Raw genomic sequence first — 140,989 nt, forward strand, 5'->3', positions numbered from 1 at the left:
CCTCTTGTTATTCGGTAATTGTTATTACCTGATTAAATAACTTGTTCTTTTCCTATTTGAAAATTAACCATTCATTTCCCTTATTATTTTAGTACTTTGAAATGCATCACTTGTGTTTTAATGGTGGCTTTATAATATACGAGTAGCTGTTGGAATTTGTTCTCATCTTTATGTGAGGATTCCTCGAATAGGCCAGTTTAAGGTGGACGTTCCTTAAATGAAAAAAGAATATGTAACCAGGGGCGGACCCACGTTGGTTGGGGATGGTGCAACCGCACCAGATGAAATATAAATATGCTTTGGTTTTACCTTAAATTTATTAATAAAAGTGGTGTAGTGGTAATGAACCGCACCACATAATTTGTGCTCTTCTTGCACCTGATCAAAGCTTTGGCTAGATCCGCCACTGTTGTAACTGATAGTGACTTGGTGGCTGGTGCGTTTTTATTAATCCATTGTTTAATGTCCCCGCTTCTTTGTATCTTCATATTTTAATTTAGATATGTGAACATGCCCCTAAAGTTTGGCCAATAGCTAGGGAGAAGAAGTACACATATAAAGGGGAGCGTAACAAAAACATCTGGCAGGTTAAGTGGGCAAAGCATTTTTCGATTAAAGATTGATATACATATAACTCATGACTTCCTAAAAGAAGAAATCTTTAGTGTTATCATATCGAGACCGATACCATTTTTGGCAAGTATTAGTGGGAACATGCTCTTTTCTTATACTATCAGAATATCATCAAATTGACAAGGCCACGTTCGAACAGCAACTACTTTTAATGGAATCATAGTTTTAAACGAAACAAGAGGAAATATGAAAAAAAACATAGGACTTGCGGGATCCACCCATACATCCTTCTTAAGTAGCATCCTTCTCGCTTGAGTTAATGAGAAAAAAAATTCAAGTATTTCATCTAACGTTCTAAGATTCAAATTGTTAGATATACTGTTCTCTCTAAGTTTTATTGATTATGGTGAGCCGTGATAGTTCTATTGTGGCTTTATCCTTATTTGTGATGTTTTTGCTTGTGTTAAATCTGCATTTTGAAATTACAACAGCTGCGCGAAAACCAATTAGAGTGTTTAGTCCGCCAAGTTCGATCAAGTGGTCACCACCATCACCCCCAAAGGATGATTTTGAAAGGTTCAAGATCAATATATACAAGAACATTGAACAAACCGCATTCCGACCCACTGGTCAGGGTCCTAGCCAAGGTATCGGACACAAGGATCCCCCTGGTGCTCCATGAAAAAAAAACACTCGTTGCCATATATGGTCCGAAAATATGCTGTTCTTGGTACTGATCCTTCTTATGTTTTTCTCTTTATGGAAACAGTTTTTTTTATGGCGTGGATATGAATACGAATAAATTAAAAGAAGGATGGTTCTATTTTTGTTCATAAATACCAACCATATATTGTTTGGGATGCTTATATTTATTGTTAGTAAATAATACAAAAACAGTATGATCACAGAACTGTTAACTACATGGAAGAGTATATATGTAGATAGTTTAATTTTTACGAGTTTAGGAGGGATTTCCGTTAGTTTGCTAATAGCAGTGATGGTGAGATGACTATTGTAACCTAAACTACTACAACGCCAGTCTAAACTATAAATTGAGAATTTGTGCGAGATTCTACTCAATCAATAGGTTTCCTTAGTATTTGTCTCAATGTCATCATGAACCAGTTCTTGCAAACACCACATAATTCAAACTTGAAACTAAACATCCATGCATCATATTCCTGCCTCTTTAGATGCGTGTAATATAGTTATATACAAGAGATCTAGAAAAATTCATCTTAAAGCTCGAGTGAGAGTTGGTAAAGCTTGAAAGAGAAAATGGATGGACACTTGTTATATGGTCGCAACAGGGAAGTCAAGCTTGATCGCATCCATGGCCAATCATCTCTCAACTTCGACATCTATGTCTTAGATTTTGTGTTTTGTGATCATTCCAAGCTCCGCCATTTGCTGATTCACATTGCTAATCGTTCAATTCTTTTTAAGGATTGAGTTATTGAATGTCAAGACGATCAAGAACGAATATTTTGCCCTTCCCTTTTTATCGAAACGTCCAACCTCTTCTATCATCATTGCATTATGCACCCCAGCCAACACCTATGAAGTCTAGATAATAGCAAAGCATAGTATCTGTTGGAACTGAATTTAAGAAATAAAGTTTCTGAAAATTGCAGGTTTTGGAATAATGACTTTCCGACAACTTTCGGACCAAATGGATGAACGGAATATTCGGATCGATAGTGCAATGGAAATCTGGTAACGAGTACTACAAGATGGTTTACTCATACGTCCAAAACGGAATTGATTTGAATGAGAAATAAGATGTGAAGTGAGCTACTTGGGGTGTTTGGGAAAAAGTCTCACATCAGAAATGGGAGTGTTTTTCATTCATTAATATATGTTTTTAGACTCTTCTAGTTTCATAAGTGTGTAGAAGGAAGAGGAAAGGTTCCTACACGCGCACCGAACCGGGCCGGTCCTGGAGCGGGTATGTGGGCCTTGGGCTCTTGGGCTCTCCTAGTAATTTTTGGAAAGACTTGGAGTCAAGCAACTTGGGAAATACTCACAAGGAAATTGCAAAATATTCTGAGAATATTCTCTCGAGACCCTACCTCTTTCCACTATATATAGAGCTATAGCCTTTTATTATTTCTCACGCTAAAAAACATAAAACTCCTAGTTATAAAATCGCCGCCGCTCCCTCTCTGTCTCTTGCTTTGTCCAAAGTAAGTTCTTAGTTAGTTGTAGTCTCGGGAGTATAACATAGATATGTTTACTTGAGTTCTATTACTCTTGTACTAGAGTCACAGTTCGTGATCGGTTGTATCCTATGATTCATAAATTGTGATTGTCCGAAAGCACTTACGGCCGATTTATTGAATTAAGGAAAAAGATATCATATCTTGCCTCCGTGATTTATATTATGTTATTGTAATTCATTTTTGATTTTGTTATCTCAATATAATTCGCATATTTTCTCAATTTGATTTTACGCTCCTAACAGTCTTAATTCAATAAATCCGCTTTCTTCTTATCGCTTTAAACGGATTAAGAATTTTTCGAATTTTTATTTTTAAAAACGATTTTAAAATTTTCTTAAAACTGTTTTTGCTTCCAACTTTCGGTGCTTACACGGAAAGTTTTAGACAAACGCTTTCACTTTTTTTCTTATCTACTCTTTCTGGTTTCCACAAACTCTCTTAATTGAGTGAATTTGTGAAACGTGAAACGAGTTTCTATGAACGCTTCTTAAGCGAGTTTGCAAAATTAATTCAGTGAAATTTAATTACTTGAATTATTTGATTGATATACTAATCATATCTATTTTTTGTTAAACATAATGTCTGGAAACAATACCAACAACATTGACGGTGATAGAGTTCCTGAGATCCCTGCTGAGACTCTTGAAGAGTTGGCTTTACATCTTCCAAAAGAACTTAAAAACACGAAGCTTACTGATTATGGTATGGAAAACGTGTGCTGAAATCTGTTCGATAATGGATCAACCCACATGGAGATACCACCTTCGGCTTCCCAAGGGATGATGCTAGATAAGTTTGATGGCAAAGCTGGGTTCATAATGTGGCAAAACAAGATGCGCTACTACTTGGTCAGCATGAACATGGAAAGATACCTCACAGAGGATCCACCAATGCTTCCGCAAGATGCCACAAATGTGTTTGTGGTTGGAAGTATGGATAACTGGACCCAAGGGGACTATTGTTGCAAATGTCAGATTTTGAACCGTTTGGTCAATGATCTGTACGACCTCTACAACATGTACAAGACTTCAAAAGCATTGTGGTTGGCTTTGGAGAATAAGTACAAGATTGATGAGTCTGGGATACCTAAATTCTCAACTAGGAAGGTTCTGAACTTCAAGATGGTGGATTCCAAACCAATTATGGAACAAGTGGAGGCTCTTCAACGTATCTTTTAGGAGAGTTGGAAGTGATGTCGATCTGCAATGTCTTTAAAATGAATTTGCTTGATCGAAAATCTACCACCATGCTGGTAGGATTTCAAGAATTACCTTAACTTCAAACGCAAGGCAATACCTCTTGATTATCTCATCCGAAGGTTGAGGGTTGAGGACAACAATCGTGGAGCTCATTCAGATGCTTAAAACCAAAAGCATGATGTCCATGTAGTTGGGCATAAGGCCAAGCTGGTAAAGGGATCTCTATTCCACATAAGGCTTTGAAGGTGTCATCTGCAACAACCTTCAAGAAAAACAACCTTGAGAGGAAGTTCAAAGGGAAGTATCATCATTGTGGCAAGATTGAGCACAAGGCTGAAGTTTTGCAAAAACAAAGCCAAAGATCTCAATAGCCAGACAAACCTAACTGAAGAAGACATGTTTGCGGTGGTTAATGAATGTAACATGGTGAAAGACAATCCAATGGAGTGGTCTACGACACTGGAGCTACCACACACATATACTCTGATAGGACCATGTTCACAACCAACATGAAGAACAAGTAAAAAATGAGCAGATTTTCATGGGCAACACGGCGATGTCCAAGATTGAAGGTAAGGACAAAGAATATCTGAAGCTAACTTCTGATCGTGAGCTCACATTGCAAAACGTGAAACACGTACCAGACATGCGAAAGAATCTCATCTCCAAAGCAGTGTTAAGCAAGCATGGTTTTCCATGTCTGTAATGACAGTCCTCCCGAAAAATGTAACTTCTTCTTCTGTTGCTAAAATGAAAGAAACCCCTATTGCTTACTTGGTTGAGTCGTTTACTACTTGGCATTAACGTTTAGGACATGTCAGTTATAAAACAATGCGAAAATGCAAAATTTGAATTTAATACCGAAATTCAAAACTAACCATGAAAAATGTAAAGTGTGCGTAAAAGCCAAACTCACTAAAACTCCATCACCACGCGTTAAAAGAACAACTGAACCTCTAGATTTAAATCACACAGAATTATGTGATTTTTAAATATGTGCAAACTAGAGGCAGTAAGAAATACTTTGTTACCTTCATTGATGATTGCACATGATATTGCTATGTATATCTCCTGCATAGAAAAAATGAAGCATTGGAAAAATTCAAAGAGTTCACACTCGAAGTAGAAAACCAGCTTTAGAGAACTATAAAATTAGTTTGAAGTGATAGAGGAGGAGAATATAATGAGTCGTTCTATGCATTTTGAAGAGAAAAAAACATTATACATTAGACAACCGCTCCCTACTCACCTAAATCTAACGGAATAGCGGAATAAAAGAATCGAACTCTGAAAGAGATGATGAATGCATTGTTGCAGGAATCCTAGTTAGCCTAGAATATGTGGGGAAAGCGTTGCTTACCACTAATTACATCTTCAACAGGATACCGCATTCTACTGGCAAATCACCACATGAACTTTAGAAAGGTACAATACCTTCGTACAAATACCTCAAAGTGTGGGGGTGCCTAGCAAAAGTGGTTGTACCACCTCCTAAAAAGGTCACAATTGGGCCTAAGACCGTAGACTGTATTTTCAGCGGATATGCCCATAATAGTAGTGATTATCGATTTCTATTTCATAAATCAGATATTCCAGAATCCATATGAATACAATTATAAAATCAAGAAATGCTTCTTTTTTTGAAGACATTTTCCCCTGCAGCAAAACTCATAAACGGAATCGTGAACAACGAGGTGCAGCGACCTCGGATGCTGGCAATACTTTGAGTACTATAGCTGTGGAAACTGAACTGGAACCTGAAGAAGAACCTAGACGGAGCAAAAGAGCTCGCAAAAGTAAATCGCTTGGTGAAGATTTTCTGATGATGGCATTTCTAGCTGAAAATCTACCTAGAACATATGCAGAATCCATGTCTACACTTGATGCACCTTATTGGAAGGAAGCAGTCAAAACCGAAATAGACTCTATCTGGCAACATCATTATTACGAGATAACAGATCTACCACAAGGATTTAAACCTTTGGGGTGTAAATGGATTTTCACGATAAAGCGAAAAACCAATTGTGATATTGAGTGGTACAAGGTTAGGCTTGTAGTGCAATGATTTCAGCAAAAAAGAAGGATTAGACTTCTTTGATACCTATTCACTGGTAACAAGACTATCTTCAATCAGGATGATTATAAGATCATGATGATTATAAGCATTGCAACCTTGAGAAATCTTGAAATCTATTTCTCCATGGAAATTTGGAAGAGGAAATTTACATGAAATGACCTGAAGGGTTTGTTATTCCAGGACAAGAACACAAAGTGTGTAAACTTGTGAAGTCAATATATGGACTCAAACAAGCTCCTAAGCAGTGGCATGAGAAGTTTGACAGTATGATGATGTCTAATGGTTTTAGCATTAATGAATACGACAAATGCATATACTGATATACTACAAAACTATTCCAACATGGTACATTTTGTTATGCTTATATGTAGACGATATGCTCATCATTGGAATCAACAAAGACATCATAAATCAAACGAAAAACATGCTTAAAAGAATTTTTGACATGAAATACTTGGGTTTAGTAGATGTAGTTTTTCAGATAAAAATCATTAGAATTGATGAGATACTTGATCTTATTTCAAACCCACAATGCTAAAAAGATACTTGATCGATTCAAGCATTACTCAAATGGGACTACAAAAACTCCAGAGGATCCTCAACTTCATTTGACCAAAAATTCTGGTGAACCTGTGCAACAAGTGGAGTATTCAAGGGTATTTGGCAGTCTAATGTACTTGACAAACTGTATAAGACCACATTTAGCACACTCTGTAAATGTACTTAATCGCTACACAAGTAACCCAGGATATAAGCATTGGATGGCTATAACTAGAGTTTTGGACTATCTACGTTATCTTGCACTATGGTAGAGAATCCGCAGTTTTGGAAGGTTACAGTGATACCAACTGGATCTCAAACTCGAGGAACTCAAAATCTACAAGTGGATACGGTTATACACTTGGAGGTGTAGCAGTGTCTTGGAAGTCTTTCAAACAAACCCTGGCGGCTAAATCAACTATGGAATCTGAATTCATAGCTTTAGAGATAGCTCTATCGGAAGCTGAATCGCTTTGTAATTTCTTAATAGACATCCCAGTGTGGGGGAAACCTGTGCCTGCAGTACGTGTACACTACGATAGTCAATAGACTACAGGCAGGGCAAGGAGCACTCATTATAATGGTAAATCCCGTCTCATCAGACATAGACATAAAACTATTAGACAACTTATCTCAACAGGTGTAGTTACGATTGATTACATCTCGACGCAAGACAACCTAGTGGATCCATTGGCAAAAATTTTGGCGCGAGATCAAGTAACAAAGTCAGCAAGAGGCATAGGTTTAAAGCCTATAACTTAAGAGGATGTTTGATGGTAACCCCACCTACTAAGATTGGAGACCCCATGACCTAGGTTCAAAGGGACAACTAAATCAAGCTGAATCTGCTACAAGCACTAAGAGACTGTTGTCTTATCCCAATTCTTAAAGTGATATAAAGTGCATCATGTATTTGTAGAGGTTAAACATATGCTTTTAATGATTTGAAATCTAGCTTTGTAAAATATTTGAAATACTTACATGATATTTCTTTAAATACAAGCAGCTATTAAAATCACCTGAGTGTGAAATGGGGCTGTTTCAGGAGAACATTTGAGGCTATACTCTCCAATTTTACTCATGATTAATCAGGCATGTTCAAGGTCATAATGAGCACAATATAGATCCTCGTTCTAAGAGAAAACGAAGATGTGTTATACCTGCTGTCTAAGCTTAGATACAGCTCCAGATGGTTCAAGACATCATGTTCACCATCTGGTGGAGTAAGCTCGACGTGTATTAAGAATGAGTAGGTTCAAGGTTGAAAAACGCCACCAACTCAAATATAGTTAGTTTTCACATATACTCTCGAAGGTCTGGCTAGTCTAGGCAGTTGTGTCAGTCTATAGGGTTAGTTCAGTCGTCATATGTTTAGACTTATTTCCATTCATGTGGGGATTGTTGGAACTGAATTAAAGCAATAAAGTTTCTGAAAATTGCATGTTTTAGGACAATGACTTTCCAGCGACTTTCCGACCAAATTCCAGCCAAATGGATGAACGGAAATTTTGGGTCGATAGTGCAATGGAAAGCTGGTAACAAGTACTACAAGATGGTTTACTCATAAGTCCAAAACAGAGTTGATTTGAATGAGAAATAAGAGTGTGAAATGAGCTACTTGGAGGGTTTGGGAAAAAGTCTAACATCGGAAATGGGAGTGTTTTTTCACTCTTTTCTATGTTTTCACACTTTTCTCGTTTCAAAAGTGTGTAGAAGGAAAAGGGAAGGTTCCCATTAGAGCTGGGCACGGGATAGGTACCCTTGAATTTTCTCATGCCCTTTACCCGACCTGACCATAACGGGTACTAGAAAAAAATTACTCGTACTCGACCCTTAAATAACTGGTACCCAGAAAAACGAGTACCCGGTAAAAAATAGTTGACCCTTGAAATACCCAACCCTTTACTTTTACCCGGAAAAATGAGTATTCGGTAAAAAAATTGTCAATAATCGCAATAATAATTTCATATTCCGAGATCCAAAAAAAAAAAAAAAATTCATAAATGTATGCAACATATAGTTCCAAAAATTATAAAATTACAAACTTTAAAATAAAAGTAATATATAATTGAATTGGGCATCGTATATATCATTTTTGTTAGGTTAAGTTGAACTTAGGCTTTAACTTAAACTCTATAATATATTTATAAATTAATAATAAATAATAATAATACAAAATATTAAAAGGTATTAACGGGTCGGGTAACAAAACAGGTAAAGGGAAGAGTAACGGGACTGGTATTGAAAACTAAACTAATATCCTTTACTCGTCCCTTACTCACGGGTAATATAATTATAATACCCTTCATTCGATCCTAAAGCTTTGGGTACCCTTTTTTCGGGACGGATACGAGCCGAGTAACGGGTCGAATACGGGTGACAGGTATTAGTGCCCAGCCCTAGTTCCCACAAGAGCGCCGAACCGAACCGGGCCGGACGCTAGCGCGTGACCATGGGCCGTGGGCCTTGGGCTCTTGGGAATTCTTACCTCGCAGAGTATTTTTTGGACCGCATTTAGGTCCATTTAAGTTTTTGGAAAGACTTGGCGTGAACTCCAAGCAACTTTGGAAATACTCCAAGAAACTTGCGGAATACTGTGTGAATATTCTCTCGAGACCCTACCTCCTTCCATTATATATAGAGCCGCAGTCTCTTATTATTTCTCACGCTCAAAAACACAAAAACTCCTAGTTTTAAAATTGCTATCGCTCTCTCTTTCTTGTTATGTCCAATGTAAGTTCTTAGTTAGCAGTAGTCTCGGGAGTATAATGTATATATTTTAGCTTGAGTTCTATTACTCGTGTGCTAGAGTAATAGTTTGTGATCGGTTGTATCATGGAATTCATACATTATGATTGTCCGAAAGCACTTACGGTCGAATTAAGAAAAAATATATCATATATTGTCTAGGTGATTTATGTTATGTCTTATATTATGTTATTGTAATTTGTTCGACTTTGTTATTTCAATATAATTCATATTATTCTCAATTCAATTTTTGCGCTCCTAACAGTATCATCTAGGCTTAGACTTAAAACACGAGTACCGAATTGAAAAATCCAAGCAAACCAAATTGATTCTAAATGTTTTTACCCGATGAAACTGAACCGAATAATCATAAAACCCAGATAGATTTTAATTATAAATGTTTCAGGCAGCATTTACCGATAGGAGCCAGGGTTACGGCATGCTAGCCTAGTGGTCCCAAATGTAGTTTACATCTCTATTAAATTTGATTCCTTTTCATCTGTTGCATTGCATAATTTGAGTAATCGCGTAAAATCGATAAAATTGTAACCAGAGTAAAACCCACATTGACTTGGTCAAAAATTGAAGGGATATAGTATCATGTTTATTGTATATCTCCCTTCTATACGGAGCAGTAAAAGTAGTAAAAAATTTTACCACGTCTTTCGTTGTGGCAGAATCATTTCATTTAACACAATGCTATGAATTTCCTAAAATGATAATTTGAATAACTTTTCCTCTGGTTGGATGTTCAGCGTCTTTTTACCTCAAAGATATGAAAATCGCCAAATACATTAACCAAAATGTCTAATATATTATTTACAGTTTTAACGTATGAGTAAGAGGTAACGATAGACTGCTCCAAAGAACTCTAATTAAAAGCACATGCATGAACACATTTATTGATACCTCTTGAGAGCTAGCAATGTGCTCCCACAAGCCACAATTATTACGTAGAGCAGTACTTGTGGTTCTTTACCACAATAAGTACTGTTTGCCCCTTGAAAACAACCGGTCGGACTATCTGTTTTTGTTTTTTCCACTTCAAAATCTAAAGAAACATGGAGAAGATTTATGGTTTTTAAAACTTCGATGGACTACCTACTCTAATACCACATAAGAATATGAGATAAATAAAAATTATTGAAGAAAGATTGAATCCAAGTATCGTTTGGTTTCATTTTTAAAAAGATTTACCTTCAAAACTACAGCAGTACATTTATATACAAATCGATCATTGGCATGTATGCGATTTTCTATATTAAACTGATCGCATAAAGGACCCAAAAAAATTCACTGCACTGGTTGGAAGAGACCTACCAGAGAGGACCATTTTGGATTTGCGCATTTCTTTGTAGCCCCTTGAGTCTTGACATAACATTACATTGGGATTTTTGTTATTATGATGTAAAGGACCACATGATTAATGATGAAATAAACAAAAATGTTACTGTAATAGATACTTAATTTATGTAACATCATAATTACGTTAAAACAATAACTCATAATTTGATTGCTCAATGAATTGTTCTTCTTAAAGTTTAGGTTAGAAATAAATACTAATAACTAAGTGAAAATTAAAATGATATTCGAAATATTAGTTTCGGAGTAATAATAGAAATGGATTGGAAAAACACGAATTTTATTTCTCCATTTTTGATTGAAATTGAAAACATGATTTTGGATGGATTACAATATATATTTTGAAATTAACTACTTTTATTTTATACAGAAAACTAGATTTATAACCTGCATGTTGTGTGAGACTATAATTTCATTATTATTAATACAAACCTTTGAATATAATTATAATTATTTAATATTAAAATATAAATTCATATAGATTTCAAATTTAGTTTATTAAGCAATACAAAACATATCTATTTCTTTAACATTTTTTGACAATTAATTCTTTCTTTATTTTCCGATATACACTCGTCATCTCTTACATTTACTCTCTGTTCACATTTAATTATCTCACTTATAATATATTATCTCACATTCTATTATAATAGCTTTCTCAAAAAATTTGTTAGTATTTTTCACTTTTTTTTTTGGTGTGTGTGATGTTCATAAGGAGTTTTCTTTAACATGTTTTATTTTTAAGTAACCTTATACATTTCATTTTTGAGCACTTGATTAATATTTTCTCCTTTTTTGGATATACCTTTGTTTAACAAATTTCACCATTTTTAAATTTTGAAAACGATGAATAACATAGATACTCAAACTATTTTAATTATTATATTATATAGAATTCTAAATAATAATATGCACCAAATCTTTTGATTTTAATCGGTAACATCAATTTATAATTTAACACTAACAAACATAGTTTCAAGTTTTAAATACACGTATATATATTTGAAACAACCCGTCCCGTTTTTTTATATAATATATAGTTAAGCATCTCATACTACTTAATTAACCAACAACATAAATATTACTAACCAACCACAATACCAATAATAAACCAACATCCAATAACATACACAGTGGAAACATAACTCATAACCAACTCTAATAAAACATCAACACGATATCATTCTTAATCATTCTATCCAACAACCTAGCATGATTCTATACAAGGTTCCAACATTATTAACATAACCAACAACACATAATCGAAATCTTTTTCCTCCTCATCGCCATGATACAACGTCACATATCTGCACACCACAAACAACAATTGAGATGCGTGAGTATTATCACAAATACTCATTGAAGCAATCCTCCCAACTATTGGGCTATACACATAAGCGAAGAGACAAACACAAACAATACACAAAACAAGCAAACCAGACAATTCTGAACACATCCGTGACTCTGCGACATTTCGTCGACCGATGCACCATTTGCATCGCCCGATGCAACATATATGCTTTGACCTACACACTCCTTGCGTTGATCGATGCAACCTCCAAATCCCTAGTTGTGTCGACCGATGCACTCCTTGCATCGATCGACGCAACCTCGCATCTCCTCCAAAATCCCTAACTGCATCGACCGATGCACACCTTGCATCGATCGATGCAGTCGCGCGAAGCATCGCCGAACACAATCTCCACCGACTTCTATTGGCTACGTGAGGCCGAAAATATCCCCCAAAGGTCACAAAACTCAAAGGCAAACACTCACAAACAACCACATAAGCCATCAACACCCAAAACACACATCTAATCGCTTAAAAAAGCCATGGTCCCACACACACCTCTAAAACAAGCAGATCTGACGAAGAACAGCGAAATTCAAGCTTTCCAACGACGCCTACTCAACTTCCTCGCCCAGATCTCCTTCTCCACGTTCCAAAAACACAAAAAACCGACTTAGAAATCTCCAGAATTCACAGAAACCTCTCAAGAACTTTTTTTCTCTTTCTCTTCTTCTAGAAACAATAAAAGTGGTTGAATGAATAAGTGGCGTCGATTTCTCCCTTTAACTACTCGAGTCCTAGGTTTCCATCAACTAAACCGCGTCAAACTGGAGAAAATATAACTAACCCGAACACCAATCGCGCAGTTACATCGATATGATGCACTCACTGGCGCCGATCGATGCACAACCCAGATTTCCGGTTTGCGGGCGTTACAATATTATTAATTATATTATTCTATAGATGAAAATAATAATATACACCAAATTTTAATTGATAACATGATATTATAATTTAACACCAAGAATTAAATAACCTCCTGATTTCAAAAACATTTTAATTCTTGTGTTTTTTTAAAAAACTATTATTTTCTTTATCCTAATAATTGTTGAAAATAATTGTTGTTCCATTAAATATATGATAACTTTATTTTTCCCTAATTTCTAGTTTTTTTACAATTATTATATATTATGATAGAAATATCTAATTTTATATTTATGTAATCTCTATTCATATTTTACTTTGATTTTTTTTTAGGTTGTATTTTTTTCATTTTGTTTTTGGTTTAGATTTTAGTTTAAATTTTTGTTTTCTCTAATAATAAACTTTTTATTAAATTGAGTGAATTAATTGATGTATTCACTTTAGAAATTATGTTCTTTTGATGATGTGAATTTTTTTTTAAAAAAATGTTATGAGATGGAGGAGAAGAGAGAAAAAGCCAACTTTATATATATAGATAGAATATAACTAAATGTTCAAACGTAACAATAATAAAAATAGTGATCTAACTCAAAATCGGCAAAATTTATTACTGTATAGTTTTATTAGTTTTTCGAACACTAATTTGTAGATTGTTTATTATATGTAGCCAACCTATTTAGTCTGTATGTCTAGGATCTTAGACCATCTCCATTGGTGGTATAATTGATGGAGATGGCAAAGTTGCTAAACAATGAAGTGGAATAATTATATACAAAAGTGACTGAAATTGGTAATGATCGGAACAATTATGTTCACTCCACCGACACCATCAGTTGTTTAAATCCGTCGGTTGCTCAATTCCGTCATTATCATCATCTCTACCGGCGGTGACATCAAATCATAACCAACTATTAAGACTAAATCGGAGATTCGAGTTGTGAGATATAAGAGTTTGGTTAAATCTGTTTATATTAGTAAGAATCTCTCTGGTTTTATTTGTAGTTCATGATGAATTTGGGAATTGATGTTAGCAAAATTAGGGTTTTATGTTGTTAGTCAATTGGGGATTGCAAATTGAGTATCTTCTCTTCTTTTCTCTTCTCTTCTCTTCTCTTGTCTTGTCTTCTAAACCTGAGTATCGTTGCTGAATTTATCACGATATGGTGCCAAGGGAGTATCGGAGGAGCCGGAGGACGTTGCTTGCTTGTTTCCATGGTTTTTCTTCATCTGCCTTGACGACGACCAAGTACAGGTTTAAAATCTTATTGAAACAAAATGATAACTACCCAAGAGATGGATATACGAAGTTGGATCTTAGATTATGATCAATGATGATGTCTCTGAGCAGTTTTAAATTATGATCAATGATGATGTCTCTGAACATAAAAATGGTTTTGTTGATTTAAGTGATTCTTCCTCACTTTGGTTTTGTTGTGTTAAATCTGATTCATAGACCATACCTTTCGTGGATTTTTGAGTTATGAGTACGGAAAAATTTCTGGTTTTTGGGGAATTCTATAATTGATTTTAGAGTTCAGCTTCAATTGAGCTTTACAATATTTCACCAAAAAAACATGTTTCTGCTTGATGCTTTTGTTTTGGAGATATAAAGTTTCAATTTTTATTTAGTTTAACTTGAACAACTCTGCTTCATTTGTCTATTGGTTGTTAACAGGAGGGAGATTGGGAGGTCTATATGCAGACCCTATGATGTCATCTATAGGTCACAAGATCAATGTTTTTTTTTTTTTTTTTTTCTGATGAAACAATAAAACTCAAAACCAAATATCAATAAGTTAGTAGTCCTAAAAGAAAAATTGAAAGATAAGTAGTTCCTACCAGTGGGTTGCCTCCCACCGAGCGCTTATTTTAAGTCATTAGCTTGACTTGGTTGAAACTCAGGCGTCTGGCGGATCAGAACGTGGCAGTGAATGCCTCTGAGAAAATGTCCTCTTCATCCAAAGGGGTGTCTAAGCAGTAGAAGAGTGAGGTCTACCAAGGACATGAGGAACATGACTAGGGCGAGATATAGGGACGGGTCTTCTTGTATGTCCTGCAAAATCATCAACAGAAGAAACAAGCACTCTACGATAATCTCGTGGCTTGGTTAATTGCAAAACAGTTTTTGTATCTTTGAAGGTCTTGTTGATGATAGGAGGGAGTTTGGGTAAAGAAGATGCATACATTTGCCTTACTTGGGGACTCTGGATTGTGGAGTGGGGGGGCTTTCTGTTTGGGAACAGTTTTCAGACTTGAAGCATATAGAATGTCCTGCGAGCTCTCAGATCTGGTCAAGTGTGGGCTCGGTCGTGGAGGGGTTTCGATCGATGCTAATGAAGCGTCGATCTTCACTAAACCTGCAACTCGTGTTTCTTCTCTGCAATTTATCTTCTCAACAATACCTAACTTCTTGACATACCCAGCAATAATGTCTTCATGAATCTCTATTATCGGATCATCATTAGAAGCAATCTCCGCAGAAAATGTCTGCCCATCAATAGTAGGAGCTCTCCTTAGCTTATCCATCTCAAAGTTCAGACTCAAACCTTCCACATTCAATGTTATGTGTCCCTTCTTCACATCTATAATGGCACCAGCTGTAGCCAAGAAAGATCTTTCTAAGATGAGAGGATCACTAGGCTCTTTGTCATACTTCAGCACAACAAAGTCAGTGGAAATCATGAAATTTCCAATCTTAATTGGAACATCCTCTAAAACACCTTCAGGAATTCTTTTGGATCTATCAGCTAAGATAAGAGAAATCTGAGTTGGCTTGAATTCTGTCATCCCAAGTTTTACAGCAACAGAATGTGGCATCAAGTTAATACTAGAGCCTAGATCACAAAGTGAGTGAGCAAACCGTTCTGCAAAGATAATGCAATCAAGTACAAAGCTCCCAGGATATGGTAATTTCTCGGTAGTCCTACACTGAATCATTGCACTCACTTTCTTAGAGACAACCACCTCTTGCTTCCTCTCTTTCTTTTTCTGTGGAGGCTAGTTCAAAAGAATTACACTGACATCCTTGGTAATCAATGCTCCTTCCTCAGGGCTCAAACCATTTGATACAATTCTCTTCACATAGCGCTTAAGTGGTGGTGAAAGATTTACTGCATCAATCAAAGGCATCTCAATCATTACCTTATCCATCATGGTCTTGCATCCAGCTTCCTCCATCTCCTTCTTGGACCTTCTTGGACCTTCTTGGCTTAGGAAAATGGATCTTAGGCTTGTACACCCTCTCAACAGCTGCTGGAACCGGAGATATTGTAACTTCAGGTTCTGTCTGAGATGAGTGTCGACCGACACCCAGATGGTGTCGACACCACCATCTGAAGCCGAGAAATTTGCCGATTGCTCTCCCAGTTCTGCAGAAGCAATTTCATCAACTTCTTCATCCCTCACTGATATGGCATTGCAAGCATGCTTGGGGTTTGACTTAGTTCTTCCAGGAAGAAAACCCTCTTGTCTCTTCACAGACCTAGCATTCTGCGCAACCTGATTCTCCAGCTTCTTAACATGAATACTCAATGCATCAATCCTTCCAGTAAGCTCTGTGTAGACATTATCAATCTTTCCATTGAATGTCACAGTTAACTGCTCTTGACCTTGCAAAAGTTGCTCTAGCATAGCTTCTATTTTATTCTCAGAAGAAGTCTTAGGAGGTGGAGACTGATAGGATGAGTTCTCATAGGTTCTTGTATAGCTGTTGTTTTGCTTCTGACAATCTGGGTTAGGAGTGTACCCTGAAGAGTTCCCACTGTAAGGCTTGTTCCTTTGTTAATTACCGAATCTCTGCCCTTGATTTCCATAGACAAAGTTGACAGCTGCTTCTTCATTCCCTGTCTCAGGTTGTGGTTCAAATGATTCAACTTCAGCAGCAAAGTGAATTGATTTCTTACCAACGAGGAGATTGTGAACTGAATCAAGCTTAGCATTGACTGAAGCTAGCTAGCTTGCATCAAATCCTCCATGTAATCTCTTTCTTTCAGCATCAGCTCTCTTAGTACTGTTACTGGAGGCTAGATTCTCAATTAAATTTTCAGCTTCATCAGGATATCTTGTCTTGAAGTTTCCATGGCTTGCAGCATCCAAGGCTAACTGATATTCCCAGTCAATTCCTCTGAAAAAGATACTCAGCAGTTGCACTCTTGAAAAGCCATGGTGTGGACAATCTCTCTGATATGCCTTGAATCTCACCCAATCTGCCTTGAAAGCTTCATTAGGTCTTTGTTTGAAGGAGGACAGCTTGACTCTCAGCTCATCTGACATTGCATCGTCATAAAAGTAATTGAGGAAAGCCAATTTGATTTGTTGCCAAGATGTCAAAGATCCAGCTGGCAACTGTTTTAGCCATTGAGATGCTTCTCCTGCAAGTGAATATGGGAAGAGCTTGCAGTTGATGTAATCTTCAGTCACACCATTGGCTTTGATGATGGTCACTAGATCTTCAAAGTGCTCAATATGATCCAGAGCTTTCTCATTTGGCAGGTTAGAGAAGGGTCTCTGTCCAACTAGCTGGAAGTAAGCAGGCTTCAGCTCAAAGTCATTTCGCAGGAAAGGAGGTGGAACAATTGCATAGCGGTTTTCATACATCAAATCAGCTCTGTTGAAGTCTGCAATAGTCCTGATCAGATCCCAGGATCCTGTCTTTGAACCGGGTTCTGGACATGGTTGGCAGCTCCACGTACGTCTGCTGGAGGTGGGTGTCGATCGACACCATGTTGGCGTTGATCGACACCATCGGTTTGTTTGTCTCCGACAACGATTTCAGCAATCATGTTGCCTTCTGCATCAAGCTTTTGGCTATGCTCATTGCGTAAGTGACCATCTTGATCCCTCAAAGCACCGTCCTCATCATGAATCAAAATGATTGTGTTAACCATCTTTAGGGCTTTGGCTGCTTTTCTGTTCTCACGATCAAGTTTTCCCAACTCTTGGTTTGAAAGCTTCACTGTAGGACCAGTCTTGTTGCTCCTTGTGTTAGGTTTATTAGGCATGTACTGAAACACCCAAGAGAAGAAAAACAAAAACGTGTTAGTAGAAAATAAAAAGAAAATATTTAGACGAAATTTAAAACTCAAATCTAATGGTAGATCAAAGAGTCCCCGACAACGGCGCCAAAATTTGATATGCTCAAATTAAACCCTAGAGCTACTCTCTCAAATTAAGAGATCACTATAGTACTTAGGGGTCGAATTCCACAAGGACTCAAGTCTACACAATAAATTATAGAGTTTTGTTATTACGCTAAACATATTAAGTTGAATTAAAAATTAAGAAAAGCAATGCAAAATATTAAATAAAAGTGTTGTAAATTCAGAGGATCAAAAAGCTAGGCCTAGGGAATTTCTCAGGAAATTATGGAATATTAAATCAATCAATAAATTAGGATTCAAGCACTTAAAAACCAGATCTAGAACTCTAAACTCCTTTGTAAAATAAATCAGTTCTCACTACAAATATTATCTAAATTTAAAACCAGAAAGTCCAAATCTCTTTGTAAAATTCTAGGTTAAAAATCAGCTTTAAAAACAGGTTTAGATTGTTCACAAAATTACTAAATCAAATCTCTTTGCAAGGAGTAATTTTGCTCAGCAAAAGGTTTTATCAGGAAAATCAATTATATTCTCATATCAATTTATTTTCCTAGGTTATTAATTCTAGGTGATCATCAAGAATAATATGAAGAACAACCTATGATGAAGATCTAGAAAGTTAATGAATCCTAAATAAACAGATCTACTAAATCATAAAATCCCTGTGAAAAACCCTGAACCTAACAAGCAAACTACTCAGACATATTTGATGAAAAACAAATCATAATTCTGAATAACATGCAATAGATATTAAAAGTAAAAAGGAGTTCAGGAATTCTTCTCTCAAAGGAGTTCAGATCTCTCTCCCAAAAGCTCTCAATATCTTTGTCTCAAAAAGCTGCTTCGAAAATAACTTGCTAGAATAAAACTTAAGGGTTTCTAAAACCCAAAAATAAAATATATACATCCTAAAACACGTCCAGGGGCTTATGTTGCAATTGTGGAAAACTTCGAGAAAAATTGTAAAACTTCCAAAACTTGGTTCTCTGGTCGGATTGGACTGGGTGTCGATCGATGCTGAAGAGGTGTCGATCGACACCATCACTTTGATTCGACTCCAAGTTCGTTTTCTCCGGATTAATGCTCCAGAATGGTCCAAATTGCTTCATTCCGCTCCATCCGTGCCAAAATCCTAAAAAACCTATAAAGACTCTAAAACAACCTAGAAAACAAATGAAAAGACTCAAAAAGCACACTTATATCATGGTTAAAAACCGTAAAAACCATGATATATCACTAGACATAGGTGGACTCCTACGCCCGTTCAGCTTCAGATTCTTGAGAGTATATTCGATCAAGGCACATGAACACCAAGCAAGCAGTAGATCAAAGACATAACCGAAGATCTGAGCCAACACGGCCAGATTGTTGAGCAAAATGTCTACAACTGGTTCCAGAACCGATGTGCTCGTTCCAACAGCAACAACAACAACAGCTCCTAGGCCTGAAAATCTTTGCTTTCTGAGCCCTGAGATGAGCTCAGACCTTCACTTGTTAGGAGTTTTATCAAATCCAAGTAAGTAACAAACAAATAGTGGATTTATAAAAATGGTGAAAATATTGAACATAATGTTTGTAATATTTTTTCAGGAGTTAAAAGAACTTTCTGAGAACTTAGCTGATGAGATAAAGATAAGCTATGATTTTTGACGAACCTCAACCATCTGATAGAACTGATCAAGAATCTGAAGAACCTCGTGGTAGAAATGATGGAGAAGAAATGCAACAAGTTGCTGCGGATTATGAAGCTTCTTCTGATGTAAATCATCATGGGAACTCTGAAGAATCTGCTACTCTCCAAGATCAGTGAAACCAGACATGTTACATCTAGACTAGACTCATTCTGAGGATCTGGATCATACATCAGTTGGTCAGCTGCAAAATATGGATCCACCTGCTGAATCTTATCATAATCAAATAAATGTAAATTTTAATTATTTCGTTTAAGCAAAATACAATTTTTGTATACATTACATGTACCTTGTTTGATGCTTGGATTTGTTTTCTCGATTGGAGGAGAAATTTGAACAAACTTAGGAAAATACAATAGAAACCATTTGTCCGGATGCCACGGGAACAATTCAAAAGAAGCAAGAGATAAGCCATTATCCTAATCCAAAGTTACAATTCTCTGTATATACGTAATCAAAAGTGTATAACTCTTCTTATGCTTAACATTGAACATGAAAATATCATGGATCTGAAGTAGCATACAATGATGTTTTTTTTTTCTAAGGATTGATGCTTAACACAAGTTCTAATACGTAGGTAACTCGACTAAGGCTTCTTGGCGATCAGTTGCAGTTCCTACGACCTCCTTGGCTTCCGGTGATGTTCTTCCTTGTTTCATTAGTGTCTATCTTTCCTAGTACAGCTCTAACTGCTTGGTCAGTTTTATTCTCTGACTTGACTAGTTTTTTTGAATATGTTCAGTGGTGATGTGAGTGAGATCTGAACCAACATTTTAACTTTCTTTGCTACTTAAGCTTAAGATTTTCCGTGACGTATTGGGTGTGACGAGCACAATTTGATCTGAATGCAATGACAGTAAAAGCAAGGTATCCTCTGTAATCTCTTTTGTCAATGTTAATCTCATTTAACACACCAATTGGAAATAGTCTCCGTAGCTTATTGAATGCCTACCTAAGGAGAGCTTTGAATCGTTTTCTTATTTAATTATGTACTCTATGTAGCTAATTGTCAAATCATTATTTAGTGCACCATTACTTCTGCTTTGTGTTAAATGGTTTTGCTATGTGATAAATGGTTGTACTCTATGATAAATGGTTGGTCTTGTGTCATTAGGTAAAAACTTATTAGGCCCATTGATTGCTAGTTATGTGACCTTTAACCATAAACTCCAATTGCACCATTGAGTGCTAGTCACTAGGTTTTGCTCTTCCTTCTCCTTTAAATACAAACCATAAACATACACAATTATTTCAAATGAACAAATACATAATACTTTTTGGTCTCGTATTGCATTTTATTATGGTGCAAGTACTAAGCTTGCTGGTTTCGAGAAAAGAGAGCCCAAGCACTGCAAACAAAGGTGGCAAAAGATCAACGAGATGGTCTGCAAGTTTGTTGGAAGCTATGAGGCTGTAACAAAAGAGAAATCCAGTGGCCAGGATGAGGATGATGTGATTAAATTAGCTTACGAGATATTCTTCAATGATTACAAGGTGAAGTTCACCCTTGAGCATGCTTGGAGGGAGCTTCGCCATGATCAAAAATGGTGTGGAGCTTATACTACGAAAGTTATTGGAGCTTCAAAGAGAAGAAAGTTTGATGATCATCCCTCACAGTCATCAACCTCAGTTCCAAAAAATGTGGAAGAAGAAGGTCGTCCTTTAGGTTTTAAGGCAGCAAAGGCCAAAGGTAAAAGGGCTGTGAGCAGGCCAAAGACTGTGGAAGAAGAAGGTGCTTCGCTGATGAGTTTCAGAGCATGTGGGAGATAAGGCAAAAGGAATTTAGTTTGAAAGAGAAGCAAAAAATGCATAAAATGCTTGACCGTCTCCTTGCTAAAACAGATCCGCTTACAAAAATGGAGATTGCTTTAAATAATAGGCTAATTAGTGACAAGTTGTCAAGTTAGTTTGAGTTTCAGTTTATGTTTATGTTGTCTGCTTCTATGTTGTCTCTTTCAGTTCTGTTTTATGTTATGAGTTCGAAGTTGTATGTCTGTATTATGCTATGAATTTGTTGGTTCTGTGCAGTGTTATGTTTAATTGTTAACAGTTTGAGTTGGAGTTTTTGTATGAGGTTGATGTTTGGATGATGTTTGGGTTTTGGCGGGTGTAACAGGTAAAAGCATGCGGCGAACATACGACAGTTGGTCCTCTATTAGGTCATGTTTACCGAAGGTAAAAAAAAAATATACTGATCTTTTTAAACAAATGTAAAACAAGTTTTTTTTAACTATAAAAGAAAACTTTGGTGTTTGAAAAGATCAATTGGTAATCAATTGGTCACAAACGTAGAATAAGAAGAGAAGAAGAAGAAGAATACAAGAAGAATAAGACAAGAGGAATCAAAAGCCAGCCACAAGTTTTGTGAGTTAACACATGGTCACGGACGTAGAAGAAGAAGAAAAGATGAAGAAAAAGCCAGCGACAAGTTTTTGTACCATATGTACTTTGTATGCTAGGAACCACATGTGTAGCAAGCAATGTACACAACAAAATTCTTATAGATTTGTATCACCACAAGCTCTTCTATATAACTCACATGAATTGTAAAACAATATACGTTCTCCTGTAACCAAAAAATCTCTCTTCTTTAACCAAAAATTTCAAGATCCAACATTTAACTAAAGCATCTCCTTCTCTTTTCTTTAACCACACAAATAAGTTCAAAATAAATTATGCTCTCTTGATAAGTACGAGAAAATTTATGACTAGGACCAAAAACGTTTACAATGTGTCTTTCAAAAGTTAAAAAGAAGAAGAATAATTTGAAGTTTTATGAATAAAAGAGAAATTTACATTTGTTAAACTGAAGTATGAAAAGTACATTTTTCCCCCCTTTAGGATCAGCCAACCACCTGAGAAAATCCGAACTTTAATTAAGACAACACTTTCTTTCTGTTTGTAGTTTGCATTACTAATGTACTGTCAAGAAAAAAAATGACATTGTAAATTTTGTGTATATAATCCCTATTAATTTGTGTGCACAACAAATTTTCTACTAATTGGAAATATATATAACTCTAATATTTCCTTTCATGTGTGGTTCTAACTCTAGGGTTCAAGATCGATGGACACAAGGTCAAAATAAAATACTTATCCATATATTTTCTGAAACAACTTAATGTTGAGGACCGCAAAACCCTTTTTCCTTATGTGTTCAAGCGCAAAAGAGAAGGAAAATTTTGGCTATATATAGTATACACTATACATAACCAAGACAATCAAATTACAAAGCAATGGCTCAACTTCACTTCACCATCTTGATATTTTCTTCCGTTTTCGTAATATCATCCTCGAGCTTCATTCCGCCGCCTCACCCCTTCGACCCCTTGACCGAGACTGAACTCAACCTCGTGCGTACTATCGTCAACAAGTCGTACCCTATTGGTCATAACCATAAGTTCACTTTCCAATACGTGGGTCTCAACGAGCCAGACAAGTCCCTAGTCTTGTCATGGCACTCATCACCAGACCACAACGTCAAACTACCACCACGTCAAGCGTTTGTCATCGCCCGAGATAAGGGCAAGAACCGAGAGATGGTTGTTGACTTTTCCACTCGAGCCATTGTCTCAGACAAGATCCACGTAGGAAATGGTAACCCTATGCTCACTCTTGATGAGCAGCATGCAGCCACCGCGCTTGTTCTCAAGTTTAAGCCGTTTTGTGACTCGATAATGAAACGCGGCTTGAACTTGTCGGAAGTAGTGGTCACATCCTCAACGATGGGATGGTTCGGTGAGGCGCAGACGAAGAGGTTTATAAGAACGATTCCATTTTATCTAAACGGATCGGTGAACACGTATCTTAGACCAATTGAAGGAATGACAATAATCGTTGACCTTGACAAGATGAAAGTAGCGGAGTTCAAGGACAGGTTCACAGGTCCTATGCCGAAGCCTAACGGGAGAGAGTACCGTATCTCCAATCTCAAGCCGCCGTTTGGCCCTTCACTTCGAGACGCCGTCGTTTTTCAGCCGGACGGTCCCGGGTTTAAGATCGATGGACATGTCGTGAGGTAAAAAATGGTACCAGTTGTGAGTTAAAATAACAAAATAAGAGCAACTATGCCACATACATCTTATAAATCAATTTCGCCAAACAATAATTCAACTAAATATGAAAAGAAATTTTTTATGTCGGTAACTGTGAAAATAGGACAGTTCTTTTTTTTTTTCTGCTCAAATTTTCTGATTTCGAGATAATTGCAATTAGTTGTTGTTGGTCATAGTTAGATTTGAAGAATTTCTTTTTTGAATTTAAAATGAAATATCAGACGACAGAATACATTTGTTAAATACATTTTATGCAGATTTAAGTTCAAGTTAGATATAAAACTAAAGAATTTATACTATTATGGAGTATGTGGTATTGTACAATACGATAAAACCCAATGTTTTCAGATCTAACATGCATTTGCAGTCGATAGGGTAAATCCGGTGACCTCAATCACTAATCTGGTTCAAGTTTATTGTAAAAATCTGCTAATTGTAAATCTGGCAAAATTTTGAAAATTCCGGTAAAAATTCTGAATTTAAAAATTGCACATAATTTTTTTTCAACTGATATTTTGATGTGATTGTGAATAGATGGGCAAATTGGGAGTTTCACATGTCCTTCAACGTTCGAGCTGGTCTTGTCATCTCTCTTGCATCCATTTTCGACATGGACGTGAACAAGTACCGGCAAGTCCTATACAAAGGCCATTTGTCTGAGATGTTCGTCCCTTACATGGACCCACATGATGACTGGTACTTCATCAGTTACCTAGACTGTGGTGAATTTGGTTGCGGCCAATCTGCCGTGTCCCTTGAGCCATATACCGATTGTCCCCCAAATGCTGCTTTCATGGACGGCATCTATGCGGGCCAGGATGGAACTCCTACAAAAGTATCAAATGTTATGTGCATTTTCGAGAAATATGCCGGAGATATTATGTGGCGACATACCGAATCTGAAGTACCCGGCATGAAAGTAATAAATTATAATATCTTATCATGAAATCTATCTTCGTATATAACATATTTATAGGTTTTTTTTTGTTGATAGTTAATATATATATTTACACAAAATTTTGTTGCAGATCACAGAGGTTAGACCAGATGTAAGTCTTGTGGCCCGGATGGTGACGACAGTGGGAAACTACGACTACATCATTGAGTACGAGTTCAAACCTAGCGGTTCCATCAAAATGGGGGTAATGTCTTTCAAAAACTTTTCCCAGCTTTATATATGCATTTTAATTTATATACTGATTTTAGGAGCTTAGTTGTTTATAATTTCCATATTCGGCTACAGCTAACTCTCTTTGTACATTAAATATGCTTACATAGTTACATTTAAAAGAAATATTTTGGTCTATTTATGAAACATTAGTTGAAAATTCAAAAAGTAAATACAAAGACAGCAGCACATTTATCATAAATACTATAAAAAAGACTGCAAACCGAAAAGTAACAATATATATATATATATATATATATATATATATATATATTTGTGATAAATTTAAAAATATATGTATTTTAAATTATATATATATTTTTAAATTATATATATATATTTAAATTATATCAGTATTCAAAATAAAATAATAAATATTTAACTGTAAACACCAATTAAATGTAAGAAAAAAATCACATTTCAACTCTACCATGAATAAACAATAAGATTTAACTACAAATTATGGGTGTTACTATTTGTCATTATATAGCTACACTAAGTAACCAATTAAAATATCTATTAACTTAAAATTTGGTCACTAATTTATAATAGCTTGTAGGTATTATTTGTTATTAATTTTTTGTAACAAAAAAATATAGCTATATTATACAAATTCTCTAGTGATCGATATTCCCAATTTTGTTTTTTTTATGTTAAATACCACTTTAATGTGCATAGGTTGGTTTAACCGGTGTTTTAGAAGTTAAACCCGTGGAATATGTTCACACATCAGAGATCAAAGAAGACGACATCTACGGGACAATTGTTGCTGACAACACCGTTGGAGTAAACCACGATCACTACGTGACATTCCGTCTTGATCTTGATATCGATGGTACGGATAATTCATTTGTTCGTACTGAACTTGTGACCAAGAGGACTCCAAAATCTGTTAACACACCGAGAAAAAGCTATTGGACAACAAAAAGAAACACAGCAAAAACCGAGACAGAAGCTCGGGTGAAGCTAGGGCTGAAACCGGAGGAGTTGGTGGTGGTTAACCCTACTAAAACAACTAAGCATGGCAATGAGGTTGGATACCGTCTGATTCCTGGGCCGGCTACAAGCTCACTTCTTGCCCAAGATGACTACCCACAGATTCGAGCAGCATTCACCAACTATAACGTGTGGATCACGCCGTATAACAGATCGGAGGTTTGGACTAGTGGTTCGTATGCTGATCGGAGCCAAGGTGACGACGCATTAGCTGTATGGTGTAAAAGGTACTTTACCTCTATTACTATTTGATTCTTTTTTACATACGTAGCAATTAGTTTGCTTCCTTCTTCATGAGAATTTTGTATAGGTACGTATCTTTGAATAACTGAATCACAATTGACGTAAGATTATATAAACCTTTTTTACAAAGAATTTTAAGGGATTACTGCAAGTAAACGTATAAATACATATAGATTTATCTCAAATTTATGGTGCCAAAGGTACTCTATTAAAAATGTAAACAGCTATACTACAAGTACATTCAATCCAGAAAAAAAATGTAAACACCTGAAATGCTTTGAACAATAATTATATTCTTTTATGAATATAACAGTTTTATGTAAAAAATTTGTACTTTATGTTTATTTTTTGTTGGATTAATTAAAAATTATGCAAATGAATGTAACAGGAATAGGAAAATAGAGAAGAAAGATATAGTGATGTGGTACACCGTTGGATTCCACCATGTCCCATGCCAAGAAGATTTTCCGACAATGCCTACTATGTCTGGCGGCTTTGAACTTAGGCCAACAAACTTTTTCGAGCAAAATCCTGTCCTCAAGGCTAAACCTATGAACCTCACCACCGTTCCAAAGTGTACTCCAAAGAGCAATTAATAACCAGCTCATCATATAATGGAACCAGCTCATCACATAATAAATGCAATTCATGATTTTATATGTATGAGGAATTGTTAAGAGATTCCCAAAGATAATTATGTATTCGGGTGTATCCATATACATATGATAATATGAATAAATAAAAGAACGAAATTAGTATTTATGTGTGTTTAAAAATGTTGTTGTTGGTCTTGGCATTTTTGTGCCTAGAGTAAACTGATAGCTATGTGACCCCATATATTTCAACTCCATTCTTTTTCTATAGTACATGAAAAGGAGAGGACATTAAGATTTGCTCCCACCTACATGTGTTTCACTTAAAGAAAAATACATTTAAGATTTTTTGAAAAGTAACAATAAAATGGTAAATATATACTCTGTTGCTTTAGCTCTTATGGTTTACCGTCAATTATGCCAACTTTGAAAATTTAAACCTACATCGAGTTTTAACATTAAGACAATAAACTGTTAAAAAAAAACTAGGTAGCTAGATAACTATAGCGATTAGAGATACTTTAGTAAATGATGGTTTTGGATATGAGAAAGAACCGTAGTACCGTCAACGTAAGATGCATAGTTTATCAAGGATGGGGGATATATCACTCAATCATATTCTTCTCTGCCTCAATTCCTGAAGTGAAGGAAAAGCCAACTCAACTGCTCCTCTAGCGCCGGTGGTTAATGTAGTTGTTCATGACGTGTTGCGGCTAATCCTTGAGTCCCTCGCCTTATTGTAAGGACAAATCAGTGGAGGTTCAAGACCAAGACCCAAGGAATGGGAGACCCAATTTTTCTCTCTTTTTCATGTTCATCTTTTTTTTTGGTCTTGCCGCGTTCGTCCTGTGCCTTTCGGCTGAGTTTCAGAAGGCTAAGGTAAATGAATTCTGAAATGACTTTTTTCTCAAGTCATCCTTTTTCTGTTCTAAGAGCATGACTTCGGGTTTAAAACTTAGCTAAAAGGTTGACGTTATTTTCTAACGGGAAAGATCTGAAATGGGACGGAGAATCTTGTTATTTACCCGAAAATCATGCTTTCGGGTTAGAATCGCTGCTTTGGTCTGTCTTTCAGTTGCTCAGATCGTTGGAAACGTTGTGGTCTGTAGAGGTTTCTTGAAAACGGACACAACCGGAACGACACCGCTTTGTATAATCCTTCTGTTGTTTTCTTGGTAGGACCGTAGGACCAGCCCCGTCTTAAACAAATATGGGACCTCTGTCAAATTTTTAAAAAACCTAAAAATCTTTAATAAATTTTTTTTTGAAAAAATTGGACCCTCTGGCTTAAAGAAATTTTTTAATATTTAGGATGTACCCATGACATTTGCCTACTCTGCCATAGGGTAGAGACGGCCCTGCGTAGGACGATACTTATTACATCATAGTTTACCAACAAAGAAACAAATATGTTGAAATATCTAGCATTCTAGTGATCTAGTTTTGTAGCCGTGTCATAATCATGATTAAATTTACAATTACGTAACTATATAATACATAAATTAATTGCAGGGTCAATTTTGCGGTTGCGGTTACGTTGATAAGCGTTGGTGCAAGCATGGATGCCCGGGGCATCACGCAATCAAGTGAAACGATGAAAATATGGGGGGGGGGGGGCATATTAATTTTTTTTTTTTTATGTTGTTATCGCCAAAAAATTATATATATATATATATATATATTCAACAGCTTTCATTCATTAAATTTAAATGGAGTCCTCAGAGAGAATGTTTACAGTGTGGTCCTCATGAAAGATGTTTACAAGGCAAGCAGGAATATAAGTGTGACAACCCGTCCGTTGGGGCCAGCTTAGGGTCCGTTGGGGCGGCTAGCAGTGAGGCTAGTGGGGTGTACGGGACGGATTGTCACAATAAGAATAAGATACAAAAGGAGAAAGATTATCCATAGCTTCTTTTACTAAACGATCTGGTCCAATAAAATTCCACAGATTCAAACTTTTGCTTCCTGCTGCAATGCTGCTACTTCTCTTATCCAATTGTGAAGTGTGAAGTTAAATTTATTTTTGTTGGACTTTCTTTTTCATCATTTTGCATGTGGGCTTTAAATTTCAAAGAATTAAAATGGTAATTAAAATTATCTAATTAATGAATTTATTTAGTTATATTTTAGTTTTTAATAACACCTTTAAACAACACTGTCAAAAAAAAACGAAAAAAAAAGTAATTTGTTTTTATAATTTTAAGGCAGACAAAAAAGTTTATGAAAGTTTTTTTTTTCTTTCTAGAAACTGCATATAAAATTAGAAACTGTTCTATAATTTTTTTTACTACTACTACTTATATTTTTGCAAAAAAAAAATTAGAATATAATTTTTTTATTTGCTTTGGGCACTAAAAACATCGAGCCAGCCCTGTGAACAGTGAGTAGAGATACGGTAAAAGGTTACTAAATCACGAGTGTTACCTTGTCAAATTGTGAAAGACGGTGTGTGTTCGCAGCGTCTAGCATTTTGTACGTTACAACGCTGGTCATTATTCGCGGAGCGTTTGCGTCTCAAGCCAAGCCTTCAGTACACACTACAAAAAAACATGTATGTTTTATCATTTATTTTGTATCACAAAACTAAATGAAGTAAATTTAAATTACTTATTTTCAAGTGAAGCAAATAAAAATGATTAGCATCAATTAGATCATTTGATGTTATAATTATCTAATTTTACTTCAGTTATTTACAATTGATTCAGTTTCAATTAGATTATATCATTTTTTCAAAAATTGATATAAAATATATGTTTATATCATTTAGATAATTGATGTTTTTTGTGTGGACAAAATCACTTTTAAAAAATATTTAAAATTTACATCAATTAAAAATTGATGTTAAATAAAATTATATTTATAGAATTAATAAATCTATTTTAAAACATACTTGTGAACGTAAAAAACAATCAATGTAAAACAATTTGTATCATCATGGGCAAGAGCATGGGCTACAAATTTTGCTGCAGCTTTTAAGAACATACCAAATCCACCTTTCACAAACACACCAAATTTGCCTAATCGTAATCAGGTAAATAGTACTTATATATTAATTTCACAAACAATAAAATTTCACATCTCGTCCTTAATATAATATATATATATATATATATATATATTTTAATCAGGAAATGGACGATGGTGCCAATAGATATTCAAACGGTGGAAACACTGCTAGAGATATATGATCACAGAATGGACAATGTTGCCAGTGGACTTAGTTTTACAATGTTTTCTTAGGACTTTGATTTACGTTATTTATTTTCTATTTTATGTTTAATATATGGTTTTTTTAATTAATTATTTTTGGTTTTTAACTTTTAATTTTTAATAAATCAATTAAATAAGCTCTTTTGGTATTAAAATATAATTATTCATATGAAAAATAATAATATTCGAATTAGTTTTTTAACTGAAATAATTATTAGAATCATTTATGAAAACTGACGTGAAGTTACCATTAATTATGTACAAATGATAATAATATCCCAAATCGATTAACGCAAATGATGCAATTATTAAAATCAGTTTAGAAAATTGACACTACTTTTTATTTCAGTTATACATAACTGATTCTAATATTTGAATCGGTTAATGTCAATGATATAATAATTAAAATCACTTCAAAAATTTGACACCAAATTAACATCAATTACATACAAGTGATATTAATAGTAGAATTGGTACTCGAAAATGATGCAATTATTCTAATCATTCTTTATAATTGACACTAATTTTAAATCAACTTAACTAAATGACATAAATACTAACATCATTTAAATAAAATGATATAAATGTTGATGTCAATTTAAATAAATGATATATATTGACATTGATAAAATGATCGATGAAAATATTTGAATATTAGCATCGATTTAGTATAAACCAATACAAATTATTTGCATCGACAAAATGTAAATCATTTTTAAAGTGATGCACATTATTTTTGCATCATTTAAAACTGATACTAATATAGAAAATATATATATTTTATTATTATCACATATTTTTCTAGAAAATATATATATATATATATATATATATTTTTGCATCATTTAAAGATATTTTTGGAAATCTATTTTTTCATAAACGCGAATGGCTTAAAAAGTGGATTTCCTTGAATCTAAAGCTAAAGAAAGAATATTCTTTTAAAAAGAATATATATATTTAAAAGGAAAGAAAGTACAATATAAAAACTTACTTATTGGAGATTGTTACAAAAGACGAGAGGCTATGTGAGAAAGAAAGTGATGCAGGCTATGTGATAATAATATATATATATATATATATATATGTTCTTTTTAAAAATAAAAGAAAGTGATGCAGATTATTTTTGTATCACTTTAAAAATATGTGATGCAGATTATTTTAAAAATAAAAGAAAGAAATATGTGAAAATAAAAGAAAATATATATATTTGTGCATATGTGATAATATATATATATATATATATGTGTTTTAGATGATAATAAAATATATATATATATGCAGATTATATGTTTTAAAAATAAAAGAAAGAAAGTAAAAGAAAGTGATGCAGATTATTTTTGCATCATTTAAAGATGACGCCTAGACGACCGCTTAGACCGCCTCAAATCAAATAATATTATTTTAATATATATATTTTATTTTTAACTGCATATATTTAAAATTTTAAGTATTATATTCATATACATATTTATAAATATTCATATATTATTAATCTAAATTAAATAAATGTATTTGTTCTAAGTTTAGTTTATGATTTATTATTATTTATTTCTTCTAACATATATTTTTACATAATTTTATATATAATGTTTTATATTGTAAACGTCTAAACCGCCTAAAAACGCTTAAAACCCCGACTAGATGTTTTAGGCGCTAGGCGCTAGTCACCGCCCAGATACCGCCTAACGCTTTCTTGAACACTATATACATGATACCTATTTTTTGGTAAAAATATACTTTATATTTGTTTTGGATATATTAAATAGGTAGAAATATAGAAATATTCAAATATATGAAGATGAAGTAATTTTATAATCAAAGACGAACACCATTATTTGCATTTAACATTCTAATTCGTATTTTAAGTTAAAAAAAATTATAACACATGCTATTTGATCAAGAATATTGTTGGAAATGTGTTATTTTAAAAATAATAATCAAACTTTAAGTTAAAATAATTATAACACATTACAGCTACGTCCTCACGTAGCGTTGTGAAAGAAAAACTGCGGTTTATCAAATTTTAAGGTTCAAGGATAGTGAGATAGAGAGAGATTGATGGTGACAGTGTTGCTAGTTGATGAAGATTGATAATCTAAGTCATTCTCAGAAAACTTATAAAACGTAAACGCAACGTCACTCCACACCATGCACACTATTTGTGTTTACGAAACGACATCATTAGGCCAATATTTCAGAAACCCATCTCAGCGTAGTACTGTGGACAAAATATCGACGGTTAGTAATGGTTTCTTGGTCCATAAGCAACCTCGCAATTTATATAATGCAACTAGATCATAATAAATCCACAAATATTTAATTAAACACAGATAACCAAGAAGTGTCTTCATCAACGCTAGCGATGTTAATCAGAAATTTTAGGGACATTTTCACTCAAATTAAGGATTCAATCTATAAAAACTCGAACACCAACATCTAAAGAACTAACATCTAGTAAAGAACCAATTCTGTAATGTCTATGTTATGTATTTTCTCTACATTTTGGTGAATGGATCATATATGTATTGTATGTTTTGTGTATGCATGATATAATATGACTCGTAAAAGCATTTGTACACCATCCTGGTAAAAGCATATGCATTTCAATAACTCCATTTGTTCTAACCCTAGGGTTCAAGATCGATGGACATAAGGTCAAAATGGTTAGTTACTATTTTAAAAAAAAAAGAAAAAAAAATATACTTATGTATAGTACTCACATATTTTGTGAAAGAACTTCTATGTTTAGGGCAACAAAACCCTAATTAACATGTGTTTTAAATGAAAAATAAATAAATAAATAAATAAAATTGGGAATTACTCTTTAGTTGATCTACGGAATTCAGATTCTATTGACTTGGTTTTAGCTCGAATTGGTATTTAGTTGATGAGTTCACTGGAATGCTTTGTTCTGTTCTCTTTTGTCTTTGAAGCTTGAGGACTTATTCATTCTTCAATTGTTTAGTTTTGGTCGAAATTAATAAGACTTTGTAAGTTAGGATCGATCATTCATATACTGTCTCAACAAAACCCTAATTAACATGTGTTTTAAATGAAATAAATAAATAAATAAATAAAATTGGTGGCTATATAAGTACACTTAACCCATGTCTATCAAAATCACAAAGCAATGGCTCGACTTCACTTCATCATCTTAATCTTTTCTTCTATTTTCGCAATCTCCTCCTCAAGCATCCGACCGCCTCACCCCTTTGATGCCTTGACTAGGACTGAACTAAAACTCGTCCGTAACGTCATCAAGAAAACGTACCCAGTCGGTCCGAAATACAACTTCACTTTCCAATACGTGGGTCTCAATGAACCTGACAAGTCCCTAGTCCTATCGTGGCATTCATCACCGGACCTAAACGTCAAACCACCGCCACGTCAGGCATTCGTTATCGTCCGAGATAACGGAAAGACCCGAGAAATCGTTGTTGACTTTTCCTCTCGAGTCATCATCTCGGACAAAATCCACGTAGGGAAGGGTAACCCTACGCTCACTATTGACGAGCAAGAAGCAGCCACCGCACTTGTTCACAAGTTCAAGCCGTTCCGTGACTCTATCAGGAGACGTGGCTTGAAATTGTCAGAGGTTGTGGTCACCTCCTCAACAATGGGATGGTTCGGTGAGACGAAGACGAAGAGGCTTATAAAAACGATACCTTTTTACCTTAATGGGTCGGTGAATACGTATCTTAGGCCTATTGAAGGAATGACAATAATAGTAAACCTTGACAAAATGATGGTAACGAAGTTTAAGGACAGATTCACGAGTCCTCTGCCGAAGGCTAACGGGACGGAGTTCCGTTTCTCAAAGCTCAAGCCGCCGTTTGGCCCGGCGCTTCAAAACGCTGTCCTTTTTCAGCCCAGCGGTCCAGGGTTCAAGATTGAAGGTCACATCGTGAGGTACTATACTAGGATCTCTCTCTTTCTGTCTCTTTGGCCGCACGCACAATTATAGATAAGATTTTGCAAACAATTACTATTCAGCGTGAATAATAGCATATTTTTAGCCTTTTTCTCCCAAAATTTTCTAAGTTGTTGTTCTCACTTACATCTACGAGAGATATTTATAACTTAATTATTAAAAGTCGGTAAACTCTTATAATTTTTTTCTCTTAAATCAGCCAATCAACTGAGAAAATATAAGAACTCCAAACTCTTAAGCCAACATCGTTTTCATGTTAGTGGTAAAGCTACGAACACAGATTACTTTACTTAGATGATTAGATTTATGGACAGCGTTTAAAACAAAATAAGTAACTTATAGTACATATTAGAAAATATACATATTTATATATACTCGTGAGAAAAAGTTTTCTCTAAGAGCATTATTATCCGTTATCTTGGTTTTGAGTGTCTCAGAATTCTTTTTTTAATATATATATATATATTATTTTTATTATTTAATTAAATTTATTATCTAGTACCAATAAAAACAAAACAGCTGTCAGTTTTTCACTCATCTGTGTCTCTGAATGTCGACGCAAAGACACTTTATCTCAAGATTTAATTTTCTCTCCTTCTTTTAATTTTTTTTATTATTATTTTTTTGACACTGATAGAAAGACCCTCCCGATGAAAATGTCCTAAATCAAACATTTTTTCGTACGTTTTCAAACTATTTTAAGATATAATTTTAGTGGCTTATATATACAGATTAACTGTGTGATAATCACACATTGAATATTCTTTAAATAAATTTGAATTTGAATGGCAATAGTAGATGATTATTAAGAAAAACACAATTATTTGATATACTGTCATTGAATATTTAATTTCTCTATTTTTGGTATGTGAGAGAGAATTATAGTAAATAAGAAATTGTGGAAAGAATATGCGCTTTCCAGAAAATTTGAAAATGAAAACTTAATTAACATTTGATTATCAGTTCGTTTTATATGGTTGTGAAATAGATGGGCAAATTGGGAGTTTCACATGTCGTTCGACGTTGGTTTTATATGGTTGTGAAGTATATAATTATGGTTTGGTCTTTCGTTTGTGTTATCCTCAGTCCTATACACCTATATACATAAAAGAATCCTAAACCCAGTTCCAGCATCATAAAAACAAAATTGTAAGTTTGTAGTTAAAATTTTATGGATGTTTTATGTAAATATAAGTCATATGTGACATTAATTACAATATGTTAACTTTTAGTGATTATTGGTTATTTTTATTAAAAAAAAAACAAACACACACTGAATTTTAAACTTTAATTCTTTCTTTATAACTAACTCAATCCTTAAACAAAAATATCATTATTTTTAAGTGAATATTTCAAAGCATATTTTGAGATTTCAAATCTAAACCTTTACATTTATGGTTGGTTCGATTATTTAACATACTGTATGTACATACAATTACAATAAAATCTACTAAATTTGTGAAAACATGTATCAGTGTATCACAAAGATTTTAATGGATGAATAATTTAGTACAAAATTGTTGGACCATTCAATATAAATTTGTAGGTTTAAATACATTCAATGTAATTTCATTTAAAGAGGAATAAAAAAAAACTATAAATATTTGGAAATATATAAAGAACCTACAGTATTGTAATTGAAAATTAATTAATAGATAAGACAGTCAGAATAATTAAGTCCAGATTATTATTTTCCACAAGTCTAATTTTGTTTTCTACTCTCTTTTTTTTTTAATTTCGTCAACGTTTTTTTACTCTCTTGTTTTTGCTTTCTTTTACATAGTTATAAATTCTTTAATTATAAACCCACATATACGCAATATGCTAATCTAATCTAATATTAATTTAATATCATCACGAAAGTATTTTTGCCTATAAGTTGAAACATTAACCAAGTCCATCAAATCAAACAAAAACACATCAAGTCAAAGAACAATATGGCTCCACTTTACTTCACCATTCTCATTTTTTTCTCTATCGTTCTCGTAATCTCATCCTCAGCCTTTACTCCACCGCGTCACCCATTTGATCCCTTAACCGAGACGGAACTCAAACTCGTCCGGACCATCATCAACAAGTCGTACCCCGTTGGTCCTAACCACAAGTTCACTTTCCAACACGTTGGTCTCAACGAACCCGACAAGTCTCTAGTCTTGTCTTGGTACTCATCACGGAACCACACCATCAAACCACCGCCACGACAAGCGTTCGTCATCGCTCGAGACAACGGCAAGACGCGAGAGATAGTCGTCGACTTTTCCTCTCGAGCCATCGTCTCTGACAAGATCCACGTAGGAAATGGTTACCCTACGCTCTCAAACGACGAGCAAGAAGCATCCTCCGAAGTCGTTGTCAAGTTCAAGTCGTTTCTTGACTCGGTTGCGAGACGAGGCTTGAACGTTTCGGAGATCGTGTTCACCACGTCAACGATTGGATGGTACGGTGAGACTAAGGCCGAGACGGAGAGAGTTATTAGACTGATGCCGTTTTATCTTGACGGCACCGTTAATATGTATCTAAAACCTATAGAAGGAATGACGATAATCGTTAATCTTGACAAGATGAAGGTAGCGGAGTTTAAAGATAGGTTAACAGTTACTATGCCGAAGGCTAACGAAACGGAGTACCGTATCTCAAAGCTTAACCCTCCGTTTGGTCCAACGCTTCGAAACGCCGTCCTTTTGCAGCCGGATGGTCCAGGGTTCAAAGTCGATGGACACATCGTGAGGTATAATAACAGCTTATTCCCAAATAAAACACGATTAATAATTCATGGCTATGGGTCTCTGGGTCTGTCTCTCCCTCTCTCATTTTTTTGGCTCCATACTATACTGATAGGTCAGATTTTGCAGACAAAAATTGTTATATGTGGAAATTTAAATTTTAAAAGTTTGTCGCTGAGGTAAAATGATTGAAAATTATGGGTCTTTCTCCTTTTTTTTTTCCCCAAAGATCAAATTTTTGCTAATTAAAATTTTAAAGTGTGTCGGTATAGCTTTTTATTTTTATTTTACCTTTTCGCTACAATTCTCTCATTTTTGTTTTCTTTTTTCTTTTACGATAACAGGGCACATTGTATTTGATATACTTTATACATATTGATTTGAAAAACTATATTCAAAACCAGAGCCAAGCTTGATATAGATGCCTAGATGGCTAGATCATAAAATACATTACTATACATCTTTCTGGCTGTGAAACCAGGATTTATATGAATATTGTGAATTAGTTTTGAATATTTCGGTCTGTCATTTTTTAGGTTAGTTCAATAAAAACGTTTGAATCAAATCGTATCTAAATTTTTTTGTTCTTGCTTAGATTTTGGATATTTTTCCTAATTCGAATAGAATATTTTTAATTAGGTTTTTAATGAAAAGAAATTCATCAATATTGCTTCACCAGTAATTAACAGTCCAGTTAATTTTTTTTTTCTTTTTTTTAAACAATATAATACAAGATCAGCTCAAACCAGCAAATATTCCAGTTAATTAATTGTTGTTGTTAGTTTAAATTATCGACTAGACTTCTTTTTTTCTGAGATAAAGAAATATCGATTAGTTTTCTCGTTGTGTATGCTAGCTTTTTCCATCCATGCTTCATGATAACCATTAGAGTACAAATTTTCAATTAAAAAAAATGAAAACTTTTGCTAGCTTTCACTATCTCCACTGTAACCATTTTAAACATGGGCATTCATTGTAAAGAACAAATAGTTATACTTGAAAGTCTGTGCGGAGGACCCATGCACAAGAAGATTGTTCAAATCTTTTTTATTTGGAAATTTATAAGAACTCCATTATTTCCTTTTATGTGTGGTTCGGACCAACGGGGTATGACTTGTTGATGATATCATTTGGCATCATATTCTTGTTTTCTTTTCCATTCATTAATTCCATAATGAATTTCTTAATACTTTCTTCTCATTCCTTTTTTTTTACTAAAACTAATTAAAGGTGAAGACATTATTTCAGTCTATGATGTGTATGTGAAATAGATTTATCGGAGTCTTCACTACAACAAATATGCACATTGTTAACCAGAGAAAAACGCTATCATAGGTCTTTGATAGCGTTTTCATGAGCGCTGTTTTAGGGCACTGTTATTATATGTACCCCATATACAATAGCACTTATTATGTATGCTATGTTATAAAAATATAACATAGCTTTAAGAAATTGCTATATTATCAAGATCATAATTTTGAAAAAATTTATACAACATTTGTTTTTTCGTGCTATGTTATAGTTTTATAGCATAGCTCTAATAAACTGCTGTATTATCAAGATTATAATTTTGCAAAAATTTATACAATATTTAATTTTTCGTGCTATGTTATACATATCTAATATAGCTGTTGCGAAATGCTGTTTTATCTTGTTTACTGTGCTATGGTATATTCTTTTATCATAACGTTTACCTGTACTTTTATAGCATTTTCTGATATGTGATTATAGCACACATAACCTGTTTTATAAAATCTCATAAAATCTGATTAATAAACGTCTCAGATCCAAAATACATAACAAAAGTCTCAAGAACATCAGTTTACCATCAAAGTCTCAAGAACATCCAAAATAAACAAGCAATCTCAAGTACTTAACATTACACAATAAAACCATCAGTTTAAGACATAATGACCTTGTTCTCTGGCCAAGCAATGCAGGAGCTAAGTGCATCTTCAATAATCTCTATTTCATCGGATGGCCTCCAAACTTTTACATTTTTCACCTTCACAACATCTATCCACACTTTAACTGCATTAGAACCCAAGCGAGTAAAGTGAACCTTATGTTCTGGATCATTTGTTCCCCATCGTCCTTCAGCCACAACCCTATTCTTTTCAGTTAAATCCATCAACTTGCACTTCTTATTCTCCTTGGAAATAACTTTATTAATGCGCTGCCATGTTTACAATATAAACCATCAGTCATCATATAATTAACAAAAACAACTTCATAACATATGAAAACACTTACTGGAGACTTCCTGAGAGGAGACTGTGATGGTAAAGTATTCTTTATTGGTGATATTGGACCCGTTGCATCATCAACAGGAGACTCAGAACCAGATGCAGACTTAGAAGACATAGATGCAGATTTGGCCTGCGATGCAGCCTTTGAAGCTGTTGCTGAAGTTTTGGACTCTGTAGCAGACTTAGAAGCTGTGGCTGCAGACTTGGCCTTTGATGCAGACAAAGAAGCATGTGATGTAGCATTCTGACCAGTTGGAGTTGAGGGATTTTCAAAATCAACCTTACTCAGGGGCCAAGATACGTAAGCCATCAAACAGTCCTCAAGAAATGACATTTCAGCTGTAGGTCTCCATAGTGATGTATCAGGCTGCTTTACTGAATCCACAAATACTTTAACTGCTTTTGGTCCAAGAGGAATTCCGTTAACCAACGCACTTGGTTCTTGTGTCTCCCAACGCCCCTCAGCAACAATGACGTCACCCTTAGACAAATCCAATAGTTTACATTTGTTTCCTTGTATACCCTGTTAAACACAATCAGTAAACAAATCCAATATAATTAATTAGCATTATAGACAGGGGTAATACATTGCTAACACATTGCTAGAAATTATAAATACCATAGGGGCAATGTCTTCCATTTGGATGTTGTTGTCTACCAGTCTACACTTATCAGTTGGCCATGCGATTATATGTCCAACAGCTTCTTTCATATGAAAGATCTTTTGTGCAGGTCTCCATAGAAATGCATCTGGTTTATATGCAGCTTCAACTAACACTTTGAGATCATAAGGGCCAAGACGACAGTCATTCACTATGTCATCCGGATCAGAAGAAAGAATCCGACCCTCACCAACATTTTCATCAATGTCAGACCAATCAACAAACACACACTTAGGATGTGCTCTTTTGTTTACACTCTGCAACAATTTCATGAGCAACTAAGAATCATAAACGACACTAAGAAGAATCACTTAGCTGATATGAAAAGAAGTAAGAATATGTTACTCTTGCAGCTGAGTTTTCATCCATTTCAGCTTCTGGTCTCTGTAACATAAACAAAAATAACATCAATTTATATTACTCTAACTGGCTGATGAATAGTAGAGAACTCTTAAGTATCTAACCTGATTCTTGATTCTGCCAAGTTCACTTTCCAAGGCATTGACCTGTTTTACTAATTTTACTTGCCGCTCTTCCATTTCAGCCATACACTTGCTCTGCATTTGTAAACAAGCTAATTTGGTCTTACTCATGCCTCTACCCATTGCCCTCAGCCTACCAGAATTGTCAGGTCCTAAAAGCTTGGCGAGGTGATCTTCATCTGGATTTGTTAAAAATGCTGGAGCATCACTTCCACCAATTTCAGCTGCTTTTTGCTGAAAAACATAAAGACAGTTTCAGGTTTTACTAGTCGATAACACACTATTTACTGGTGTACAACTCTATTCAGACTTACAATCAAATCAGCTGCATTCGTATCTACTGGTGTACCATCCTTTTTGGTGCGAGACTTGATCCAAACATCTAGTCTTGTCACGCTGGAAGGATCTTCACTTTCAGCTTTCTGTTCCAGAAAACAAAATTTCAGTAACAGTACAAGCACTATGTATAATAATAAACAACATAGTTGTAGTATATATGCTTGCCATTTCTTCTGTTAGTCTGCTGATCCCTTTACGACTAGTGGTGTGAGGTATCTGATTCTTTCTTTTTGCTTTATATTTCTCACTCACGGCCTAATAATGAAACATGTTAATTACTAATCACCAATCAACTACTAAACAATTATAATCACAAGTAATTACCTTAAATGCAGCACTAGTTTTGAGTTTGACAAATTTTTGCCAATCAACAGGACCAATATTTGGTGGTCTCAAATTCATCCTCTCTTGGTTATTTGCAGCCAAATTTATAGCCTTCACCGTGACAGACTTGTGTGATCGCCACAAATGTCCCATCTGGTGAATCACAGATATCCTTTGCCAATCTTCATCAAGCTCAAACCTTGCCTGCATTCACTTACACTCACACCATAACTATAAAAGTAAACATGTTCAATTGAGAGACTTTTTAAAAACAAAAAAAAATTCTTGTTACCTGAACAGATCTCCAGAGAAGTGTTTTAAGATCTGGACTCACTTTCTTCCAGTTAGGTATGTTGATAGGGATGTGTTCTCGCATCAATGTCCCTACATATGATGCCAACTTGACTGACCCTGGACCAACCGCTACTCCAAGTACATTGTAATCAACTTTCACTCTAACAGATGGATCCTTGGCTAGGTTTTTCATCTTTGTTGGTCCTCGTTTTCTTTTACGCGTAGCAGGCTGCTCATGTTCTTCAGACAACACAAACTCTCCTACTGGTTCTTCTGGTTGCTGTTGAGTTTGTGGTTCTTCGGAATGATGCTCCTCTTCCTCCACATGCTGTTCTGTTGCTACAGGTTGGGCCTCCACATGCTGTTCTGTTGCTACAGGTTGGGCCTCCACAGTACAAATAAACTCAGGTTCGTCATCATCCTTAGACTTTCTCTTTCTTTTTCCTCCACCCTTCTTCCCTCCAACCTTCTTTTTAGTTCCACCCATTTTAATTCACCTGCGTAAACAGAAAATTAATCACTTAGAACAGAAACTTAATCACGTAGAACTTATATAATAGAATACATCATAAAAACTTCCTCATTCCACTGAGTTGGTTTACTTTGAAATTCATCTACTGACTTCACATCTCCATGATGATACCAATCACTATGCACCTTGTATGCCTCATCCATCCCTCTTATTACAAGATGCTCAACCACAACACTGTTTAACTGTCGTACTACATTACGACAGTCTTTACAAGGACATATTATCATTTCTATGTCACCTAAAGCCGCAGACACATCCCTTACAAATTTCCAAGCTCCACTTTTATAACCAGGATCAGCTCTTCAATGGATAATTAAAGAAAAAAATCATAACTAAAAGAACATCTTAAAGTATCCAAACCCAAAATAAAACCTAATTATGAAATATAATTCCTTACCTGCATAGATGCACCCATGCCTTGTCCAACATTATATGTTATAATATAAATTTTAACCTTTATAGATAAAATAGAGATACATATTATACAAAGCTCACATTAAGCAACAATTCAGACAATACTGCACTACTTCAGACACATACAGATGCTCTTAAACCAATATCTAACTGTGTAAAATCTCACTAATCTAATCACTATTTATACGAATCAGACTCAAAGGACAAAACATAGCAATCACCAATATTCGTGTGTAATAATAATGTTTAACTATTGGTTGAGTGATACTAACCTGTTGTGTGAGTACAGAGAAATGAGAAGCTTCAGTTCCCCAACATTTCAATCACCAACACTTGGGAAAAAAAAAAAATCGTTCAGTTTATGAAGGCGCAAATACTCAAATCCAAAAGCTATTTTTGAGTCAAATCTGTAAATAATCGAACCCTAACAAAACAGATGGATTCGAAACTCCACATTCTCAAAATCTGTAAATAATCGAACCCTAAAAAACAGATAACGAAATAAATCTAGATAAATCGAACCCTAACAAAACAGATAACTAAATCTGACCCTTATCGAAATCAAAAGCTGTTTGAAATCACAAATAATCGAAACAAATAACGAAATTAGGAGGAAGAAGAAAGACATGCCTCAAAAATGGATTCGAGCTATCAATTGCGATGGATATGGAGATTTAGGGCGAAATTGGGGCTTTTCACAAACGGCGAAATTGGGGCTTTTCACAAACGGCGATAAAACTGAAGAATTGATAAGAAATTTAGAAGAATTTGAGCACACACAGAGAATTTAGAAGAAGAAATCTTCTTAGGTTGAGCTTAGGTTGTAACGAGAGAGAGAGAGAGAGTGTGTCGAGTTTTTGGGTTTTTTTTTTATTTGGCGATTAAGTGAATAATTTCACTAAGTATTGGCGGACAAAAGTCACTTTTGTTTCCCGCTACATAATTTTCCTATCATAGCGTTAATAAGATGCTATTAAAAAGTAAGCGAAAAAAAATCTCATCTTTCATAGCAGTGACGGAAAATGAGCTATATCCGTCTGCTATCAATGTACATATTTGTTGTAGTGCTTATCTTTGAAATCCTTTGTTCAAATTAGGCGTTCATGTAAACATTATGAAAGAAAGATTGCATGCATACTGATGATACCTTTTGTATCCCACATACTAATTTCATACATATGCATATGAGGATGAACATGCATGCAAATTGATGATACCTGTATATTTATCCCGCTTACTAATTTCATACATATGAATATGATGATGCCTAGATGGGCAAATTGGGAATTTCACTTATCCTTCGACGTTCGAGCTGGTATCGTTATCTCCCTAGCTTCCATTTTCGACATGGACGTAAACAAATATCGGCAAGTCCTATACAAAGGTCATTTGTCGGAGATGTTCATACCTTACATGGATCCAACTGATGATTGGTATTTCATTACTTATCTTGACTGTGGCGATTTCGGCTGTGGTCAATGTGCCGTGTCTCTTGAGCCATACACTGATTGTCCAGCTGGTGCAGTTTTTATGGACGGGATTTTTGCAGGTCAAGATGGAACCCCCGCAAAAATCCCAAATGCTATATGTATTTTCGAAAAATATGCTGGAGATATCATGTGGCGACATACGGAAGCTGAAATCCCAAACTTAGAAGTAAGCTGTGTTAATGTTATCAAAAATTATTTATATGATATAATAAAATACATGATTTATATTTGTTTATAATATGATGATGCAGATTACGGAGGTTAGACCGGACGTAAGTCTTGTAGCCCGGATTGTGACCACCGTGGGAAACTATGACTACATAGTTGATTATGAGTTCAAGCCTAGTGGTTCCATCAAAATGGGGGTAAAACAGTCTCTTCTTAACTTTATCTATAATCTATAATATGTATAGTGTACCTTTCCTTTATTAATTTGAAATGACACCAACATGAATCACGTGAATCATAATTGAACAACGATGCCAAAAAGAGCAGATTTAGAAAAAGGAACAATGACATCAAATCAAATCGTAATTGAATCATTAGGTTTGATTTTCATGATTCATGTTTTCTTTTTGTGGGCTCATACGGTATGATAATTTTCAGTTGGTTTAGTTTAGTCTTGTTTGCATAGAAAAAAATATAATACGAGTATGAATTTATAATTTGATGATATCAAATTCTGTTTTATGTACATCAGTACATGTCAACTAAATATTGGTACATACTCGATTGGGCTCTGTTTCTTTCTAGATGTGAAGAAAATAAAACAGCGATTGATACAAAGCTAAGTTCTGTTTCAGTAAGTTGGTTCAATCAATATGTTCAACCCTGATTGGCTAATTCTAATTTGTATATATACCAACAGGTTGGCTTAACCGGTGTTCTAGAAATTAAACCGGTAGAATATATTCACACATCAGAAATAAAAAAAGGAGAGGACATACACGGGACAATTGTCGCTGACAACACCGTCGGTGTTAACCACGACCATTTCGTGATATTCCGTCTTGATCTTGACATTGATGGTTCGGACAATTCCTTTGTCCGTAACGAGCTTGTGACCAAGAGGGCTCCAGAATCTGTTAACACACCAAGGAGAAGCTATTGGACATCGAGGCCAAAGACGGCCAAGACCGAGGCAGAGGCTCGGGTGAAACTAGGGTTGAAAGCGGAAGAGCTGGTGGTGGTTAACCCTAACCGGAAAACGAAGCATGGTAATGAGGTTGGATACCGTTTACTTCATGGATCCGCTGCAGGCCCTCTTTTGGCTCAAGATGATTACCCACAGATTCGGGCTGCATTCACCAACTATAACGTGTGGATCACGCCATATAACAGGTCGGAGGTTTGGGCAGGTGGTTTGTACGCTGACAGGAGCCAAGGTGACGATACGTTAGCCGTGTGGTCTGAAAGGTAATTGACATCTTCCTATCATCAAATTTTAATACCTAACGTATTATCAAATTTAATTTTGAAATTTTATTTAATCAACCTTTTAAGTTAACAAATATATTCTGAAGTTACCTAAAACATGAGCTGATAAAAAAAATATTGAAGTTTCGTGTTTACAACAATTCATAAAGTATTTAAACAATAGTAAAAAAATACCTTAGTAAATTATTTTTTTGTGCCGAGATGACTTTGGAGTATTGGACAATATAATTATGATATATTTTTGGCTAAAATATATATAATTTGATGACAAAGATTATACCTATGTAAGGTTTTTGTAATGTTTTGTGTTTAAGAGAAAATGTTTTTTTTTTGTCAAAAGAGAAAATGTATATAAGTTTTCTAGATCGGGAGAGACTAAAATTATGTATTTGAATGAATATGACAGGAATAGGAAAATAGAGAATAAAGATCTAGTGATGTGGTACACCATCGGTTTCCACCATGTTCCTAGCCAGGAAGATTACCCAACGATGCCTACGTTATCTGGTGGCTTTGAGCTCCGACCGACCAACTTCTTCGAGCGAAACCCTGTCCTCAAGACCAAACCCGTGAAGCTCACCACCGCTCGAAAGTGCATTCCTAAAGACGATTAAAAAACAACTTAATCATATCACTGATGATGAATTTGTTCCACCTGATGATGGACTGTTTAACGATTCGAGAAATAATAACGTGGTTTCAAATATCTTGGTCGTATAAAATTATCGTGTCTTTGTTGACCAACTAATCTTCTCTATATCAAAGTTTTAAATTTAATTGGTAACCGAAAAAAAAACTGGTATTACGAGAAGTTGGGTACGTTTTAACTGTAGAAGTTCGTAAAATAGAATCTCACTTTGTTGCAACCATATAGGCATGTATGTTGCACAGTACTATACGAGAATCTAGTAGAAAACAAAATAAAATTACGAAACGTATCTAACACTTTTCCCCTCACAAATTTCCAGAATTTTAACATCTATGGATTTTTTGGTCTATAGAAATTCTTGATTTTAAAACTTGAATCCCTATTGTTATCTTCAATATTTGTTCATTCTTATGTTTCCATTCTCCACTCAAAAAAATTTCTATTACTACAATTGTTCTTATTAGACAAAAAAAAAATTCGTTACGTAGTGTATAAAGTATTAACTACAGTAAAATATCCATTCATTATTTTGAGAATACGACATCATACGGTGAAAATATATAAATAATCATTATTTTAAATAAAAATAATCAAAAGCACCCATTATGCAACAATTTCATATGTTCACTCGCAGACCCAGATTAATATGATGTTAAATGATTTGTTGATAATCATAAATAGTTAACACAAAAGTTTCTTCTTCTTTTCACCCTCTTAAGTCTTAAGATTCACACACGAAAAAAAAAAAGTTTATTAATTAACACAAAAGCAAAGCAAAGAACCCAACAACCCAACCATAACAACAAAGAACAAATCCACTCTTTACAAACATGTATACGTCAGCAAACACAAATAGTTATTCTCTGTCATAGTGGAGTAAGTCTCAAGTAATCTCCTCTTCTCTCTGTGATGTAAGGACAAATCAATGGAGGTTCAAGAACAACATACCCGGAATGGGCGACCCAATTTTTTTTTCTTTTTCATGTTCATCTTTCTCTTTGGTCTTGCCGCGTTCGTCCTGTGCCTTTCGGCTGAGTTTCAGAAGGCTAAGGTAAATGAATTCTCAAATGACTTGTTGCTTAAGTCATCCTTTTTGTGTTCTAAGAACATGATTTCGGGTTTAAAAATTTGCTAAAAGTTTGACGTTTTTTTTAAGGGGAAAGATCTGAAATGGGACGGAGAATCATGTTATTTACCCGAAAATCATGCTTTCGGGTTTGGGATCGCTGCTTTGGTCTGTGTTTCCGTTGCTCAGATCGTCGGAAACGTTGTGGTATGTAGAGGTTTCTTGAAAACGGTCAAAACCGGAACTACACCGCTTTGTATAATTCTTCTGTTGATTTCTTGGTAAGACGATGCTTATTACATCATAGTTTATACCAACAAGAAACAAATATGTTTAAATACCTAGCAGTTTAGTGATCTAGTTCTCGTAGCCGTTCGTGTCATAATCTTGATTAAATTTTGCAGTTACGTAATTGTATAACACACGAATTAATTGCAGGGTTAATTTTGCGGTTGCGGTTACGTTGATATGCGGTGGTGCAAGCATGAACAGAGAGCAGAGATACGGCAAAGGGTGGCTAAACCGTGAGTGTTACCTTGTAAAAGACGGAGTGTTCGCAGGGTCTGGCGTTTTGTGCGTTACAACGCTGGTTGCTATTCTCGGAGCGTTTGCGTCTAAAGCCAAGCCATCAGTACCGGGTGAGACTCAAGACAAACGTCACACCCAGAATGTGTAGTATTTTTTTTTTTAATCCCTCTCAAAATTAATTAGAAAGCAAAGAAACTTGATCTAATTGATAAACAAACTCAAAGATACTATTTCATTTTTTGTTTTTATTTTGTGTAACCTTAGAAGTTCCAAAACTTTCTCATCAATCCCTTCCAACGGGAGATCACTTCTTGTTAAATTAGTTTATTTCCTCATAGAACAAAATAGTTTAGAGTAGTGTAATATTCCCCATGATAAATTGTTCTAGATTAAATATTTTTATTAAATAGTTAGAGCCAAAAAAGAAAAAAATATAATATTAAAAATTATTTTTACTTAAAGGAAAGAAAGTAAAAGATAAAATTTTACTTTTATAAAAAGACAAGAGGCTGTGTGAGAAAAAAAGAAGTGATATTAATATATACACATTAATTAAACTTGTTTGGGTATTTTAAATATGTAGAAATTTTGAAATATTTAAATATATGAAGACGAGTTATTTTATAATCAAAGACGGTCGCCATTATATGCATTTAACATTCTAATCCGTATTTTACGTTATAAATTCACACATGCTATTTGATCAATAATATTTTTGGAAATGTTGTTATATCTAAAATAATAATCAAACTACAGCTACTGTAGCGTTGAGAATCAGCGTTTAGAAAGAAAAACAGCGTTTTATCAAATTTTGAGGCCTGCCTAAACGTGTTTGGCGAGGATAGTGAGATCAAGGTTGATCGATGGTGATAGTGTTGCTAGTTGATGGAGATTGATCATCTAAGTAATTCTCAGAAAACTTATTAAACGTAAACACGACGTCACTCCACACCACACTCTTTGTGTTTACGAAACGACTTCGTTAGGCCAGTATTTCAAAAACCCATCTCCGTAATGTAGAAAAAATATCAACGGTTGGTTAGTTTTGGTTTCTTGGTCCATAAACAACCTAGCAATGCAACTAGATCACAACAAATCCACAAATCTTTAAAGAAACACAGATAACCAATAAGTGTCTTCATCAACGAGAGCGATGTTAATCAGAAATTTTAGGGACATCTTCACTCAAATTTAAGATTCAACCTATGAAAACTCTAACACCAACATCTAAGGAACTATTTAGATCTAGTAAAGAAACAGTTCTGTAATGTCTATGTTATGTTATTCACAAAAAAAAAAAATGTCTATGTTATGTATTTTCTCTAGATTTTGGTGGATGGATCATATATGTATGTTTTGTATATGATATAATATGGCTCGTAAAAGCATTTGTACACCATCCTGGTAAAAACGTATGCATTATAACTCCATTTATGTCGTTGTGCTAATCCCATCAATGCACCATATTCTGTAGACGTTTCGATGTACATGAGTGTTTGTATATATAGACTCCCGGTTACTAGAAGCAGGCTCGGCCCACAGGTCCGGCCCATGAAACAAATTTAGTAAAGCCAAAGATTACGGCATGAAAATATAGGGGGCATATTTAGAATTTTTTTATAGGCTTCTTATGCTAAAAAAATTTATCTAAGCTTTTTTATAAATTTTTTTTGATGGGTTTTCTTTTAGTTTTTACCATTTTTTCTGGGAATTAAACCTGTTAATAAAATATTACTTAAATATCTTGTTAAGAAATTTTTTTTGTTTGGTAAAAAAGTTCCAATGGAAGACTTCCTTGAAGCAACAAAATCAAAGAGTTTTCAACTTTCTAAAAGATCAAGGTACGTACCTTGATTTGAATGCTGGATTTTGATTAAAAAGTTTCTAGACAAGATAAGAATGAACTAGTTTTAGTGTTTACATACATAGATTGGTGTTGGATTAGTATTAATGAACTAGATTAAGATCCGCACTAGAGCACGAGTTGAAATTCATTTTATTTCTATTGTAATTTCTATATAAAATATAATTTATGTGATTGTTTTTAAATGTTTTTTTGGATAAAACATTATGCAATAAAATCATATGCAAAATATGATGGCTTGAGAAAAAGAAACCTATTTTATAAGTTTTATATTGTTAATGATTTTAGATAAGAATCCGTGTTATAACACTAGTTAAATTTTATTTTATATAAAATTTTGTATATTTTATATTTAAAATATGTTGTATTAAGTTATATATGTGAAGTTATTTCAACAATGTATATTCTACATCATGACTTGAATGTCATTATAAGACATAATTTTGTAAATTTGGTTTTTAAAAAGCAAGTTATTATATTATGAGTAATTTAATACATTGTTATACTTTTTGTTTTAATATACTTGGTTTCTTAAAATTGTTTCATATTATAGTGACATATTATTGACATTGCTATAACAAATCAATTTAGAGTGTTTATAGTTTCTTACTTTTATATCAAGTTTCAATATATTAAAAATATTTCAAAATAAATTATTTAAAGTTTATTATATTATATAAAATTATAAAATTCAACAAAAAATATGAAATTGAATTTAAATATTCAAATTTTGACCCGTTACTTAGTAAAATTTTTAATTCAATAGATATTATTTTTAAAAAAATATTATTACTAAAGCTTGAATATGTTATAGATTGAACAATTTCTATTTGTTTTTAAAAATTCAACTTATGGTATATCCGGAAATAAAACTATTTTTAATTATAATAAATAATATGATAATTTCTTTGTTTCACAAAATAGACTCATATATAAAAATGAGAGGTGGAGTATAATGATAATTGATATGCTTAAATTTACCCTAGAGCTACTCTCTCAAATTAGAAGATCAATTATAGTACTTAGGGATCGAATCCACAAAGACTCTAGATTCACACAGAAGATTTAATAATTTTTTATTATGCTAAACAGAAATATTCTAATTAAATTGCAAGAATAAACAGAAAATAAAAGAGATGTAAAATTCAGATGGACGAAACGTTAGGCCTATGGAAATTCTCAGGAAATCATAGAAAATCAGATCAATTAATTAAGCAAGCATGATTCAATAATTAAGCACCGTTCTTGTACTCTAAACACAATTGTAAAATAAATCAGTTCTCACTGCAAATATTATCTAAGTTTTAAAACCCGAAAAATCCAAATCTCTTTGCAAAATTCAAGTTAAAAACCAGCAATAAAATCAAGTTTAGATAAGTTCACAAAATCTCTAATTCAAATCTCTTTGCAAAAAGTAATTTTGCTAATCAAAAGGTTTTATCAGGAAAATCAATTATATTCTCATATCAATTTATTTTCCTAAGTTATTAATTCTATCTGATCAATCAAGAATTAATATGAAGAACAACCTAAGATGAATATCATAGAAGATAATTGAACCCTAAATAAACAAATCTAATAAATCATAAAATCCCTGTGAAAAACTCTGAACCTAACAAGCAAACTACTCATACATATTCAATGAAGAACAAAACATCTTTTCTGAATAATAAGCAATAGATATTAAGAAGTAAGACGGGAGTTTAAGAATTCTTCTCTCGAAGGAGTTCAGATCTCTCTTCCAAAATATTGCCCCAATATTTCTTCTCTCAAAAAGGTTGCAGAAAATAACTTAGGTCTAAACAATGACCCAAAAATCCTATTTATATTCCTAAACACTTCCAGGGACTAATGACGCAAATATGGAAAACTTTGGGGCAACTTTGTAAATCTTCAAAACTTGTGAGAAAACTTATGATTCTTCTATCGAATGATGCATCGATCGACACTATAACTTGCATCGACCGATGCATATCTCTGAACTTGTCTCCCAACTTCAGAGCTTAGCCTCAATGCTTGAATGTGCTTCAAATCCTCCTATTTATCTCCATTATGCTCCCATCCATGCTAAATCCTATAAAGACTCAAAAGGACTCTAAAAATACCAAAAGACTATATAAATAAGACTTATATCATGGCTAAAAACACCTAAAAAACCATGATATATCAATAATTAACAAATTAATATGTTAAGTTAGATATCAAAAGATTTTATTTAATGAATAATTTAATAAAGGAAATTAATATGATAAGTTAGATGATATGATTCTTTAGAATATTCTCTTTAAGATTTTCGGTATAATCTATCTGTAACCAATTAATTTATCATTAATGTATAACCTATTTATAACCAATTTATTAAAATTATATAGTTTACAAAACAATATTGTGTACTTCCGTTTATAAAGGGGATGAATGTATGACTATGATTACTATTATTATACTTGTTTTGTGATTGTGGGAATAAAATAATAGAAAAGTATCAAGGTAGAAATCAAATTTGATTCAGATTGTTGTTTCTTGTTGGTTTAAATTCGTAAGCCTTTTGTCACGTGAAAGAAGTTTAAATATATACAAATATGTTTCAATGTTATGTTTCATGATTGATTTGATTTTTTTGTATAATTCATCTATTTTTCTGTTTATTTAGAAAAAATGCCGCCATCTTAGACTCAATCTCGAGCTAAGAAAAGCAATAAACCTTCACAGTTTGAAATCGGTGTTTCATTTCGCGGTTTGGCCATGAGCTCTCATTTCATTCTCTTTGCAGGTTGAATTGTGTTGTTGTATTTTATCTTCTGTAGATTTTCTTTCTTCTGCTACTTGTTTCTCCTGTAACTTTGTCACAAATTTGAAAATGGTATAAAATCTTTACATTGATACCATGAAAAGAAAAGCAATAAACATCTGAAGTTAATAAGAGCAAACCATGTGGAATAATAAAAAGCCAACCATCAAGAGCACTTCAAAGAAAGAAAAAGGATAAACGAGATGCGTTTATAAAGTCTCAAGCTAATTCTCTTTTAAGGTATATAAAGAGAGCTGAAAAACCTGAAAGTTCTAACATTGATATTGAAAGAGACGAAGATGAGGACGTTAATGATATTGGTCAGAATAATGTTGAGCTTGAGCGTGAGAAATCAAGTGAACGTGAAGAGACTCGTCAAGATGAAATTGGAAAGGAAAAGGAGAAAAGTGAGGAGCAAAGAGGACAAATGTCTGATAATTCTGATCCTGGGAACTAGGGAACATTGATATGAGATTGAGAGACCTGTTGGTAAAAGCTGGTCTTACACCAAGGCTATCGAGCAATTATCGATTTCCTAAAGATGCTATTGGTAGGCATTTCTCTCAATCATTCTACATAAGAGATATGGTAAATGAAGAGAAATAAGATAGACGATGGTTCATATAATCAAAAGCTTTGGATAAAACTTTTTGTTTTTGCTACAAGTCGTTCATGCATGATAAAACTGGTGGTTACTTGGCAACCACAAGGTATGATGATTGGAGAAATTTTTCAAAAAGGCTAAAAGAACATGAAAGCTCTCATGGTCATATCATTTGTATGACACATTGGACATAGTTGGAGGTGAGATGACAAAAGAATCAAACAATTGATAAGCATGCTCAGGAAGAACTAAAGAGAGAAACAAACCATTGGAGAGAAATATTACTGAGGATATTTGCAGTGGTGAAAACTCTAGCTCAAAGAAATTTGGCATTCCATGGGATAATGACAAGATTGGCGAGGCGAAAAATGAGTATTTTTTAGGTATGATTGAGATGATTGCTGAAACGTACAATAGCAGAAAATAATCTCCCGAAACTTACAATAGCAGAAAAATCAAATAGAATAGAGGTTTTATCTTTAGAGGTCCAACCTCTAATTTAAATACTAAAATAAAACTCTAAAAATCAAATAGAACCCAAGTATTTTTCTTTTTTGTTTTGTTGACATTTTTCAGTTTAGTAACTTTGACAATTCCAAACCGAACCAAAACTTTTAACATATGGAAGCGAACCAATACAAAAACCGGATCCCGGTTAAAACACCTCTAAATTTACTGTTACACGCGTGTTGGTTTTTAGCGATTGGGGACCGCCTGGCCCTGGTGTGGCTGTGGCTCTCTCTATTGAACGCTAAAAAGCAAACAAAAAAAAAAAAAAAAACAAACTCAGACAAAACTCTTTTTTCTCGTTACTAAACTCTTCTTCTTCTCTTCACGTTTTTCTCATCTCCAATTTCACACTCTCCTCAGATCTGAGAACTCCACCGGACCAGACTCATCAACCACCGCTCTCGGGAAAACAATCATCGGAACAATCAAATCTCATTTCGCATGGTCAAATTTCCGATTTCTCATCGGATTTAGCCCCAAATCCTATCCAATTACATCGTCTAAATAAATCATTCGTCGTCGGAGAAATCACCGGTAAAAATCTCCGGTGCGTTTGGTGTCAGTGATTTGATTGAGTGAGAGAGAGAGAGAGAGAGAGAGAGAGAGAGAGAGAGAGAGGAGAAGATGGAGCAGTTGAAGACAATCGGAAGAGAGCTAGCGATGGGATCACAAGGAGGATTTGGTCAGTCGAAAGAGTTTCTCGATCTGGTCAAATCAATCGGTGAAGCAAGATCCAAAGCCGAGGAAAATCGGATCGTGTTAAGCGAGATCGATATACTGAAACGGAAACTGTTGGAACCTGATGTTCCAAAGAGGAAGATGAAAGAGTACATCATACGGCTCGTTTACATCGAGATGCTAGGCCACGACGCTTCGTTCGGTTACATTCACGCCGTGAAGATGACTCACGATGATAACCTTCTTCTCAAGCGTACTGGTTACTTAGCTGTGACGCTGTTCCTCAACGAGGATCATGATCTTATCATCCTTATTGTTAACACGATTCAGAAAGATCTCAGATCCGATAACTACCTCGTTGTTTGCGCGGCGCTTAATGCGATTTGTAGGTTGATTAATGAGGAGACGATTCCGGCGGTTTTGCCTCAGGTTGTTGAGTTGCTTAATCACCAGAAGGAAGCTGTGAGGAAGAAAGCTATTATGGCTTTGCATAGGTTTCATCGCAAGTCTCCTTCTTCGGTTTCGCATTTGATTTCTAATTTCAGAAAGAGGTTATGTGATAATGATCCTGGTGTTATGGGTGCCACTCTTTGTCCGTTGTTTGATCTTATAAGTGAAGATGTTACTTCCTATAAGGATTTGGTTAGCAGTTTCGTCAGTATTCTCAAACAGGTCACTGAGAGAAGATTGCCAAAGAGTTACGATTACCATCAGATGCCTGCACCTTTCATCCAGGTTTCGTATCTTAGCAACTGGTGATAAGTCTTTCCCTTGTTGAACTCAATTTTTGCAACTGGTGATAAGTTCTTTGGTTTGGGTCAAATATTTTTTTTTTAGATCAAATTGCTGAAGATAATGGCGTTGCTGGGTAGTGGTGATAAGAATGCGAGTGAAATCATGTCTATGGTGCTTGGAGATTTGTTCAGAAAGTGTGACTCATCTACCAATATAGGAAATGCGATCCTTTACGAGTGTATTCGATGTATTTCTTGTATACTTCCAAATCCCAAGCTGTTGGAAGCTGCTGCTGATGCTATCTCCAAGTTTTTGAAGGTTTTTTTTTATCTTCCTGACATGTATGCAGATACTCTTGTTTACCTTATGATTGTATCTAAATTCCTGGAAAACTATTTGCAGAGTGATAGTCACAATTTGAAGTACATGGGCATTGATGGTCTTGGTCGATTGATAAAAATAAGCCCAGATATTGCTGAGCAGCACCAACTTGCTGTGATAGATTGTTTGGAGGTGAGCAGAAACAGGGGAAACTTTTTTAGTTGTTTTATTTCATGTGAGCTCATTGTTTGTTTGGTTTTGCTTGATTGCTACTGTCCAACAGGATCCAGATGATACACTAAAGAGGAAAACATTTGAATTGTTGTACAAAATGACCAAGTCCTCTAATGTAGAAGTGATTGTTGACCGAATGATTGATTACATGATTAGTATCAATGACAATCATTACAAAACTGAGATAGCATCTCGTTGTGTTGAGTTGGCTGAACAATTTGCTCCAAGCAATCAATGGTTCATCCAGGTAGGAAGCCAATCTCCCTCGTAACTGTGGCCGAACAATATAATTACAAAATCTTGGTTTTAGTTGATAGAATTATAACTGTGGCTGTACTGCAGACCATGAATAAAGTCTTCGAGCATGCAGGAGATCTGGTAAATATTAAGGTGGCACATAATCTGATGCGTTTGATTGCTGAAGGATTTGGAGAGGACGATGATGATGCAGACAGCAAGCTCAGATTATCAGCTGTATGTTGTTCATTCCGTTTTCTGTTCGTTCTGCATTTATGTGCAAAGAAATTAGTAGTTTGTGTTTCTGTGATATGAACGATTTTTTTAACAGAGAATAGAGTTGATACCTGAAATTGCAATCTTAAATCTAGTATTGAGTAACTCCAGTCACGTTCTGACTTTTAGGTTTTGTTTTGTTGTTTTATACAGTCTGATGTTTTTGTATTGTGCTTATGAGTGTGTTTTTCTTGATGCAGGTGGAATCGTATTTGCAGCTTATTAGTGAGCCAAAGCTTCCATCCCTGTTTCTTCAGGTTGATTTTGTTCTCTGATCTCTTGAATTTTTTTCTTTTCACATTGAATTTATGCTTCTTACTTTTGATTTTAAACTTCAGGTCATTTCTTGGGTCTTGGGAGAATACGGCACAGCTGATGGGAAATATTCTGCCTCCTATATTAGTGGAAAGCTGTGCGATGTGGCAGACGCATACTCAAGTGATGAAACTGTAAAGGTAGCTCCACAGCTTTCAAATATTATGCACCGAAATTTTTTCCTTCTTAGGTGTTCTGGCCTTTTAATTCTGTGTATGGTGTAGCTTCTTCAAACACTCGACTTGTTTCTTAGATCTCCACTCTTAAGTTGCATTAGGACACCATGGTATACTGAATTCCTTGAAAATGTGACTAAACCCATTGTGTGCTCTCCTCTTCCTAAAATGTAATCTTACCCGGTGGATTTATTATCAGGATTATTTGGTAGTACATGTACATGAGAGCGGTGATGTTTCCACTTATGCAAACTTAGTCCAGTTGCTATCTGTTTACTGCCTGAAATAGTAATGGTTTTCTCTTCTGATTGAAGGGTTATGCTGTTTCTGCACTGATGAAGATCTATGCATTTGAAATCGCATCTGGAAGAAAAGTGGATGTTTTGCCAGAGGTCTGTATCTTTAGATGGTTCTGAAATTAAAAACCTAATTTATAGCTTGCTTTGTCATGGACTGACTGGTTTTATAATACAGTGCCAATCTTTGATCGAAGAGCTACTGGCTTCACATTCAACAGATCTTCAGCAACGTGCATATGAGCTTCAGGCTCTCCTTGCTCTAGATTCCCGTGCTGTTGAGACTATAATCCCTTTAGATGCTAGTTGTGAAGACATCGAGGTACGTTCTCTCTTCATACGTTCCCTTCGAATGTGGATTTCTTGAATCTTATGGTCCATTTCTGAATTAGGTTGATAAAGAACTTTCATTTCTCAATGGCTACATCCAACAAGCTATCGAGAGTGGAGCGCAGCCTTATATTTCTGAGAGAGAGCGCTCGGGGATGTTTGAAACAACCGATTACCATCCCCAGGATCATCACGAAGTTCCATCTCATACCCTTCGATTCGAAGCCTATGAACTTCCAAAGCCATCAGTGCCACCACAAGCTTCGACCGAGCTTGTTCCAGTACCTGAGCCTTCTTATTACAGTGAGTCACACCAGCCAATTTCAACATCTTTGGTGTCTGAACGAGAATCGTCAGAGATCAAGCTGCGACTCGATGGAGTTAAGCAAAAATGGGGTAGACCGAGCTATCAACCAACCACATCAGCTTCTTCCACTACTCAGCAAGCAGCAAATGGTACCACTTCACACTCGGATGGAGGAGTTGGTTCATCTAGCTCAAAGCCTCGAAGCAGTTACGAACCAAAGAAACCAGAAATCGATCCCGAGAAACAGAGACTTGCTGCATCCTTGTTTGGTGGATCATCATCATCAAGAACTGATAAAAAGTCTTCTGGTGGTCAGAAGCCCGCAAAAGGAACAGTTAACAAACCCGCAACTGTCCCCAAGGAAAATCCAACCCCTGTTCAACCGCCACCAGACTTACTAGACTTAGGCGAGCCAATGGCTACAACTGTTTCAACAATGGATCCTTTTAAAGAGTTGGAAGGGCTTATGGATTCTTCGAGCCAAGATGGGGGTTCGAACGATGTGATGGGACTATACTCAGATGCAGCACCTGTGACCACAACCACAAGTGTCGACTCTCTCTTATCCGAACTGTCTGATAGCTCCAAAGGAAACTCACGCACGTATCAATCTCAAACCTCAAAAGGACCAAACACAAAGGAAGCTCTCGAGAAAGATGCTCTTGTTAGACAAATGGGTGTAAACCCAACAAGTCAGAACCCGACACTATTCAAAGATCTCCTCGGCTAGACGAACCATTCTCCATCCAGACCGTCCATTCATTAGCTCGCCACCATCATCATCATCCCATATTTGGTAATATGTTGTGGGTTTTGGGGATTACTATGTTTCCAATTCAAGAACAGCTTTTTGTTGTACCTAAGTTTCTTATCGATAGGAACTTATAGTTTACAAAACACAAAGAGAGGTAAGTCACGTATCGAGATTTTTCATCTTTTTTTTTTTGGTTTCTCGTTTAATTTTGGAGTCATCATCAGGTAATGGTTTTGAATTCGTCTTTTTGTGTCTATAGAACATTTGTATCATCTTTTATTTCTTAGAGGTATTTAATTTTTCTATCAAAGAGTTCATCCCTGTTTGGGACTATGATCATCAGCGTTCTTGTCTATACCTATATCTTCTCCGCTATTCTCTTCGTCCTCCCTATGGCTTTCTTCTTCTTCTCTATCAAATTTCAATGCCACCGCTTGAAACCTTTAAAATGACGAATGAAATGGAAAAGAGAGCAAATGACGATGTCATGATAGACCTTTGGGAACTATGCTTTTATGGATTTTTTATCTTGACATCTAACTTAGTGTGTGACACTGGCATATTATTTTTCTACACAATTTTTTTTTTTTAGCCAAAACATGTGGAGTCATGTATTGATGTTCAGATTTGCGAGTATCATTACTCATTAGGTTGTGAAGTTTCAAACAAAACTAAATTTCTTTCCATGTTCCTAAACCAAAAGCAACGAAGACTATTCCTTTAGATTTCTCTGTTTCTGTCTAAATTAAAGTGATGTCCTCTTCCTTAACGTCATCAAGTTTTCTTCAATAGAATGCAAGCTTTAAGATCTCTGGACATAGGTAGAAAAGATGCAGTCCAAGAGAAAATCCGATGTTTGAATTTTGTTTTCGACAACGAGGGAGAAGACAGAAGAGAGTTTCATAACAACCAAATCATTTTATTAGAAGTCGGTCTCTTATTTAATAACATCTCCATATAACTAATAATGGAGAAATAATTCCTAGGATCAAAAGCACCTACATCCTTCGGAAAAAACCATAGTAATACCTAAAATCTCTAAAAAAGAACAAACTAGCAAATAGCTTCGACGGCAAGCCTCTTAGCAGCACCACCACACTTTGGTGCTCCAAACTTCTCTTCGGAGACATCAATGGAACATTTTTCCTTTCCAACACATTCCTTAGTGAGAATAGCGGCAGCATCGTTGCATGCTTCACAAGTTCCTTTTTCAAAGGATCCACAGTTGCCTCCTGGGTTACCAAAGGAAGCGAATTTGATGGCGGAAATGGGTTTTCCATTGCACGAAAGCTCAAGAACGTTCTTCTCATAGACATTTGCACACACACTTCCGACTCCAATTGTCTGGAAATTGACGAGTGATGGGTTTCCTCCAATCTCTTCAAACAAAACCAACGTGTTGTCTCCTTCTGAGTTCAAGAAAGAACGAGGAACATGGTACCTGATAAAAATAAAATAAAAACATATTTCCATATTGAAACAACCCCAGTTCAGAAAATTTTGATTTTGAAACAAACTCGACCAAAAAAAGATTTGATCTTGGACCATGAAAAACAAAAAACAAAAAAAGTACCATCTTTGAGTAGGTTCTCCACAATTTGTTTGACACTTTTCAGCATAGTAAGTGCCTATGTAGTTGCATTCGGCAGAACAACCATCAATACCTGCAAGAAAATTTGGCCAGTAACGTCCAATGTTGTTTCCATTGATCCAAGCCGTTCCTTTTCCAAGACCCAAAAGATCGACCACAACTGGTTCACTTCCCAAAGGAGCCTTGAAAGTAGTCTGCAAGAAACATTGGAATGATAACGATTTAAAATTGCATTCAGTGTTTCGTTAGCTATTGGATTTTAATATCTACTTACCTTATACCAAGTCATGGTTCGGTTGAATGGCACACTTTCACCTGACCATGTAGAAGGTGATTCTGTACTAAAAAGTTGGTTATCAAACCCACTTAAACCGGTTTTATAACTCCATTTATGAGCTGACAAGTCTTTTACTATGGTTTCATCACCGTTTCTTCCAATGATAGAAACAGGTCCAGTGATTCCAGCAGGTACGTTTTCGAAAAAGGCACCATAGTTCTAAAATAAAAACAAAATTTGGTTAAGGATGAGGCCTTAAGAGAATGGTTTATAACATAAGAGCAATAACATTCAAACTCACCGGAAGGCCTACGGTTATACTAAGGAGGGTAATGACATTAGCACCAGGGTTGAATTTGGCGTCTTGCTCGAAAACATAGTGAAATTTTCCATCTTCTACTCGATAATTTCCTAAAATGAAAAGAAACAAAAATGTAAAAAAATAATTTTCTTTATATATTGAGAATTGTTGAGAAGCATATATATATATATATATATATATATATATATATATATAATTACCAATATGTTGCCCATTGACAAAAGCGTGAAGCACATGAGCAGTACTGTTAATACGGAGAGACATGTTTTTGCACCAAACCGGATCTTGTTCTTTGAGATTAACCGTAGTCATGTACCAAAGATAATCGCTTTCATCGTTGCTTACTACTTTCTGATCAATCAATTGGCTCATTGTGGACTCTCCTTTTCCTTTCAAAAGGACATTATCTGTGTTCTCTGGTCTCCATGACCATTTCAAAGTCGAAGGCTCATCCTCAGCCTCATTAGGTTTCTTAACCATTACTGAAGTCTGAGTGTTAATCTGAAAAAGAAAAAAAGTTAAATGAGTTAAAAGTAACTTCAATAGTGCATAAATTTTTAAATTTTGAATGGTAAGGAAAATAAACCTTGGCAGTATTGTAAGTCACAGTTTTGCAATCTGGTAAAATGCTAACAGACCAAGGGGGGACGTCGTAAGATGTTCCTTGGAAATTGATTCTTGCATCTGAGGTTTCATTTACGTTTCCAATGAAGCAGCTTGAACCTTCTTCCGTTTTATAAATTGTTGCCTATATAATATATGTTCATAAATATACTATAGAAAAATATTTAAATATATTAATTTATAGAAAAGAGGTAAGAAGGATAATTACCGTGACTAGGTTTCCAAAATCGATAGTGGTAATGTTTCCATGTGTGTGAGTCTTCTCCATGGCATGAAGAACATCATGAAGCTGCTTCAAATGTCCGTACTTTGGTTGGCTCAAATGACCTAATCAATTTTCACCATGTTTATACAATTTTTTTTAATGATTGTAAAAAACCAAAAAACTTTAAATCAATTTAAATGTGAGTATATATTATATTTACCATATTCATCAAGAGGAGCATCATAATCATATGTAGTTGTGATGTACGGTCCACCAGATGTTCTATCAAAGTTGGTGCCTCCATGGTACTACAAAAGTAACATAAACTTTGGTTATTATTATAGTTAATGATAATTCCTTTGTGTGCTTTACTAATCAAGTAAACTAAATTTATATCATTACAAATATTTTACCATGTAGTAGTTCTGGAATGTTCCTCCTCTTTGGAAGAATCTTGCAACGGCAAAAGCAACATCTTCGCTGGTTCGGTGAGGGTTTTTGCTTCCCCAATTTTTATACCTACAAATAAAAATATACTAATTTGGGGTCAATGAAATTTAACTCAAATATTAAGTAAATGAAAATTTCCTAAAAAAACGTACAAAAATACTTTTTGTCAAAAAAAAAAAGTTCAAGGATCTTCTTATTCTTTTAAGATAATAAATAATAATTACTTAATTACAATGATGGTACAAATAAATAAAAAACTAACCATCCGGTCCAATTCTCAGTCCACATTTTAGGAGTGTTGGGGTTGTTTGGTTCAAAATTGTCGCAATAATAACCATTGCATGTGTTCAACTGTAAAGACAAAGAATTAGTCTTTGTAAATGTATAAGTTAATATAATAAAAAAATTCATTAACTTTAGCTTAATTACCATAGGTTGAGGAGCATCATCTTGTTGACACATGATCCATGGAATACCAATATCAAGAGAATTGGCCATTTTTGCACACCACTGAATGTATGCCTTACCGGCGGCTCCATATGATCCAATTACATTTCCATACTCATTTTCAATCTGCATATTTATTATTAAAAAAAAATATATCAAAGTTGTTATCAGCTTACATTTCCATTAAAAAATTATATATATATATATATATATATATATATATATTGTGTTAAGGAATTAATTAATTACCTGAGCAAGGATAATTGGACCTCCTTGTGATGCAAATAGTTTCTCTTTCTTGACCATTTCTACTATCATAGTTGTAAAATTTTGCATCTCATTCTACATATAAATCATCCATATATTAATAATTAAAATATATATAGTATTACATATAAAATCTGATAAATGATTATCAAATGTAGGATTACCATAAACGCAGTATTAGTAGTTCTGAATTCCATGTTGGGCATATTGTGCAACCACACTGGAAACCCTCTATTTCAAACGATTAGATGATATTAATATCAAAATTAGTCCACAGATATATAAATTAACATAAATAAAACAAAAACTAACTGATATCATCATAAACTAAGTAATGGAGAAGGAGTAAACAGAGAAATGCGTTTATTATAAGAATATAGCTAACTCAATTTTTGATCCTCAAAACTCTTATTGGTTTCTCCTAAATCGTTTATATTAAGTTGTAACCACCAGTATTGGTCAAAGAAAAAAAAATTGAAACCACATTAAAAATTATTGTTTTTAGAATTATTCAATAAAAAATAAATTAGACATCCACATTAACGTTATCTCTATTTTTTTTTTAGTTTATGGTAACCAAATCTGATATATTTTTCGTGAATTCCAAAATCCAGAATTTATTAATCGAAGCCATTTGGTGATATAATTGACCGATAGAAAAATGACTGACCACTAATGACTTACATAATGAGCACATAGCGACTCAAAATGAACCCAAATGAAGTTAATTTAAACGTACATGGAATTTAATCATGATATTATTAGTAAAATCAAGCTAGTTTAGTTTATTACCCGTAGTTCCACTCTGCGCAAACATATGGTCCAATACGGAGAACTCCATACATTCCTTGATCTTGAATGGTTTTTAAGAATCGAATAAGATCTAGATTTCCAGAGAAATCATATTGACGACGAGTAGGTTCATGTGCATTCCAGAAAACATAAGTCTCGATCGCATCAAGACCTCCTTCTTTACCCTTCTTTATAAGATCCGGCCACATCTAGCAACAACAAAAAATGTAGTTAATTAACAATAATACTAAAATCTCAATAGATTCACCACTAACATATATTTTGATATGTAAATTACTTCAGGGGTGCTTCTAGGGTAGTGGATAGATCCAGAGAGAAGAATTCGACGATGACCATCAATGGTGATGGCTCGGCCATCGTGAGAGACTATTGTGGCAGCACAACCACTTATGAAGAGAAAACACAAAAGAAATCTTAAAGAATGCATCATTGTAGATTTTTTTTTACCTCAGTGGAAGAAAGAGTTAAGAAATCAATGGTATATATAGGAATAGGAAAACAAATCTTAACGTAAAGATGATTTTAGATTTTGTTGAAACATAAATTTTAGTTGTTTGGATATTAATCCAGTTTATTCACAAAAAAAAATATTATATAAATTTTAGTTGTTTGGATATTAATCCGGTTTATTCACAATAAAAAAAATATTAAGAAATGGATTAGCTCAGTAGCCACGTAATGTATAAGACTTTGAGTAGAACATTTTAATTAAAAACTTTTTTTTATTTCCATTTTAGTAGGTCGATAAATATAATTCTAATTTAATTTTTAGTTATCTGGTTATTATTTATTAATAATTTTCATTTATAAAAAACAATCATCTACACGGAATAACACGATTTAGTGGAATCGAACTCATGTGAGATCGGTCGCGGTTCTGTAACCACTTGACTAAAGACTTTCTTATCCGTTTATTTTTATTGACTACGAAATATTAAAATTTGAAATTAATTCATTGTTGCTACAATTAAGTAAATTAGGTTTTTTTGTATAAACATTATCGAAACTCCAACCGATTTTATAGAGCTGAATTTGATAATTAAAGAAAAAGAAGTAAAAACCGAGCAAATGATGTACACTTGAAGTATAGAACTAAAAGAGTTAAAACAATAATAATAATAATGAGGATGAATAATTATCTTTTACTTATCACTGATTATCCCAATTCTAACCAGTTTGATTATCCTTTATTTATCTCACATTTTTATTTACCTTTTATGTTAAATAAATTTATCGGAATTAAAACATTTTGTTACAGGATAATACAATTATTCTGTGTTAATTTGAATCTACCCAATAAGATAGGAATTTATCTTGTTTCGAGAGTCTAGGCTAAGATCAATTTATTATTGTTTTTTTAAAAAAGGGTAAGATCAATTTTTAGTTTCTGTCTATCATGTAATGTTGAATACGTTCTCTTCGGAAAAAAAATCTTCCAAACATTCCAGTCTCCAAATCCAAATTTAATCCAGGTGTTTATTCCAAAATTTGTATTAAACTGAATTTATTCCAAAAAAATATAAGAGATGTCCTTCACCATTAATTTAACATTCATAAGACAAAATTCAACTAAATATATTAAAGAGTTTTATAAATCGTACATGTACTTAAGCACAAATAATAAACACAATGACACACAGATTTAAATATATAAGCTTAATATTAAGTTGTTAAATATATGTAGAGAGGAATGAGATTATGAATCATTTCCACTTCCTTCGTCCGAACATGCCATGCTTGCCTCCGAACATGCCGTGCTTACCACGCTTGTACTTCCCTCCTCCGAACATACTGTGCTTCCCTCGCTTATACTTCCCTCCTCCAAAAAACCCTCTTTTGTATTTTCCGTGGCCGTGGTGCCCGTAGCCTCCGTGATGACCTGCGTGGTGACCTCCCATTGCAGCCGCGGCCGCTGTTGCCGCTCCTGCTATCAATCCCCCGACTCCTCCTCCAAGACCTATTCACATGATAAAAGCATTCATGTGAACTAAAAGATAATAAGAGGTTAACTTGCATGTGAACGGACCAAAACTAAACTGAGCTAAAACTAGACCAAAGTATCGGACCAAAGCCATGTTTTGAACCAAAAAAATATCGGACCAAACCCATATTTATCCGAAGTTTCTAACTAAAATGATGAACGAGAACAAAAAAAAGAAACAAGTTGTAGAAAAAAAAAAATAGAATCTAAATAGCCAACTTACAGAGAAATAATTAATTAATACATTGATTTTACTTTGGTTTATATTGGGGTATATAACCAACTCGAAATTCTCCTCAAATTGAAATACGATATTCTTGTTAAGAGTTTTAAAAGCTTAAGAGAAAAAATCAAGCATAAATCAACGTGGTAACCAAGCAATACTTTTGGAATTTTGACGTCGCAGAATGCTATATTTTGTTTAGGAACCTATATGGCTTTGAATTGGATTAGTTCAAAAGATTTTGTCTTTTCATCATATTTTGAAGATGCTATATAACACTCCAACCAAAACATATACACCGGTCGGACTAATTTGTTAATTCCAAAGGGAAGTTAACTAATAGACATAAGACAACATTTTAAAAACCTGGACGAGGACCGGAGGGTCCGGGATAACCGGCAGGAGGATAAGCGCCGGGAGGAGGTGGATAAGCGACCGGTGGATAGCCGTGAGGTGGCGGAGGATAACCTTGTGGAGGGTAAGCCCCTGGTGGAGGATAAGCTCCCGGTGGTGGAGGATAAGCTCCCGGTGGATACCCATGTCCGTGATGGTTATGATGTGAGAAGAATCCTTTGTCTTGTTCGTGGTGCTTGTCTTTACCCATCTTTAATTACTTAAAAGATTCAAAATCAAGAACTTGAGAGATAAGATGATATGAATAGAGAGAGAAATTGATAATACAAGATTTGATAAAATAACTATATACTATGTGATGTTTAGATACACATTTGTGCGTACGTATTGGTATGCGTAGCGAAAAAGGCTCTAGACTATTGATATAAAGCGAAATGGACGCGTTGGTGCATGCTCGTTTTAACAACACATTCTTCTTCCTCCACTGATCATGACACGTTTCATCTCCATCAAATAATAAAATACTTGTGACCCATTCATTCATTTTCAATAAACAATAACGAAAGCTACACGTTTAAGCGAATTGGTTGCTCACACGATACATAATGCAATTAGTGATATCCCAATAAATGAGCAAGGAAGCCTCAAAGACATCGAGATCAAAACCAAGATGAAGAGGTAAAATATCTCACAAAATCACGATATTAATATTAAGACAAACTTGTCGAACTACATAGTATTCTCCAGTAGATAGGGACCAAAAGAGAGTTCTGTTTTTTGGTTTGTTAACATACCAAAAGCTCAAACGGGTCTAGAGAGTTTTTCATATACAACCCGAATTGAACCACAAAAAGCCAAACCATTTTTTTAAGATAGGATAACTACGTTAGATAAACCTCACCAAATCAAACAGATTTGGGAAAATGTGGTGAGAGGAGCTTCATGATCTCTGTGATTCCAACTTTGTCTTTGCCATCGAAAATCGTCTTCAACTTAGCATCGCAGTGTATCTCCCTCTTGTTCGCCGGGTTCTACAACGAAACAAAATGCTTTAGCAATGAATCAAGCTTAAGATCAGGCACTTACTTAATCCAATCAACACAATGTTGCACCATTCAAACAAACTCGAGCTCCATGACAATAGAGAACTCCAACACTCAAACAGACCTTCAAGTTACCCAAGATAACAACCAACACAACGATCAAAGTTTCACAAACCAAACCCACAACATTAATCGTATCTATACACAAAACAACCGATTCTCAACCACAAGATAACATGCATTCACTCAAGATAACAGAGCTATTAATTCCCCCCCCCCCCCCCCCCCAAAAAAAAAAAAAACAGAGAAGTCTACTGTCAAAAGCTGCCTTATTTTTTGCATTTAACAGATCAGATCTACTAACAAAATCCAGCTAAATCAAAGCATCAGAACGTTTGCTATTCCAATGAGTATGCAAACCCTTGCAGCTAATTATTAGATAGTAGATACACTCAACCTCAATACATTGTTCAACCAGTCATAAAAACTCAAAAGCTCAATGAAAATAGAAAACTTGAGACTCAAAAGACCAAAACCTTTCAAGTTCTCCAACATTTCAAGCTTAAGACCAGATACTTAAGCCTGACAACCATATAAACGAACTCAACCTAACCCCAACACTTCAAAAAACCAAGATAATCTTCACAACAAAACCCACAAAATGCATAAATCGTATATACTCACAACAAAACAATCCATTTTCAACCACAGGACAATAGGCATACACTCAAAATCTGTGTTCTACAGAACAATCAAACTTGTCTACATGCAACAACCCTCTGTTCTCTACCATTACTGAAGTCTCTACGAAGTAACACCAAATCCCTAAGTTCATAAACAAGTAACAGAGATCTAAGAAAAGTAACAAAAAACCCTAGAAATCTCCGAAATCAACGAACCTGGAGATTGTGAAGCTTAACATACTCCCAAACCTTCTTCACGGCGGTACCACGAGTGAGTTGGGTTTCTCCGGCGAAGCTAGCCAACGGCTGCGAGACTGTAAACACCTTGAACACCCCTTTTCCTTCTTTACCAGCAGCTCCAGCGACAGTAACGGCCTCAGCAGTCGCCGCCTTCGCCATCAGTGTCCTGAACCCTCCAAAAACCCTAGAAATTGCCGCCATTTTTTTTCCCGAGAAGAGACAAAGAGAGAAAAGCTAAAACCCTAAGAAGTAAGAACAGACAATAATGAGGAAATAAAAACTCTGAGGGGAGAGAGACAGACTCTTGTGGTCTTTATAACGGGCCTCAATGGGCTTTCATTAACTTTTGGACTTTGGAGCATTAAGGATGTTTTTTTTGGAAAATAATGTAAAATGCAAGGGGTTAACATGCAATTAAAGATGATTTATTTTTAATTCGGTGATAAAACGACATCGTTTTAAGAGGATGATATTTTTGGAAACGCTGCTACATCGCCCCAATAGGCTCTTCGTCTCCGCTTACGTCACCGTCGTCACATCTTGATTACCGGAAACGATGCGGTGAGTGGAAACCGTAATTAATCTCATTTGTGTTAACTTGTGCTGATGGTTCTACAATTTTTGCTCTTGATCATTCTCTGAAGTATTAAGTATAGTTATGTCTCTGAAACTTGTTGGACTTGTTCCTTCTGGTGGATATGTGTATATGACATTTTCATCATTACTTAGATAACACATTTGGCTCTCTTATTTATCATATATTACCACTAGATTGATATGGTGAGTCACATCTTGTTCAATCAAATGGTGAATGACAAGGAGTTTAATAACAAATTTGGTTTATGTGAATGAGTTAAGAGATTGCATTTTGTTTCTCATCCTCTCTCTGGTTAGTTTATGTTATCTTTGTTATGGTAAAGACTAAAGATGGCTTATTGTTCAGTTTCTTTAAATGTTAGTAGTACACTAAAAACAGCAACTAGTGTGTGTACTTATTATATATATGGTAATAAAGTGGGGTGAAAGAGCATGATTAGATCACTTGCTTTCGTATGTATGTCACTCACTAGAAAATGATGATGTATTTAGGTCTGAGAAAGCAACAAGAAGTTAGTGAATGACGACGTTTCGAGTTTTTACTTGGGGTTTTTTTTTTTTTAATAAGATGGTTCTTTCTTGGTGATGACATTGACACTTGCCAAAGTAGAGAGTGACATGGATTTCTCTTGTGATGTTCTTTTTTTTGCATCAGCTTCCACTTGAATAAAGTGAATCACGTTTTAATGTGTAAGCATATCTTGTGGGCCCTTGTCATCCCAATGATTTGTTTGATTTTTTTTTTTTTTTTTTTGCTCTCCTCTATGTTGTTGTTCTGCACACACTGTAGTAGCCTCCCCACTTCTTTCTTTTGTGTTTAATTATTGTGTAGCTAAAACGATGTGAAACTATAACAGCCATTTAAAGTTTCAATTATTCGTTGTCGTCTTTTTATGAAAGCGAAAGCACATTCCTGTAGCTGTGTTGACATACATAATCCTGCAGTTTAAAAAGTCTTCTTTTTTGAGTTATTTTTAGTTTAATGTGTGGTAAGGAAACATCAAAGTGTACCAGTAAAGATGTTTTAGATGAAAATGAGAGCCATAGTCAGGTGTGTTTGCTTATGTCCTGTCGTTGTTATTATCAGCAGCAACTTGTTATAATTCTTATCTGATACATTCTCATTTGATTTTTTTCACCAGTTGATGCACTTGCAGGTGACTAGTGTAAGGTGTAAAAGAGATAGAGTAGACCTTTTCTTTTAAGGAACCCCACAAAAGATACAACAATCATCTCCATGGTAAGAGTGGACCGGGAAGTTCAGTCACTTTCTTATCACTATTTTGCAAATGGGAACTTAGTATATACTTGCCTTCCCTTTCTTATCTTATACATTATCTCACTGTTTTATTCTCAAACTTAGGAGTATTATCATCATCTAAGCCTAAAATATAAAAAACAAAGTCGTCGGATATATATATCTCGGATACGTCAGTAAAATCGACCAAAATTCGACGACGTTTTTTATCTTTTCTAATACTAATATTATTCCATTGGTTGCAGTGGTGGGAAATTTCTTTGGAGCTTCTTGGTGGTACGTTGTTTTTACCTCAACTTCACTCGATGCAGTGCCATGTAGGCTATGAGTCGATAACCAACCAACATCACTCCCATAACAAACACGTCGATCCACAAATTGTTCAGTCCCATTGACTTGATTGCTGGGAAATCTCCAACTCTGCACCAGACTCCCTTTGAACACTCATAATAGTCGTCATCAGTGTATTGAATACCCAAAAGCAGCTTGTAGCAGTAATAGCTATAGCTTAGGTACTTGAGCCATACGATAAAGGGTGGGATTTGCTGCACGTAATACCCTCCAGCTATGAGAAACACGAGTGTAGTAACAGATGCTAACGTTGTGGCTTGCTTGATGTTCATAAGCAGAGCACCAAAGGCTAAGCCAAGACCTTGAGCAACAAGAACGGAATAGAGAACAACCAGTAGTGAGAGGATAAACGTTGTTGGGTCTGGTTTAAGTCCACCCATCCAGTAAATTATGAACACAAAAGCAGTTGGAAGGGCAAGTTCCAAGGGCAGGTCCCCAACGTTTCTAGCCATGAAATAGGAGGAGAGACGGTACATTCCTGAAGAACGTTCCTTTATTAGCATTCTTTTCTCTTGAGGAAATGTGAAAACCGCGTTGTATAGCGGGTAGAATCCCCAAAAGACTGAGAAGAAGAAGAGCAAGGCAGTCTGCATTCAGAGTAAATATAGAATGATGGTTAGAATTCTGATGTGAAGGTTCAAAAAATGCGTGTTAGCTTGACTGTGATGGGAAGAAGAGTAGTGATTAATTCATGATGATCATTAGCATAAAGAAGAAGAGCCTTACTCTATCTTGGATGTGAGATTTTGGAGTATGCCACCATAGAAGACCACCAAGAAAAGCTACACTGATGACTTGGAATATCCTGAGCTTGTTGAAAGATTCGAATCTCCTCTCTCTCACTCCTCTTTGGAGCAATACAGTGAACTGGTACCACCAAGTTGTGCACCATTGTTCTGACTTGAGATTTTTGGCTGCTCCATTTAAAGGACGGATAAGTCAGACTATGATTGATGTAGAGGAGTAGAAACAGAATAAAAAGAGACTACTTTAAAAAGCAAAAATTACCAGCAGCTTTGGTGTACTCATAGCTATGAGATTCCGCATTGCAGAGTTCAGCTTTCAGTTTAGCAGAAATGTTCTTCTCATAAGCTGAAACAAGGGTTTCTTTTACTGTCTTCTGTTCTTGTTCCGTGGTCTCCTTCTGAGAATCAGGTGGAATTCCTGAGGTTTGCCAAGTTTTGATGAATTAAGAAGGCTTTCTTATTTTCATTTTTCATCATCTAGAAGCTTAAAGAGAAAGGTTGCTTACCGTTTGCAAGGTCAAGTAAAAGGTCAGCTGGGTTAACAGTCATGGAAGTGGAGAATCCAAGAGAACTGAAATATTCCATAGCAGAAGATGCAGAGCCATAGTAGATGGGACTTCCTTCAGAGAGCAAAACCACCTTGTCAAACATATGGTATATACGGCTTGATGGTTGATGAATGGTGGTGACGACTGTTCTTCCTCCAGAAGCCAGCCGTTTGATTGTGGTTATAATGCGGTGAGCAGTGGTCGAATCAAGACCTGAAGTTGGTTCATCAAGAAGGAGCAAGCTGGGATTGATCAGCATTTCTTGACCAATGCTAACCCTTTTTTTCTCACCTCCTGATATTCCTCTGAACAGTGGTCCTCCTATCATGCTGTTTGTACACCGAGTCAATCCGAGTTCAGCGATAACTCTGTCCACATGCTCAGCCTTCTCGTCTCTGGTCAAGCTACTTGGTAGCCGTAGAAGTGCAGTAAAGAAGAGAGTCTCCCAAACCGTGAGGTGAGGGTACAGGACATCATCCTGAGCAACAAAACCTGTTCTGCGTTTGATGCAGCCGGAGAAAGGCTGACCGTTGTACATGACTTTACCTGAGAAAGTTTTAGAGAGGCGGCCCCCGAGAGCTGAGAGAAGAGTGGTTTTGCCACTGCCTGAGGGACCTAACATGGCTAGAATCTCTCCTGGACAAACCATTCCTGTTATCCCATTCAGAATCGTCTTCTCTTTGCTTTTCCATGATCCCAGGCACTGACTACTTGTCTGCTCTATCTTAACTTTGTACACAACCTCCTCAAACTGTACAACCACAAAGAAACCAATGGAAATATCATTAGAATGATGTCCCGTTTTGTGATCAACTACCAAGCTAGAGGAAGAAGGGAAAGTAATACATCTGATGAGATTTGTTGCAGGTAAAACTCAAAAGCTCAGCATATTATTAAAACAAGAAGTGAACAAGTTTTTTTTTTTTTTTTTTTCAGGAGAGAGAGACACCTTGAGAGTTATGGGGTACATGGACATCTGGAGACCAGGTTGTGAAGTGACGATGGGGAAAGCTAGTACAGATTTGCTCTGCGTTTCTGACATGTCTCGCAAACCTTGTACCATGCCTCCACCATCTTCTTCAGGCCTTGGTGCTATGCAGTTCTGAGGCATGATGACTCCTAAACCAGTTTCTCTACTCGTTGTCCTCGTCCTTGTAGTTGTAACTGTTGCAGCTGTCGTGAGGCTCTTATGAAAAGGTCCTAATGGTGTTAGAGTAAACAAACAAAGGTAAGAAAGCTTAAAAGCAAGTGAGTTTGGTTACTTTCTTCTTGATCTCCCTCAAAGGGAAACCATGTGAGCACATGTATATATAGTAGTATGGGAATGGGAAAGCACCCTCACACACTTAGAATTACTCCTCTGTATTGCGAGAAGAGAAAGAGGAAGAGAGAGACAGATAAAAAAAGGCTTTCTTTACGATGTTGGCCGATTAATCGTCTATATGGTGGGTTCCCACCTTCTCTCTCTCTTGCTCTCTCTCTATCTCTCAGCTCCCTTTTGGTTAATTTATTCTAAAGCTAACTCCTTTACCAAATATTTATACCTATCTCTTCCTTTGTTCCAATTATCAGAATCTTACCTCTAATTCCAAAGGAGGTACTCCCTTGAGTCTTGACTCCTGTGGATTCTAATATTTGAACTGTCGCTTTAGAACAAAGTTGTTTCTATTGTTAATTCATCAGCTGTTGTTAGGTACTCCGAAGCTCTTAACCGTTTGATGTGATTGCAGATTATCACAGAGTGACACGGTCGTTAGCAAGATTTGGAAAAAAGGTGCCCAAAGCATAAGTACTAGATGCTAACTTACACGCTTCAAACTATTCGACTTGGTAACTTCTTGCACTTGTTTCTTTCACACAAGATGATTTACATTTACATTGACATAAAACCAAAAAGTGGAAATGAAAAGGAAGAGACTTTGCGGCTTTTGCATTATACATGACCAATAATTATGCTCTCCACCATTTCAGAACTCTAAACTGCCTATTTCACAACCGATCCAAGTGGGAAGATCCTCTAAATCTTTAAAAGACTAAAAAAATATCTTATAATCCATGGCAGTATTATTTTTTAGATAGATCTCACATGGCATCTCATACCGTTTTCTATATTTCTGCATTATCAAGCTTTCATGTGCTGGTGTAGCCTGCATGTGGAACACTTTGTTTCCTCAAGAAATTATTTCTACCTAAAAAAAAAAAAACAGCTAGCACACCATATAAATAGTAAATAGATCTGGTGATCTGGTCATAGATACTCTTCCTTTCACTATCAATACGAAAAAATTAACTCAAAATTGCGCAGCACAACGACAATCTCATGTCTATCGGTTCGTCATATCTTGTAGGCGTTCATATGACACATTAAAAAAGTTACAGCATGCCCGCGACAAAAACTGAAGGTCATATTCTTGTGATAGTCTGAGAATCTTATACCACTATTCTTGTCTAACCACCATGGATTTAGATATATGTGATTGCTTTTGTTCAAAAAAAAAAAAATGTATGTGATTGCTCGAATTCGAAAACATAAATAATCTGTCTTATCCGGCGACGACTAAATCCAAGAGAGGGTAAGATCGTGTGAGAAATTCTGTAATGTCTGGTTAAAATGTATGGATAGAGACATCATTAGAAAGATCAGGCTTAACCTCTAGTGAATTCTCCATCATCCAAATAAAAAAGACAAAGTATCTTCGCACGTTGTTCTTGTTGTTATTTGAACAGAATGGGATACATTTTCAGACAGAAGTTGACACTATAGGCATCTCTTTTCCAACGTAACGTCACATTACTAAAATCATTTCTCTGTGTTCTTATTTTTTTTTTTTGTGCATTTTGTTTATAGAAAATTCTAAGCTCTTTGGTGCATTTAATTACTGGATCCGGACGTAGTCTTTGGTTAAACAGCTAAAGGGGACGAATCCGGATCGGCGGATCCAAAAAGATAAGACTGTGTAGCCAGTAAATCTCTTGTATAGTAGTTTTTTTTTTTTGGGTAGAGTATAGTAGTAATTAATAATTGACATTTTTTCTCCATTTTATTATATAATTAAGAATCGAAATTTAATGTCAATTCTTAAACAAACATTTTTACGTAGTTAAGATTATTTAAACATTTTAGAAGTAGTAGGTAAATTGTTCTTCAATCATTCTTTAATTTAATATTTTATAAAATAAAACAATGTATTTACGTCATGTGACCTGATTTCAGAGACTTGCGGATAGGTTTAAAAGAATTGATTTGGTCACCTATGTGACTAAAGTGCACTTATCTTTTCGGTCAAGGGTCCCGAAAGAACTCCAGAGTTAAGCGTGCTTGAGCTGGAGTAGTATTAGGATGGGTGACCTTCCGGGAAGTGACTGTCAGAATTGTGTGAATGAGGACAAAACACAGGGAAAAATCATGTGGTGATTTGTAGGGATGGTAACAAGTCTATAAAACCTCCCGGACGTAGCAAACTGACCATCGGATATGGATAGATTCACGGGCCTAATGAGAGGACGTGAGGCCCATTAAGGAAAGTGGGCCCATGGACTGGGATTGGACATGGGGCTCACTGAGAGGTGGCGGTCGGGGCGTTACAAGTGGTATCAGAGCCGAACCCAAATGAGTGTGGAGTAGAGTGGACTCTCACCATCGGGGGTGACAGTCTTGGTGCACAACGAAGACGTTGCGATCTGTTAGTGGGGGTGAATTGTGACACCCCGATTTCAGAGACTTGCGGAGAGGTTTAAAAGAATTGATTTGGCCACCTATGTGACCAAAGTGCACTTATCTTTTCGGTCAAGGGTCCTGAGAGAACTCCAGAGTTAAGCGTGCTTGAGCTGGAGTAGTATTAGGATGGGTGACTTTCCGGGAAGTGACTGTCGGAACTGTGCGAGTGAGGACAAAACACAAGGAAAGATCATGTGGTGATTTGTAGGGATGGTAACAAGTCTTTACGACCTCCCGGATGTAGCAAACTGACCGTCGTATATGGATAGATTCACGGGCCTAGTGAGAGGACGTGAGGCCCATTAAAGAAAGTGGGCCCATGGACTGGGATTGGACATGGAGTTCACTGAGAGGTGGCGGTCGGAGTGTTACACGTGATCTCTTAATTTCATATATATTTCGAATGGAAAATAATAATAATTATGAGTTGTGATGAAAATAAGAGTCGTTTCGGAAGTTTTTTGTTTTGCTTGTTCATTCAAATAGAAATGTAGAAACAACAAATGAGGTTAAATATCATTCACTGATTCTTTAAATTAAACATTTTGAAGAAAAAGAAACCAAGTAAAAAATTTATATAATCTATGTTAGAGCTGAATTTTTTGGATCCTCTAGTCTTGACTGTTAAGTTCGTTCATCGTAGGAAGACATCGTTTCTTTGAAAATAACGGCGGCAAGCATAGGATAACTGATTCAAGTACTTGAGAGCAAACCAAGCTGGATCTTTGTAGATGTTTGGTGGAGGATCGATATAGCCTCAAACCAACTAAACTAAAAAAAAAAAAAAAAAAAAAAAAAACTAGTGCGTCCTCTTGAAGATTTTTCATTCTTCGACGCTTAGGGAATCACATATTCACATGTGTTAACTCTATATCTCTTCCCAATTCTTTAATTTTTTTTTAAACAAAAAAAAAGAACTCTATATCTCTAATTTTTAGGAAACACCCTTACCATTCCCCACTTGTTGCTATCCCACACCGAAACAAACCTCTAGTTTGTTCAGACTCAGACAAATATCATGCTAAATGTCTTTGACTCCGGGGCTGCCATAAAACGTTACCAGATCTTTACTAAAGCAAGCACGTAAGCTAACCGATAGCCCTCCCGTCCGTCTGTTTGATTCCCAAACTTGGAACTTGCGAATTGTGACCGCAAGGAGTCACGACTTAATGTTATACTAACACATAATTTTATAATCACTTCACATAATTTAAGTATTATATTGGTAATGGTGCTTGTAGTAATATATGTAAAAGACACGTATATACAATCACATAATTTTTTTAATATGCAGATGATTTTTTTGTATAATTATTTTACTCCTATTATTACAAGCTTATTTTGGTTGAGTTTGTTAATTAAGAAGGAAAACAAAACAATCTTGAGGTTTGGATCAAAGCTTTTTATTTCACTTAGGTATGTTTGAAGTTAAAATAATATATGTTATAATAACGTTTCCATCATACTAATTATAGAATATATTATTTTATATATTCAGTGTACTAGTCTAATTACTCGCTGCCTCAATTTAACTTTTTTATTTAATAACTATTATTTATTGAGATGCATGGTTCATATACTCGAACAACTAGTATTTAACTATTTCTGACGTTCATTACATAATTTCGTCAAAGCAATCTTGGATAAACGACGCAATTATTTTTGCCTTTTTGGATTAAATCGACTTGTAGAGGTCATATGTGGATTCAAAAAAGGATCTGATTCTTGCAAATAGTACCTTCTTGGCCATTGAATATAAGAGCCAACACACAGAACAATAGGGGCATGTGGAGCTATATAATAAGTTTTCTTTTTACTAATTGCAGAAAATGAGAATATTATAAAACACATTCTTTCTTGTTTCTTTATTAGTTTATTCTCTTGTTAATATAAAAATGTATGCTATTATTCTCTATGTTTGTGCATTATTTATCTCTTGACCTTTTTATATATAGAAAGGGCCTTAAGAGACTATTTATTAATCTTTCTTTTGCTTCGCCAATTTTATTCACACTTGTCATTATTTAAAAAGGATAACATAATTAGAAAAAAATGATCGCGACTGTTTTCTAGAGGTTCATTGCATGATTATTTGGAACCGACCAGTTCAATTGAGAGACCTAATTGCATGTTTTATGTTGTGTTTATTCCCGTGTTACGTTTGATAAGGGTAATCTATATCAGTTAAAAGCAGACAGTTTTGAACAAAAGAAAATCCTAAATGAGTTGCATATTACAGCCATTAATGGAATTAAGCAGTAAAGAACAGTCTCGAGATAGCCTTAGACGAGCTTGAAGTTACCATCATACGATTTTCGAAGATGTGTTAGTAAATTTTTGTTGTTAGTTTGTATATTATGGATATCATGCATGGACCATGATGCATGTTATTAGTATCATACACCACGGTTAGTTCGTTATATATATCGACAGACAATTAGTCATTTATACAAATGTGGTCATCTTTGCATGAGTAGATTTTTAAAAAGTTACATTCATTTTGATACCTTTCGTTCTCCAAGTTATTCCAACTACATTATATTTTCAGTTAGTTACTTTTTCTGTAAGTTTGTTTTTCAATTATATAATTATAACCATCACTTTTATTTTGCATATTTTATGCTATATTCTGTATTGTCTTATCAGCTGAGGTTGCAGTCACTTTTTTTTGTTTTAGTTAGTATTTCTTTGCTTAGGGCTATAATACTCATAAGGTCACAGCTTTATGGAGAATCGACAACTACTGAAGATAGATGCACTGTACTAATTGTTTTGTTTAGAGATGTCGCGTTGCGTTTACGAGCATTGCGAATTTTGTTATTTTTCTTTTATGTTATCCCATAAGAATCATTCGGTTAGCAAATGTGTTTTCCCATATCAAATATAATTATAATATCAAGGAAGATTGAGAATTAAGATGATTTGGCATAGGAGATTTACTTATGGTGTAAAATGATAGTTAGAATACAATTCTCCTCATCCTGATTCGCCTCGCGTGGAAAGTTCACCGATAAAAAAAAATTCGGATTCTTTGGTTAGTTATGTAATTCAAATGTAATGTCATTCTTTGAATTATAATGCCCACTAGCTTGTAACTTTGCATGAATCCGAATACTTTCTTTTTGTGCATGAATCCGAATATAAAGACTAGATATTATTTGAATATTAGAGGATGCCGGAATTTTCATATTTTTTATGGTCGTCAAAGATTAAAGCAACTAAGAAAATTAATGTTTAAACGGCTGAAACTTTTTTTGTTTTGTTTTGCGTGGGTAAGGTAATTGTTGAATACATGTCTATACACTCTGTCCAATAACAGTTGAAGGATTCTTGATTTAAATGGACTAAACAACCTTTTAAACTTAATTAACCATGTTTATGAATATAGTTATATTTTTAGAAAGTTATATAATTATATGCAAATACTGTATAAACTGATTGGTCGGTTTAAATCTTTTGTTCTTTTGTTTAACTCTCAATCTGTGCATCCCTCCTTTCACTGTCCAAGTACTAAACCCTAGAAACCCTATAAATAGTTTCCTTTTCCGGTTAACAAAATCTTAGTGAAAGGGACTTATCCTTTCACTTTCAACTTCATTCGTTTAACCCTTTTAATCCAAAAATATTTTAGAAAAAAAAAAACAATAATATTTTTTTCTTCCCTACCCCGGAATCCTCAAAACGAGATACCATTAATATATAAAAATCCCATATATGCAGTATAATTTATTATTTTAGCATATAGCATATTCGTGTATATATATTTCATATAGAGAAGACTCTCTATTACAGAATTATTCACCTTATTTCATTATATTTTAAAAATATTTACACACGCACGGCTAATTCCATGATTCCAAGTACCACATCTATTTTTTAGAGTTTGATCTTAAACGCATAACCCTCGATTTGCTTGATACGTTGATTTAAATTACAGATAATATAAAGAAAAGAGCATCTAATTATCTTCAGAGAATATTATATAATAAATATGCAGTACATATATTTTATATAAATAGAGTGTACTATTTCAGCATTTGATCTTTTTTAGTGTGGACTCCAAGTGGAGCCAGACAGTCTTTGCCTTTTCTTTTTTCTCTTCTTTCAAATTTGTTTCTGATTATTAATTTAATTTTTTAAGATTTTTTATTATACTAATTTGATAGTTTCTTTGTTAGAAATCTTTGGTGCGCATCCTCTCCGATGGCACCTCTTTTTGCCACCAACTTACTTATATTATATATTATAGTATATATCAAAGATTCAAGAAAAGTAATAATTGTATATAATACATAGATCATATACATTATTCTGATATAATTATGTGTGTATATATATATATATATATATATAATATGCGAATTTGTTCACTGGTGTAGTCGTATTTGATTTCAAAATGAAATATACAGAAACAAAAACTATTGAATTATGGAAAGTGGTCTAGTACGGTAGTAATATCAGTTTGATTATTAGTACAAAACAGTAACTATTAGTTCGATATGTGTCGTAGACTCGTAGTGGTGGAGAAAATGTCATTTAGTGAGTTTGAATATTAGTTCAAAATCCGACACGTGTCACGCACTCTGACACTCTAGTGGTGGGTGCTTGTTCTCATGTCAGGTTCCTGACTCCTGATTACGTTTAAATTAATTAAGAACTGATTTAGGAAATTAATATTGTTTAAACGAGGGGTAGATGTGTGACCCAGCCACTAATTATATTTTGATTCTTAATGAACTACAAAATTAAAAAGCAAAAGCAAGTACTTAGTTATACGAAGTATATGTAGGTTAAAACATCGTTAGATTAGTGGTTATATTATATCTTCGTAGTTTCTCCACCTAAGCTAGGTTTGATCCATGGTTCTTCTACTACTTTTTTTTTGTTTTCTACTTTAGTCATGGTTCTTATTCTAGAAGAAAGAGTCTAAGAGACCTATGACCAAAATAAAATAAAAAAACCATTTCACAATTTATTGTTGAAAAAATGTCACAGTGTCCAGTATATAAAATATATACACATGACATGTATAGTGTAGAGTGTACACGAATCATAGTAATCATGGTATATCTATATATATATATATATACATAATCTTGTAAATCTTGAATCTTATAATTAAATATGTTACATTCAAGATTCAAGATTTGCCATTATTAAAGTTGTCTCATACTAAATAAAATGGTGTCGCCTAGTAATGAGTTTTTGATCCATTGTTTTAGGATCGGAACTAATTTTTTTATTAATGTATATATATATATATATATATAGTAAATTCATAAAATATAGATTTTTCGAAACATATGTGTTAGATTTTAATTCGGATCCAATAAGAGAATTGGTGTGGTCGTACACCTTTCCTAGGTTTGGTGTTGGCTAATGGCTACGTATCCATGTGTTATTAGTTATTGCATGAACTTCTGGTTCGCTATAATTATATGGTTTGCCCTTTTTCTCAATAACTTGGTAGGTCAATTGCTCTCTCTTAAAAAAAACATAATAAATAAATTTAAATGATTGGTCTCTCAACAAAATATTTATCTTAATACTTTAACTGTGTTAGCAAGCAGTCGCATTAGATTGTTCAATTCGCTTCGTTGTGTTGGATCATCATCAAGATTTTCTTACAATACTACGATAATTTAATACTTTTAATACACTATTTTTAGTAATAATAGTTTTTTGGAGTTAAAAACTAAAATTTACGTCTATTTAATAAATTATATTTAATTTATGTAATTAAAAGTTATAAATTATTTTTCAAAAGAAAATAAAAATAAAAGTTATAATTTAAAACGCATTAAAAAAATTGGCAAGCATTAATCATATGTGCGAAGTTGATTTAATTTTACATTTTCTCAAGAAGATTTAAGCATAAAATAATTGTTTATGGTATAAATATTAATCGCATAATCTTTTTTAATTTTTTTCAAATATACAATTATCTTCCTAATTAAAAACCGGAATATAAAAATTTCACAAAATAAAATTATTACTCAAAATAATAAATAAATTGTACATTTCAACTATGTCAAGTTCATGGACTTTCATCTTTCTAGAACTTTTCTCGACCAGCCAAATTAATTATTCAGATGTGGTGATGGTTGGGGACTGAGTTCTATATACATCATATCTATGAACCAGTGTTGATCGTGATGACATGTGAAAGAATTCACTTAAATGTTCGGTAGATGCAACTTCGGGTCATTCTCACTGATTCTTGTATAATCTTAATTAACTCATATTCATTATTTCGTCTGGCTCATTGTTAGTGCGGGGAATTGGTACCTACAATATATCGATCTAAACCGAAGATAAACTGAATGATTTGAAAATTAACTAAATCGAGGAATTCCATTCTAAACCAGTTAAGTGGGCTGTAAGCAGGGGTCCGACGAAGTCGTCAGACCGACCTCCATGACCGCCTCCGAGTTCGACCTCGTCTACAAAAATAAAAATTTGACTTATATTCAATACGAAGTTTAAATAAAATAGACTTATCTTGTAATATAGGTATATTTTATATAAATAGGAAGATTCCTCCTTCGTGTAAGATCATCAGAAAATTAATACTAAAAACCTTAGTTTTTCAAGTGATCTGTGAGATAACTCTAACTTGTTCTTCAAGAGATCAAAAACCTTTCTCATTTTTAAGTTTTTGATCCGATTTATAGAAAGATTTGTTAATTGAATTTGTTACCCCTTAAACAAATTTATTATATGAGTCATAGATTCAACACTTATGATCTTTTGATCTAGAATGTATATTATATTTTATAGTTTTATCGTTAGAGAGACATGTTAAAGTAAAACTAAGGAAAAATATAATTATCCTTTATTAAAAATGAGTGACCAATTAGTAACTAAACAAACTAGTCAGTATTTAAATAATCCGCTCTCTAACAAAGTCTTTTGTTTGTTTTGTCACTATTTAACAATTTTAAAAAAATCCTTTAATCCATTTTTGTGACACTTCAGTTTCAGATACTTGCGGAGAGGTTTTAAACAATTGATTTGGCCACCTATATCACCAAAGTGCACTTATCTTTTCGGTCAAGGGTCCTGAGAGAACTCCAAAGTTAAGCGTGCTTATGTTGGAGTAGTCTCAGAATGGGTGACTTTCCAGGAAGTGACTGTCGGAACTGTGCGAGTGAGGACAAAATACAGGAAAAGATCATGTGGTGATTTGTAAGGACGGTAACAAGTCTTTAAAATCTATCGGATGTAGCAAACCGGCCGTCGGATATGGATGGGCTCATAGACCTAGTGAGAGGACGTGAGGCCCATTAAGGAAGGTGGCCCCATGGACTGTGATTGGACATGGGGTCCACTTAGAGGTGGCGGTCGGAGCGTTACAAGTGGTATCAGAGCCGAACCCAGACGAGTGTGGAGTCGAGTGGGCTCACACCGTCAGGGGGTGACGGTCTTGGTGCGCAACGAGGACGTTGCGATCTGTTAGTGGGGGTGAATTGTGACACCCCGGTTTCAGATACTTGCGGAGAGGTTTAAAAGAATTGATTTGGTCACCTATGTCACCAAATTGCACTTATCTTTTCGGTCAAGGGTCCTAAGAGAACTCCACAGTTAAGCGTGCTTATGTTAGAGTAGTCTCAAGATGGGTGACCTTCCGGGAAGTGACTATCGGAACTTTGCGAGTGAAGACAAAACATAGGGAAAGATCATGTGGTGATTTTTAGGGACAGTAACAAGTCTTTAAAATCTCCCGGACGTAGCAAATCGGCCGTCGGATATGGATGGACTCACGGACCTAATAAGAGTACGTGAAACCCATTAAGAAAGGTGGCCCATGAACTGAAATTAGACATGGGCCCACTTAAAGGTGGCGGTCGGAGCGTTACAATTTAAATCTTTAGTATGTGAATCTGCTCACTATACTGCATTAACTCCGGTATCATATAATGTCACCATAATGATTTGTATAATGTTTGTCATTGAGGTCATTATGATTGAAAGAAATATTGTGATGATGTAGATCTAGATTAGGGGTTTTTTTCCTAAAAGAATATTAACTTTGGAGTTTTATATAAACAGAGATATGATGTGAAATAAGATGGAAAGAGAAAACAAAAAACACACACACGCGTGGAAAGTGGGAGTAACGGTGGGATGCAATCTTCGGTGTTAGCTAAGAAAGCACTCAAAATGAGATCAGAAGTTTTTTTGTGAACACTCTCACCAATCATCGTCTCCTCTTATCTTTTATATAACTCACTTTATTTATATTATCTCCTTCATTTCACATCAGCTTTTTTTTTTGTCTATTGGTTTTTTCCTATCGTAAATAATTTTATCATGATGAATATCAAGACCAGTTTACTTACTATTACATATTTACCTTAAGTTGGTTGTGAGATATGCTATAGAAACGCTATTGTTCACATGCTACTAGACAGTGCTAAGATAATCCTATTGTTGATTTATTCTGAGATTTAAGATTAGTGAAAACTTAAGATTTTGTTTTTCTGTTTCCTCTATTAAAAACAAGAATTTTACATGTATTCAAAACCAACTTATTGAGAAAAAATTCTAATTCTAAAACAAAAATTAAATTAAACAAGAATGAGATAAGTCTTAAATGAAAATAGTATTAAATCTACTATACTCAAGTACTTAGCTATTACAGATTAATTCTGATATGTTTTTAAGTCATGTTTTCACCAAAAAATAAAAGAATATATATATTTTAAGACGCGGATACATGAAAAAATTATATACCATTTATCACTAATAATTTAAATAGTTACAATACAAGTCTAAAATTTTTACCAAATAAACTTTGCAAGAATGATACTAAATGGGAGAAAAGTACATGAGCCAAAATAACATGACATGATATGTGTGTATACGCTTTGGTGGAAGAGTTGCTCTGTTGGTCTAGGTCAGGGATCGATTCTCCCTAAACGCAGAATTATTCAGTTTTATCCCTTTGGCCACATGGGTATGAGCCTATTGCTTACAACTCATTTGCATACATGGAGAGGACCCTACTCGTGAGATACCCTATCTCCAAAGAGATTAGTAATGGACCTCTCAATAGATCTGGGGATTTACTCTATGAGTTAACAAAAAAAAAATATATATATATATATATATGTATACGTATGTATTTGAAAGACAAGATGGGAAGAAAGCGATAAAAGAAGATCTTTCAAAGTAATGTTTGTCTCTTCTCATTTGATTTTCTGGCCCCCCATCCCCTTACCCCCTAACCAATAATTTAAATTATATAATTATATTAATTGTTTTTTATATAAAGACCTGAGTAAATCAGTCTAAATAATTGTACTTGATCTTTTTCACTTTATTTATAAAATTGACAGGAACACTGGAACAGTATATATATATATATATATATATATATATATATATATATCTACATGTATTATTTTCATTGAAATTAAACATAGTAATTCACACAAATGAATGAACTATTGTTTATATTTTTAGTTATTTTATTATTCCTATAATTGTACTATTCTTTGTATTATCATCTATTTTGTTTGGTTTCTAACATAAAATGTCATTTTCTAAGGTAAAACTTACAAATACGCTATTTTTACTAAAATCTTATGGATATGCCATTTTTCAACACTGAAAAATATATATATATTTATGATTTATTTTTTTGCTAAAATACATACTTGATAACAAATACTAAACTCTAACATAGAACCGACTAAACCAAACATAACATGTCAAATTCATGTTTAATCGTATTTTGTAGTTTAATTAAAAATGGTAAAACCATAAAATTTTAAACAAAATGACGAAATCCATAAATGCCATTACAAAAATACTAAACTCATAACTGATTTCTTTTTGTATAGTTAAAGCTAAGAAAAAAATGTGGTTGCTGATAATATATTGATTTTTTTTTTTTTTTTTTTGCAACATATAATGAAATAATTTTTACAAAAAAAAAACATATAATGAAATAAATATGTTGTACCATTTGCATCACCATTCACGACCCTTCAGAAAACTATTGTTTTGTAGACCAATCTAACGCATAAAAATTGGCGCGTTCAGAACAAGGGTTAAAATCTCATAATGTTGATTGAATGTTTTTGCTATTTGTTCGATAGTGCTACTACTACGTGTAATTCAGTAATTCTTTGAGTTTGAACAGAAGAATTAGTTGCAAAAGAAAAAAAAAATAGCCCATTATATTAGTTAACGTGGTTCAACACCCATTGCCTACATCATGAAACAGCATAACTTGATGATATTTGAAAGAATCGATAGTAAATCTCAAATTAGTTTCAAGATGTAGTACTAAATATTTAAAGGGTAATTATAAGAGATTATCAACTAATTATACTAAAAATTGTTTGGATATATAGTAAGAGTCTCCGATGTCTATATAATTTATTTATTTTTGTCAATTGATGTCTAATACTAGTTATTATCAATATTATGCGAAATTAGTGACTGCAAGAAAGTTTGATTAAATATTGGACGTGGAGAATTTAAAATAAAACATCTATATATAGTACCTAAAATTCGTTTGCTCATCAGTCATCACCCCTCATATATAATCTTTTGAACCATATCAATCAATTTGTCTATTAGTATCCAAAGAAATCAACAACTACATCATATAAACCAACTAAATCAGATTCGTATTCATCGTGACAGTGTAAAGCAGTTTATTTTTTTTATTATTTTTTTTGTTGGAAACGTATATGAAAATAATCAACGGGACAAAGCGTGAGAGACCGATCTTTTAAATGTGTTTTTGTTTGTCTTTTTCTCCCTCTCAAAACTAGCACGTGATTGTTCCTATGATATTATGTCACACCAAGAAATTACATTTTTTTTTCAACGATTTGATATGTTTATTTGCAAAACAGAAAAAACTCACTAAGGATGCTTACCTTCTATTATTTTTTTTTGTCAAACCACTTGCATTCATTAATCAAAAGGCATGATTCTTACAACAAAGCTTACAATACAAGATAAGAAGGCATTCTCCAATGCCAAAACAATATAGAAACAAAGAAAAAATAGGATTAATCGGCAATAGGTTCTTGAGAGCTTTGAGCCAAATTCTTGAAGGAGTTTTGGTACATATGAGATCAAGATTGTCGATAGCTCTTCCATGGACAAGCCAACGAATGAGGAGATTGTCACTGTCATCAGACTAGTTGGTGTTAATAAAGGGGTCAAAGCTGAACTTCTTTCCGGTTTGAGGAAGCCTACACGAAGTGGTAGCTTGACAAGTTTCCGAGCGAGGTTTGTGGAGCTCTGGGCTTAAAGATGGTTGGTAGATTTGCCCTTGAGTAGAGCTTGACCTTGATCAAACCAAAGCCGTAGACTAAACTCGGACAAATTGGAAACAGTATCCAATTACCAAAGAACATCAAGCAATAGGATTCATGGGTCAAAGCCGAAAGGGATACTATAACCAAGGTTCTCAAAGAATGAGAGAAACGCCACAACAACAATGATGTTTTACTACTCAAATGGAATCCACAGAGTTCGTAAACTTGACCACACCATTGGCTAAAATTGGGCGTCAACAAGAGAAATAAATTTCCGTACTTGGGCTTAGAGAGGTTTAGAGCTGGACCAACCATTGTGTGGAAGATATCCCTGAAGATGGTAGATTGTACACGCTTAGGCTCAGAGATCACGGGTTATGGAAACAGGGGGTTGAGGAAATTTTTGGTAACCACCGCTCCGTAGAGGCGGAGTCATAATGCCGATATTCCTCCCTCTATTGGTGTTGTTTGAAAACAAAGGCAGAATTCCCAATAGCCAAACGCGGAGATGAAGATTGATAAGCAACGGGTTGCTTTGTACCAGGGATTGTAATTGACATTCATGGACCCACATCAAAGCTGTCGATATACGATGTAGAAGGAGATTTATGTCCTTACCACCAAGATAACGAAGAGACAATGGAAGAGAACTTAGAAAATATTCAAAAAAATTTGACCTGGGTTTTGTGCTCGTGGGCTTAGCTTGCTGAAAGGTTAATGGGCCGAACATAAGGGAAAGGCCCACCAAAGGAAGACCGAAGCTCTTGGTGGTTGACCTAGCGGGATTGGGCGAGCGGCGGCTGTACGGAGAGGATGAATAGATTTGCAAGAGACTGAGCATCTCCGGTGAACAAGCCTTCACCATAAGCAAGCCAGAGTTGTTGTAAGGGGCTGGATCGAGTATCCACACCGATAATTCAAATTTGGAAGGATGGGTTCTTGACATGGAAAAGGGAACGTCGTGTGCCTCCAACGTCTCCACCGGATAAAGAGTAGCTAGTGGTCCAGAGAGGAGCTCGCCTGCTAAACTTGGTGCCTCAATAGAGGATTTCGAGGGGTGAAACGAAATCCCAATCGGAGGTTGTGCATGTCGGATATTCGTGGATCTGTTAAACCGGCTGAAGCAATCAGAGAAAAGATGAGGGGTTAATCGGACACCACCGTCGCCCTTTGTCACTGTCTATTGAAAATTTACCGGGATCTAAGGAAGCCAGAAGGGTTTGTAACAAAACTAAAAATAGGGAAAAGCTTAAATAAACAAAGGAAAGATTAACTAGAATAAAGTAGGGAGACAAGAGATCCCAACATTGGTGAGCAGGAGTCACACCAGCGTCGAAGAAAGTTTGCTGAGTAGAGACTTTGATGTTAGTGCCTGAAAGAGTTTTTGTGACTTAAATTGTTAGAAAAATATAAGTTTCAACCTCAATCCTTATGCCTTGGTAAGCACCAGACGTAATCTTTTCTTTGATAAGCCCCGCGTACATTCTATTCATGACACGTAAATACTATGATTTATACGTCCACTAAAACCTAGGCTCAAATAGTATTAAGGAGCGTGAAAACTTCAAGAGTTAATCTGATTAGAAGTATCTCAAATATGTATAAGACCAAATGAGTTAACCAAAATACTATTATTGTAAGTGTTTTTGATTAATATTTTCAGTTTACATTATTTCAATTGTATTTTTTTAATCAGTGTGGCTGTGTGATCAATGTTGGATTCTTATTTTCCTATTTTAAAAATCGTTTATTTATATTTCAATAAAGGTTACTGAATTATCATAGTTTTTAATTGTGTATTAAACCTCTTTTCTCTAAATTTTTTCTAAAGTACTCTCGAATAAAGGAGATTACATTCATGTATATGGTCAAATCACTAGTAGACCTTTTGGTTCCTTTGCTGATTTTATTCGATTGTTTTTAGTTAAATAATTTATTTCCACTCTTTGTGTCAAGGTACCTTTTTACTATTTATATTTCTTTTGTAAAATGATCATTTTTATATTTCTAATGTTAATTTTTTCTTAATTAATATATTTAACCTTTCAACAAAATAATATATAGCAGCTAAATAGTTTACTTTTTCTTTCACTTAGATGCGTATTTTAATAATTAAAACATTGTACGACATTTAGACCTTTTTTTTTTGTTATCTAGAATTTTATTAAAAACTTGTTTTGGAACCAATGTAGGATTACATGCTGCCCAAAAGAGGGAAACTAAGGCCGGCGGACAACTAAAAGTCTCCAGAGTCGATGCCGGAAGAAGAGAACATTCCGCGGAAACTAAGCCGGATAAAAACATAGATTGAACTAGAAATACAAAACAGAAATATCAAACCAAATCGAAGAAGGACGACTCCTTACACTACACGCAAAGATAACTAGGCAAAACCTTATAGATGGTAGCACCAAGATAACAGAGAAACTTCTTCTTTTGAAACACTTGCGCATGTGCTTTATCACGACTGCCCACGGCCAACCCGTAATAACAACTACCTCCTCCTATCATGAAGAGAGCCAATCTCTCGAGAACCAAGGATATCAGAACCCGACAAGTAAAGAGTACTCATAGGAGATCATAGAGACTCAAAACATACTCCCAAATGCGACGACGACGACTGATGCATTCCATTACATCTAGCTAGAATCCTTCAAAAAGCAATCATATCTAAGCAGATCATGAAGGCAAGAAGTACAAGGAGCAAGGGAAAACTTCTCACGAAACATCAATCTCAAGAACAAGACCGACGAATGACCAGGAAGTTAACATCCACCAAGAACACCAAGTAAAAGCAATGACTGGAATCTTTGAGGACTACCACCAACCAAACACTAAACACAAACCTTCTGCTAAGAAAGGAACCGAGCGCCATAGGCTGAAACAAAGAGACAAGGACTGGGAGAAAGGCAATAGCTGGATGGATCCTCAGCCATTCCACACCTGCGGCTTAGTAACAAAATTACGCACAAGACCAGCAACAAAAACTGAGATAGGAACAAGCAAACCACAGTGGCAATTATTCTTCAAAACAACTGTTGATCAAAGATCCGGCAACATCATTTTTACTTGTAATCAGAATCCCTCACATAGTTGGCTGCTCTGACCGCTTCCTCAAACCAATCCCAAATCAGGACATGAATCAACCAATAAGGCTCCCTAATCGACGGCCCAACAAAATTGCAAACCACACTAAACACCTAATTACGATTTGGGATTGGTTTGAGGAAGCGGTCAGAGCAGTACAACACTTAGACAAGTACGACACTTAGACCAACTGACCAAATAAACAAAACAATAAAACTTTGAAGAATAATACTACATTTAACTAAGAAATTAGATTTTAGAAAAACCTAATCAAACCTGATTAAAAACAAAAACAACGTTCGGTCGAATAATATCAATACTCATGGTGCACATTTAGAAATCGAATATAAACCCCACGAATAAAAAAACGGCGGGTAATACAACTATAGTAAAAAAAGTCATTACTATAAAATACGTGTTCAATGATTACTAGTTAATTAGTTACCCAAACAATTCTCTTTTTGTGAGTGGAGCAAAGTATTGATACAATTTTTTGATATCATTGTGAGGTTGACCATCTTAACATATCATATCATTTGTGGAAGTGCGATGCACACACACATGTTAATAATTAATATATATGAAAAAATTTATGTCCGGTTTGCAACTAGGATTTTTTTAGTAAAACTTTATCACTTCAATTTATATAATACTAAATAAGTACCTATCGGATGTGCGGGTTTAAAGTATTATAAATTTACTTTAATTTAACAAAAATATGACAAAATTTTATTATACGTTATTTATAAATTTTATTTTTGTTATAATATACTGATTTATATCATTTACAAATTTTTTTGTGTATGTTACTATTAAAAGTGTATTTTTTACACCTAAAAATATTCTATACTACAAATATATTCTTTATCACCACCTAGAAAACGTCTATATGAACACATTAAGCCAACTATTTTACTTTCACTTCTTCATAGTTTTTTAATTACTAAAATTGTTGGCTCAAAAAACATAATATCTAATTCATGATGTATTATCACAATAATGCATGACCACCATGGAGAAAACCTTGGCCCCGCCCTCATCCCTTATAGAGAAAACCTTGCGTCCAAACTCCTACACCATGGAGAGAACCTTGACTCCGCTTTCCTCCCTTGGGAAAATAACCTTGCGTCCAACCTCCTCCACCTTCCTCTCTTGGGAAGATAACCTTGTGTCCAACCTTTTCCATCCTAGAAAGATCCTCGGCTCTGCCCTCCTCCTGTGTAGAGGTGTTCACATCTTTTTGCTATCTCAAAATGGCTTGCTCCGACAACCAATGAAAGTAAAAACCTTTTTCAAATGTCACAAAATCTTTTGATAGTAACTAATGCTAAATTTTCCAATGTACTCGTGGAAGTGTCTTTGACACACCACGATGTAGCCTCTGTCTCTGTAACGCCTCAACCGCCACCTTCCTAAGTGGGTCTTACATCTATTCCCGGCCCGTGGACCCACCCATATTCGATGGCCGGCTTGTTATGTCTGGGAGGCTTTAAAAATTTGTTTACCGACCCTACAAATCAACAAATGATCTTTTCCTGTGTTTTATCCTCACTCGCACAGTTCCGACAATCACTTCCAAGAAGGTCATCCATCATGAAGTTCTCTCATGACCCTTGACCGAAAAAATATGTGCATCTTGGTGACATATGTGGCCAAATCAATTTTTTTGGTGTCACAATATTTGAGCTCCTATGAATCTATCAACAACGATTTATGTTTTTCCAATATATCTATCTATGTTTGTTGTAAGCTTTTGTTTGATTAGCCTATTTTATCTATCCATTAGGTTGATGAGCTTTTACTTGTTATCTCCCTTTGAGATTGAATGAATAATGGTAACAATTATGTTTGCAAAAGAAAGAAAGGTTTATGACCAACCAATCAATGTTTTAGAAGAAAATTAATTTGACATAAGTAAAGAAACAGTTTGAAAATTATAAACACGGTAATATATGAATCTCAAATAATTCAAAGATGAAAATATAAATTAAATAAAACATTCTAAAAATACTACAATAAATTTTAAAATACAGTATTAGGAAAAGAAGACGCATATATTAATCTTTTTTTGGTCAACATATTAATCTTACCTATTCCTAACTGAAAAAAGAGAAAGTAGGAGAAAATTTTGGTTAAAAAAAAAAAAATTACCTTCCCATTAAATTTTTTTTTCCAATTATAAAAAGTTGAAAGCAGTGTTTTTAAATAAATTATTTATATATAAGACGATCTATGTTTATATAGAAGTGAGTATTTACAAAATTTAGAATTAATTATTAACTGCATATTTTCCGTAATCCCTTTTCTATTTTTTTTTGTAGAATTAGTAACTTAAAATTCAAAATAAGTAAATAATATTATAATTTCGAATTTTATGAGATATATATATATATATATATATAATCTCCTCATAATTATTTTAAATTTTTTTTTATAAATTCTGTAATGTTTGATAATTATCTTTTTATATTATCAATATTTTTTAAAACAAAACATTTTATTTTTGTTGTAATCAAATTGCTCCTATTAAATATTACACATGTCAAAATCTAAGATTGATAACTTGACACATGTCAAAATTTTGTTAATGGCTAACTTTCAAAACCTAACTTTATATAACAAGATTCATATATAGGTTTTTCAATTACATGAAGATCTCAAACCAAGAGTTTGACTAATCGTCAAAACCGATGATGATTAGTTGATATATAAACGTAGTTAATTAACCATGACTAAAATTGCAACAAAAGAAAATTTGAATTTTGTTCTCTAAATTTCTCTTTTTAATCACTAAAAAAAATCCACTAAATTACTACTTTCTCTATTTCAAAATATAAGATGTTTTAGCTAAAAATATACAGATTAAAAAATGACTACTTTTAAAAAGTTTAACCAATCATAAACAATACTGCATGATTTAAAATATAAACTAATATAAAAATTGCATAAAAATTTGAAAATATCTTATATTATAAAACAAAAATACTACTCTAAAACATCATATATTATGAAACGTAGAGAATATGAATTAGTTTTTCTCGTTTCCGCGGATTCTATCGAACTGTAATTCAATTTCCAACTAGACAAACCAATTTAATCCCAAGATATGCATGATGGTACTGGTATTAAACTATTAATTACAAGTCATCAGCCTTCAGAACCTTAGTCATATAGCTTCGAACAAGATTACGCATGCTTATGAATTATCATAGAAACCAATATTTACACAGTGATCGATCCTTTTCGTGACAATGAATGCGACATACATTGGTTCCAAAACTATCTAACAAGAAAACAAAATAAAGAAAACCAATTCAAATATCTACGGTTTTCTGAAATCTATGAAGTAATATATGCTCATCAATGACGTTGAAAAATACTCATGAGAACTGAGATAGCATTAACTCACTGTCCCGGTAGATAAATACACACTATGAAATTATATATTTCTTTGTTTTTTTTTTTTTTACTATTACTAGATTGTTTTGTTATTCAAAATCTTAATTCAAATCGATCTATATATAGAACTTGAATTATTATTATTTTCTGACATCTAACTTCTTTAATGTTTTTCGGCAACCAAATGAAGACATCGATGTCATGAATTATGCAAAACATACTTTAGTCTGGCATAAATTCTTTTTGATATTTAAATGCCTAAATTAGTCATATAAACTAGTAGACAAAGGCGTGTGTTTTCTTCGAGGATGGATATTAGACCATCCTGGTCGGGCCCGTAAACCCACTTGGGAATATTACTAGCCCTAATCATTATTTGTCTTAATAATCATCATCTTGTGATGTAGCTAGCACAACTCGTCCACCATTGTTTTTTTTCCCTTTTTCGATTAATTATTCTTTGCACTCTTACACAATCCTTAATTATCTTTGCACCGTCCATTGTTAACAAAAATTAATTAATGAGGATTTGATTTGATCTAACGTAATGCTTATTTATAGGTAGATGATGGTTAATCTTTAAGTATTCAAGCCATGATATAGTATTTTATAGCTAAGTGAAATTAATAGGTTCATTTATTTTTTTTGTTAACGAGAAACTTGGTTATGCATGGTACTTAATACTTATGCCCATATTTAGTAGGGTTCATTTTAGTGTAGTAATGAGCTTTGTCTACTGATAACAAATGATTTGAGTATAAGATATATACGAACCGATAGACTCCAACTAAGTTATAACACACATGATAGTTTGGTTCTAGAATCATGATTTTGCTTGAAAATAGTAGACACTCGATTTTATGTTGAAGAGTTGAAACCAATATGTCTTTTTGACTCGCATGCATGCTATTTACATCCGTGAAAACAATTTGGATTTTTTAGTCCGAATCACGAGTTCAGAATTTTTTTTGTCAAATTAGAAAATTTGTAATTTAGCATTAGAAATTACTAAAAAGATAAGTTTGCATTGAACTTCATAGAATTAAGATTTGGAGCCAAAGTTAATGTTTGCCGAGTAGTTGTAGTGGAGTCACGATTTGGCATCATTTCGGAATAATTATGTGACAGCATAAATTGTAAAATCACATCATTGCCATATGCTTGCTTTGGATTCGCAATATCGAGATAGGCATAAAGTTTAAGAATAAAGTTTTGACACAAACAAACAATTTTGTATATTGAACATTTTAATATTTTATATAACAAATGAACGCTTACGTACAATTATTCTTACACCGAAATATTTTTTCTAATATTCCTAAACAAGGTTTGGTGCCACAAAATGAAATATCAAAAATACAAAAAATATGGTATGATGTTATCTTTGATGGGCCATTATAAGAGGCCCATATACCAAAACATTGGGCCTAAATTTCTGAGTTTTCGACCCGTAGAATCATTTCAGATCCGACCGTTCTGCAGGAGGAAGATCACCAGAGATCGAAGAAGAAGAAGAAGAAGAATGCTTGAAGATCGTTTGTAGAAGAAGAAACCCGAACGAAGCAGAGTAACAATGGCTTCGACGGTGGGATTAGCACCGGGACTTTCTCGGAAGTTGAAGAAGGTATTGGAATGTCGTACGGATAGTCCGGATCTGGTGGCGTCGCTTAACGCTTTATCCTCTTTCTACGACGAGAACAGTGCTCACGCACGGCGGAACCTCAGATCGACGATCGAGAAACGAGCGCTTCAGATCAACAGCGAGTTCCTAAGTGCGGCTGATTCGACTCAGATCGCATTGGATCGTGTGGAGGAGGAAGTGAATGCTTTAGCTGATTGTTGCGATAAGATCGCGGCGGCGCTGAGTAGCTCGGCCGCTACCACTAGCGATATCATTAGCACTACTGAGAGGCTTAAGCAAGAGCTTGAGGTTACTACTCAGAGGCAAGAGATCGTTAACTGTTTTCTTCGTGATTACCAGCTTTCGAATGAAGAGGTGAGTGAGCTCTTAGCAAATCATTAACTTGATGGTGATTAGATCTCTGTAATGTGAGATTGAGTGTTGATTGTTTGATGCAATGTTGACAGATCAAAGCGCTTAGAGAAGATGAATTGAATGAGAATTTCTTCCAAGCGTTGTCACATGTTCAGGAGATTCATTCCAATTGCAAATTACTTCTCAGGACGAATCATCAGGTGAGATTTGCCATATTTTCACTGTGGTTTCGCAAAATGTATTTAGTTTTAGTGCAAACTGGATCGTTGTTGTTAGTATTGTTGAGTGTATGGGACGTTTGTGGATGCAGCGTGCTGGCTTGGAACTGATGGATATGATGGCTGTGTATCAAGAAGGAGCATATGAGCGCCTTTGCAGGTACGTATCTGTTTCTTTCTAAAAAAAAGTAGAAACTTAGTGTTTGGATTTAGCATTGCTAGTTTGGTGTACCCTGAACTTGTCCACAATGTCTCTTTACATATCCCAGAAATTTAGTGTTTGGATTTAGCATGAATTCCTCATTGCGGAATTTGGGGCTTAAATAGTTTGGTGTTTCGAACTTCTCCACATTGTTTTTTTACACTTGTTAGTTTGCTTTTGGCTGTCTAGGTCGTGCTAGGGTTATGCATTACGTATGTATCTTGGGAAGAAATATATTAGTTTATCCATACAGAAACATTTTGTCAAAATATATAACTAGAGGATCATAATAGTTTGGTATATTTTAGATCCAAAAAAAAAAATTGAAACTTGCATTGGGTGAATGGAAACTGTTTTCATGATATATAGAACGATGATTTATTTTGGAAGTAGGTATACCTTTTCTAAATCCGCCTAGGGGCAACAAGAAAACCCAGGACCAGCCTTGCCAAGTCGAAACTACTGAGTCTTATTTGTTTTTGCTGTGAGCTTATATAGATATTCGAGATATGAAATATAACTAAAGAAACCTTGATCTTCTAGGTGGGTTCAGGCTGAGTGTAGGAAACTGGGTGATACAGATAACCCAGAGGTGAGTGAGCTTCTGAGGACCGCTGTTCGCTGTCTCAAAGAAAGACCTGTGCTCTTCAAATATTGTGCAGAGGAGGTTAGTCTTTTGACCTCACTGAAGTCTAGTCTATGTTGAACTATTATGATATGGAGTTTATAAGCCTGATCTCCTTATGAACTATGTCAAATCATACAGGTAGGAAATCTTAGGCACAATGCGTTATTTAGAAGGTTTATTAGCGCTCTTACACGTGGAGGACCTGGAGGAATGCCCAGACCCATTGAAGTTCATGCTCATGACCCATTACGATACGTGGGAGACATGCTTGGGTGGCTACATCAGGTTTGTGACAACAATTTCTTCTCCTATGATCCCCTCGTTTTATACTCATGCTACTGATATCAGAATGGTAGTTTCTTTGCTAAACTCAACAATAGATATAGTATATTAGTAACTGTCAGATCAAGTGTGTAAATTGAGTACTGGACAATCATAGACATTAGACTAAATATCGTGTAGTTGTTTTTTCTTTCCTAATGTGATGTTGTTTTTGCTGCAGGCTTTGGCATCAGAAAGAGAATTGGTTCATGCGTTATTTGATATAGACGCAGCTGACCATAAATCAACTGCAAAGAATACCTCTGAGAATGATGCCCTAAAGGCAGCAGAATCAAATTTTACATTTGTCCTGGATAGAATTTTTGAAGGAGTTTGCCGCCCATTTAAAGTGAGAGTCGAACAAGTTCTGCAGTCACAACCAAGTCTTATTATTTCTTATAAACTCACCAACACAATGGAGTTCTACAGCTACACTGTGAGTTTCTATTTAACCTCTGAGAAATTTTGACCTTTATCGCTCTACTGGTTTCATCATTGGTTTCTTTCTCGCCTTGCAGATCTCAGATTTACTTGGGAGAGACACTGCTCTTTGTAATACAATCGGGATGGTGAAGGATGCTGCACAGAAAACCTTCTTTGACATTCTTAAAACCCGAGGGGAGAAACTTCTACGATACCCTCCACCTGTAGCTGTTGATCTCTCTCCTCCTCCAGCTGTCCGAGAAGGAGTTTCTCTAACTCTTGAGATAATCGAGAATTACAACAGCATGATGGTTTCTGCTTCAGGAGAAAAACCAGCTTTTGATCCCGTCCTCTCTGCACTGCTTGACCCAATCATCAAGGTAAATGAAAGAAGAAGCAAACTTATAGAATATCTTGTCCATGATAATGATATTAATTGAAGCAAATTTCTCAACATTCTCAAATCCTGCAGATGTGCGAGCAAGCTGCAGAGGCGCATAAATCGAAGAAGAGTGGCCATCTACCCAGAAGAAGCAGAACAAGTACCGACTCAAGCCAGTTAACCTCAGTCGATGCTCTACTCTCTAGCAGCCCATCCCCTCCACAGGTATCATTCGCCTATACAAAACCGTTACTGTACATCAATGTTCTTAACCCGAGAAGATGTTCCTAAGTTTCATTTCTTCTTTTTTGCAGAACAACGAAACACCCTCTAAAATTTTCCTCATCAACTGTCTATGCGCGATCCAACAACCATTGCTAAGACACGATGTTGCGTCACAATACGTAACCAACATCGGATCAATGATCGAAAACCACATAAACCTCCTTGTCCAGAATGAAGTTGACACACTACTCCAAAAATGCGGTCTTTCAGACAAAATGCAAATCTTCCGCTCTTCCACATCTGAACTTCCCTTGTCTGAACGACAAGACACGTCACCCGCGATGCTATCCGAATGCCTCAAGGCATTCTTTGGCCTCGTATTGGGAAGCGAAGGCTCTCTTCCTGAGTTTGAGCAGATACAAGTCCCTAAACTCAGGTCTGAAGCTTGCGTCAGAGTCGCTAAAACTTTAGCTGAAGCTTACGAAGTTATATACCAAGCTGTAACAGATCAACAAAATGGATATCCAGATCCGAAATCTCTCGCCCGACATCCACCAGATCAAATCCGAACCATTCTTGGTATATGAATATGTACGCTTCTTCTTTTTTTTCATTCATCTTACGAAATCAATACTTGTAAACCAAACCAAACAATTGATTAATCTTTTTGTCTAAATTCTCTGTTATATATATAGATATTTACATATCAGGTTCATCATTTTCTCTTATCTATAGTTTGTTATATCTAAAAGTGGGTTTCGTTCAAAAGCATGTCATGTGATTTGATACCAGTGGCTTTCATCTGATGGAGAAGCTTAATGGCTTCAATGTAAAACCCATTCTGCATATAACACGCGACCATAGCGTTCCAGCAACTATCACTCGTCTCATCTTTCCTACTCTTGAACACCTGTTCTGCCTCTTTCACTTTCCCATACTTGCCATACATCTCAATTAACCGACATTGGATCAAACAATCAGACTCAAACCCGAGCTTTATAGCATTCGCATGCACCTGTGGCCCGCTTCTCCCACCGTCACCCACCCACGTGCATGCTTTTAGAACATTCGAGAACACTGAGACGTTCTTCTTGACCCCATGCTTACCCATTTCAATGAAATCACGGATTACTTCTTGAAACTCCCCTTCTCTGTAATCATTAGTAACCTTGGCTGCCCAAACAACGGTGTTAGCACTGGAGAGCTGACGTAGCACAAGATTAGCGTCTTCCAAACACCTGAACTCTCCGTAGAAACGTATCAAAGAACCAGAGAGATACGAATCTTCGTCGTCTATAAACCCTAGCTTCTGACACAACCCGTGAACCTGCTTCCCTAACGCCAAGTCTCTGCTCATAGCACACGCTTTCAAAACACAACCCATAATCCAAGACGGAATCTTGAAAGCACCATTCTTGGAATGTTTCAACATGGAAACAAAGAGCAAAGCAGCGTCTTCGTAATCACCCGTTTCAATACAACCGAGGAAAACAATTGCCCAGGAATGAAAATCTCTGCGAGGCATTTTATCGAACATCTGGCGTGTAATATCCAAACGCCCACAAGACACATGCATCAGAAGAAGACGATTGACAAAAGTGGTCGTGGGTCTTATACTAGACTTCATGATATGCACTTGCAGCTCGTAAGCTCCACGTCGATCGTTTTCTCTGGCTGATTCTTTGGCAAGACAAGAGTAAAGGTCTTCGTTTCCAGGTAGAGAAAGCGAATCCATTAGTCTAAGAATATCAGAAGTTGAGCAACGTGGAGTTGACTTTTGCGTCTGAATCTGGGGTGGTTGTTGTATAACCACGACTGGCTCTGATTTCTGGCGTTTGGGTTTCCTTAGCAGAAGCTGTACATCGAAGTTGGTTCTGACGTCGTTCCCTAAGGTTCGTGCGGCGGAGTTGTTGTAGTTGAAAGAAGGAATCAGAGATGGTGGAGATGGCGGTAATGCTAATTCCAAAGTCCTCATATTTGTGAAACAACAGAAAAAAAAAAAAAAAAAAAAAAAAAAAAAGAGCTTTAGAGCTTCAGAGAACTTTTAAAAAAGTTTGAAGATTTTGTATTTGCAATCGAGAAATCGATGGTTTTCAACAAATCTCAGAGGAACTGAGAAGAGCAGCTCTTTACAATTTTGTTTCCGATTTTGTTATTCGAAATTAAAGAGACTAGAAGAATTTTACATTTGTAGAAGAAGAAGACGATGAAGAACAGTACAAAGCGATACAAAAGCCAAGCCGATTCGGTTCAATCTCAAATAATGTTAGGTCCGGTTTAGTTTGTAGCGGAACCGGCTCGATTTGAGATATAAAATTTGTTTGTTGTCGTCTTTTTGTGGTTCGCAGGTGCGTGTGGTCTTATTATTACTGTGTTGACGACATGTTTAAGGAAACTAATCAAAATAAAATCTCTGTAGTTAGAGACTAACTAACAATAGTACAGCTCTTAATAAAGAGATAATGCGTATACGTTAGTAAAATGTACACGTGTCACTTCTTCTTCTTCTTCTTCTCAAACTTCACACACAGAAAATTTCGAATTTTGTTTTCATGGTTTTGAGTTCTGTGTGATTTGAGGTGTTTATGGCTATGGCGTTTCCTCTATCGTATAATCCAATCACCGTTAAACCAGTAACGTACTCTCGGAGATCGAACTTTGTAGTTGTCTCTTCTTCGGGTTCTAATGGAAGAGATCCTTCTGAGGAGAGTTCAGTTCCTAATGGTGGTAAAAGCATCGATAAGCTTCAAGAAGAGAAGCGTCGTGCTGAGTTATCTGCTAGGATTGCTTCTGGAGCTTTCACTGTTCAAAAATCTAGGTGAAATAAACCAAACTCTTTCTCTCTGAATTGAAAAAAAACAAGAATCATGGATTAGAGATTTGAGTTTGGTTCAGGAATCATCCATGATTGTCCTAATGATGCATTGGTTCTGTAATCTCTCTGATGTGATTTTGACATATATGGTTTCTTGTGGGTTTGTTTGTGTTTGTACAAAGTTTTCCATCTACAGTGAAGAATGGTTTATCAAAGCTTGGAGTTCCAAACAATGTTCTTGATTTCTTCTTTGATTGGACTGGCTCTGACCAAGACTACCCCAAGATTCCAGAGGCCAAAGGCTCGATTCAGGCGGTTCGTAATGAGGCTTTCTTCATCCCTTTGTATGAGCTTTTCCTTACTTATGGTGGTATTTTCAGGTTGACCTTTGGGCCAAAGGTTTGTTTTTTTTCTTGTTTTTCTTCTGATTCGTTTAACTAAAAGGGTTTTTTTTTTTAAGTATTGGCTGATGATATGTGTGAATCCATATTGGTAGTCGTTCTTGATCGTCTCGGATCCTTCTATTGCTAAGCATATATTGAAGGACAACGCTAAAGCTTACTCCAAGGTATGTAACCAGTAGCAGCACCAATAATTAATACCGATGAATATGGTCTAGAGTTTCGTGCTTTACCTTATACTTGTAAATCTACTTGTAAATCTTAGGGGATATTAGCTGAAATTCTAGATTTTGTGATGGGAAAAGGACTCATACCAGCTGATGGGGAGATATGGCGTAGAAGAAGGCGTGCCATTGTTCCTGCATTGCATCTAAAGGTAACCAATTTGTCATAAAGTATGATTCTCTTAATAAGTTATATAAATCACTGTTTTCATTTTATAGTACGTAGCAGCTATGATTAGCTTATTTGGAGAAGCTTCAGATAGACTTTGTCAGAAGCTTGATGCTGCTGCATCAAAAGGGGAAGAAGTAGAGATGGAATCACTCTTCTCTCGTTTGACACTTGATATTATCGGCAAGGCCGTTTTCAATTACGACTTTGACTCCCTAACTAATGATACCGGTGTCATCGAGGTTCTCTCATGCTTACATTTGCTTTTCAGTACTTGTTTTATTTACCTTTCTGTGTGTTTGTTAGGATGAAAAGCTTTTTGTGTTCTCTTTTGTTAGGCAGTTTACACTGTTCTAAGAGAAGCTGAGGACAGAAGTGTTTCACCTATTCCTGTTTGGGACTTACCGATTTGGAAAGATATATCACCTCGTCAGAGGAAAGTTGCTTCTTCCCTCAAGTTGATCAATGACACTCTTGATGAATTGATCGCAACATGCAAGGTATAACTCGGAGTTAAAGTCCAAAAATTGTTCATATGCTCTTTGGATCCTCATTACGTTTGTTGTCTTTTACAGAGAATGGTAGAAGAAGAGGAGTTGCAGTTTCACGAGGAATATATGAACGAAAGAGATCCTAGCATCCTTCACTTCCTTTTGGCTTCAGGAGATGATGTAATAATATAGTCTGTTGTTTTGTAATCCAATAGGTATCAGCTTCAACGGATCTTAAAATGATGTGTGTTTCTTCCCAATTTTTTTTCAGGTCTCTAGCAAGCAGCTCCGTGATGACTTAATGACAATGCTTATAGCCGGACATGAAACATCAGCTGCAGTATTAACATGGACCTTTTACCTTTTAACTACGGTAAAGAGTGGACATTATCAACCTAAACAAAAGCAGTTGATTTGATTTTCTCCCAAATTGTTTTTATAACTTTTGTTGGTTTTGTGCAGGAACCTAGTGTAGTTGCCAAACTCCAAGAAGAGGTATGGATATACATGACTCTTGCAAATGATCTTAGAAGAACATTCACATATTAAAAAAAGAACTGTTTGATTTTATTTTAGGTTGATTCTGTTATTGGGGATAGATTCCCAACCATAGAAGATATGAAGAAGCTGAAGTACACTACCCGAGTCATGAATGAGGTAAAAGGCAATTGAATTTACTGGTTGAGACAAAAAAGAAGATCATTGGTTTTACCTTTTTTATTTTAAATGATGTGCAGTCATTAAGACTATATCCACAACCACCAGTACTGATTCGTCGGTCTCTAGAGAACGATATGCTTGGACAGTATCCCATAAAAAGGTCAGGGAACTTCAATATTGTGGTTTTCGTTTGTCTGCGTTTTGGCAATTAGCTTGCCTTCTAGAATGCAGTTTATGAGTTATGATAAAATATTGTGTTTGAATAACCAACCAGGGGAGAGGATTTCTTTATCTCGGTTTGGAATCTACATCGAAGTCCTCTTCATTGGGATGACGCGGAGAAGTTTAATCCCGAGAGATGGCCTCTAGATGGACCAAACCCAAATGAGACAAACCAAAACTTCAGGTAATAGCCTTTTGCTTGTCACTTCTCATTTGATTATAATTTTGATTATATCAAGAACTTTTCTTCTCCAGTTACTTACCTTTTGGTGGAGGACCGCGGAAATGTATAGGCGATATGTTTGCTTCGTATGAGGTAAAGACTTAATTGACATCAATACTTGTTACATATGAGTACCTGCTTCAGATGTTCCTGTAGTGACAGAAATCTCTGTTTGTAGAATGTGGTAGCAATCGCAATGCTTATTCGAAGATTTAACTTTCAGACTGCACCAGGGGCTCCTCCGGTATAGTCATCAGCAAACTCCTTCTGTTCAATCTCAAAACAACAGAAATATTTTTAAAACTGAGCTAAGATAAAACTTGAAACTCAAACTGAAATATCACTAATGATTAGTTCGTTTCTCGAAATTCGTTTTGTGGATGGACAGGTGAAAATGACTACAGGAGCTACAATACATACAACAGAAGGGTTGAAATTGACAGTGACAAGGAGGACAAAACCTCTCGACATACCATCTGTACCAATACTTCCAATGGATGCTTCCCGAGATGAAGTGTCCTCTGCTCTGTCTTAAGTCTTCATCTTTGCAAAACTGAAAACAAAGCAAGCTCAACTGAAGAAGCAAAAATCTTGTGCTAGAACAACAAATGTAGAATTTGTTAGAATTGACCAATGCTTCTGATTATTTCTCTGCACTATGTTGTGCAGACAAGTAAAAAGTAAACATTTATTATTCTTTGGAAAAGAAAAATGTTTTTCTCTGCACAGTGATGATAATATAACTTTTGGGTTCTACAAAAGTTCAAATAGTTTCTAAGACATAAACACGAACCTCTGATTTTTACATCAATGAAGTGATCAGAGATAAAAAAAACCACTTCCATCTAACATCATCGAAATTGACTACTTCGTCTCTCGTTCCGTATGTGCAACATTGACTCCTATAAAGAAAAGCTTTTAGCGATCCGAAATCTTCGGGTCTTCAGTTAAAGACCAATGTTTGTTTCATGTTCTATGTCTATGGATCTGCTGGATAAGATCGTTATCGTTATCAGCGCCATCTTTCTTTGTTGCTGACTTATCCTTTATTGCTTCTTTCTCCAGTTTCTTCTTATCAGCCTCGGCTTGTTTTTCATTCTCCTCTCGAGATTTGATGAACGTCTTCATGAAAAGAGTCAGAATCTTGGTCACTGCAGATGGGAACAATGGTCGGATTAGAAATGAATAGAGATGCACTTGTCCCAGAATGGCTTTAGACAATCTAGAAGAAGAGATTTGTGCATGTACCTTGCTCAAAAGGACATCTAGCTGGATCCTCACCGAAGTAGTGAGACAAAGAATCTGCATTTCTTCCCTGTGAATTACAACATATAGCAAATATTAGTATTGGAAGATGAGTTCGAATTGCTTGTCCCAGAAGGGTAAAATAACTGAGGAGTTGTTATAACTCACCACTTCTGAATATAGCGAAGCAAGCGTCTTCACTTCCTCATCAGCGGTATCAAGAAAATCCTTCAAGACCTGAAACATAAAGTAATCTCATCTGAAACAGCTACGAACATTTTGTGGTTCTTATCATTTGCCAATGAATTAACTAAGATGCACATTCCTGATACCCATATGAGAAAACTAAGAACACATTTTCACTGTGTAGCTCACCTTCCGGAAGCCCAAAGAAATGGCACCATCATTTTCTGAAGCCATGAGTTCTTGCTCAACCTTTTCAAGGCCTTTAGTCGCTGCTTGCATTTCTTCAGCCAACGTTTTCAATTCAATCTGCAATGTGCAGAACGAACAAAGGGAAAGTGAGAAGGCGGAAGCTCATATTGCAAGCTCTAGCATCTAGCACAAGAAATGAAGCAAGCTAAATAACAAGCATACCTTCGATGCCGCTTCTAAGTGAACAAGGTCATTAGCAAAATCCAGCAGTTCTGGCATTTTTTCACCAACAAGCTAAACAGTAAAAAGGAAATAAGGTATAAATTTCATCTTCACACAGCATTAGGCAAATAACTGCATTAACAGTATGATGCACTTCTAGCATGCTCTGAAAATACTGAGACTAGAAAATCAAGTGAGGCTATTTATACCTTGCATAAGTAATGCATCAAAGTCATTTTGTTATTTCTAGCACGAGTATCAGATAATTTAAGAAGACTGTCCAGTTTGAACCCCACAGCAGATCCTGTAACACAAAGGCACTACATCACCAACATACTTTAAGAAAAATCATGAAACTGGAAATCAATAGTAAAACATGATACCTCTCGCAGTTCCCTGATTTAGAGCATTTCCCAGTGTTAAAATTGTTTGCATAATTTGACGCAACTTTGCAGACTCCTTCACCTGGTACATGATAATGAAACTTAATTACCAAGATGGAGATATATATTGCCATGACTTAGACGATCTCACCCTCCACTATACCTCTTTAGTAGCAGCGTTTATTATATTTAGGCAGCTTTTCAACTCATCAACCTGAAAAGAACCAAAAAACAACATCGATTACAATATGTCTTAAGACAGGATCGACCAAATTCAGAGAGTTTCACTTTTCTACCTGAGAAGCAAAGGTAATCTTAAAGCCAAACACTCGTAACTTAGCTTCAATACGTGGAACCTTCATTAGTTCCATGAAAAACTGGTACATATGCAAGGTTAAGAGTCAGAGCACAGATGTATACAAGTATCATCCAACGCTTTAAGAACTGGACAAACCTGTTCACACTTTCCGAGCATTTCCTTGTCACCAGTATAATTCTGAAACAAGAACAACATGATTTAGCTTCAGGAAATAAGGAAGTGTGGAAAGAAAAAAAAATTAACATGATCTTTCTTTGGTTTAATTTTTTTTATTAAGCTTATTGTTTATGAAATATCGTTAACTAAACTTTCATAAGGGAAAGAAAGAAGGCTATAGAAAGAAATATGACAATAAAAAATTTGAAATTACCCTTAACATTTCCATTTCCTCCTTGGTCGGGCAAAATTTGATGAGATTTTCAACTTGGTCGATGTCCAGAGCTGATGAATCTAAGGCTAGAACTGCACTCTAAGATAAGAAAATTATTTGAAATTTTCAATATTAGAAATCTTGTAAACATTCATTGAAAAGAGATGAAACTATACAAAATGTTAGATAAAGATATGTAAGCACTAAAGAACAAAACATGTATGTTTATGACAACCACCTTTCATTATTGTTACAACGCCAAAATGATGAGCAGAAAAGACTGAAAGCAAAAACTTACAAGCATATCTGGTAGAGGAATCTTTATTTTCGTAAGCATTATTTCACAGTTATTTGCTCTTCGCAGGTCAACCTATACAAACAAATAAAAAAAGGTTAGAAATGAAAGATAAGGAAACTAAGAGGCACGAATCGTAATCATTTGTATTAGTTATAGAGTACCCATTTGCGGGAATAAGTGACATTTGCAATATCTATCATTTGTCAACTTTTTCTCGTAGCCAAAGTTAACCTTAGATCATCATATAATTATCTGGTTATTACACACTATATAGCTGTAGGTGATACCTGTTTAATTGATCCACTCTTAATTTTTGGTTTATAAAATGTCATTTACATATAATAAATGTTATATGTATACAGAGGTGAAATTGAGATGCCTTACAAGTTGAACTTTCTCGGGTTTGCTGATACTAGAACCCCGGCGACCTGTGTTTTTCTTAGCAGTGGTATCTGAAACTGCAGAAAACAGACTCTCGAGCTCTGATATATCTATTTCAGGGGCCCTGTCATGAAGATTCGTAAAATTCATCGTATTAGTTCAAAGAAAAATAGCAGTGATGGGAGACAATCAAAACTGCAAGACAGAACTGGAACGACGGTTGACTTTTGTTTCATCCATCAATTAAATTATTCAGAGACCATGAATGTCAAATTAAAACATAAACAAGACGGAAAAACAGAAGAGGAACCCACCGTTGTTGATTTTCTTGTTTCTGAGTATCAGCCCACAAACTACCTTTTGCTGGCCGAGTAACCTTAGACCAATGCAAAGGTTTTAGCACGGTTTTCTTAGGTACAGCAATAGGAACACTCACGCCTCGGCCTCTTCCAAGTCCTGAAGAAGCTCTGCCCCTTCCTGCAGAAGGAGGTGGTGGTGGTGCAGTTGAACCTTTTGCACCCAGTGGTGGTGGGCCACTACCTGTACCACGACCCAGCCCTGGTGGAGGAGGAGGAGCAGGGGTCTTGGATAGAGGTGGTGGAGGCGGAGCAGGAGTCTTGGATAGTGGTGGTGGTGGAGGTGGAGGCGGAGCAGAGGTCTTCGATAGTGGTGGTGGCGGAGGTGGAGGCGGAGCGGGGGTCTTGGATAGTGGTGGTGGTGGAGGGGGAGGGGGAGCACCCAACTTTATAGATGAAGGAGGAAGTGGCGGAGGAGGTGGTGGCTTAGGGGCATTTGAAATATTAGCCTTAGGGGGAGGAGGTGGTGGTGGCGGTGGCGGTGCATATTTAACAGCAGGAGTTGCTTGAATTGGAGGAGGTGGTGGTGGTGGTGGCGGTGCATATTTAACAGCAGGAGTTGCTTGAACTGGAGGAGGAGGTGGAGGTGGAGGTGGTTGGGCCTGAAATTTATTTCCCGTGCTCCCAAACGAAGGTGGCGGCGGTGGTGGTTGAGATGAGGGTGGAGGAATGCTTCTAAAAGGAGGTGGCGGGGGAGGAGGAGGAGGTGGTGGTTGAGCTGAGGGTGGAGGGATGATTTTAGAAGAAGGTGGCGGAGGAGGAGGTGGTGGTGGAGGGGTTTTGTTGATAGGCTGACGTAATGTTGTCAAGGTATCTATATTGCTGAAACTAGTGAAAGGAAGTGGTGGCGGAGGGGGTGGCGGTGGGGGTTGGGGTGAAAATGAGGCTGTGCTCGTAAAAGAAGGAGGAGGAGGCGGCGGTGGAGGTGGAGGTAGAAGTGTGACATGATCAACGGAAGACGGTGGATCTGAGGGAACAGTTAAAGGGTGGACACTGTCTTTCACTGGAACTTCTTGCTGCTGGTGACGAGAGTACTCATGAGATTCCTCTGAAGATTCAGGAGCAATAGATAAAGGAATGTCGTATGTCTCATCATTATCAAAAGGTATACGAATGTGAGGTCTCTGAATGGCATCAAAACCTTCATCTGAACTATCAGCAGCACTAGATGTGTTTGTCTCCTCCTCGGAATCAGGAGAATTGAAATAAAAACTCCCTTTTTGCCGAAATCTTGTAAACTCTTTCGCATCATTTATGGCAGCAAGTTGTTTCAGCAACCACAACGCAGCATCATCTCCATTCTCAGCCAAATCCACACCGCTAAAAAGTTCTTGAACTCTAGAAAAGGCTTCAATGGGCAATCCACCAGTCTCATCACCATTTACTATCGGGGTTGGAACTTTCTGAGGCGCAGCGTTCTCAACTTCTCCAAACAAGACCTGAATGCATAAAGAATGGAGTCATGACAAGCACATGTACAGCTTAGGATGAGTATGGACTATCTTTATCCAGCCATCTAAGGTTAGAAATTTTTTGTTTTTTTGTTTCTACTTTCTGCACCCATATTTTCTCATATCCAACTAAATTACTATCATATAAAATTAAAAGAGATGGATAAAAAGGTACACACCTCTGCTCGAAATCCTTTTGGGTAATGATCCTTGGCCTCCCAAAGAATATCCAAGTTGTCAGAGTTCAACATTAGTATGTTGGACCTGATAAATGCAGTATTGAACATCACACGAAACATCATAACCTCTCGTTCTGGATCTAAATCCATATGCACACACTCCAGTACAACATCTCCTTGAACCCAGCACTGGATGTCAATCTTGATAACGTCACATTCTGCCTGCAGCCATATTGTACAGATTTACGTTACTCAAAAGAGTGATACTTTATAAGAACTGATTTAAAAGAAATCATAAAAATAAAAAACACACCCACCTGTCGGTAATGGCGAAGGGGTTTTTTCTTATCGGACATAGAATACACCATCTCCGTGGAAAGACCAGCTGTGCTACTATAGTTTCTTCCAAAAATACGTATAATTGGTCTGCAGCCATGTTGAGAGTCAAAGTTTGGAATAGCTCGAATAATAATGCAATCCAAGGAAAGAGCTCTTTCAGGAGGTGGCCACTCAGGATTTATGTTTCTCCTTGCTACATACTGAAGATAACGCAGTTGAGACGGGAACGGATTTAACGGCGAGAGCAGCTGCAAGAGACCCTTGGGAGCCTCTCGATGCACAATCTCAAGAGTTCTGCGCTCACCACTGTGAACTTTCCTGAAAATCAGAAAACTAGCCAGAATAAAAGCCAAAAGTGGCCAGCCTCCTCTTTCGCAGTGAAGAAGAATCACATCCTGACGGTTCCCACGAGCAAGCCAACTCTCACAGACACGGAGAAAATGCTGAATCAATGACAAAGGGAGCAAAGGGCAGCCTTCATACTGCCTCGGGTACTCAAGAACCGTAACATCATATTCACATAGAGTTTCAGCAAAGACACTCTTTTCCTCCCCTTCTCGAAAATTGAATGCTAGAAAAGACGATTCCGGGAACTCTTCGTGTAAATCGTTGATGACTTCATGCAGGAAGATCTGATACAACCCATCCGCCAACACCTCAGTGCAAAAACATGAATCAAAAACTGTACATTCACACACAGATTGACTAAATTAGAAGTGCAAAAAAATCCAAAGAAACTAAAAACAGTAATCAACTAAAATAGCTCTCTCTCATTCATGATTAGAGAAAAGGAATGGTAAGTTACCATAAACTCTATCAGCAAATTCAAGCAACCCATCTGGTGGTCTCTTGTAAAAGAACCTACTTAATAGAGACATTTAGGCTAATCGGCTGATGAAATTGTACTTCGATCAATGACCTCGAGAACCTGAGAAAACAAACAAACCAAAAATGAGCCATTCGAATCGAAGCTACGAGTAACCAAATCAAATCACCATCGAAAACAAAAACAAAGTCTCACAAATGGTTTAACAAAGTCAAAAGCTAATCGAATCAACCAAAAATAGGCAAAATCTCCTAAAATTACAATCAAATTGGAGGTAAATCTAACATGAGCTTCGAATACGGATGGTTTTTGAGGATATGCGAACACTGCGACTTCACAGAAACCCCTCGAAATTAGGGTTTATAAGAGCAGAAGATGAAGATGATGATAACGATGAGTTACCTTATTAGAATAAGAAGAGTAGAGGGAAATTTTGCATAAACCGATGCAGCTGAAGCGGCGAAGGCGGCGGAATTGCGGCGGAAAGGCTCCGGTGGAGAACACAAAGGATGAAAATCGGGGAACGTTTGTTTTTTTTTTCAAATTTTGAAAAAATAGAGAAAATTGTTTAAAGGGGAACCGACAACATAACCAGACGAATCGCTTTTTCGGTTTATTTTAAAAAAAAATCCCAGTTCTTTCATTTTATTATTAAACTACTAAAAACTAGTGCTCAATCGAATAATATTCAAATTAAAATTTGTTAAGTTTTTCTAATAAATTTTTGTGGAATTACAATTATAATAATACCATAATGTATATATTTTTACTAATGTTATTTTTTTTTTTTTTTTGGTTTTCTGATTCTGATATTTATATTGTGATATTAATAAATTCTAATAAGAATTTGAAAATTACTAAATAGCACATCGCATAATAAAAAATATTATCTGAATGTATATGCCAAGTTTGTTCATGCATTTTTTACAATTGTTATTTACGTTCAATAAACAACATTTGGTTTTCAAGATAATATAGAATATATTAGCAATATAATGGTATAATAAAGAAAATTCTACTATATTAATTGAGAAGTACAAATATTAAACTAATCTTATAAAATGTAAAAAATTACATTGTCCAGGTCAAATGTTTAAATTTTCAATAAGAATAAAAATATAATTTTAATATTAAATTAACAAAAAATTTTAAATAATTTTTAGTTTCCAAAAAAAAATTATTGTCTCTCCAATCTAATTATAGACGAAAATTACTAATTAATTTTTAAAAAAATTGTAAACCAATCAGAATTTAAAAAAACTAAGATTTTATATCTAAATATACAAGATCATTATTTTTAATAACTACGGTTGGAACATTTTGTTAAAATTTTAAATTATGATTTTTCTATCATCTTTCTTTTATTTCATTTACAAAAAAAAATTCAAATCATATTAATATTTCTGATTAATAAATATGTAATTTTTGTTTTCTGCATATGGTGTGATTTGAATTTTTTAAAACGAAGATATATTGTTCAATCTATGAAAAGAAAATTGTGTTTTAATGTTCCACATTGACGGGTTGATAAAATTAAAATATATCCAGTTAATAAATTAATAATGTTTTTTGCTCACAACAATATTATAATTACTATTTTAAAATATTTCACAAAATAATGATGCAAATACAACAATATAAAACTGTAAGATACATACACCAAACAATTTAAAAATAATTAGTATTCAAAATATATATGTATATTTACCAAACAATTGCCATATTAAAAGTAAATATTATCTCAATCAAAATAATTATTAAAAAAAGTATAATAATAAAAATTGTTATTATTTTTTGGAAAAAATGTTGCCCCTTATTTTATAGCGCGGGATATCTTCTAGTAACTTTGTAATCATTCTTAATTCATTTTAATGGTAAACAATCGTTAAAAAAAATTAATAAATTACATTTGAATTTTTTTATTTACTGTAAATAAAATACGTTTGCTTCTCATAATTTTAACATTGTAATGCATGAGATAATTTATAAATATAACATCGGCTTTAATCTTCTATTTTCGTCATGATTTTGGTAACAACGGCTTTGAGCTTTGATTGTGTAGTTTTTTACATAGATTGAACAATATATCTAACACAAAAGTTTGCTACTGTAGATGGCACAATTCTTAAATTTCTCAACAATTAAGGTTATGTATAATGTACAATCAATTTTTTACAAAGTTCCACATAAGAGGTTTTATCTACAACCAATAAATAATCACTAACTATGATCTTCTAGTTAATAAAAATTATTGATTTTTCTCATCTACCAAATTATAGCCCTCAAATTTGTAATTCGGACACTTCAAAACAAAACGCTTTTACCTTCAATTATAAACCACATACAATTTGAACAATTCTGCCACGTTCCTTTTTCCAGCTTTTGTCTTATATACTCCAGATTGAACTTAAAAAAAAAAAAAAAAGTTTTCTATTGAATGTGATGGACTATATAGCCTATATGTACTTAGATAAGCTTCATCTTCAATTCAACAAGCTCATATCACGGACGGACCAAACACCATAACCTATGGTTTTAATTTGCATCGTGATTCTTCGTTAAGACCACTAACAAGCATTTTTAAGAGATGAAGACGAAGGTCACACAAAAGTAGAGAGATTTATAATGATAAAAACACGAGAGAACAAGAACAAGTCTTATGCTATGTTATTGAAAGCTTTAAGATAAAAATAAAAGCAGAAAGACAGATTTGATGAATCACACACATATGTTAGTTCATCAGGTTGAAGCAGATGCTTCCATGAGTTGCTTGACCTTCGTGATATAGTCACCCATGGCATCTTCCGTTGATTTCGCTGGCATCATAAACAAAAAACCCAAAGACAACGACAGGTGTCAAACTCGGTTTCCGAAAATATACGTTAGAGAACTTGAGACAAGAATCAAGCAAATTCAATATCAAGTGAGCTTTTAAAGAAGTTTAATCATTTGAAGTCTTACCTTCAACGGCCTTCCAAGCATCCCACTTGGCTCTTTCCTTCATGCTGAACATTCCAGGACGACCTTTGAATCAAATCGAAAAGAAAAGATACTGTTAATAACATAGCAAATCAAACCGCAGGATCTGATCATGATGAAGCTTCTTAAGGGGAGAATTTAAAAAAAAAAAAAAAAAAAAAAAAAAAAAAAAAAGAGAGATATTAACTGGTGTCCACTGGCCCGACAGTGGCTTGCTTGTAGAGTCCGTAGAGGATGAGCAAGTCTTCGTTAGATGGAAGAGTGGTGAGTTTCTTCACTTTCACAGCGTGCTCCTCGAAATCCTCCTGCAGATATATATATAAAAATCAACAATATCAGGAGAAAGAATCTTAATCGCATAAAACGCCGTTGGGATACTATAAACATATTACTACTACTCACTGGGATGATACAACAAAGTGCAAAAGAGACTTCAAATCAAACTAAACTCAACACTATAAACAACAGATTCAAATCTTTAATACCCTCTAACAGTTATAAGAACAGAACTTGGAAAAAATCATACAGATCAAAAGCTTGATTCAGTAAAACTGAATATCCTAATTCCATAAAGTGATCACACTTGACCACACAACCTTCAATTTTGCAATTGATAAGCTTTTTAATTTATCATTCCCTAACTCTTTCTCCTCTTTCTAATAGTGAACCGAATACAAAGAATCACGAAATAAAGGAACATAATCCTAACAACATAATCTGGGAACATAATCCTACACTAAACACTTCAAACAAAAAAAAAAAAAAATCTCAATCGAAGAATCCAGAATCATCAAGCAGGAGAAAGACAAAACAAAACTAGATCGCCGAGTATAAAACCCAAAAACCGAGATCGGTTTGGTAAAATGGATCTGAACGTACCTTCAAACCCATGATGAATAATAGACGTATGAAGTTGAGGAGATAGGTAGGAGAATTAAAATCAGCGTTATAATAAGACGGAGAAGACGAGGACGACGCGTGAGATATATATGGGATGGGAGGATACCCTCTCCACCCTCCAGGCCCATAACTAGTAGATATATTTTATTATTTTTCTTTAAATGAAATAAATCTCCCTTAACTGGTTTCAGGCACCCCCGTTGTGTAATTGTTAAAGTGGTAATTGTTAAATGAAATAAATCTCCCTTAACTGGTTTTAAATGAAATAAATCTCATTTTAACAATTACCACTTTAACAATTAGAGGTATACACTGTACACGTGGATTCAGGCACCCCCGTTGACTGGTTTGTTATTCCCATCAATGTTGGTACAACCGTACAACTGATGTTCTGTTTATTCTTTTCCCATCGAACATGTTCCTTCTCCAATGCTAAAGGCATATCCTCTTCTTTCTTTCTTTTTTTTTTTTTTTTCTTTTTTTCTTTTTTTGCAAATTCTATTCGAAATAATTTACAATAATAACTTTTTGTTTACTAAGTTTTTCTTCCAACTTTAGAAATTCAGAAACGTAGCCATAATAAATCAAGCCAAAACACCTACTAGATAAACTCTACTGTGTTACATGAATCGTGGCAGATTATAAGAATCGTAGCAACCCATTTCCACCATAACCAGTTTGCTGCTCAAAGTAGATTGGTTGAGAAGCTGGACCTGGAACTTGAACCGAGCCAAATGGAGTGGCGGAGTTAGGAAATCAGTTTATCAGGGTCAATTTTTTTTTAAAGGATCAATTATGTTGTTAAATTTTTATATATGAGTCAATTGTGCTATTTTGCGAGGGTCAATTTGATTTTTTTTTTCCTAAAAATTCAACCAATTACTGGCTCCGCCATTCAAAATGTAGAGAAGTAGGGTTTTTGGAAAATACATTGAGACAGCAATACCAGGTAGCATTGAGCTCAACAGACAATATTGGTTCACTTGTACATTGTGGCTAGGATTAGGCAAAAGTGGCTGTTGTTGCTGACTCAGAGGTGGGACTGTAAAATTATATCCCGTAGTTGCACCATTACTCGAGGACGCTTATTATCGACCTGTTGTTTTTTTTTTTTTGTAAATAAAAAATCGACCTGTTGTTGCAGTTGTTGGGTATTACTATTAGCGATGAAAGAGTCAATCTCAGAGTAAATATAAACGTAAACACACAAAACTATTAATTGATCTGACATACCCTGACCCAAAATATTCCGTAGACACTACATGACGAAAAGCAAAATGAACATTATTAAATAGCCCCAAAACAAGACCCAGTCAATAATATAGGCGTAGTTTTTCAGATGATTTTGGTTGAACATTTTTCAAAAATCTATTTTTGACCATTCAAAATGTATTTTCCAAAAACCCTATACTTCTATATCTCTCTCGAATACTCGGTTGTTGTTGTTGTGTAATCTTCCTCTACTTCTTCTTCTTATTGTTCTTCTTCTTCGACTTCTTTCCTTGGGTAGAATCTTCTTCTTCTTCTTCTTGATATCAAATCCTTTATTGACAAAGTCCACTGCCTGATATTGCAATACCTCTCTCTGGTTTTCGGTGGGAAGACAGTAAGGTATGAGTTTATGAGATTATCTCCAATTTTTAGGTTATTCTTTTTTTGGGTGAAAATACACTAGATTGACCTAAATTTGGGTAAAAATAACTCATTTGACATACTATAGTTTGTCATTACTAGATGGACACAATATTTATGTTTTCAAAAAAAATTAATTAAGTTTTCTTCTTAGAAAAAAAAACAAAAATTTGAAATAGAATAAATATATATATATTTATATACATATATATATATATATAATGTTTCACAGATAACCTAACTGCAGACCATATATTATCCTTCCAGTTTAGCAAGAACAAAACACACGTACCTTAAAATTTCATAAGTCACTGCACAATGCAAAGAAAAAAAACTTACCGCGGTTTTACGTCCAATCTATGTCTTTTTAGCCAGTAAAATTCATACAGTAAAGACAGACACATTCTGTAAGCTGCCAGAGATTTAGCTGCAAAAACAGCAAAAAAATCCTGAATAAGCAATCAATGAAAGCAAAGGGAAGGAAATATTTTCGTAAAGAAAAAACAGTATGCTGGTAGAATGTGTTAATGTAACAAGATATAAAAAATATAATTAAAATATGATTTATAAAAAATATAATGTATTAAAATATGATTTTTAAATTTTTTTTTTTGGAACATATGTTTTATAAAACTATAGTGAATGAAACCAAATTCCAACAGATAATGACCTAAAAATGCTAAGCTTAGGATATATACAATGCAAAATATGGATAAAAAAAGGGTGTCTAAAACATGTAAATTAGAGAGTTATCACACCCTCAAACTTAAATCTTGTTAGTCCTCTAGCAAAGAAGTAGGAGGATGAGGGTTAAGCGAAGGATTCAAACTATAGTCCTTAAAGATAGTTTAACGGTGCTAAGATCAATCAACATACTTACAAATATTTTTCTATGTTTATCACCATGCATCGATCTAGTTCATCTCCCAACTAACAAAGACTTGCAATTCCAAAGAACATCTCTTTCACATTCATTAAAGTGTTTGGCGAATTCTTGCAAATGGGAAGTGAATCAAGCTCAATCGGATTCAAGGGTAAGGCTTTTTACTAGGGTGGTGTCAAACAATATCTTTGGGTGGTTTTCTCTCAAAAGATGGAATGCTAGACAATTGTGAAAACTATCTAAGATTTAGAACAATTAGGGCATACAAAGCTTAACTCTTGATAATCTACCCCTTTTCTTATTCACTTTCTTTATGTCCAACACCTTAGAAATTAAAAGGCAAGGTGTCCTAGACGTTACTCTTGTTAACAACAATCTCTCCCCGGCAACGACACCAAAAAGCTTGATGTGCGTGGTTTTTATCACTTCAATCTTTTACCTTAAAAAGACCACACAACGGATGCAAGTGCACAACTAATCGGTAGTAGTATTTAGGGATCGATCCCACATAGAGAGAGTTGTTGTTTAACGGAATCTGACGGAAGTAAGTAAGGCTAGGACTCGATAAAATGGGGGTTTTGGTTGTCATGGTAAGTAAGAAAATAAATGTAAATAAAAATGCAAGTAAAATAAATTTTAACTCACATAAAACTTTCCACTTTTGGAAACTTCTATTTCAGGAAATTTTCCTCCAAAAACCCCGCCTCATGGAAACTTTGTACTCCGAGCACCACCTCATCTTGTTACTTAGTTGCACAACCAACCACCCCAAGCGACCAAGTAAACAAGAGAGATGGGCTGGAATACTGCATTCCCTCTCTAGCCAAGGATTACAGATGGGACCAGGCTAGACAAGCTCAAGTCGCTGCTTGCTTCTCATACCACTACTTAAACCTTGCCTCAGGCTTCCAAGTCTGCTCCTCAACACCATCACAGTCCCAAAGGACTCTCATCAAAGGAATCTTCTTCTTCTGAAGTTCCTTAATCCTCCTCTCGAGAACCCTCACTGGTCTCGCCTCCAAAGTCAGGTTAGGCTGAAGATCCTTAGGAATCTTAGCTAACAACTGATCATCCTCACCGAGACACTTCGTCAACATAGAAACATGGAAAACCTTATGGAATGCACGCCTAACCTCAGGTAACTCCAGTAAGCCACTGGTCCAACACGCTCAATCACTCTCACCGGACCCATATACGTCGGACTCAACTTAGTCTCAGTCAATGACATGTTCGGACCCCGCAACATGGCCATCTTGAGGTACACTCTGTCTCCTACCTGAAACTCAAGATCTCTCCTCCTCCTATCAACATAACTCCTCTGCCAATCCTAAGCTTTCTTCATGTTCAGCTTGAGAACCCGAATCTTCTATGAGGTCTCCTGAACAAAATCTGCCTCGTAAATGCTCCTCTCCCCCACCTGAGTCTAGCATAATGGTGTACGACACGGCCTCCCATACAAAGCCTCATAAGGAGTCATATTAATACTCGCCTGATAACTGTTGTTGTAAGTAAACTCTACCAAGTTCAAATGATCTGCCCAATGGCCTCCCCAATCCAACACACACATCCTCAGCAAATCATCCACCGTCTGGATCGTCCTCTCTGACTGTCTATCTGTCTGGGGATGATAAGCTGTACTCATATGCACCTTAGTGCCCATCTCTGCCTGAAACGCTCTCCAGAACACCGAAGTGAACTTAGAATCCCTATCAGACACAATGCTCGTTGGCAACCCATGCAACCTGAATATCTCCTTCACATACTTCTTAGCCAAGACCGCTGCTCCATCAGTCTTCTTAATGACCAGAAAATGTGTCGACTTAGTCAACCGGTCCACAATGATCCAAATAGCATCAAACGTCCTAGACACTGGCAAACCTACCACTAAATCCATAGTAATCATATCCCACTTCCACTCCGGAATGGGAAAAATCTTCAGTAACCCTCCTGGAACCTGATGTTCAGCCTTCACTAGCTGGCACACATTGCACCTCGCGACCCAACTAGCTACATCCTTCTTCATCCCGACCCAATGATAGTACCTCTTGAGATCACGGTACATCTTAGTCGCTCCTGGATGAATCGAAACTTGCTCCCATGAGCCTCTCTCAGGATCTCTTGCCTCAACTCCTCATCCTTGGGCTCACAAATCCGACCGTGCACAAAGATAGTACCATTATTTAAGACCTGATACTCTGAATCAACATCCCTTGAGGCATTCACCAGCCCCAAATCCTTCTCCTGAGCCAACCGCACTATGCCCAGAAGATTTGCTCTATCAACCGCATCCAAACCCAACGGTTCCTGAGAAACAACACACAAACTCAAAGCACTGATCTCTCCTACCAGAGACTCCATCTCCTGCTCTTGAGCCGAAGCTACCCTCTTCCGGCTCAGAGCATCTGCAACCGAGTTAGCCTTACCAGGGTGATAGGCTATCTCCAAATAATGAGTAGGATAGTTGTCCTCATGCTTCCGCGAAGCGTAGGCAATCACCTTCCCATGCGGCATCAACACACACCCCAAACCAACTCTGGATGCATATGTATAAAGCACATAGGGTTCTCGATGCTTAGGCAAATCCAACACTGGCGCAGTAGTCAACATCTCCTTTAAGGCTTGCAAAGCCCTCCTCACACTCTTGTGACCAAACAAAAAAAACATCCTCCACTGTCAACTTAGTCATAGGATGTGCTTTGCTCGCAAACCCCTGCACCAATCTCCTTTAGTAACCTGCTAACCCAAGGAAACTCCTGATCACTGTGGCATTCTGCGGTCTAGGCCAAACTCGGATAGCCTGAATCTTCTCCGGATCTACAGAAACCCCCTCTACAGACACAATGTAACCCAGAAAACTCATTTCACGCTGCCAGAAACCACACTTGCTCAACTTAGCAAACAACTTATGCTCCCGCAGCTTCTCCAGAACTGCCCTCAAATGCACTGCATGCTTCTCAGGACTCTTGAAATAAACCAGGATGTCGTCGATGAAAATGATGACAGACATGTCCAGAAACTCCTGAAACACGCTGTTCATCAACCTCATAAACATTGCTGGTGCGTTAGTCAACCCAAAAGGCATCACCACGAACTCATAAACCCCTACCTCGTCCTTCTACTTGACGAACAACACCGACGCTCCCCACGGTGAAGTGATAAGACGAAAGAATCCTCTATTTACTTCCTCAGCTCTACTAGACTAATTATCATGTATGCTGACATCAACTCACTACCATCTGAAAATCAATCCCTCTTGCCATTCCAAGAACCTCTAGTAACTTGCCTCTAAGGGAAATTTCCTCAAGATGGCTTAATCCAAAATTAGCTTTTCGCTTAGCAATTCTCCACAGCAAATCATCAATACAAGCGTAATAAAACAAACAAGTACTATACGTTCGCATATTCCGATTCACTGTATCAAATGCTTTGTAGGCCGCCAACTCAACCCACATGACTTATTTCCCCCCAGCAAGCTTACCAAAACCATGAATCTAGCAACCCTGTCCATCTCCAATGAACTTCATCCAACACCATCGCAACGATTAGTTTACCTGCCATGAAGGCTTCTCGTGAACTTATGTATCTGGCAAACATGCCTTTTCCAGCTCATACCTACTGCAACTCCCCTTCTTGGGACTCCAGCACCACTGGCGCAACAGCCACACATTCATGACCGCCCCCGGTCATAAAACCCTGACCCACTGATCAACACATCCAAAACCCGATATTAAACCACCATCACTCTCTCGAGGTCTACATTCAGTCCTTATGTTTATACACACGTCCTAGGCATTGCTTGCTCCAAACTCTTCCACCCTTAGGTCGCAACCCTTGGGCACTACCGACCTCACTCTCAGACCAGCGTCTTCATGTTATACCGTCTCACTCTTGGATCACCATCCTCAAGATCTCGGTATCAGGAGAACTACTCATCCCCTCAGGGAAACATCATCCCCTCTTCCACTCTCGGAATCCCTAGTCCCTCGAGCTATCTGTATTCTGGGAAAACCACCATCCCATTAGGAGAAACAATCCTTAAAGACTATAAACATCTTTCGACCAAAGGTACTTCCCGTGGTACGAGTATAACATTACAATGTTACACCTGCCCACTCAACTTCTAATATCCAACTGGATTACCCACCAAACAGAGAAATATCTGCTCCAACTACATATGTCCATCTATCTGCCTCTCTAGGCTCGACACCTCTTGCGAAGAATCTCGCACCGGGCATCTACCACTACTCCATCCTCCTAACATAAGATGGAAAGTCCTCAACATCTGCAGCCCTCGAGTGCACCCCGCCACATGCGACACAACTGGAGCCTGCACTAGTACCCCTCTTGGTAACCGCTCCAACAGTACGCCAACAGATCCGTGAAGCGATCATCTCGAACTTGGGCTCCACCTGCTGCAACCCCACACCTGGGTTCCCAGCACCCCCGGCACGCTCACCGGCTAACCTCCTCTGGTCCCTCCTGATACGCTTGTAACCCTCTGACGTACCTCCTCGTGGAACTCTGGACCACACACTCACCGGCCTCGGGACCCGCCCGAACATGACCACAACCACGTCCCCATCCACGACCAACAACTCAAACACCTTTAGCCACTGCACTTCCAAGAACAGAGGCTCTAACAAGCAATCTTAACAAACACAAAAAAATATACAGTCACTGTAGAATCACACAGTAGGCTTGAAGAGGATGTTCTAGGACTCCATGCCACACACAATTTACTAATTCACATAATCAATTAAGACATGCAATCCCAAACATCAACAGCACAAAGCCTAGTGAACCCTAACCTAGAACCGTAAAGGCTCTGATACCAAACTGAAACGACCCGACCCGTTTTTTTAATAATAATTAATAAATAATAAATAATAATAATAAATATCTACAACTAGTGGTCCCATATCCACTAGACACCTATCCACAACCACAACCAGCAGCGGAAATAACAATACCAATAAATATCCAATAATAAAATAACCAATAATCAAATATAGCAACAATCAAATAACCAATCATCAGGAAACATGAAACCAGCAACCTAGCAATGTCTCTAATGACCCAACTCTAGCAACCTAGCAACACCAGATAACATCCAATCGAGTCCCTAGAATATCCTCCTCTTCATCGCCTTGATTCCACGATCACATTTTGCCTTTACCTGCACCACATACACATATTGAGATGCATGAGTATTTGATAAACACTCAGTGAGGCAATCCTCCCATCTACTGGGCTATACACACAAGAAACAGTGATACCAATGTTCCAAACAATTAACAGAACAAGATCCGCTCCCTCTGCAACCGCGATCCGCTCAAAGCCGAGAGTCGAATCTCGCTCCCAACCTCCTCCAAATCGCCCAATACTCAAAACTCAAGCCATATACGTCCATAGGAACCTGTAGCAACCAATCCCAGCAAGGAAAACACACAAAACAACAACAAACAAGAAAGAACAAGGAATCAAAGGCTTAGATTAGCCATGGTCATGCTCTCACCTCTTTGCAGGAAAATTCTGACCAACAGCAACGAATCCAACCCTCCTACCAAGCTTCTAACTCCTTCCTAGCCTTGGATCTCTCAAGAAACAGCAAGGAATCTCACTAATCTCTCTCCAAAGCTCAAGAACAAAGTTTTCTCCCTTTTCTCTCATAAACAACAATGTAGTGACAAAGACAATCCACCAAACCCTTCTTTTTGTTGAAACCCGCTTAAGTAACCCAGTTCAATGGTTTCCCATAACCAAACCGAACCAAATCGATCAGTAATCAATCTGGGAAACCATAAAACATTGGTTTGCGGGTGTTACACTTATAGTTCACAAGCTAACCGTCTAAGATCACTATACTCCGAGACTCAACTGTCGCAGGCAACGACGTATAGATCAAAGCATTTAAAACAGGTTCGATTCTAATCCATGAAATTCCATAGGTAAGGGGTATGTGTTTCCTATGACTCCTCACACATCTAAGCTAGGTCGAGCACACATGCAAGCTTTTGGCAAAGTACACACACTTTAGATCATAGTTAGTTCATGAGGCTAACTTAAAGCATTAAGCTAAGACTTAAAATTAAAGCATATAATAAACAAGAAATCAAATCTAACAAACCCTAAAAATTGCCACCTAAACTAAGATCATCTTCCCCCTTTGATTATCCCTTTAAACCCAACTATAAAACTACTGTAGCATGTTTAAGGGAATCATCATAGCAAGGTTTAAACAATTCATAAACATAAAAGAATAAATAGAGAAAAGGGATTTAGAGATTACTTCTTAGAATCAAGTACAAGATGTAAAGATTTCTCCTTATGAAAACTAGTGTAACAAACGAACAAGAGAAAAAGAATGAGTTTGGTGAACTTCAAGGCTTCAAGGAGAGGAACGAGAGAGGTCTGGTCGTGGTTGTTCCTCTGGTTTTCGTCTCTTGGCTGCTCCTTTTCGGCACTTTTTTGGGAAAACTTTGAAGGCACAATGAAGGCACACTCTAAACCCTAGGTAAATCGGGCATAACTTCTTTGGGGGTGATTTGATTGACTTGATTACACTTTGAGGAGAAATATGACTCTTCCAGCTTTCCATAGAAATCAAGCACGTCGAAATGTGAGTTCTGCAAGTTCTCCAAAAGTTGTTCGTACTGTAAAGCTCTGAATATTTCCATAAACGTATTTTCCTTGTCTTTTGGTCCTTTTTGCTATAAAACCTGTAAAACTTTCTTTAAACCTAAAATACTTGATAATAGACATTAAATCGTTGAAATCATATCAACTCTTCCTAAATGCATACTAAAACCATAACTAAAATAGGTAAAATAATGATGTTATCACGAACCTTAGGGTCTTTCTTTTTTAATTTCTCTATAATTCCCCAACCCAACCCAAATAATTATGCTAAACACCTATCTTTCAAAACCGATTCTACTAGCTAGTCCAAATGATTCTAAACTTAGCTAAACAAGAGCCTGTTTTTTGTCGTTCTCAATACTCTCAAGGTTTCACAACCTATAGCACAATGAAAAGGCCTCACTCAAAAATTCACAACAAGGTTTGAAAGAAAGGTTTGGGTTCAAGGATAAGGAAAAACAAATTGGGTTAAACGAAAAGATTGGCAAAAATGGAGTGTTAACCCGAGTTTAGAGTTACCAAGAGCAAGTATTCAAATTCAAGCAAGACAATTTAAGTTCAGGTTAAATCCACTAATATAGAGATGATTCAATGTTCAAGCAAGTGGAGGAAGCTTTCAAAAGACACAAGGTTCTAAACAAAGATTTTTCATTTTTTTCCAAAGATTGATTTAGCAACAATGAACTGTGATTAAAGGCTATAACTTCAATCCTAAAGTTTGATTTTAAACAAGGTCGTTTTAATCATTGTCCCCTAAAATGCATATGCAACAATCCTATATGAAGCAATCTAGACTCTATCCTAATATGTAAATGCAACTACATGAACACTCTTTTTTTTATTTTTTAAATTTTTCAAAAATTTATTTTCGAGGTTTTTAATGCAAATAGATGCAGACTCCAATGAATAAAACTAGTATGCAAAAATTTGAAATAAGAAAATAAGAAAATAAAACACAATGTAATATACATTCTCAGACTCTCCCCCAAACTTAAATTACACATTCCCTTGTGTAGATAAAAGTCTAAAAAAGAAGTCTGAGAATCACACAAAATGAAACAAAATAAAATGCTCGCTAACGTGTACCCAAGATCGTCACCGGCTTCAGCAGGCGCTGGGATTCACTCACAGAGAGCTCGATTATGTGCACGAATGACTTTCTCAGACCAGCATACGAGGGGTTGATCGGGTAGGGCATCGGGTAATACGACAGGTATGGTGGGAGAGGTCGCAGGGTGCATCGAGTACGGCATCTGGTATGTCGGAGTGAATGGACCTGAGTGTTCACCCGGATGTGTGCTCGATGGAGGCATCGTGTATGGCATCGTGTACCCCGTCGGGTTAGGCGTCAGATAGGCATCTGAGTGGCTTTTCCGCGATCTATCGGGTCTGGTGACATCCTCCTCTGCTTGGGGCTCGTAAAATGATGCCCTGTGAGGCTCGGGAGGTGCCAATCCTCGGATTCCTCCTAGTGGTCCGCTTCTCCCCATCCATGTGGGTGCATATGTTGAAGTGGGAGCTGAGGCACAGCTTGCCTTGTCTTGCAACTCCCTGATCTGTCCTCCCATCACCTTCATTGTGCCGGTAAGGTCCCTCACTTTCTTAGCTAGGAACTTGTTCATCCTCTTCAACTATCCTATTCTCTTGTGAGCTTCTCTCTCTCCCACCGGTTGCTTTTGAGAGCAAACATACTCCTCAAAATCGTAGTCCTCCGAATTGTCTCCCTGTCCTTGCCTTGTTGGCTCTCTCTCTTCAGCTTCGGATTCCCCCTCAGGGTTGTACAGCTCCTCCAATGGTGGCATGAAGTCTATGTTCTCCCCTAATTGGATCTTTGTGCACACGACGTTGGGCAGAATCACTTGAGTAGCTCCAACTGCTGGATGAACGAACTTGAAGAGCAACCTATCATTTAGCCTCTCATCAGCCAAGTAATTCCCCAATGTGAGGTAGTCGATGTCTAGCCATCTCGGCTCATGTACCACTCCCTACAAAGGCACATCGCAAGCTACCAAAATCGGTGTGACCAAACCCCCTATGGATATCTCTGAAGCTCCCTCTAGCTTCTCGGTTTTCATTGCCCAAGATTTTAGATACAAGAACTAATAAAGCAAGACAAAGACCAAAATTGTATCCGCAACATCTCATACTAGCGGTCTACCATCCCTAGCTTTATCTAATACTCCACACAAGGCAATGTCTAGCAGTTGGAGCTCATGATCATTCACATTCCCAGTTTCCTTCCTAGCAAATAGAGTGCAGGCTAGGGACTTGTGAAAATACCTCAAAACAAGGCTCCTTATTTGAGCAGATTTGGAGCTTGTAGACTTGTAGGGAAGCTTATCTCCTATTGTCAGCCATAGGGATTTCATCTCTTCCTTGCTCACTTCCATGTTTTCTTCACTCCCAGCCTTGAAACCATACAACTCCTCCATCTCCCTGAAGGTAAGTCGGTATTCCTTGTTGCGCATGGAGAAAATGATGAACCCGATTCCCCAATCGGGTAGTAGGGTTGGGTGGTCTTCAAAGTAGTGTAACCGCAGCGTGGAAAGGAAGTGAACCGTCTCCTCCTCACAGGCTTCGAGGTTGGTTCGCATCATCTAGCCCAGGTGGCACATGTCAAAGAGAAACTCGACATCTCTTGCGGTTCCCAATTGTTTCCTCATTTTGTGGTGGGGGTAGCGGGTACCAACGAAACTCATCTTGCGGGGGACCTTGAAGAGCTTGGCCGGGGTCTTCACCTCTCTTTGCTTCAGCCTCCTCGATGCCAACCGGGTGTGTTCTCTCTGGTCCTCCTCGCGGTCATGAATCTCTTCCTCTGTGTCTCAATCTTCTTCTTCCGCCGCTCTCTCAGCTATCTCCTTAGCTTTTTCAGAAGCTGGTCTCTTCCCTCTTGCAACCGTGGCTCTGTTTCTCAGTCGTGAAGTTTGGTTCACCGCCAGTTCTCCTTCATCAGCATCTGAATCGACCTCCATAGAGTCTGTGACGGTTCGGTCGGACGTAGACAGGTCGGGGGACTGCACGATCGGTGAGCAAACTCGGGGGACTCGGGGGACTGCACGATCCGTTGCTCAAGTACTTGCTCGGGTGACGGATCGGGTTGAGCATCGTGTTGGGGATTGGAAACGTCCAGCCAACGGTTTGGAATTCAAAACGTCTCCTCCTCCTCCTCGGGAATCGCGAGCATCGACACCTTCACCTCCGATTCTAGCAGCGGCGGAGGTTGATCTTGTCTCCTTCTTTTGGTAAGTCTTCATCTTGGGAGCCATTGTTGAATCCTTGAAAAGAAAGAAAAGCTAAACTTGAGATCAATAGGGTTAGTTCCCGAAAATCTTAAAGCACTGGAGTTTGAGAGAAAGGAAAAATAAGAAGATGGAAGTTAAAGAGTTTTGAGCACTTATCGATTTTTGCTTGGGGAAGAAGGGGTTGGTCCTCTTTAAATAGAAGGGCTGTCGCTAGGGTTTCACCGAGAGTGGGCTAGGGTTTTTTGGAATTCGGACTCCACTCGCCACCCGAGTGGGAACACGATTAGGCGCGTCGGATACGGATTCGGGTAGAGCCTCGGGTTCCCTAAAATTTCCTTTTTCTTTTTTTTTTTTAATTTTATTTTTTATTAATATATGTAAATATGTAAAAACCTAAAATAAGACAAAATAAATAATATGGAATTAAAAGAAAATAAAGGATACCTTTGGGACTTCCTCCCAAGTGAGCTTGTTTTAAGTCACTAAGTTTGACTCTTCATGCTCTTCAAGCATGGGTTTTAGGAGGGAGAGGTTCTGGAATCCTCTCCACTGAAACAGATGGGTTCAACCGATATTTCTGGTCTTGTCCCGGTTCCACAGCAAATGTAGTATGGACTTATTCGTGATGCTTGACTCTTCTTTGCTTTGTCTTGGTGGAAAAAAATTGGCCATCAATGGTTGGCCTTTTAATTCCTTTCTTGATGCCAAATTCCATATTGAAATGCTCTCCATGCTGAATTCTGATCTTTCCTTGCTTCACATCTATTACTGCTCCAACTGTTGCTAAGAATGGTCTTCCTTAGATAAGTGGATCTTCTGGTTCCTTATCCATATCAAGGATCATGAAATCGGTAGGAACTTCCACTCTTCCAATCCTGAGATGCAGGTTTTCCATGATACCGATGGGGTGTCTGACTGTTCTGTCAGCTAGTACCAAATACAGGCTACTTGGTTTAAAATTGCTGAAACCTATCTTGTTGGCAATTGATAGTGGCATGATGTTGACGGAAGCTCCCAAATCGCACAAGCAGTTGTGGAAAATCCGAAGGCCTATTGAACATGGGAAAATGAAAGAGCCGGGATCCTCCAATTTCTCTTCAATTCGCAGTTAAGGATCTAAACACACTCTACTCCTCAGAATTGCATTCCCAATCTCTTTTACAGCTTCCTTTACCTTAATCTCCAGCTGAGCTGTCTCCTTGATGATTTTCTCTCGAAGTTCGTGTGGTGGCAAAAGCTTAGGAGGTGGGGCTTTTCGCTTGGACATACGCTCTGCAAGCGCCTCAAATTGGATGTCAAGAGCTGCTCTGAACCTTACCTCTAATTCCCCTTCCTCATATGTAGGCAGTTGAGGTTGATCTGTCATCTGAACATCTACCCGATGCATCATCCAATCACCATCATCGGGTATGACATCGGGTTCAGCCTTGGGTGGTTTATTGGTTTGCGATTCTCGAACCAGTGCTCGATCATCGGGTCGAATCATCAGCTCGATCAGCCTCCTCGGTTGAATGATCAGGTTCAAACTCGGATATGTAGTATTGGTACTCATTCATCCCATAGTGATCCATATCCTCCCCATCTTGAACATCGCTGTCCTAAGTGAGCCAATCCTCAAAATCATCATCAAGAAAGATGGCCTGTGCAGTGGCGTAATCTTTTTGGTTCTGAACAGCTTTACCTTGAACCTGGTTGAGTTTTGGAGGTGGTTGGGTGCTGTGTTGGCCTTCTAGGTATCTCAATTTAGTGTTGAGAGAATCATACTTGGCATTCAAGTCATTATACCCAAAATCGATCTTGTTGCTCATCTCCGCGAACCGTTTTGCGTTGTCTATTGCGGCTGATGCGTGACTTTGAATCATCTGCTGAATTAGGTCGCGTAGGTCAGCTTCGTGAGATTGGTTCTGCGGGCCTTGCGGTTGTGGGAATCCAGGTGGTGCAACTCGTTGGTGGTAATTACCAGAATACTGCTGCTTAGGAGCGTAGACTTGATTGTATTGAACAAAGGGCTTTTGCTGGCCTTGGTTGCCTTGGAGTGCGAAAGGATAGATCTGGTCTTGAGGATTTGCAACATTCGGGTTACGGTAGGAGAGATTCGGGTTTGGTTTGTAGTTGTTGTACCCTTTATTGTAACCTCCTTGGTTGTTGATGTAGTTCACATCCTCTAGCTGAGCACTCTCCCCATCTTGTTGCTGAAACTAGTCTTCCTCTGAGATGGATGGACATGCTGCTGCTGGTTCAGGAGCTTATCCAATTTGTCATTGAGGGCTTTCATGTCTCGCTTGTACTTGGCATCATCGTCTCCAGAAGAGCGTATAGTGCGATCATACTCCTCATTGTAGTGCCCATCAGATTGAGCTAAGTTCTCCACTAGTCCCAACCTTCATCGACATCCTTGTTGAGGAAGTTACAATTGCTTGCGGTGTCCAGCAACATCCGTATCTTAGGGACCACTCCTCGGTATAGTGTACTTAGCAATGAAGCATTGCTGAATCCATGATGCGGGCATCTGCTTGTGTATCCCTTGAAACGTTCCTAAGCTTCACTGAACATCTCATTGCTTTTATGAACAAAGCTGGAGATGTCATTTCGCAGCCTTGCGGTTCTGGATTTGGAGAAGAATTTGGCTAGAAACGCCTTTTTGCATGCTTTCCAAGTGGTGATGGACTCCTTGGGAAGTTATTTTTCCCAGATTTGTGCTTTATCTCCCAAAGAAAATGGGAAAAGCCGGAGTTTGAATCCATCTTCACTAACTCCATTGATCTTGGTTAGGCTACAGAGCCTATCAAAGTCATCTAGATGGTCCAATGGGTCCTCCATTTGCAGTCCATGAAACTTGTTGCTTTGTATCATCTGGATGAGACTACTCTTGATCTCAAAGTTATTGTTTCGAACAGCAGGTGGCACAATGCCATGTCTTTGAGTGTGAGTAGATGGAGCATCTCCTGCTCCTATGCTGGTCCTCTCTTGAGGAGCTGGTGGACCATCCTGATTATTCATTATCTCCTCAATTGTAGTTGGTTGTGGTTGTTGGACTTGTTGTTGATGGAGTAACCTTGGTCTGTCGATGTTGTCGATGAAAGAACTCAAGTGTTGGCTACCGTTAGATAGTGTTTTCATGCACAATCAATTAACAGAGTGAGTACATGAAGGTCTACCCGATACAGGTGATCAAGTGACGGTCGGGTGGGTGCTCAGGTTGTACCTGAAATGCAAAACAAACAAACACGAGAGTAAACAAGTCAGTTCCGAACCATTGTATAGTATAGAATTTGATCTAGCAAGTGCTGAAATCTTAAACGTAGCAAATTAAATTCAACCAAATGGCAACGGCGCCAAATTCATAGCAGAATTTTCACCCAGGGTATCAATTCCCTATGCAGTTGTAGTACAAAGGGTTATCAATCCAAATGGTTGTTATGCTAGTAGATAAGATATGATCAGAAGCAAGCAAGTCAAGCCAAGCAATAATTGGGGTTTAATCTAACAATCCTAAAATAATCAAAAGAAGATAAATAAGCAAGAAACACACGACCTAAGCACTCGATGCAAGCATTCGAGTACAGGATCGGGTGGAGTGATCGGGTCAAGAAGTTAGAGATGAACATCTCGAAGGTATACACGAAGCTGGTGATCGAGTACCATTTCGGGTAAGGGGTCGAGTTGTAGAATAAGGTTAAACAATAAAGACAAGAAGGCTCCTAAGGATGGAGTAATCGACTCATAAGTGTTCCTGACCAGTATGGATGTCCTATATGCCTCAAGCAATATTCCCTAGACAATGAATCTCTAAAATCTTAATGGTCCTTAAAGATAGTTTAACGGTGCTAAGATCAATAAACATACTTACAAATATTTTTCTATGCTTATCACCATGCATCAATATAGTTCATCCTCCAACTAACAGTAAAGACTTGCAATTCCAAAGAACATATCTTTCACATTCATTAAAGTGTTTGGCGAATTCTTGCAAATGGGAAGTGAATCAAGCTCAATCGGTTTCAAGGGTAAGGTTTTTTGGTAGGTGGTTTTCAAACAGTATCTTTGGGTGGCTTTCTCTCAAAATATGGAATGCTAGACAGTTGTGAAAACTATCTAAGATTGAGAACAATTAGGGCATACAAAGCTTAACTCTTGATAATCTACCATTTTCTTTATGTCCGAAACCCTAGAGTAAAACTACCCATAACCTTGATTTTAACTCTTTTTTTTTTTACAATCCCTAAGGTTTAAACATTAAACATTAAACATTTAGCTCTTTGTGTTTTTTTTTCTTTCTTTGCTAAACTCCTAATAAAATTCCTATATTTTTTTTTTCTTTTTTCTAGGAGACTATAGCAAGATCTTTTTCTCTCCATGCTCGCCAACGTGTACCCAGTTGATATGTCTATATTTTGTCTCTCCTTAGCATATATTTATCATTCATTTAGTTAGGATAACTCATTGGTTTGCATCATTTTCTAGTCTTTTCTTTGCATCAATGTAGCCATAATAATAATGAAAGTTTCATATACTGTTAATTTTGCACGTCTAGGTAGTTCTTGCATCATCCTTGCATACATTGTGCATTTCAGAGTATTCCAGGTATTGAGGAGACGTTGGAAACGCATCCGTCCGAGCCATGCTCCCCAGCGCATCCGTCCGAGCCATGCTCCCCATCGCAACCGTCCAAACCATGCTCCCCAGCGCATTCGTCTGAGCCATGCTCCCCAGCGCGTCCATCCGAGCCATGCTCCCCAGCGTCCGTCCGAGCCATGATGACATTGCATTCCATTCGACGCGCACGGACTCGATCACACATGTCAGGAAGAAAGACGTTTGGTTTCACACGCTTCAGGAGATTACCGAACCGATGCTTGAGGTCATGGTTTAGCTTCAACCACCTAAGACAGTGAAGGACATCAGAAGTTTTCTGGGAAATGCTGGGTTTTACAGGAGATTCATCAAGGACTTCTCAAAAATTGCAAGACCTTTGACAAGGTTGCTGTGCAAGGAGGTAGAGTTCGAATTTGATGCTGCATGTCTAGAAGCTTTCAGCAAGATCAAGGAAGCTTTGGTTTTAGAACCCATAGTGCAAGCTCCGAACTGGGATCACCCGTTTGAGATTATGTGTGATGCTTCAGACTTCGCAGTTGGAGCAGTTCTGGGACAGCGTATTGACAAGAAGCTTCATGTCGTCTACTACGCAAGTCGCACCTTAGACGAGACCCATGGAAGGTTTGCGACCACGGAGAAGGAACTCCTAGCAGTTGTGTTTGCATTCGAAAAATTCATGAGTTATCTTGTGGGTTCGAAGGTCATTGTGTATACCGATCATGCTGCTCTGAGACACATATACTCGAAGAAGGATACCAAGCCAAGACTGTTGAGATGGATTCTGCTTCTTCAGGAGTTTGGCATGGAGATCGTTGACAAGAAAGGAATAGAAAACGGAGTTGCAGACCACTTGTCAAGAATGAGGATTGAAGATGTTGTTCCAATAGATGATTTAATGCCTGAGGAACAACTTCTGGTCGCCCAGGTTTGTGAGCAGATGCATGACACGGGGGGTTGAAAACCTAAAAATCAATTGTATGGTGATCACTTCAGACTCTGCACCATGGTATGCTGATTTCGTGAATTACAAGGTCTGTGGAGAAGTTCTTGATGACATGGATCCCTACAGGAAGAAGAAGTTTTTTAGAGAGATCAACCACTACTTCTGGGATGAACCCTATCTGTACAAGAGAGGTTCTGACGGTCTGTTCAGAAGATGCATAGCAGAAGGGGAAGTGCAGGGAGTGCTTGAGCATTGTCACGGTTCCACCTATGGAGGTCACTTCGCCACATTCAAGAAAGCTCAGAAGGTTCTTCAAGCAGGTCTCTTGTGGCCAACCTTGTTCAAAGACGCTCACAACTTCATCACCAAGTGTGACGCTGGTCAGAGGATAGGCAACATCACAAGGAGAAACGAGATGCCCCAGAATCTGATCCTGGAAATGGAGATATTTGACGTTTGGGGGATAGACTTCATGGGACCATTCAACCCCTCCCCCCACATCTAATGGGAATGTCTATATTCTGGTGGCATTTGATTACGTTTCTAAGTGGGTTGAAGCCATTGCCAGTCCTACCAGTGATCACAAGGTAGTTCTGAAGCTGTTCAAAAGTATAATCTTTCCAAGGTATGGGATACCCAGAGTAGTGATCAGTGATGGTGGAACTCATTTCGTCAACAAGGTGTTTGAGAGTATGCTGCGAAAGTATGGAGTCAAGCACAAGGTGTCTACTGCGTATCACCCTCAGACCAGCGGACATGTTGAAGTCTCAAATAAGCAGATCAAAGGTATCTTGTCAAGGATTGTTGGGGTTTCGAAGAAAGATTGGTCTGTCAAGCTGGACGAGACTCTTTGGGCGTACAGGACAGCTTTCAAAACGCCGATAGGAAGAACACCATTTCAGTTGGTCTATGGTAAAGCATGTCACCTCCCTGTTGAGGTTGAGTACAAGGCGCTCTGGGCTATTAAGTTGCTGAACTTGGATATTGACACAGCTCAGGCTAAAAGAACTCTTGACATCCATGAGTTGGAAGAAATAAGATTTGATGCTTATGAGAGTTCCAGGATCTACAAGGAAAGGACAAAGAATTTTCATGACAAAAAGATTATTGTCAAAGAGCTCAAGGCTGGAGATCAGGTGTTGCTTTTCAACTCTAAACTTAAGTTATTTCCTGGAAACCTTAAGGATGGTAGCGAATTCACTGTAAATGGTCAGAGAGTCAAGAAATATCTAGCTGATCAAGTCCGACCAGAGGGGTTTTCTGTACTCCTCTATGAACCCCCAAAAGCATAAAAAACTGAAAAGTCATGCTAGGGACTTTAAACAAGCTCACTTGGGAGGAACTCCCAAAGGTATCACTGTAAATATTTTTTTTTAGGATTCTTGTCCTTTTAATTTTTGTTTTTGGTTTTCTTGTATTCAAGAATCTACAGAAGGGAGTATGGACAACAGAGACAGAGGATACAGAGACCAGTGAAGTGAAAAGGAGAGTGGGGGAAAACTTTTTCTCCAAAAAAAAAAAAAAAAAAAAAAGAGAACAAAACAAAATATATGGGAAATTGTCGACCCACTTGCTCTTCTCCTTTCCCCACCCCGCACTTGCTCTTCTCAACCCTCCCATCACCTCATCTCCCATTTCTCTTGCCCCCTCTCACCCAACACAATAATCTCACTTTCTGTCTCATCATCACCCTACACCTCCTCTCCACACAACTCTCCTCTCGTTAAAACAATATCTCATCTCTCTTCTTCCTCCCACCCACCAACCTTACTTCAACTCTTCACTCTCTCTTTCACTCACTTTCTTTCCTACGCTCTCTCCTTGCTCAACTTCACAAAGTCTCCACCCAAAACATCCCGCTCGAGACGGAGTCTCTCGCATGTCAACTCCCTCTGCCATCCCGCCAACTCGCAGGAACGACAAACCAAGCCGCTCGAGCCATCCGTTCAACTATCCCATCGAGTCCTCTTGAGCCAACCAGTTTCGAATCCGCTCGACCCGTCATCCAGGAATCGTCAACGTTCAAGCTCACCACCGTCTCACCCCACTTCCGTTCGAGCCGCCGCCGTCTGGTCTCGTCCGAGCCATTTTCGTTTGAGCCCTCTGCGTGAGAATTAGTTTGAGCCAACATCTCGAGCTCCGTCCGTGTTTCGATCGAGCCACTCTCGACATCTCGCTCGAGCCGAGACGCGTATCCCCTCAATCGAGCCGCCCTCCCAGAACCGAGACTCAACTCCCGATCGAGCCGTCTTCAAGCAACCCGGTCGAGTCACAATCGTCAACCCGCCTCCCACCGATCGAGCCACTTTCAAAATCCACTCGAGCCATCCGCTTCCCACCGCTCAATCCGCCCACACTTCGATCGAGCCATTCTCATCAATCCGTTGTGTTTGGCTGCTCTCAACACCTTTGCATTATTGCCTGGTCACTAACCTACTAATCTTTGATTTTGAGTTTGAATTGTCTCAGCTTTACGATGTCTGACAATTTTTGGGATGAGATGTATGAGAAGTATGGTTGTGAGGTACCGGGACGTGTTGCTACTTCTAAGCCGCCTACGCAAGGTACTGGGTCAAGCAGACCAGACAAACTGCTCTCTAAGAGCAAGAGTCGCGGGAAGAGACCGGCACGAGCGTCAAACTCAAAGGAGGACGGGAGTGATTACGAACAGGAGGAACCTGCGTTGCGCTCAGAACAAGCTCCCAGAAAATCGGTCAGACGGAAGAGCGTTGAGACGAAACTAACTCCCAAAGAATACTACGAGCTGTTCCAGCAGTTGGAATTCAATGGCACAAGGTATCCCCATGTGGAGACGATGCATCAACTCGGGATTGCAGAGGATGTTCAGTATCTGTTTATGAGGTGCTATCTGGAGAGAATCATGAACACACCCAAGAATGGATACAGGGAGGAGACAATTCAGTTCCTCTGCACTCTGGAGATGCACTTATATGCGGATGAGCCGAGAATGATGTCTGATGGAGGTCTGGGTTACATTACATTTCGCGTTCATGGCCAATTCTACACTCTCACCTTCAGAACCGTCGAAGAGATGCTTGGATTTCCCAGCGGAACGGGGACTACGCCGCAATTTGAGCGGATTGAGATAGCCGTATTCTGGGCAACAATTGGGAGCACGCCCACATTCACTTCATCGAAGACAAAAGTGCTGAACCTGCGAAGCCCAATGTTGCGTTACTTCCAGAAGGCGGTTTCGAATGCATTATATGCCAAGGAAATCAAGGGATACATGACGAACGGAGAGCTTGAGATGATTGATCTCGCGCTTAAGGGACTCTCATTCACTGCCATGGATTGCACCGCAATGCAAGGTGACATATCCAAGACTTCCGTCTCGCTCTACCTTCTCAACTACCTGATGTCATACAAGAACTGGGTCTCGAGGCTCAGCAGCAACCACACTCCCGGAGTGATGTGCATGGGAGGCGTAGTGACTTGGTTCCTTGAGGCTGCTGGTGTTCCCCTACACTCTGAGTCACACCCAAAACGTTGGATATACATCAACAACCTGCGACAGCTACGCTCTTTGGATAAGGGTTTGAGGCATGGACGGTTGCTCTACAAGTTTGTGCATCCTGCTGTCGGTCCTTCGATATTAATCCTCCCTCGCGTCGAGTTGACTACCATCTTAGGGGGTAAGCATATCGAGTTCATCCCTCCCACGGATACCCTATACAATTCTGAAGCTGAGGAGGAGCATGTAGACGTTGCGGAAACAGAGGCCGAGCCAATGGAGGAAGACACCAAGGAGTACCGCCCAGAGCAGTTCTACTTCGAGGAGTACTCAGACTCAAGAATGGGTAAGGGGTCAGAGCAGCTCATCAACGCCTCAACCAGCTTCAGCGATGGGGGAAAGCCAGAAACAAGGCGTCAGCAGCTTCACCAAGACTATCAAGAGCTTCATGTGCAAGTTTAGCTGCTCGACTTCCACAACCGCTATCCCTAGGTCTATCCCCGAGGACACTAGACCAATGTCAGGATGTCCTTCCTCGACCCTAGCGCCAACATCTTCTCCGAATCCCTCTCCAGCACGTCAATCTTCATATGTACCTCGGGAGCGTTGATAGACAGAGTTTTAAACCCTATTTTCCTACTGCAAGTGCACAACAAAGAAGTAGTACTTAGGGGTCGAATCCCACGAAGACCAAGTTTTACTCTATGGTTCTATTGGTTCAATTTCAAGCTAAGACAATTCAAAGTTGGGTTTGTTTGGTAACAGTAACGCGATTAAAACGGTATAAAAAGGCAATAAGCAAAACACTAGATCAGGGTAATTCTCGGGAATTTCAGAGATAGCAACTAAACAACTATTCAGGGCATAGATTAAGTACCAGTCTAGAACTCAAACATAAATATAAACTGATCCACTGTCGTGGTATCAATAACTCTATCTGATCGATTCTGTGCGGAAACGCGGAGCACGTGCTCAGACATCCGGAGCACATGCTCGGCGGTCCATAAACCCTAAACTGTCGTTTGAGCCCAGAATCGCCGACAAGCATTAAAGAACAGGAATGATAAGTTCACAAATCACCTACACATCAACTTTCGCAGGTCTAGGATAATTTGCCCACTAATGTCTTTTCTAGCAACCTATTACACTTTTGATGAATAGATAAACCTAGAATCATAGATTGGGTGATCAAATCAACCTAAGCATTAAGACTAACAATAGTGAAGACAATCAATTATATAGAACCCTATTTGTGTTCTGTTGCTAACCCATGAAACCCCTTTGAAACCCCTAATCTAGCAAGAGAGCTACTCAGACATAGAGAAATAAATCATAGCAAAAGATGAGAAATTCAATGACATAAAAATAAAAAAATCACAAGGGTTCAGAATCGCTTCTCTAACGTAGCCGCTCTTCCTCTCACAAAAGCGTCGCTCAAAAACAAAATGAAACAAGTCCAAAATCTCTCTCCTAAAACCCTAGGTTAAATAGCATACAAGTAGAGAAAAATAAAGAAAGATTCCAAATTCAAATCTCCTTATTAAAAAGCGATCTCAGCCCTCTTTCTCTCACAAAGGATCTCCTAAAATAAGGGGAATTAGGCAGGGAATCAGCGCCTAGATGCTTGCCACGTGTCGTCATGAAACCGTAGAGTTGGGAGCATGTGCTCGGAAATCGGGAGCATGAGCTCCTGGGTCTAAAATCAGCTTTTCTGCTCCAATTCAACTCCTTTCTGCTCCGATTGCTCCTGCTGTTCCAATCCTTGCTTTTAGCTTCCTAGCCTCTTATTATAACCTGAAAAGGACTCAAACAACTACAAAACTATCAAATAAACGGGGTCAAAGTGAGTCAAAACCGTAACATATCAAGCGTCAGACCTCACCCGTTCCTTCACTCCACTCATCACACGAGTCTAGGGAGAGACAGAGATACGGTTCTCGAGGTTCCATAGCCTCTTCTAGTCGGTGATCAGCGCGTTGTTCTGCAGCTCGAGATGAGCTTGAGGTTGAGGTTGAGCAGCAAGTTTAACATCAGGGTGATCATCAGCCTACGGAGGTTGTTGTGTTGGCATCGGACCATGGCGAGTCCAGAGTCGATGACATGCAGTGTGACGAGCAGCCGAACATGTATCAAAACACGCAAGCGGTTGAGCAGCAAGTTGACCAACCAGCTGATGTCATTCCCGCGGATCCTGAACAAGGCGAAGGACAGAGTCAGTTTCACGCCCCTCCTTGGGCGAGCACTGACTCCTTCTTCTACTACTGATGTACTCCGACCTTCCCTTTGTATATACCATTTCATTCATGCATTGTTTTTCTTGTGCTTCTCAAATCCTTCTGCAAATTTTTCTTACACAGGAGACTGTGTAATTTAAGTTTGGGGGAGGGTTTGAGATGATATCTGATGTTGTTTTTTGTGAGCTTATCTCATATTTTTGTATCATATCATGTTTGAGTCTGCATTCATTTACAAAACAAAAAAAAAAAAAATTGAAAAAATTCGAAAATTTCCACAAAAACAGAGTGTTCATGTAGCTTGCACTTGCATATTAGGATTGAGTCTAGTGTCATTCATATAGGGTTTTTGCATTTAGCATAGGAGTTGATGATGATTGTAACCTTGTTAGCATGTTGGATTCAATAGGATAGGATCAAGGCCCTTGTTATTAGGTCTTTGATGCTTGTTGATTGAACTTGAAATTGTAAGATTAAAGCATGTTTTGAATTGATATCATTTCCTATCTACCTGAACCTAATCCTGACTTGCAATTATCCTGTTATGCATTGAAATTGAACTCATGGATACCACATACATACTTGGATTATGTTTCTCTTTTTTACGAACCTTGTTAATCCAAGTAGCTGATTCCCATCTTTGGAACAGTTCCTCGCACCATTAACCAACCCTTCTTTCAAGCTAATTGTATTCTTGAGTGTCAGACCTTTTTCCGAGTTGAGCTTGTTAGAAAGTGTTAGGTTCTAACTGACAAGAGTAGGATCGTGTGTAGTTCTAGTTCGCGTTATCCGGACTAGTAGGACTAGGTGAGAACTCGATTTTGGGCATTGGGTATCGATTTGAGCAGAAAAGTGAAGAGTAAAAAGAAAGTAAAGGGTAGAAAGTCTTTAGGAGGGGGATGAGTTTTCAAAGTTTACAAGTCCAGTAAAGGATTTGGGTTGAGCGGAATAATGAGTTACTAGTTCTGGGCATAAAATGAAAAGATTAGACAAAAAAAAGAAAGTAAAATGTTTAAGATGTCCAGAGTCCTTAGAATAAAAGGGAAAAAAGAACCTTACTGATAATAAAGATTTTCCAATCCGCTAGAATGATAAGAAGTGAACTCCTCCTAAGACCAAGTCTAAAGAATGAAAGAATGGGTTTGAGATGAAGTTTCTGATGAAGGGTAGAGATAGGACCAACTTCGGTTTAGAATGTTCTTTGGGTAGACAGGGCGCTGCTCTTGTATGTATCAGTTGGTTTCAACCTTTAGCCTTCTTTTAAGCTCAACTCTTTTTCGTGAGAGAACCTTGTTCTGTATTGATAAAACCACTTGAGAAGGAGATCATCTACGTCTCTGACCTTTTACCCTAGCCAAACGAGTTCAATGACGTTGCTTAGCTTGATTCACGGTTCTTTGTTAATGAATGTTTAAGGGAGTGGTTGATAGGATTGCATGTGTAGATCAATGAAATAAAGTTCCTTCACCATGCATCATAGAACTAAAAACAAGGACCTTGACTCTAACTATTTTATTTAGCATGTTTTAGGTTCTCATACCCCATCTTCACACCTCTCTTCCATACTCTATTCTTGATTGTTTGCTTGAGGGCAAGCAAAGAATAAGTTGGGGGAGTTGATATGTCTATATTTTGTCTCTCCTTAGCATATATTTATCATTCATTTAGCTAGGATAACTCATTGGTTTGCATCATTTTCTAGTCTTTTCTTTGCATTTTGCATATCTAGGTAGTTCTTGCATCATCCTTGCATACATTGTGCATTTCGGAGTATTTCAGGTATTGAGGAGACGTTGGAAGCGCATCCGTCTGAGCCATGCTCCCCAGCGCATCCGTCCAAGCCATGCTCCCCAGCGCGTCCGTCCGAGCCATGCTCGCCAGCGTCCATCCGAGCCATGATGACATTGCATTCCATTCGACGTGCACGGACTCGATCGCACATGTCAGGAAGAAAGAAGTTTGTTTGTCATGCCACGCTTGATCATGTTTCGCTAGTGAGAGCTACGTTTGGAAGTGGTTGAGTATGAGGAGCTTCTGTCAAGAGATTGAATTAGCTAAGTCGTAATGTTCATTGTTTAGGGATAGTTTGCTTGTGGCATGTTAAACACTCTATAGACTAGGATACTCCACCGACATCAATTACTCCCATCCTTAGGACCTCTTTCTTTCTGATTTTTATTACATTCCTGAGACTGTTTCGTGTCTTGCTTTTTTAGTTCATGCTTAGACTCGTTTCTGTTTTCATTCATTTTTGCTTCTTATCATACATTCTCGTTTCTAGTTCTAGAACACATTTCCGTTTTGCATTCTGATCATTCTAGGATTGTTAGATAAAAACACTCTCTTTGAATTGACTTGACTTGTGATACCTTGATTGCATCTTCAGTGATAGTAAAGTTTCCCAACTGGATTGACACCTTAAGTATTACAACTGCATAAGGTTAATTGAACCTGCTAGGACATACAAAAATCCTAGTATCACCCGGATCGTCACCGGCTTCAGCAGTTGATGGGATTCGCTCGTCAGAGAGCTCGGTTATGTGCACGAACGACTTGCTCGGACCAGAATCCGAGGGGTTGATCGGCTAAGGCATCGCATAGCTCATCGGATAGGGCATCGGGTAGTACGACGGATATGGTGGGAGAGGTCTGGAATGGTCACCCGTGTAGCTGCTCGCAGGGTGCATCGAGTACGACATCGGATACGACATCTGGTAGGTCGGAGGGAAAGGACCTAAGTTGTCACTCGGATGTGTGTTCAATGGACGCATCGTGTATGACATCGTGTACCCCATAGGGTTAGGCATCGGATAGGCATATGAGTGGCTTCTCCGCAATCTATCGGGTCTGGTGACATCCTCCTCTGCTTGGGGCTCGTAAGTTGATGCCCTGTGAGGCTCGGGAGCTGCCAATCCTTGGATTCCTCCTAGTGGTCCGCTTCTCCCCATCCATGTGGGTGCATATGCTGAAGTGGGAGCTGAGGCACAGCTTGCCTTGTCTTGCAACTCCCTGATCTGTCCTCCCATCACCTTCACTGTGCCGGTAAGGTCCCCCTTACTTTCTTAGCTAGGAACTTGTTCATCCTCTTCAACCATCCGATTCTCTTGTAAGCTTCTCTCACTCCCACCGGTTGCTTTTGAGAGCGAATATACTCTTCAAAATCGTAGTCCTCTGAATTGTCTCCCTGTCCTTTCTATGTTGGCTCTCTCTCTTCAGCTTCGGATTCCCCCTCAGGGTTGTACAGCTCCTCCAATGGTGGCTTGAAGTCTATATTTCCCCTAATCGGATCTTTGTGCACACGACGTTGGGAAGAATCATATAAGCGGCTCCGACTGCTGGATAAACAAACTTGAAGAGCAACCTATCATTTGGCCTCTCATAAGCCAAGTATCTCGCCAATGTGAGGTAGTCGATGTCTAGCCATCTCAGCTCATTTACCACTCCCTTCAAAGACACATCGCAAGCTAGCAAAATCGGTGTGACCAAACCCCTTATCGATATCTCTCCAGCTCCCTCTTGCCTCTCGGTTTTCTTTGCCCAAGATTTCAGATACAAGAACTGATCAAGCAAGACAAAGACCAAACTTTTATCCGCAACATCTCCTACTAGTGGTCTACCATCCCTAGCATTATATAATACTCCACACAAGGCAATGTCTAGCAGTTGGAGGTCATGATCATTCACATTCCCAGTTTTCTTCCTAGAAAATAGAGTGTAGGCTAGGGAATTGTGAAAATACCTCAAAACATGGCTCCTTATTTGAGCAGATTTGGAGCTTGTAGACTTGTAGGGAAGCTTATCTCCAATTGTCAGCCATAGGGATTTCATCTCTTCCTTGCTCACTTCCATGTTTTCTTCACTCCCAGCCTTGAAACCATACAACTCCTCCATCTCCCTGAAGGTAAGTCGGTATTCCTTGTTACACATGGATAAAGTGATGAACCCGATCCCCCCATCGGGTAGTAGGGTCGGGTGGTCTACAAAATAGTGTAACCGCAGCGTGGAAAGGAAATGAACCGTCTCCTCCTCATAGGCTTCGAGGTTGGTTCGCATCATCTGGCCCATGTGGCACATGTCGAAGAGAAACTCGACATCTCTTGCGATTCCCAACTGTTTCATCGTTTTGCGGTGGGGGTAGCAGGTACCAACGAAGCAAATCTTGTGGAGGACCATGAAGAGCTTGGCCGGAGTCTCCACCTCTATTTGCTTCAGCCTCCTCGATTCCAACCGGGTGCGTTCTCTCTGTTCCTCCTCGCGGTCATGGCTCTCTTCCTCCGTGTCTCGATCTTCTTCTTCTGCCGCTCTCTCAACTACCTCTTCAGCCTTTTCAAAAGCTGGTCTCTTCCCTCTTGCAACCGCGGCTCTACTCCTCAACCGTGAGGTTTGGTTCTCCTCCTGTTCTCCTTCATAAGCATCTGAATCGACCTCCATAGGGTCTGTGATGGTTCACTCGGACGTAGATAGGTCCCAACGTCGAGGAGATCTGCGGACAGCACTCGTCACCGGGCTTGGTGAGCGAACTCGGGAGTCTGCACGATCGGTTGCTCGAGCACAAGCTTGGGTGACGGATCGGGTTAGGGATTGGAAACGTCCAGCCAACGGTTGGGAATTCGAAGCGTCTCCTCTTCCTTGGGAATCGCGAGCATCGACGCCTTCACCTCCGGTTTTAGCAGCGGCTGAGGTTGATCTTGTCTCCTTCTTTTGGTAAGTCTTCATCTTGGGAGCCATTGTTGAATCCTTGAATAGAGAGAAAATCTAAGCTCGAGATCAATAGGGATAGTTCCCAAAAATCTTAAAGCACTAGAGTTTGAGCAGATTTGTAGGGAAGCTTATCTCCTATTGTCAGCCATAGGAATTTCATCTCCTCCTTGCTCACTTCCATGTTTTCTCCATTCCCAGCCTTGAATCCATACAACTCCTCCATCTCCTTGAAGGTCAGTTGGTATTCCTTGTTACACACGGAGAAGGTGATGAACCCGATCCCCCCATCGGGTAACATGGTCGGGTGGTCTTCAAAATAGTGTAACCGCAGCGTGGAAAGGAAGTGAACCGTCTCCTCCTCATAGGCTTTGAGGTT

The 140,989-nt window shown here is 36.6% G+C and overlaps 14 protein-coding genes, 2 non-coding genes and 2 pseudogenes across 20 annotated transcripts; 10 read left to right on the forward strand and 8 right to left on the reverse strand.

Moving 5' to 3' along the window:
- The first annotated feature begins 912 nt into the window (after nucleotides 1-912).
- LOC109128910 (precursor of CEP12) lies at nucleotides 913-1,431 on the forward strand. Its single transcript, XM_019236199.2, has one exon. The coding sequence runs from the start codon at nucleotides 977-979 to the stop codon at nucleotides 1,253-1,255; it is 279 nt and encodes a 92-aa protein (XP_019091744.1). The 5' UTR covers nucleotides 913-976; the 3' UTR covers nucleotides 1,256-1,431.
- Nucleotides 1,432-17,092: 15,661 nt separating this feature from the next.
- On the forward strand, nucleotides 17,093-17,199 carry LOC147928271 (small nucleolar RNA R71). The gene has a single exon (XR_015581166.1). It is a non-coding gene; the product is annotated as a small nucleolar RNA R71 (small nucleolar RNA).
- A 5,515-nt stretch (nucleotides 17,200-22,714) lies between these two features.
- LOC104741771 (amine oxidase [copper-containing] alpha 2, peroxisomal) lies at nucleotides 22,715-26,948 on the forward strand. Its single transcript, XM_010462684.3, has 5 exons — nucleotides 22,715-23,744; nucleotides 24,316-24,700; nucleotides 24,810-24,923; nucleotides 25,628-26,172; nucleotides 26,577-26,948. Exons 1-5 carry the CDS (start codon nucleotides 22,963-22,965, stop codon nucleotides 26,782-26,784), a joined length of 2,034 nt encoding a protein of 677 aa, XP_010460986.2. The 5' UTR covers nucleotides 22,715-22,962; the 3' UTR covers nucleotides 26,785-26,948.
- Nucleotides 26,949-27,312: 364 nt separating this feature from the next.
- On the forward strand, nucleotides 27,313-29,650 carry LOC104743702 (protein MODIFYING WALL LIGNIN-1-like; annotated as a pseudogene).
- Nucleotides 29,651-33,115: 3,465 nt separating this feature from the next.
- On the forward strand, nucleotides 33,116-45,612 carry LOC104741773 (amine oxidase [copper-containing] alpha 3, peroxisomal). Of its 3 annotated transcripts, none has more exons than XM_019236198.2 (5): nucleotides 33,116-33,900; nucleotides 43,213-43,597; nucleotides 43,683-43,796; nucleotides 44,300-44,847; nucleotides 45,275-45,612. In XM_019236198.2, exons 1-5 carry the CDS (start codon nucleotides 33,122-33,124, stop codon nucleotides 45,480-45,482), a joined length of 2,034 nt encoding a protein of 677 aa, XP_019091743.1. In that variant the 5' UTR covers nucleotides 33,116-33,121; the 3' UTR covers nucleotides 45,483-45,612. The 3 variants fall into 3 exon arrangements, with proteins under 3 accessions (XP_019091743.1, XP_010460990.1, XP_087342683.1); XM_010462688.2 differs by lacking the exon at nucleotides 33,116-33,900 and adding an exon at nucleotides 35,831-36,650; XM_087486557.1 differs by lacking the exon at nucleotides 33,116-33,900 and adding an exon at nucleotides 41,038-41,403.
- Nucleotides 38,390-40,911, reverse strand: LOC147928272 (uncharacterized). The gene is made up of 8 exons (XM_087486558.1): nucleotides 40,702-40,911; nucleotides 40,543-40,632; nucleotides 40,353-40,460; nucleotides 40,021-40,272; nucleotides 39,902-39,940; nucleotides 39,514-39,813; nucleotides 38,899-39,417; nucleotides 38,390-38,821 (listed from the first exon to the last, which is right to left on the reverse strand). Exons 1-8 carry the CDS (start codon nucleotides 40,909-40,911, stop codon nucleotides 38,546-38,548), a joined length of 1,794 nt encoding a protein of 597 aa, XP_087342684.1. The 3' UTR covers nucleotides 38,390-38,545.
- Nucleotides 45,613-46,224: 612 nt separating the features above from the next.
- On the forward strand, nucleotides 46,225-47,430 carry LOC104741774 (protein MODIFYING WALL LIGNIN-1-like). Its single transcript, XM_010462689.3, has 3 exons — nucleotides 46,225-46,568; nucleotides 46,674-46,864; nucleotides 47,022-47,430. Exons 1-3 carry the CDS (start codon nucleotides 46,443-46,445, stop codon nucleotides 47,257-47,259), a joined length of 555 nt encoding a protein of 184 aa, XP_010460991.1. The 5' UTR covers nucleotides 46,225-46,442; the 3' UTR covers nucleotides 47,260-47,430.
- A 5,614-nt stretch (nucleotides 47,431-53,044) lies between these two features.
- LOC104741775 (AP-4 complex subunit epsilon) lies at nucleotides 53,045-57,875 on the forward strand. Its single transcript, XM_010462690.3, has 10 exons — nucleotides 53,045-54,290; nucleotides 54,393-54,608; nucleotides 54,693-54,803; nucleotides 54,895-55,092; nucleotides 55,188-55,319; nucleotides 55,559-55,615; nucleotides 55,697-55,813; nucleotides 56,164-56,241; nucleotides 56,324-56,467; nucleotides 56,538-57,875. Exons 1-10 carry the CDS (start codon nucleotides 53,502-53,504, stop codon nucleotides 57,510-57,512), a joined length of 2,817 nt encoding a protein of 938 aa, XP_010460992.2. The 5' UTR covers nucleotides 53,045-53,501; the 3' UTR covers nucleotides 57,513-57,875.
- A 559-nt stretch (nucleotides 57,876-58,434) lies between these two features.
- Nucleotides 58,435-63,095, reverse strand: LOC104743705 (beta-galactosidase 15-like). The gene is made up of 15 exons (XM_087485645.1): nucleotides 62,810-63,095; nucleotides 62,512-62,720; nucleotides 61,884-61,950; nucleotides 61,702-61,794; nucleotides 61,435-61,578; nucleotides 61,268-61,356; nucleotides 60,969-61,074; nucleotides 60,776-60,863; nucleotides 60,559-60,677; nucleotides 60,313-60,474; nucleotides 59,927-60,227; nucleotides 59,706-59,815; nucleotides 59,402-59,623; nucleotides 59,110-59,321; nucleotides 58,435-58,977 (listed from the first exon to the last, which is right to left on the reverse strand). Exons 1-15 carry the CDS (start codon nucleotides 62,960-62,962, stop codon nucleotides 58,590-58,592), a joined length of 2,463 nt encoding a protein of 820 aa, XP_087341771.1. The 5' UTR covers nucleotides 62,963-63,095; the 3' UTR covers nucleotides 58,435-58,589.
- A 953-nt stretch (nucleotides 63,096-64,048) lies between these two features.
- Nucleotides 64,049-65,498, reverse strand: LOC104741777 (uncharacterized). The gene is made up of 2 exons (XM_010462691.3): nucleotides 65,103-65,498; nucleotides 64,049-64,489 (listed from the first exon to the last, which is right to left on the reverse strand). The coding sequence occupies exons 1-2, from the start codon at nucleotides 65,338-65,340 to the stop codon at nucleotides 64,236-64,238; spliced, it is 492 nt and encodes a 163-aa protein (XP_010460993.1). The 5' UTR covers nucleotides 65,341-65,498; the 3' UTR covers nucleotides 64,049-64,235.
- A 276-nt stretch (nucleotides 65,499-65,774) lies between these two features.
- LOC104741778 (upstream activation factor subunit UAF30) lies at nucleotides 65,775-67,343 on the reverse strand. The gene is made up of 2 exons (XM_010462695.3): nucleotides 67,033-67,343; nucleotides 65,775-66,121 (listed from the first exon to the last, which is right to left on the reverse strand). The coding sequence occupies exons 1-2, from the start codon at nucleotides 67,255-67,257 to the stop codon at nucleotides 65,996-65,998; spliced, it is 351 nt and encodes a 116-aa protein (XP_010460997.1). The 5' UTR covers nucleotides 67,258-67,343; the 3' UTR covers nucleotides 65,775-65,995.
- A 1,493-nt stretch (nucleotides 67,344-68,836) lies between these two features.
- LOC104743707 (ABC transporter G family member 14-like) lies at nucleotides 68,837-72,521 on the reverse strand. The gene is made up of 5 exons (XM_087485459.1): nucleotides 71,506-72,521; nucleotides 70,515-71,307; nucleotides 70,271-70,426; nucleotides 69,989-70,176; nucleotides 68,837-69,849 (listed from the first exon to the last, which is right to left on the reverse strand). Exons 1-5 carry the CDS (start codon nucleotides 71,665-71,667, stop codon nucleotides 69,199-69,201), a joined length of 1,950 nt encoding a protein of 649 aa, XP_087341585.1. The 5' UTR covers nucleotides 71,668-72,521; the 3' UTR covers nucleotides 68,837-69,198.
- Nucleotides 72,522-93,337: 20,816 nt separating this feature from the next.
- Nucleotides 93,338-97,155, forward strand: LOC104741780 (conserved oligomeric Golgi complex subunit 6). The gene is made up of 9 exons (XM_010462697.3): nucleotides 93,338-94,041; nucleotides 94,134-94,241; nucleotides 94,352-94,419; nucleotides 95,005-95,128; nucleotides 95,228-95,374; nucleotides 95,592-95,846; nucleotides 95,929-96,213; nucleotides 96,306-96,440; nucleotides 96,530-97,155. The coding sequence occupies exons 1-9, from the start codon at nucleotides 93,619-93,621 to the stop codon at nucleotides 97,025-97,027; spliced, it is 2,043 nt and encodes a 680-aa protein (XP_010460999.2). The 5' UTR covers nucleotides 93,338-93,618; the 3' UTR covers nucleotides 97,028-97,155.
- LOC104741779 (pentatricopeptide repeat-containing protein At1g31790 pseudogene) lies at nucleotides 97,105-98,664 on the reverse strand (annotated as a pseudogene). The gene has a single exon (XR_015580947.1). The product of XR_015580947.1 is annotated as a pentatricopeptide repeat-containing protein At1g31790 pseudogene (transcript).
- A 118-nt stretch (nucleotides 98,665-98,782) lies between these two features.
- LOC104757544 (protein LUTEIN DEFICIENT 5, chloroplastic) lies at nucleotides 98,783-102,406 on the forward strand. The gene is made up of 15 exons (XM_010462698.3): nucleotides 98,783-99,258; nucleotides 99,438-99,654; nucleotides 99,752-99,823; nucleotides 99,922-100,032; nucleotides 100,100-100,291; nucleotides 100,388-100,549; nucleotides 100,625-100,720; nucleotides 100,812-100,913; nucleotides 101,003-101,035; nucleotides 101,117-101,197; nucleotides 101,278-101,360; nucleotides 101,475-101,606; nucleotides 101,678-101,738; nucleotides 101,824-101,889; nucleotides 102,034-102,406. The coding sequence occupies exons 1-15, from the start codon at nucleotides 99,026-99,028 to the stop codon at nucleotides 102,178-102,180; spliced, it is 1,788 nt and encodes a 595-aa protein (XP_010461000.1). The 5' UTR covers nucleotides 98,783-99,025; the 3' UTR covers nucleotides 102,181-102,406.
- Nucleotides 102,320-109,004, reverse strand: LOC104743708 (formin-like protein 14). 2 transcript variants are annotated; one of them, XR_015580946.1, is made up of 18 exons: nucleotides 108,792-108,976; nucleotides 108,369-108,491; nucleotides 107,542-108,245; nucleotides 107,225-107,446; nucleotides 105,553-107,033; nucleotides 105,242-105,362; nucleotides 104,858-104,929; nucleotides 104,560-104,651; nucleotides 104,325-104,366; nucleotides 104,167-104,247; nucleotides 104,034-104,084; nucleotides 103,871-103,952; nucleotides 103,697-103,791; nucleotides 103,488-103,559; nucleotides 103,266-103,382; nucleotides 103,059-103,127; nucleotides 102,894-102,960; nucleotides 102,320-102,796 (listed from the first exon to the last, which is right to left on the reverse strand). XR_015580946.1 is itself a non-coding variant. In XM_087486559.1 (18 exons), exons 2-18 carry the CDS (start codon nucleotides 108,439-108,441, stop codon nucleotides 102,612-102,614), a joined length of 3,633 nt encoding a protein of 1,210 aa, XP_087342685.1. In that variant the 5' UTR covers nucleotides 108,442-108,491; nucleotides 108,792-109,004; the 3' UTR covers nucleotides 102,320-102,611. The 2 variants fall into 2 exon arrangements, 1 of the variants encoding a protein (XP_087342685.1); XM_087486559.1 differs by having other exon boundaries at nucleotides 104,560-104,658; nucleotides 108,792-109,004.
- A 1,985-nt stretch (nucleotides 109,005-110,989) lies between these two features.
- LOC104741782 (acyl-CoA-binding protein) lies at nucleotides 110,990-112,445 on the reverse strand. The gene is made up of 4 exons (XM_010462699.3): nucleotides 112,248-112,445; nucleotides 111,556-111,673; nucleotides 111,351-111,413; nucleotides 110,990-111,205 (listed from the first exon to the last, which is right to left on the reverse strand). The coding sequence occupies exons 1-4, from the start codon at nucleotides 112,257-112,259 to the stop codon at nucleotides 111,129-111,131; spliced, it is 270 nt and encodes an 89-aa protein (XP_010461001.1). The 5' UTR covers nucleotides 112,260-112,445; the 3' UTR covers nucleotides 110,990-111,128.
- A 14,710-nt stretch (nucleotides 112,446-127,155) lies between these two features.
- LOC147928273 (small nucleolar RNA R71) lies at nucleotides 127,156-127,262 on the forward strand. Its single transcript, XR_015581115.1, has one exon. It is a non-coding gene; the product is annotated as a small nucleolar RNA R71 (small nucleolar RNA).
- Nucleotides 127,263-140,989: the final 13,727 nt, after the last annotated feature.

Source organism: Camelina sativa, chromosome 14 (genome assembly GCF_030686135.1).
Source record: "Camelina sativa cultivar CO46 ecotype springtype chromosome 14, ASM3068613v1".
NCBI lineage: Eukaryota > Viridiplantae > Streptophyta > Magnoliopsida > Brassicales > Brassicaceae > Camelina > Camelina sativa.

Excerpts from the sequence above, each read along its gene's own strand:
- LOC109128910 (XM_019236199.2), top strand. The coding sequence starts at position 977 with ATGGTGAGCCGTGATAGTTCTATTGTGGCTTTATCCTTATTTGTGATG.
- LOC104741771 (XM_010462684.3), top strand. The coding sequence starts at position 22,963 with ATGGCTCAACTTCACTTCACCATCTTGATATTTTCTTCCGTTTTCGTA. Across the intron at positions 24,924-25,627 it reads GCGGTTCCATCAAAATGGGG|GTTGGTTTAACCGGTGTTTT; the intron begins GTAATGTCTTTC and ends TAATGTGCATAG. Across the intron at positions 26,173-26,576 it reads TTAGCTGTATGGTGTAAAAG|GAATAGGAAAATAGAGAAGA; the intron begins GTACTTTACCTC and ends TGAATGTAACAG.
- LOC104741773 (XM_010462688.2), top strand. The coding sequence starts at position 35,860 with ATGGCTCCACTTTACTTCACCATTCTCATTTTTTTCTCTATCGTTCTC. Across the intron at positions 36,651-43,212 it reads GTCGATGGACACATCGTGAG|ATGGGCAAATTGGGAATTTC; the intron begins GTATAATAACAG and ends GATGATGCCTAG. Across the intron at positions 43,598-43,682 it reads CTGAAATCCCAAACTTAGAA|ATTACGGAGGTTAGACCGGA; the intron begins GTAAGCTGTGTT and ends ATGATGATGCAG.
- LOC147928272 (XM_087486558.1), bottom strand. The coding sequence starts at position 40,911 with ATGCAGGCAAGGTTTGAGCTTGATGAAGATTGGCAAAGGATATCTGTG. Across the intron at positions 40,633-40,701 it reads AAACTAGTGCTGCATTTAAG|GCCGTGAGTGAGAAATATAA; the intron begins GTAATTACTTGT and ends TTTCATTATTAG. Across the intron at positions 38,822-38,898 it reads CTCCTCTCAGGAAGTCTCCA|CGCATTAATAAAGTTATTTC; the intron begins GTAAGTGTTTTC and ends TAAACATGGCAG.
- LOC104741774 (XM_010462689.3), top strand. The coding sequence starts at position 46,443 with ATGGAGGTTCAAGAACAACATACCCGGAATGGGCGACCCAATTTTTTT. Across the intron at positions 46,569-46,673 it reads CTGAGTTTCAGAAGGCTAAG|GGGAAAGATCTGAAATGGGA; the intron begins GTAAATGAATTC and ends GTTTTTTTTAAG. Across the intron at positions 46,865-47,021 it reads ATTCTTCTGTTGATTTCTTG|GGTTAATTTTGCGGTTGCGG; the intron begins GTAAGACGATGC and ends AATTAATTGCAG.
- LOC104741775 (XM_010462690.3), top strand. The coding sequence starts at position 53,502 with ATGGAGCAGTTGAAGACAATCGGAAGAGAGCTAGCGATGGGATCACAA. Across the intron at positions 54,291-54,392 it reads TGCCTGCACCTTTCATCCAG|ATCAAATTGCTGAAGATAAT; the intron begins GTTTCGTATCTT and ends TTTTTTTTTTAG. Across the intron at positions 55,616-55,696 it reads TTCCATCCCTGTTTCTTCAG|GTCATTTCTTGGGTCTTGGG; the intron begins GTTGATTTTGTT and ends TTTAAACTTCAG.
- LOC104743705 (XM_087485645.1), bottom strand. The coding sequence starts at position 62,962 with ATGATGCATTCTTTAAGATTTCTTTTGTGTTTTCTCTTCATAAGTGGT. Across the intron at positions 60,678-60,775 it reads TGCTCCTCTTGATGAATATG|GTCATTTGAGCCAACCAAAG; the intron begins GTAAATATAATA and ends AAAATTGATTAG. Across the intron at positions 59,816-59,926 it reads TGTCAATGGGCAACATATTG|GAAATTATCGAGTAGAAGAT; the intron begins GTAATTATATAT and ends TTTTCATTTTAG.
- LOC104741777 (XM_010462691.3), bottom strand. The coding sequence starts at position 65,340 with ATGGGTAAAGACAAGCACCACGAACAAGACAAAGGATTCTTCTCACAT. Across the intron at positions 64,490-65,102 it reads ACCCTCCGGTCCTCGTCCAG|GTCTTGGAGGAGGAGTCGGG; the intron begins GTTTTTAAAATG and ends TCATGTGAATAG.
- LOC104741778 (XM_010462695.3), bottom strand. The coding sequence starts at position 67,257 with ATGGCGGCAATTTCTAGGGTTTTTGGAGGGTTCAGGACACTGATGGCG. Across the intron at positions 66,122-67,032 it reads TTAAGCTTCACAATCTCCAG|AACCCGGCGAACAAGAGGGA; the intron begins GTTCGTTGATTT and ends GTTTCGTTGTAG.
- LOC104743707 (XM_087485459.1), bottom strand. The coding sequence starts at position 71,667 with ATGCCTCAGAACTGCATAGCACCAAGGCCTGAAGAAGATGGTGGAGGC. Across the intron at positions 71,308-71,505 it reads TGTACCCCATAACTCTCAAG|TTTGAGGAGGTTGTGTACAA; the intron begins GTGTCTCTCTCT and ends GTGGTTGTACAG. Across the intron at positions 69,850-69,988 it reads AATCTCACATCCAAGATAGA|ACTGCCTTGCTCTTCTTCTT; the intron begins GTAAGGCTCTTC and ends CTCTGAATGCAG.
- LOC104741780 (XM_010462697.3), top strand. The coding sequence starts at position 93,619 with ATGGCTTCGACGGTGGGATTAGCACCGGGACTTTCTCGGAAGTTGAAG. Across the intron at positions 95,375-95,591 it reads TGCTTGGGTGGCTACATCAG|GCTTTGGCATCAGAAAGAGA; the intron begins GTTTGTGACAAC and ends TTTTTGCTGCAG. Across the intron at positions 95,847-95,928 it reads TGGAGTTCTACAGCTACACT|ATCTCAGATTTACTTGGGAG; the intron begins GTGAGTTTCTAT and ends CTCGCCTTGCAG.
- LOC104757544 (XM_010462698.3), top strand. The coding sequence starts at position 99,026 with ATGGCTATGGCGTTTCCTCTATCGTATAATCCAATCACCGTTAAACCA. Across the intron at positions 101,607-101,677 it reads GAGACAAACCAAAACTTCAG|TTACTTACCTTTTGGTGGAG; the intron begins GTAATAGCCTTT and ends TTTCTTCTCCAG. Across the intron at positions 101,739-101,823 it reads ATATGTTTGCTTCGTATGAG|AATGTGGTAGCAATCGCAAT; the intron begins GTAAAGACTTAA and ends CTCTGTTTGTAG.
- LOC104743708 (XM_087486559.1), bottom strand. The coding sequence starts at position 108,441 with ATGTCTCTATTAAGTAGGTTCTTTTACAAGAGACCACCAGATGGGTTG. Across the intron at positions 107,447-107,541 it reads CCCTTCGCCATTACCGACAG|GCAGAATGTGACGTTATCAA; the intron begins GTGGGTGTGTTT and ends ATATGGCTGCAG. Across the intron at positions 104,248-104,324 it reads TGCTCGGAAAGTGTGAACAG|TTTTTCATGGAACTAATGAA; the intron begins GTTTGTCCAGTT and ends CATATGTACCAG.
- LOC104741782 (XM_010462699.3), bottom strand. Across the intron at positions 111,414-111,555 it reads TGTCGGGCCAGTGGACACCA|GTCGTCCTGGAATGTTCAGC; the intron begins GTTAATATCTCT and ends TTTGATTCAAAG. Across the intron at positions 111,206-111,350 it reads TGCTTGGAAGGCCGTTGAAG|CGAAATCAACGGAAGATGCC; the intron begins GTAAGACTTCAA and ends TTATGATGCCAG.